Source organism: Muscardinus avellanarius, assembly GCF_963383645.1.
Source record: "Muscardinus avellanarius genome assembly, chromosome: 20".
Classification (NCBI taxonomy): Eukaryota; Metazoa; Chordata; class Mammalia; order Rodentia; family Gliridae; genus Muscardinus; species Muscardinus avellanarius.
This window is the reverse complement of record NC_137806.1, coordinates 8269043-8397678: the sequence shown is the minus strand read 5'-3', so window position 1 is coordinate 8397678 and position 128636 is coordinate 8269043. Positions and strand designations below refer to the sequence as shown.

General features: G+C 43.7%; 1 protein-coding gene across 1 annotated transcript; it reads right to left on the bottom strand.

Moving 5' to 3' along the window:
- Positions 1 to 49419: 49419 nt before the first annotated feature.
- GAD2 (glutamate decarboxylase 2) lies at positions 49420 to 128313 on the bottom strand (the record flags this gene model as incomplete). The annotated part of the gene is made up of 16 exons (XM_080717254.1): positions 49420 to 49593; positions 58625 to 58714; positions 59051 to 59158; positions 66091 to 66240; positions 69111 to 69189; positions 75332 to 75396; positions 77104 to 77220; positions 79640 to 79694; positions 106050 to 106129; positions 116047 to 116162; positions 120810 to 120922; positions 121472 to 121562; positions 126208 to 126441; positions 127328 to 127477; positions 127578 to 127637; positions 128238 to 128313. The coding sequence occupies 16 exons, from the start codon at positions 128311 to 128313 to the stop codon at positions 49420 to 49422; spliced, it is 1758 nt and encodes a 585-aa protein (XP_080573380.1).
- Positions 128314 to 128636: the final 323 nt, after the last annotated feature.

Here is a 128636-nt window from a genome sequence, read left to right as displayed (position 1 = left end):
TGCTGTATTAATAAGTAATTAAATCTATAACAATTTTTTTTGGTACTGGGGACTGAACTCAGAGGCATTCTACCTCTAAACTATACCCCAGCCTGTTTATATTTCTTATTTGGAAGCAGGGTATCACTAGGTTGCCGAGAGTCTCACTAAATGTCCAGGCTGGCTTTGAACCTGCGGTTGTCCTTAGACTCCAAAGTACTGGGATTACAAGTGCGTATCACCACGCCTGGCTGAAAATATTTTTGACAATAGGTTTTATATAACAGTATACTTAATCAATCAAGAAGTTTTAAAATTTAATGAAAATATAAGGCTGCTTTGGAGTTTTGCCATCTGAATTTATTTTTGATTGAGAGTTTGAAAAGGCAAAAAGCTCTCAGTTTTGGCAGAGGAGCGATAAGGAGGAGGAGCAGCCAGGCATGGTGTCTCATGCTTGTGATCCCAGGATATAGGAGGCTGAGACAGGAGGATTTCAGGTTCAAGGCCAGCCTCAGCAATTTATCAAGACCCCCTCAGCACCTTAGGGAGATTCTGCTCCCAAAACTAACTAGATAGATAAATGGATAAATAAATAAGAAAGAAAGGAAGGAAGAACCAGGGGTGTAGCACAGAGGTGGAATGCTCCTGGGTTCAATATCTAGTGCCAAATAAGTAAATAAAAAATAAAGAGAGGATGATAATAGTTTTCCTTAATATCCTTTGAGGCCCGCCCTGTGTCTCTTAACCAAGTTCCTGAATAGCAGGACTGGGTCAAATGCTTCAATTCTGGATGCAGTAATTTCTGAACTGAGTTGAATGACACAGCCCAATCGGTCAATGCTTCCAGAACTTTGGAGAATCTGGTAGAAAGTCTTATAGGTAGGCATTTAAAACTCAAACAGTCAGCGTATGAACAAAAATAAAAGATCTCACACAGCCTTAGTTGAAAGAGCATAAATGTAATACACTGTCCACGTTTCTCCCAAGTGGGAGATTTCAAGTTTCCATGTGACGTGCTTAGCCTTCACATTCTGTTAAGCGGTTTTTGCTGCTACAAAGATGACCTGAAAGGTGAAGTTCGCGAAGAGAAATGAAATTCAAGGATCCTCAATTGATGACTTGGTCTATCATTGACAGAAATATTGTTATACAATGCACAACTGTACTTTTATTTGTTATTGCTTTGATACAAAATGCTAGCATGCTGCGAATAATCTCTTGACACTTAGTTTTTTCCACTTGATATTATAGTTGTAAGATTTGTAGTACTTACTTAATGATGTTGTATAATATTCCGAAATGTGTACTATGGTGCATGGCTGTCATCCCAGTAGTTGAGAGGCAGAGACAGAAAAAAAGCATATTTAAGGCCAGCCTCAGCAACTTAGTGAGATCCTGTTTCAAAATAAATGCCCCTGGGTTCCATCCCCAGTAGTACAAAACAAAACAAAAAAAACAAACAACAACAACAAAATAAAAACAGAAACAAAACAAAACAAAAAACTAGAGGGGGCTGGGGGTGTGGCTAGGAGGTAGAATGTCCCTGAGTTCAATTTGTAATACCAAAACAAATAACAAACAAACAAAACCCACAAATGTTGTATAGTATCCCATAATCTATTTAGGAGGCTGAGACAGGAGGAGTTCAGGTTCGAGGCCAGCCTCAGCAGCACAGTGAGACTGCCTCTTTGTGTCCCTCCACTCCCATTCCTTTCCTCATGTCTCCCCCAATTCTCAGAGTTGGGGTAGAACAGAAGTCACATAGCCAGATGTTGGGCAGAACTTCCTTATCCTAAGGGATGGAGAGATGCTTCAGCACCAAGGACAGGGACCCTCAGGTCTGCCCAGGTTTACCTCGGGCTCTCCCCATTTGAGGCAGGCCATTCCTCCGTTCCTTGGTTAAAACGCTTTCTCCTTCCAAAACTAACCCTATTTAAGTTTTTACCTTACACCAACATTACTTGCTTCTGGTCCATATCCCTACCACACCTCAGCCACAAGTGAGCCTGCCATGGTGCAATTCCACACACATTATAAGGAATCTACGACTCAATAAATCAATGAATGAATTTCAGAAAAGCAGAGCAACCTAAGGAGACGTGTGTGTAAAACATGCGTGCAAGGAAGCAAAAATAATACATCTGTCACGACTCCTTCCGACATCGGTGCCCGGTCCTCCCAGCTGTGCACCAGAATGATGGACAGGGAGTGTTACAAACCCAAAGCCCAGGAATGTGGAGTGAGAGACCGAGGGCGGGACGCGGTAATGTGGGGAGCGAGGACAATTTGCACAGGTGGGTCCAAAAGGCACAGGATAATTCTTCCATAGACAGCATAGTTCTGCTGTTTCCCTGGCCGAGGTGCTGGGCATCTGGAGGAGAAAGAACCCAGCTGCTCGGGGTGAAATGTGAATCAACAAGAATCACGTCTGTTCTGATGTCATCGGCCTCCGCCCATGGTGCAGTAGTTGAGTAAATTCTTTGAGGCCCTCCCCTCCCCTCTGCAGCCTACACGCATCGAATCCTAAGAGACATTTCATTTCCCAAGTGCTGCCCGTAGCACAGGACAAGCAAAACATCGCCCCCAGCTGGGCGTGGCGTGATCCCAGAGCTGCGGAGGCTGAGGCAGGAGGATCGCAGGTTCAAGGCCAGCTTCAGCAACTTAGCGAAGCCCTCGGCTAAGGGGTGTAGCTCAGAGGTAGAATGTCCCTGGGTGCATGTGCATACACAAACACACACACACACGTAAACACACAGACACGCAAACTCACACAGTTGTAAATATGAGTGGAAATTATTTTTATACACTGCTATACAGTTATCATCAAACTATAATGTTAAGTAAGTAAGCAAGATGGGAGATTATATATGTGTGTATATATATACACATATATATATATATATATTCACCTAAAGGGATATAAAAATCAATGCATTTATCTTCACTCATGAATACATTATACTTGTAAAGAATAAACCACAAAATAAGTTCAAAGATTATCTATAGTGGAAGGGAAGGGCCAAAGATAGAAATTAAACCTTTATAAGTATTACAGGTATTGTAGATTTGACTTTGAAATATATAACAATTATACAAAACTTTAAAACAAATAGAAATTAAAATAAGTCAATCCCTAATTTAAAACAAATAGAAATTAAAATAAAGCAACCCTTAAATATCCAGAGAAAAATTGAATCATCTGTATATCAGATCGGTGGCTTAACCACACAGATGGAAATGATTTCAAATGATTTAAAAATACAATGGTTAGCCGGGCGTGGTGGGCAGGCTCGTCATCCCCGCGCTTGGGAGGCGGAGACAGGAGGATCGCGCAGGTGCGAAGCCAGCCGCGCTGGCGTAAGAGACCCTGTTTCAAAAATATAAAATAGGTCTGGGAGTGTAGCCAGAGGAAGAAGGGCTTCCAGGAACCCCAGTACCACCAATCAATCAATCAATCAATCAATCAATAAATAAATAATAAATAAATAAAAATAAAAAAAATAAAAAATAAAAACGCAATGGTTTAATTACACATGATAGACTCATTCGTGAGATAACTTGAAAGAGCTTCCACTGGCAAAGATGGATTAATTTGACCAACAAGAAAAATAACAACACTTAACCCATTAAAACTCCAATCATGCATTACATTCAAACAGGTTAACTCTTCCAAACTGTAACTTTAATAAACACAATTAAGAGACGATTAGGATGATTGGGAAAATCTCAGTGTCGACTCAGTAGTTGATATTAATAAGAAACTATGCAGCCAGGTGAGGCGGCACATGCCTGTCATATGTATCTTGCTCTATTTACATATCCAATTTGTGAATTTTTTTGGCAGTACCAGGGATTGAACCCAGGGCCTTGTGCAGAAGAGGCAAAGCTCCTACTGCTGATCTACTCCCCCATCCCATAATTTTTAATGGAATATGAAAGCCCAAAAATGAGCATCACTAAATTAAAAGCCTTCAATAATATGTAATTTATGTATATATGTAACTCGGTTAAAAGTGACATGTTATTGTTAGGTAGATCTTTTGAGTATTTCATATATATCTTGCAATATTTACATATCCAAGTTGTGGAAAATTTCCTCTGATGTAAGCATGACATGGGCTTGCAATGAAAAAGGGAATCCTCCCTTCTTTCTTTTCTTCTCCTTCTCCTATTCCCATAGGGCAAAAATTCTTTTTCTTGTGAAATTCAATAATTTCTCAGTGTCGGGTCTTCGCCGGGCGTGTTGGTCCATGTCTGAAATCCCAGTATTTGGGAAGCTGAGACAGGAGGATTACAAGTTTGAGGTCAGCCTCTTCAACTTAAGGCGACCCTCGGCAATTTAGTGATACCGTGTTTCAAAATAAACAATCAAATAGGGCTGGAGGTGTGCCTTGGAGGTAGAAAATTCCTGGGACCTACCTCCAGTACAAAAGAAAAAAAGTTGTTTCTGGCCACTTTATTGTTCATCTGGTGCTAGTGAAATCTGAGGGCTGGGGAGTGAGGGGAGGGGAAGGCGGGGCTTCAAAGTCCAAGGCCCCCAGAGGACCTGTGTGTGTGGCCTGTTTTATCCTGAACCTGAGAAGACACTGAAAAGTTTTCTGCCTGCGTTCAGCCCCGAAGTCTCTGTGGTTCTGAGCTCCATGTCCCCGGACCCTTGGCTACCTTCCTGTCCTGGGGCGAAGCGTTTTCACACGATGGATGTTTAGGCCACTTCCTTCTCTAAGCTCCTTTTTCTCTTCCTCTTCTGTTGCGACGTCCCATGTTTACTTCCTTTCCTTGGTCTCCGGTCCACGGGTATCTCCTACTTTATAGAATTATCATTTCCTCTTCTTTGTTATCCCTCATCTTCTGTAATTGTGCAAGTATTATTGTGAAGCTTCTGTGTTGGCGAGCTTTCAGTTAGTGTAATTGATTCACGAAACCATCAGCTTAAAAAGAGGAGAGGTTCATTCATTCATTCATTCATTCATTTTTTGGTACTGGGATTGATTTTTTTTTTTTTTTTTGGTGGTACTGGGGTTCCTGGAAACCCTTCTACCTCCGGGCTACACTCCCAGAACTATTTTTATACTTTTTTTTATTTGGAAACAGGGTCTCTTAAGCCAGCGCGGCTGGCTTCGAACCTGCGCGATCCTCCTGTCTCCGCCTCCCAAGCGCGGGGATTACAAGCGTGCGCCACCACGCCTGGCTTCGGTACTGGGGACTGAACCCAGAGTCAATCCATGTCTGAGCTCCACCCCAGCTCTATTTTATTTTTTATTTTGAAACAGGGCCTCACTAAATTGTGGAGCAACTCACTAAATTGCTGTAAACCTGCAATCCCTCTGTCTCAGACTTCCAAGTACTGGGATCACAGGCATGCGCCACCACGCCTGGCTGAGAAAGTGTTGATTTTGGCTCACAGTTTTGGAGGTTTCAGCCCATGGTCGGTTGACCCTGTTGCTTTGGGGCCTGTGGCAGTGCATCATGGGGAAAGTGCCCGGCAGAGGAAAATCGTACATCTGGGGCCAGAGGAAAGGGAGAAAGAAGAAGAGGCCAGGCAGCCCCAGCGCACAGAGCTTCCCACAGGCCCCTCTTCCAGTTTCCAAGACCTCCCAATTGAGCCATTCCTGCGATCAAGCCAGCCACGTGTGGGCCTTGGGGGACCCTCCAGACCCAAACTATCAGCCTGTAAGTTACCTGAGATCATTTCTCAGGGAGGGCATAGATTTTCAACATACATCATGTGTTGAGTAAAAATGAAAATTAGTTAGCTGACCCTGGTGGCACAAACCTGTAAACCCAGTACTTGGGAGGTTGAAACAGGAGAATCACAGGTTTGAGGCCAGCCTCTGCAATTTGGCAAGGTTCTCAGTGACTTAGCAAGGACCTGTTTCAAAATAAAAAATAAAATAGAGCTGGGTGTGTAGCTCGGAGGTAGAAATCCCCTGGGTTCAATCACCAGTAACACACACACACACACACACACACACACACGACAGAAAAGGAAGGTAGGGAGGGTCGGAGGGAGGGAATAGTTGCCTTTGGCCATGTAAGTATAGTAGTAGAGGTAAAATATTGTTAAAGAGGAAACTAAGCTGGGCGTGGTGGCGCACGCTTGTCATCCCAGCATTTGGGAGGCTGAGACCGGAGGATCGCGTTCGCGGACAGCCTCAGCTACATAGTGAGGCCCTCTGCAACTCAATGAGACCGTTTCAAAATAAAGAATAAAAATTAGGGCAGAGGGTGTAGTTCGGAGGTCAAATGCCTCTGGGTTCCATCCTCAGACCCGCAAAAAAAAAAAAAAAGTAAAATAATAGTGATTTAATAATATCATTTTAAAATGTATATTTTAGCCAGGCGTGGTGGCGCACGCTTGTAATCCCCGCGCTTGGGAGGCAGAGACAGGAGGATCGCACAGGTTCGCAGCCAGATGCGTGCGCTGGCTTAGGAGACCCTGTTTCCAAATATAAAATGTAAAAATGGGTCTGGGAGTGTAGCCCGGAGGTAGAAGGGCTCCCAGGAACCCCAGTACCACCAAAAAAATAAAAATGTATATTTTAAGCCAGGCATGGTGGTGCACGCTAGTAATCCCCGCGCTTGGGAGGCTGAGACAGGAGGATCGCACAGGTTCGAAGCCAGCCTCAGCTACTTAGTGATGTTCTCAGCAACTTAGTGAGACCCTGTTTCCAAAAAAAATAAAAAAATAAAAAAAAAATAAAAAAAATATATATAATAGGTCTGGGAGTATAGCCTGGAGGTAGAAAGCCCCTGGGGGGTTCCACTTCCAGTACTGCCAATTAAATAAATAAAATGTATATTTTAATAAATTTAGGACTATGGCAGTAAATTTGAGGTGAACATTTAAAATTGTGTTGAGTTCTGTTTAGAATTCACACCCCATTGGACTCATGTCTTAAAGAAAAATGGGTAATATTTAGAATCCCGGCTGGCATAAGCCCGGAATGCAAGTCTGAGTGAGCAGGTTTTAAATCAGACCTGCACCTGTGTGTCAGGAGAGGTTGTGCCGAGGTGACTGAGCAGAAACTGATGGCTGTCCTCCACGACCTTGGGCACAAATTGACCCTGGAGGTCAAGCCTTCTGAAAAGCACCTATAAATGTTTACAGGCGACTCAAGAGGCAAGAAAAAAAAGCTGTGCAGGACGTTTTATGACCTTGCATCTAATAAATTTTCTAAAAAATATTTCTCATGGACAGGTCTGTGTCACAGAAAGCTCATAAAAAATACACAGTGGTCGGAATGTTTATCATTTCTCCAGTTTTCAATATCGATTATGTCTAGAGCCAGTTTTTTGGGGGTCCACTTTTAGAGCATATCATGCTTCTTTATAAAACAGTTTTGTTTTATGTATATTAGAGACTTGTTTTAGCTAAGGTCCTTCAAAGAGAGAGATGCTGTTTATTGATTTTACGCGCATGCGCTTCCATCTACACAGGTGGTAAGTCTATGAGAGGTGTTCTGTGACTCAGAAAAGGGAAGCCCAGCTGGGCATGGTGGTGCACATCTGAGACCCCGAACTTGGGAGGCTGAGACAGGAGGATCGCAGGTTTGAGGGCAGCTTCAGCAATCTCAGCAGTGTAGTGAGGCCCTCAGCAACTTAGTAAGACCCTGCTTCAAAAAATAAAAAATAGCCGGTGTGGTGGCACGCACTTGTAATCTCAGCATTTGGGAGGCTGAGACAGGAGAATCGCTGTTCGCAGACAGCCTCAGCTACTTAGTGAGGCCCTTTGCAATGCTGTGAGACCCTGTTTTCAAATAAAAAATAAAAAATAGGGCCAGGGGTGGCGCTTGAAGGTAGAATGCCCCTAGGTTGTATCCCCAGTACCATAAAAGCAATCAATCAATCAATCAATCAATAAAATAAAATGAAAGGCTGGGGGTATAGCTCAGAGGTGGAACGTCTCTGGGTTTAATCCCCAGTGTCACCAAAATAAATAAAATCAGAATGAAAATATGAGACACAGACAGGAAATTTCCTCCTAACAGGACTCTTTCCCCAGAACGCCTTGCGGAAGGAACATAACTGCTCGAACATAACTCTGGGCTCAAACTTGCTCACCAATTACATGAACGTGTCTCGCATTTTCTCACTTTGCACCGTCCTAATCCTAGACGCTCTCCCAAGATGCCCTGTCGGCCATCCCCCACCCTTCTGAAGGACGCCCGCGCACACTAGGGGACTCCCGACTGGCACCTTCCGCTCCGCAGAAAGACCTAGCAAGGGCTTCCTGGGGTGGAGAGGCTTTCTCCACCAATTAGACACCTGCTCCACCTCTGGGCTTCTTAGACGTCTGTCGGATGCTAACACTCATTGTACCCCAAAATATATTCCCTTGGGGACACCCTCCTTCCTAAATATAAACTGTTAAAGCCCAGAGAAGTGAGAACGGTAGGATCAACATTGTGGCACATTGACTTTTCACAAGAGCATTAGGTCTAAGTCAACTAAACCTTTTTTCATCAATGAGAAGGACTCAAAGTGGCTATTCTCAAGCTAGATTGACATGTTCACCGAAATCTTCAATCTATTCTGACAATGTATGTATGCATGTGTCTATATAAATAAATAAATATTTATATATGATAATATATGATATGATATATGATATATGATAATATATGATATATGATAATATATTTATATATGACAATATATTATATTATCATATATAAATATTATATATATTTATATATTTATATACATATACATATATATGTTGGTTCTGGGGATTGAACCCAGAGGCCTTCTACCTCCAAATGACACCACAGCCCTTTTAATTTTTTTAATTTCAAAACAGGGTCTTGGTAAGTTGGGGAGGCTGGCCTGGAAGCTGCGATCCTCCTGTCTCAGCCTCATGTATTGGGGTCGCAGGGCTGCGCCATCGTGCCCGGCTTGACTTGTTTTGGTCGAGGTACACTTGGCTCGAGTATCCATCGGTTCCGCATCCAGGGATTCAGAAGATTGCAGCTGGACTGAGCACACTGGGGTTTTGTCATTATTCCCTAAACAGTGCAGTATAACAATGATTTACATTGCCCTTATATTTTATTGTGTCTTATAAGTAATCTAGAGATTATTTAAAATCTAGAGGAGATGTATGTAGAATATACGCAAATACTATGCTATTTTATATAAGAGACTCGAGCACCCAGATTTTAGTGCCAGCGGTGTCCAATACCCCAGGTCCTCCAGTCGAGTGTGATTGTCCCAGGTCAGCCTCATGCACGCTGGCAGGCATCACTGAGACAGCTAGCCCATTGACAGGATTGATTCAGCCTCAGCGCCTGAAATTTCTTATGAATCACAGGGTAACTCCTGGTCCTACAAAATGAGGAGCGGGTTGGCATCTTTAGAGGAAGGACAGAATATATTCTAGACCCTGTCATTAATGTCAGGTGTGTGTGTGTGTGTGTGTGTGTGTGTGTGTGTGTGTGTGTGTGTGTGTGTGAGGCATAATTTACATTTTTCTAAGTCCCCAGGTTTAATCAGTGCTCAATTCTGATGATTTCTTTAAGATGTTGATATCGTCAATACATTCAGTCATGTTATAATAAAATTTTGGCACAGAGATCATACTTATTTTTGTAAATGCTGTTTGGACATGTATCTGTTTTGTTCTGTTCTCTGTGTTAATTTTATGCTTTAGGTCGTAAGGGGGCAACCCCGTCCGCCTGGCTTCCACGCTCTTGGTTTGCTAATGACAGCTTTTAACCCTGAAAGGAGTGGCCAACTGCTCGGTCTCTGGTGGTGTGCATAGTAGTCTTCCAAAACAGACCCTGACAATTAAAATGACAGCCTCTGTCAGAAGCCTTATCTATCATTCTCCTCTCTGACCTGTTGTTTTACAGACCAGGGTGTATCTGAAGATTCATCCCAAGAACTGCACTTGTCTTAACTCTGTAGAGCAACAGGATTCGCTTCTGGATGACCGAAGGCAAGAATGAGAAGACAGCGGTGGGGAATGGCGTCGGCACACGGTGTCTCCTGGATCTCAGGGGCGGAATGTAGCCAACTCCATTTCTTTCTTGAGACCCCCCAAATCTTCTGGGACTCTACACTCCATGTGCCTGGAACTAGAAATATGAGGCTGCAAGGTCCTCTCTGCAGACCTACCGCACCCCACTTTCTCTTGCTTATCGGGTTCAAAGGGCAGAATAGGCCACCCCACACTCACCCACACTCACTCTCCAATTAAACGTCCCAATCCTAGTCAGTCACTTTCTAGTTTCCTTCCCTTCCCTTCCCTTCCCTTCCCTTCCCTTCCCTTCCCTTCCTCTCCCTCTCCCTCTCTCTCCCCCTCCCCCCCTCTCCCTCCCTCCCCTTCCCCCTCTCTCCCTCCCTCCTTCCCCCTCCCCCCTCTCTTTCCCTCCCTCCCTCCCTCCCCCCTCCCTCCCTCCCTCTCCCTCTCCCCCTCCTGCTCTCCCTCTCTTTCTCTCTCTCTCTCTCTCCCTCCCTCCCCCTCCCTCTCCCCCTTCCCTTTCCCCTTTTATAAATTCTTGGAAAAAATTTGATGGACCCAACTTCATTATCATGCCCAATTCTGGTAACCACACACACACACACACACACACACACACACACACACACACACAGCCAGGTACTTTGCTAAGCATTCATTTACGGGCACTTTTGAATCAGCTCTGTGTTCATTTGGAAAATGAAAACACACTACTTTGTTTTAAACTTTTAGCTGTGTGTACTGAGAATGGCCTAGCTAGCAAGGGTGGAAGTAGATGTTTTATCTTCCAGCTGTGATTAAAATCCATAGACACACCAAAGGAGCCCATGAAAAAGGGGTCAGTTCTGAGTCTTTTTTTAATTGTGAGAAATGTAGAGCCTAGAGCCTCTTCGTTAAAGAGACTTGCAATGAAAGTTTGATACTCAAGTCTCTAAATATTACTGGAAGCAGAATGCTGATTTTATCAAAATGAACAGAAATAGTATCTCATTCATATGCAAAGAAACAACTTAATTTCAAATGAGTTTTTCTAAGTTGTGGTATTTTTTTTTGATGCCTCCTAAAAATGTTTCTCTCTCAAAAAGGGTCATATCCTTTCAGAAAAAGAAGGTACATCTTTTCCTTATTTTAAAATTGTTTTAAAAGAATCACTTTTTTGCAGAGCTTATGTGGCAAGCATAGAAATAGATTATGAAAGCCGGGTGTGGTGGCGCACGCTTCTAATCCCAGTACTTGGGAGGCTGAGACAGGAAGATTGCAGGTTCTGGGCCAGCCTCTGCAACTTAGTGAGGTCTCTACAACTTAGTGAGACCCTGTTTTAAAATAAAGAATAAAAAATAGGGCTGGGGGTGTAGCTCGGAGGTAGAATGCCCCTGGGTTCCATCCTCAGTGCCACAAAAAAAGAGAAATAGATTATGAAAACTCTGTACATGTCTACTTTCATATTTTACCCTTGAGAAAATTAAAACAATATGCAACTCCTGAACAACAATTAGCATTACCATCTGCTACTACAGACAGATGTCATCTATAACCTTGGGCTTTGGGATTCCTGATGATTAAAAATGCTTTTCTTTTAAGCCCACAGTTCTTTTTTGAGAGCTCCAAGTCTTCTGTGACACTGCACTAGGAATCCAAATTTCTATATAAAATATTTCTAAGAATGATCTGAAGAAGGAAAAAGAAGATCATACCTATGAGACTCACATCTGGTATTGAGTTGGTTGAAATAGAAAGCCTACATAAGTCAACCGTACTGACGTGCGGCATTATTACAATAAAATGTAAATAGGTATTGAGAACTACCAAGTATAGTCACCCTCCAGAAGGGCAGAAATTGGGATAGACAATGAATCACTTCCATGATGTCTACACTTCCTTCCCTGAACATCTGACTGTCACCATATCCCTGAGGAGGCCGTCCTTTCTCCTGTTTGACAAGGCAGGTGGTAGAATGAAGGTGGTCGGTCCCCTGGCCCGCATAATGACTCACTCGGATTCTCTTGCGGGAGAACCTGCAGTTGCAACATAGAGGCCAAAGGAATTTTGCTTTATGTTGTTCAAAAATACTTCTGAGATGTGATATCCGGACTAAAAGTGAGTTTCATGTAAACCCTCCCACATGCAAGACAGTTAAAGAGAGGGGCCAGGGTTTGGATTCTCAGGAAATCGATCTGATGTGCAGGAAGTTGGATGAGGGATCACCTCTCCATCCACTTCGTCCTTCAAACACCAGTGTTTGTTAGTGGTGAGGAACAGGGTCCTGGACTCTGAGGGCTTGACTGCCAAGGCTTTACAGTCCATGACTGAAAAGCTGTTCAGAGGGCAAGGACTTTGAATTTTTCCTAGTGGTCATGGGAAAAATACTAAGCAGAAATAGCCTGAACAGATTACCTCCAAAATATGTTGAAGGAAGCGGAGGGTACATGCATGTGGCCCAGAATGACTGTCAGGGATGAGACGTAGGTGATGACTGAAAGTTCCTGTTGGCTTCTACTTCCTGTGTGTGCGCACCAACTTCCGGTGTCCTTTAAAAAGCCTCCCCAATTCCTTGAAAATCTTTGGTTCCTTTTTGTCCAGCCACTACACAATCCAAATTTCCCAAGCAGAACTCCTAGATAAAATTTTCTTATGAGTCAGCATGGTGACTGAGACAGGAGGATTGCAGGTTCACAGCCAGTGAGACCTCCGCAACTTAGTAAGATCTTGTTTCAAAATAAAGAATACAAAATAGGGCTGGGAGTGTAGCTCAGAGGTAGAATGCCCCTGGGCTTAATCCCCAGTACTGCAAAAAAAAATGTTTTTTCCTTATGGATGTTAAAAGGCCACCTCAAGGGTTAAGATAAATACAATGGCACCCCAAGCCAACTTTCCCCTTAACCTGTGCTCTTTAATTTAGTGAGTCTTGTAAAACAGGACTTGTTATTGCCTCCTTTGTCTTCTTTATCCCTCTAAGTATATCCACAACGTCCTACCAATTCTTCCTTACGTAAGTGTTTGGTGCCCTTCCCAAGTCCCTGGTGGTGTGGCTTCACCCCACCTCATCCCCAGCCTCCCTCGTCTTTCCAAAACTACTCTCTCTAGGCTCCCCACTCTTGTCTCTTCCATCCTAGCACATATGGATGCCAGAAGTTTTTCCAGGACGGGAATCTGTCCATGTCACTTTGTAATGAAAAGAAGGCAAGCAATAAAATCAGCCCCATTTACTGCTCTGCCCGACCTGGCCCTTATTTATGACCCAGCTCTCCTGTTAACCGTTCTCCAAAACAAGACTTGCAATCCCATTAACTTGCCATTAAACTTGCTGTTTACCTGCCTCCCTTCCTTATTCATGCTAGTCTGTGGTGAAGAAGTATATTTCCCACCACATCACAAGCTTGGTAACCAGCTTCTAGCCTTCTTTCAGGGTGAAGACAGCTTTACTATTATCAGAGCACAGAGCAGGGTTGGGCATGGGTGTTATCTAAAATATGCTTATTATGGCTAATGTCATCATTGTTGAAGATTTTATGTGAGGTTCAAAATGGCAGACAAAAGTCTAAATAAAATTTAGAAAATTATGTTTGGGGTATCAGGTATGCATAGAGCTTTCAGAAGCTGGAGCCTCGCTTCCAGAAGAGCGCTATCTGGTAAGTAGAGCGCTCTTCATATAGTGGACCTTTTGGGAAACTACTGCCTAGCTTTAAGAGATAGGTGGATCTACTTCCTAACACGTCTGGGCTGTCCACACACCTGGGTAGCTGGCAGGTGACTCAGAGGCTGGTAGAAAACAACATCATTCTGGTTCTCAGCACCAAGCTCAGAAAGGAGCTTGAACCAAGCTGTGAGAGGCTGGGTGGAGGAGAGGGTGTGCTCGTCCTGTGACTCTGTGACCACGAGGTGTCCCCAGCACAGGTGAGGTGAGCTCTGGCACCCTACAGATCAAGCCTGCCTGCAGAGGGGAAGGCAGCCCGCTAGTGCCCCCTGCAGGTGTGTGCCCTGTTCAGGGTGTTGGGAATCAAACAACTTCCAACTCTTGCTGTCCTGGCTATTGCTGCTGATTTCTGCTGCGTACCCTGTTTGTATCTGTCTCCTTTCTTTTTAATTTACAGTATGTTAGTGGTGAGGAACAGGGTCCTGGACTCTGAGGGCTTGACTGCCAAGGCTTTACAGTCCATGACTGAAAAGCTGTTCAGAGGGCAAGGACTTTGAATTTTTCCTAGTGGTCATGGGAAAAATACTAAGCAGAAATAGCCTGAACAGATTACCTCCAAAATATGTTGAAGGAAGCGGAGGGTACATGCATGTGGCCCAGAATGACTGTCAGGGATGAGACGTAGGTGATGACTGAAAGTTCAGTATGTTCAGTATGTTTCCAGACTATGGAAATCTGAGCCAACTATTGAGATTTATCAGAATGATATCAAATTAATTAATTAATTGGTTATTTTGTAGCACTGGGGATTGAACTTCAGGGCATTCTGCCTCTGAGCTACACTCTCAAACTTATTTTGTTTTTTATTTTGAAACAAAGTCTCACTAAGTTGCCAAGGCTAGCCTTGAACCTGCAGTCCTGTCTCCACCTCCGGAGGACTGGGATTATAGGCACATGCCGCCATATGCAGTTTATTTATTTATTTTGATGTGTTCAGGTTTTCTGAAAGCTATGCCTTTAAGAAGCACTTGGCTCCAATGTTTGCCTGAATGAATGCTTTCAAATATTCAACAAAGAGATAATTATGAAGCCTTTATAAGTGTGCCATAGCATAGATAAAGAAAGCCTTTGTACAAAAACACTATATAAATTCTGACAGTAATAGTACAAAAAAGAAAATTATAGGCTTGTTTTATATGTGAATGTCTATGCAAAAATCTCAAATGACAAGACAAATATGAATCCAGCGGTAAACTAAAAAGAGTATTCAAAACCAAATGGGGTTTATTCTAGGACCTTAATAATGGCTTAGTATTTATTAGCACAACTCTCGAAATTTATAGACCAAAAGTTAAAAAATTATGATCACACTAATAGGTGTGGAGGAGACATTTGACATAAGTCAGTGTGTGTTCTGACTTTAAAGAAATCAGAGTAAAATAGAAACAAATGAATACTCCCATAATATAGCAGTAGATCTCTCAACCCAAAATGTAGTGTTACACTTCTTTATGATTTTGATATGACTGCTTTCAATGTCTGGTCATAAGATTGAAATGGCCCTATTTATACTACCCTACTATTATAGTTAGATTTAAAGTGTCTCCTTAAAGAACTCATTTATTAATATTCAGGGCTGGTACAGTTTAGTCGTGAGGGTTATAATCCCAGCAGTGGATGAATCCATTGAAATGGATTCATCTGGGTGTAGCTGGAGAAGGTGGGTCCCTGGAGGGATCGCCCTTGGTTTATATCTGGCTCCCCTTCCCTGGCCTCCATGATGTGAGTAGCGCAGCCCATGCGCGCTCACTCTCTGCCTCCTGCCCCTGGATCCTGAGATCTACGGTTTCTGGCCTCACATGAACCCCAAACTGCAAGATAATAAATTCTTTCTTCTAAATTACCTGATCAATCTTTTAGATTATAGCTGTAAGAATGCTAATGGATACATCTACATTAATATACAAGCATGAATGGTTTCCTTATATCAGCATTAATTAGTTAGGAAATAGAATGGACAGACCAAGTCTTGACACCATAAATATATTTGTAAATATTCCTACAGAGAGATTTAAGAGAATACAGTCAGAGAGGTGTGCCTTACTAGGGAATAGAAGGGCTCTTTAGAGAGCTAGGTGTGGTTGTGCATGCTTGTAATCCTAGTTCTTGGGAGGCTGAGATAGGAGGATCACAGGTTCGTAGAGAGCTATTTAGTGATGCCCTTCACAACTTAGTGAGACCTTGTTTCAAAATAAAGAATAAAAAATAGGGCTGGAGGTAGAGCTCAGAGGTAGAATGCCCCTGGGTTCTATCCTCAGTACCAGGAAAAAAAATAAATAAAGAAGGGCTCTTTAGACATCAGTGAGAATCCTACGTAAAATTGCATTTGGAGGAAAATTCATAAAAATAATTCTAGAAACTAGTGTTGTGTATGCAGTTCATTGTTGGTCAGAATGTTGTGTAGGGCATGACCTATGTGTACGTGACATACACATTGATGGAAACGCAAATACACCTAGAGATACAGCCTCACAATTTGTGTGTTTCTCAGATTTTGCCCTGTATGTTTCTATGTTCAGTCATGCATATACATACAGAAAAACACACATACGCCTTCAAATATGTTTATGTACACAGCACAGATTTTTTTATATCAATATAAATTGTTCTACATTTGAAAAAATTTCAGTGTGATATGCCCAGAGGTTATCTCCAGGGAGTAGGGTGTCAGAGGACTTCCAGCTTAGTGTTTTTTTTTTAATCTTTCTGTATTGGTTGAATTCTCTATGTTTTATTGTTTCTGGAAAAAAATAGAAATAAATAGTGTTTTAAAGAACTATAAAAGTTAAAACAAACACTGAAAATATTCCCAAATCTCTGAGATATGTACTGGGGACTGAATCCAGGGGCATTTTATCTCCAAACTATACTTTCATTTCTTTTTTTTTTTTTTTGTAATGTTTTGAAACAGGATCTTGTTAAGTTGTTGAAGGTCTTGCTAAGTTGCAGAGGCTGGCCTTGAACCTAAATTTCAACTTCCTTCCAGGAAGGAATAAAAATGGCCAAAACACTCCCAGAATATTTGGCAAGCCTTTAGTAACATCTTTTCTCTTCTCCATTCTAGAAAGTTCCATGTAACTTATCAATATCATTCATTCTGATATCTGCCTTGTAGAGTCACGGTTCTTTTGTAATTCCTAAGAAATCGTTCACTTTGAAAATTTCCATAGAGAGACGGCTGATGTTTTTGGGTGGTGGTTTTGGAGCAGGGTCAAGGAGCAATGGTTGATGGCACTTTTCCAGTTATTGAATCACTGATTGGGAGGCCTTCCAGGGTCTGGTTTACCCAGAGCTATAAAGTTTTGCTATTATTGACTAACAGCATATTAATGGCTTGAACTTTTTTAACTTGTGGCAGAGACCTCTAAATAAGATTTACACAGGTTTTTCAGTGTAGCTGTGTATTTTTCAGAAAATTGTCAAAAGCCAAAACAAGACCTACATAGTCTCTGAAAAGAACTTTTGCTGCCAAAGTGAACCTGCCAACATATTATAGATCCCCATGGAGAGAAAGAAGGAAGGGAAAAGAGAGAACAAGAGAGATAGGTGTTATGGCAGGACAGAAAACAGGAATCCATGTTTTGAATATAGTATACAGCATTAATTAGTTAAGTAATTCACTCATTTATTTATTGGTACTGGGAATTGAACCTAGGGACATCCTATCTCCAAGCTACATCCCAGCTCTTAAAAAAATCTACATTTATACATTTTTGAAGCAGGGTCTCACTAAGTTGCCGAGGGTCTCACTCAAACCTATGATCCTGCCGTTTATGCCATTTTATATAAGGGATTTGAGCATCCTCCGGTTTTGGCATTCCATGAGTGTCCTGGGACCAATCCACATGGATGCCTAGGGAGGACTGGACTAGCCAGAAATGTAAATAAATATCATCTCACCTACAAAATACACTAGGCAGCCATTATTTCAGTTCATAAACAGCCATGATTTCAAAAAAATTGACAAGGATCTTATTCTGCCTTTCAGTAACTAGGTCATTTGCAAAAGTTAACTATAGATTAATTTGGGATTCAAACTTAAGCCTTAAAAAATGATACTATAATACAGCCCTTTTTCCTGAAGTGCCCATATCAAACATATTTCTTTTACTATTCAAAAGTGAAGTTCATTGTTACTTAGGTTCGGAAATAAAATATACATATGATTTTGGGAAATGAAAATGCATTTTCAAAGAGAATATAAATGCAAGGTAGACAGTAAGGAAGAATCAAGGATTATAGAAAAAGTGTGCTTAGCTAGTGCACAAACTTGCAGTGATTCCAGACAAGAGAGGACAGGTGGGCCTCTTAGTCTTTTAGTGGTTTTGACGGAACTTCAGGTACTTAAGCTGCTTCCATCTGGACCCTTCTAGTTGCCACGCTTTGATGCTGAGGGGAGAAGTGGCAGCTGGAAAGAAAGCAAGACTAAAAAGGAAGGAGGGCTGGGTAGACTGAGCTGGTATGTGTCTATAAAAGCCTAAGGGAGCTCTTACTGCAACATGTTCTATTTGATTGGAAATATTGATTGCTGGGGGGAGGGTATCTTTGGAGTCAATGGAAGAAAGTATTTCAACTTAGTTGAAAGTATGTTAGTCACTAGGATATTACTATATTAAAAATGAACAAGAGGTTTGCTGTCATATGGCTTACGTGGAGAGCTGGAAAAGTTATAAATGGCTGTTCACCCAGAATTCATATACCCCAAACCATTCTTCTCTGCGTACAGGATCTTATATGCTGATAATCTTTATTTTGAGAAGGAGAGAGAGAAAAAAGCATTTTCTAAGAGCTTTGAGTGACCAACCCAGAAAGAGAGTAAAAATAAGACCCAGAAATATAGTTAGGGAATATGCGAATCTGTCTGTTCAAACACAGCAATTTAGTGAGTGACCTTTGTTTCACTTCCTGTCTCAAAACGTGTCTTAATATTACCTCAAAGGTTATCCACTAGAGATAATGACATGATGGTCTATGTCAAGAATTCCTCCTGTTTTATTTTTTAGTTATAAATCTGTTGACTAGAGAGAGAAGATGGACACGGTCAAAGAAAATGCCACTTCCATGGCAACAAAGATTTGAAATCTGGGTGCACTGCACCCGGGCTGCTTTGAATGGAGCTCCAAAAAGCAAGCCCCACCCAAGCTCCGACACAGGGATTTCTGTAGCAGTTGTTTGGGGAGGCAGTTCACCGGGGAGCCGGAATTCTAAATTGCAAAGCCGTTCTGATTGGCTAGCTAGAGTGCTCCTAGCTGGGGATGTTGAGGACAGGCAGACACTGGCTTCAGCTGTTCACCCAAGTCTATTGGGACATTCTGTCACTGAGCCTGGGCAGGGGCCAGTGCGATCCTCTTGCAATTCCCCACCTCCACTCTAGAAAGTCTCAGCCTTAATTATTTCATTTTATTTCACCAGCTCCTTTGAGATACAGATCAGAGCTATGAGTCCCCCTGCCGGAGAGAATGCATGTAAGAAAAAGATTTTGCAAACAAAATATTTCAGTGTAGCCGATGATTAATTTTCTTCAAAACATCCGGAATGGAATGAAATGGATTTCGGTGCCCAGTTTGGAATCCCAGAGGTCGAGTCATGGACCCCAGAGAGGGTCTTGGACCACAGGTTTAGAACTTTGGATTGTGGAACAAATTTTGGTTTGTAACTCCATGGAAGCTCAAGTTCAGAGAGAAAGACCTCTTCCATCCCCAGAGCCAACATATGGCTTTTTAAAGTGCGGTGCAGATGGTGCGGAGGAAGCTCATTGGAGAGTCAATGAAGCTGAGTCCTCCAAGCCTTCTTGAATTCAGTCGAGCTGTCTTTCTCGATGGTAACCAACACAGCTACGAAAAGCCTTGCCTACACATGTTCACACTTGACTGTTTTCTTAATGTGGACTCTTGAAGCAGGTATTTTTAACCCAACAGTAGGCACATCTTTAAAGATTTTAGTACTTACGGCCAGATGTTCTCACAGAAAGTCTGTATCAATTTGCCTTCACAGGAGCAGAATTTGAAATTGCTCCCACCTCCCAAATTCTCACAAACACTTCTTTGTCCTTCTTCTCTTGCTTTTCTAGTTACTTAATATATTTCATTCATGAAAACACCCATTTATCACTTCATTTAATATCAAGGGGTCCAGCTGGGAAAGTCAAGGTCACAGTACACTAGACAAGGAAAGGTAGTCATAAATTCTTGGAAAAATGAGTGAAATATTTGGGGAGCATGGCCATTAGAAAAGAAAGACTTAGGGAAATCTATATTAGAAGGAGAATCGATATTCCAGACATAATAAGACTTGAAATTAAGCCTAAGAACTATTCTTGGAATAGAATAGTTCTTAAGAATAGTTCTTAAGTTCTAATAGTTCTTTTTAAAATATTTTTATTGGTGCATTGTAATCATACATGACATTGGAATACAAGACTTGTGAGGATATACAAGCACACATCATCCAGTTAGCCCTCATCCAATCCCCATCCCATTCCCCCCCCCCTCGATCTCATGCTTGATTGGTGATTATCTTTGATACATTTGTTTACATACCTCATGAGTTTTAAAGAGGTTCCATCCTCCCCCATCCCATCCCCTCTGATTGGTCACCTTAATTGCTTCTTTATAGGGCCCTTTCTACAACTTGACCTCCTCCTATTACCCCTTTCCTCCTACTTTTTGCTAATTAGGGGAAGCATCTGGTTTTTATTTTCTGTGATATTTCTCTGTGCATACCACATTGCAAGTTCTGATCCCACTCTTGATGGCCCCAGTAGTGGCCTGGCCACCCGGAGGACTCTGATCCTAACCTTGCTGGCTCCAGCACTGGCCTTGCCTCATGAGAGGCCCTGATCCTGGCCTTGCTGGCCCTCACCGGCCTAACCCCTTGACTGGCTCCGATCCTGGTCTTGGAGGCCCCAGCACCAGCCTTGCCTCACAGCTGGCTCCGATTCTGGCCTTGCTGACCCTGGCACCAGCCTAACCCCTTGGCGGGCTCTGATCCTGGCCTCGGAGGCCCCAGCACCAGCCTTGCCTCACAGCAGGCTCCGATCCCGGCCTCGCTGGCCCCTGCACCAGTTTAACCCCTCAGCAGGCTCCGATCCCAGCCTTAGAGGCCCCCCAATAGTTCTTAAGAATATCCTAATAGTCCTTAAGAACTATTTTTAAAGAAATAAGGAAGAATATTGAAAGTAAACTGAAGTAAAAAGACATAACCATAAATAAGAGGTCAGCCAGTAACATAGGGTATGGATATTAATAGTTGTAGGAAAGCCTTGGGTAGAATGAATTAAAGAATAAACTGAAAATAGATGAAGAACCAACCAGGAACCTCAAAGATTTGAACAAGGTGCTGTTCTAGAAAGTGCAAGGAAGAAATAAAAAGATGAAAATAGTCAAGGAAAAGTTAAGAGACATGGAAGGCAGACCGAGCTCAGGGGAAAGCACCCTGAGAGTGGACAGGAAAAGTTAAGAGACATGGAAGGCAGACCGAGCTCAGGGGAAAGCACCCTGAGAGTGGACACCAATGCACTCACGCATGATGATGTGCCACGTGCATAAGATAAACTTAGAAAGAATGTAATCCCAGGACTGAGTATAAATATGTTCATTTTTCTACTAAAAAAAACATGATTTTTTTATGGCTACTGAGGATTGAACCCAGGGACATTCTGCCAGGAGCTACTCCCCCAGATATATATATATATATATATATATATATATATATATATATATATGTCTCCGCCTCCCAAGCATGGGGATTACAAGCGTGCATCACCACACACCCAGCTTATTTTTGAAACAAGGTCTCACTAGGTTGATAAGAGTCTCACTACTTGCTGATGCTGTCCTGGAACCTATGATCCTCCTGTCTCAGCCTTCCAAGAACTGGGATGACAAGCATGCTCCACCATGCCCAGTTCAGAAAAAGACTCTTCAAACACAATTGTTTTTTTGTCTAAAGTATAATTGACTTCTGATTTATTTGATAGAAGGACTTAACAGTTTCGAAATGGCACAAAAATGTTTTATTTTCAGAATTCTTTTTTTTAAAGCCACAATAACCTGGGTATTTTACTTACTTTAAAATTTTTTCTTTCAAAACTTTTTTTTTCAAGCCAACTTTGTGATATTCTCCATTTATATACTTTGTCTTTCAAACTGGAGCCACAATTGGCAAAGACTAAGGAAAGTATCAAAATGAGCCACATTTGCTAAAAAGTTATGGCATCTCGATCACACTAACAACCAGGGTACTTTCTAATAAGCCATGAACTTCCAAGAGGTTTTCTCTAACTTATGGTGTAATATTGGGGATCTAAGCGATGGAGCTCGAGTTTGCCACCTCATTGGACTCTGTTAATGAGAAGAGGGGAAACGGAGACACGGGGAGACAGACAATCTCGTCAAGCTGGTGGGAGCAACATCTGAACTGGAATCCTATGCCTTGACCTCCCTGGCCATTTCTTGCACAATTATCAGTGAAGCTAAATTCTGAGGAATTAAATATTGACTATGTTATGCAGATCTGCAAAAAAAAAAAAACCACAAAAAACCAAAAAAACTATTTATATAGTCTGGGAAGTTGGGCCTGGAAGTACAGGGACCAATGTGAATAGTGGTGATAAATGTAGACCAAGGGCAGAGAAGCAGGTGAAGACAAGATGCCTTCAGCAAGACCTGGTCTAGAGGGCTCCTCGTCCAGAATCCCCCAGAGGAACCCACTCCCAGACCACCCCTGCTCGCCAGACTCTTTCCCCCATGAAAGGTTAGGCACATGCTAACCTTATCCTGTCTACTCACTAAGCCTTCTTGCTGTATGGCCATTACCTCAAGTCTCCAGATCTTCAATTTTCCCCAAAATGTACTTCTCATATTAACTGAAACCTGTCTTTACCCAGCACTCGGTGACCTCTGAAATCCACCCAGCAGCAGGTTGGCTGATAGTCCTCCCACACTCCTGGAATCAGTGGTCTGAAATAAAACACTTGCTCCTTTCCTCTTGCTGTTTCAGATTCCCCGTCTTCCTTCCTGAGTCTCCCAGGCCCTTGTCTGAACCTCACCCCATTGGCCATGAACCCTGGGGCTTCCTCTTTTCAGGGCACCCGTAGACACTTAGAGGCTTTTAGTTCTTTCTTCTCACTTTGGTGATTAGTTGGCCCGTTGTCACTCTTGCCAACGGGACTCCTGCTATTTCTGGTAATTGCAATAGCTGCATGATTGGTTCTTCAAAACCCCACGCTGAGGTTACAGCTCTTTGAGGTTCTGCTTTAGGGAGAGTGTGTTTTCTATTCCCAGACTCGTACTTGGGAAGTCACTGAGCTTGCTTCTTTCTCTCAGGAAGCCACGAAATCCAAAGTTAAAATTCAAGAAGTTTGACAAATAAATCGAAGGTAAAAATTGGTATAGGGTTAGGTTAGCTCCTTATATTTATTTATTTATTTTGGCAGTACTGGGGGTGGAACCCAAGGGCAACACCCTCAGCCCTACTTTTTAGTTCTTTTATTTATTTTTTATTTTTTGGTGGTACAGGGGTCCCTGGAAACCCTTCTACCTCTGGGCTACACTCCCAGACCTATTTTTTAAATATTTTTACTTGGAAACAGGTCTCCTAAGCCAGCGCGACTGGCTTCGAACCTGGTGATCCTCCTGTCTCTGCCTCCCAAGCTCGGGGATTACAAGCATGAGCCTCCACACCCGGCTAGTTTTTTATTTTTGAAACAGGGTCTCATTGAGTTGCAAAGGGCCTCGCCAAGTAGCTGAGGCTGTCTACAAACTGCAATCCTCTGGTCTCCGCCTCTCTAATGCTGGGATTTTAAGTGTGCACTACCACGCCCGGCTATCTCCTTAGATTTTGACCTTTGCTAAACAACTGGCCTGAGTATTTTTCATTGATTTTATTTTTTGTTTTGCTACAACAAAAGAAACTTTATTTAAAAATACAGACATGGATGCTTGATAAAGCTCTTTTTAGTTAACTGTGAATGGAGATGAAAAAGTTAATAAATAACAGTATACCAGACTTCCAAGCATTAATTCATTGGCAAAACAATGCATTTAAAAATGAAAATGAGCACTTCCGGGAAGATGGCGACGGAGAAAAGCGGGGCTTAAGAGCCCCGCTAACAACCAATTTCCATTACCACAAAACCAGCGCCTTTCATAGCCAGAAAACACCATCACCAGAAAAACAAAAAAAACCACCAGGCTCCAGAGAGAAAGCGGACTGAGAACAGAGCTCAGGGCCACAGAGGAGACACACGCGCCCGAGGACGCGGCAGCAGCGTCATACTGCCGGCGGCAGCGGCGAACTCAACAGACGGCTACAGCAAGCCGAGGTGAGCCACTGCGGAACAGCCAGGCGGGATTTCTCCACGCAGAGAGCATCTAAAGCTCCCAGTGGCTGAGCTCAGCACACGCTGCAGGGATTCAGAGTGGAAATCAAAACCAGAGAAGAAAAAATACGCCAGCCTCACGGCCGAGGGCGTGGCAGAGGCGCCATATTGCCACCGGCGGCGGCAGCAGCAGTGAATTCACCGAGTCCAGTACAGCTACATCTGCGTACTCAAGAACAGTGAGTCAAATTGCGGGCCACAGAGGAGAAATCCCAGTACTGTACCTCCTGGGACTTGACCCAGTGAGGGAGTGGTGGTGGCAGAGATATCACACCATAGGAGAACGTGCAACCTGGCACCCCCCATAGTTTAAAGCAGCCTCTATCGACTCCCTGGGTCGGAGACTCTGTGATACAACCCAGTAAAGGAGTAGTGGGGTCTGAGATAATACAGACTCGAGATCCAGAGCACCTTAAGTGAAGCCATAGTGACCCAAGGGAAGAACCCAGAGAAGGCACAAACCTCCGAAATCATGGGAAAGAGGAATAACACTGGAGCAATGAATGCCCACAACCCCACCACATCAGAACCCGATAAAACAGAAAATCAGAGATTTCTAGAAGATCAAATCAGGAAAATAACTGTAGAAATAATAGAGGTGTTTCGAAAAGAATTCAGAGAGAGCCAAAAAGAGATAAAGGATGCAATTAATGAAGTAAAGGCCTCAACTCAAAGTACAAATAAAAAATATTGCATATCCAAATACAATGCAAACAGAGTTAAAAGTTACTGATAGAATGGGATAAAATATTTTCAAATGCTATATCTGAAGGTATATTAATATTCCAACTAGAAATCCTAAAAATTAACAACAATAAAGGCAAACAATACAATTTAGAGATAGGTAAAAGACTAACATAAATAATGAATCTCCAAAGATAACCAATCTTAGTTGTCTGTTGAATGGAAAATCTTGTTTCTCTGGTTCTAGTGTGTGTTACCTATTTCTTCTTTGTAGTTAATCTCTTTGAGTATTTTCTCTAGTGCTGGTTTTGAAGACATAAATTCCTTCAGTTTCTGTTTGTCATGGAAGCTTCTTATTTCTCCATCTAATTTGATAGAAAGTTTTGCTGGGTAGGAAATTTTTGGCTGGAAGTTGTTTTCTTTCAGAGTTTGGAATATGTTACTCCAAGCCCTTCTGGCTCTCATGACTTGGTTTGGGAAGTCTGGAGTGATTCTAATTGGTTTGCCTCTGAATGTCAGTTGGCCCTTTGTTTTTGTTGCCTTTAAGATTCTCTGCTTGGCTTCCACATTGGTAATTTTTGACAATGATGTGGCATGGGGATCCTCTTCTCCGATCCTGTCTAAAGGGAGTTCTATAAGTTTCCTGGACCTGTGTATCAACCTCTTGCTCTATGTTTGGAAAATTTTCTGCTATTACTTCCTTGAAGAGATTGTTGATCCCTTTGGTTTCACTTTCTCTTCCCTCCTCTATTCCAATTATTCTTAGGTTAGCTCTCTTAAAATGGGCCCATATTTCTTCAATATCAGATTCCTGCTGTCGGATATTTTTTCCTAGATTAGAAACTATTCGTTCATTTTTGGACTGCTCATCTTCTAAGAGCGAGATTCTGTTCTCCATGTGTTCTAATCGGTTGTTTGTGCTTTGAATTGAGGCCTTTACTTCATTAATTGCATCCTTTATCTCCTTTTGGCTCTCTGAGTTCTTTTCGAAGCACCTCTATTATTTCTACAGTTATTTTCCTGATTTGATCTTCTAGAAATCTCTGATTTTCTGTTTTATCGGGTTCTGATGTGGTGGGGTTGTGGGCATTCATTGCTCCATTGTTATTCCTCTTTCCCATGATTTCGGAAGTTTGTGCCTTCTCTGGGTTCTTCCCTTGGGTCACTATGACTTCACCTAAGGTGGTCTGGATCTCGAGTCTGTATTATCTCAGACCCCACTACTCGTTTACTGGGTTGTATCACAGAGTCTCTGACCCAGAGAGTCGATAGAGGCTGCTTTAGACTGTGGGGGATTCCAGGTTGCACGTTCTCCTATGGTGTGATATCTCTGCCACCGCCCCTCCCCCACTGGGTCAAGTCCCAGGGAGTACAGTACTGGGATTTCTCCTCTGTGGCCCACAATTTGACTCACTGTTCTTGAGTACGCAGATGTAGCTGTACTGGATTCGGTGAATTCTCTGCTGCTGCCGCTGGTTGCAATATGGCGCCGCTGTTACGCCCTCGGCCGTGAGGCTGGCGTATTTCTTCTTGGTTTTGATTTCCACCCTGAATCCCTGCGGCATGTGCTGAGCTCAGCCACTGGGAGCTTTAGATTTTACCTGCGGTGAGAAATTTACCACCTGGTTGTTCCGCAGCGGCTCACCTCGGCTTGCTGTAGCCGTCTGGTGACTTTGCCGCTGCCGCCGGCAGTATGGCACTGCTGCCGCGTCCTCGGGCGTGAGGCCGGTGTATCTCTTCTGTGGCTCTGAGCTCTGTTCTCAGTCCGCTTTCTCTCTGGAGCCTGGTGAATTTTTTGTTTCTCTGGTGATGGTGTTTTCTGGCTATGAAAGGCGCTGATTTTGTGGTAATGAAGATTGGTTGTTAGTGGGGCTCTTAAGCCCCGCTTTTCTCGGTCGCCATCTTCCCGGAAGTCTCCACATTTATATTTATTATTATTATTTTACCTTCAGTTCTTTTTTTATTTCCTTGGCATAATTCCATAATTCCCTTAAAATTTCTCTTTGTGTTTTCCATCTTTTTGTCTGTTTCTTACTCTTAGAGATTTTCTCTATTTTATCATTATCTATTGACTTGTTTTTATTTTATTATTTTTTATTTTTTTTACCTTGGCTGTATTATTTAGTTTGAATGATTCATGAACACTAAAAGTTAGTAATAATGTTTGCTTGAAATTATAAAGACATTTTTTCTTTTTAATATTTTTTGGGTACTAGGGTAGGAACCCTTGTAACCCAGAGGCATTCACCCTTCAAACTACACTTTTAGCCTTATTTTTCTTAATAAATTTTTATTGGTGCATTGTAGTCATACATTTCAATGGGATAAAAAAAACTTGTTGAGATATACATGCACACATCACCCAATCAGCCCCTACCCAATCTCTAACCCCTTCCCTCCCCCTCCCTCCTACCCATGCTTGGCTTCCTGATTGACTTTGATGTGTTTAAGTACATCATGTGCTTTAAAGAGTTTCCCTTATCCTCCCTCTTATCCTCTCAGATATGTCACCTTCATTGCTCCTCTAGAGGGTCCCTTCTTCATCTAGAGTTCCTCCTGTTACCCATTTCTCATAATATATTGCACATTAAGAAAAGCATCTGATTTCTTATTCTTTTGTGACATTTCACTCTAAATGTCATAATTTTGTTCTGCCTTATGGCTGGGCAAAATTCCATTGTGTACATATCCCATAGTTTTGAAATCCATTCATCTGTTGAAGGACATCTTGGCTGGTTCCACAGTTTGGCAGTGGTGAACTGTGCAGCTATGAACATGGTTGTTCATGCATTAGTTTGATATTTTAGTTTTCATTCTTTTTGATAGATACCCAGAGGTGGTATTGCTGGATCATGTGGTAAGTTTGTTTTTCTTCTGAGGATTTTCTTCTTCTTCTTCTTCTTCTTCTTCTTTTTTTTTTTTTGTGGTACTGGGGTTCCTGAAAGCCCTTCTACCTCCGGGCTACACTCCCAGACATATTTTTACATTTTTATTTGGAAACAGGGTCTCCTAAGCCAGAGTGCACGGCTGGCTTCGAACCTGCGCGATCCTCCTATCTCTGCCTCCGAAGCACGGGGATTACAAGCGTGTGCCACCATGCCTGGCTTCTGAGGATCTTCTATACTGTTTTCCAAAGTGGTTGCACCAACTTGCAATCCCACCAACAATGTATTAGAGTTTCTGTTTCTCTACACTGCTGAGAGATTAGGTGAGGCAGCAGCAGCTTCTAGTGCTTCCTGGCCACACAGCTGTGGAGCAGGCTCCAGTTCCAGACCTGCTGTGCAACAGGCTCTGGGCCCGGCCTCACTGGCTCCAGACCTGGCCTCGCCTCAGGGCAGGCTCTGGGTCGGGCCTCACTGGCTCCAGACCTGACCTCACTCCTGGGCATGCTCCAGGCCTGGCCTTGCCGCATGGTGAGCTCCGGTCCCTGTCACTGTGGGCAGGACATTTACAGAGATTCCCATTTTTCTATATATATTTCTTTAAGTAGGAGAAAACAGCACATGTCATTTGCAGAAGCTAGAAGCCCAATTTACTAGCAGCAATGAATTTTATCTCCCCGCTGAAAGTGGAGGCTCGCAGCCTCACCATGGAGAGTGGGATCCGCTGCTCCAAGCACACCCTGGCCTCCAGTGCAGCACAGATGAACATGGCGGCCATGAGCTGCAGTCTCCCGGGACACCCGGTGCAGTGAGTAGGCCCAGGAATATGGGCGGGGCTCCCTCTGACTTGCCCCAGACATTTTTCTTACATAGTATGTTGTCCAGAATTCCTGCCCATATGTGGCAGGAGCAGTCTACTCTTGGGGAGATTTCTTCAAAAAATCAAGGTGGAATGGATTGGATCTTTTTGCCTCTCCCGAATACTGGCCACCGCGGCTGCTGCCATCTTAGTCCGTCTCTGGGAAACTTTTTCTTATATAGTATATTGTCCTGACTTCCTGAGCATGTGGGGCAGAAACTGTCTACTTTTGGGGAGATTTCTTCAAGAATTCAATGTGGATAGGGATGGATTTGTCTGCCTCTCCTGAACACTGGCCCTTGATGCCACCTTCTTGGTCTCTCCTAGAGTATGTTGTTGTTAAGTATTCCTGTGCATGTGTGGAAGGAGCAGTTTGCTTTCTGATCTCTTCTGAGATTTCCCTCCAATAATCACTTTTCTTGCAGTGGCGGGTGCTGCGCTGCTGTCTTGTCTCTAATTCCACCTTTTTCCACTCTCTCTCCTTTATTTCAGATAGGAAGTCATAACTGGAAATGTTTCTGTGTGTTGTCCCAATCAGCTATTAAATCAAAATCTGTTGTCCAGGGTTTCTCATAAGAATGCATGCCCTATTCAGCTGCTCCCAACCTACACCGCTCTGGCCCTGGTCGCTGCTGCAGCTGCCGCCGCCGCCATCTTCCTCCCTCTTCAATATTTTTTAATAAAAGAAAACAGTGCATGTCTTTTGTAGGGATTGGGGGCCCAAGTAGCAATGGGTTTTATCTCCCCAGCAAGAGCGGAGGACCACAGCTTCACCATGGAGAATGGGTTCTGCTGCTCCAAGCACACTGCACAGAGGCGTGAGGCAGCCAGGAGCACCCTTGGCTCCCAGAACATGCAGCGTTGGCCAACCCAACTATGCAGGGTTCCATCTGATGTGCCCCAAACATTTTTCTTACATAGTATGTTGTCCAGAGTTCCTGAGCATGTGGTGCAGGTGCAGTCTACTTTTGGGGAGATTTCCTCAAAAGTTCAGGGTAGAATGAATCTACCTGCCTTTCCCCGAGGCTGGCCGCCGCCACCACTGCCATCTTGGCCCTCCCTTGACTTGTTTTTAAATTTTGGTAATGATAACTATGTCTGTATTCATTAGTTTTTAATTTTTTTTTTTTGGTGGTACTGGGGTTCCTGGAAGCCCTTCTACCTCCGGGCTATACTCCCAGACCTATTTTTACATTTTTTAAAATTTGGAAACAGGGTCTCTTAAGCCAGCGCGACTGGCTTCGAACCTGCGCAATCCTCCTGTCTCTGCCTCCCAAGCGCGGGGATTACAAGCGTGTGCCACCACACCTGGCTAGTTTTTAATTTTATAAATGAAATATAATCCCATCTCCCTGGCACAGTGACTTCTTAAATAGCTCCGATGACACTAATCACACTTGCCTGTGTTCCTCCCTCATCCCTGGATCATCTGCTTCCTGTGAGGTTTTGGTCCATTTGCTTTTCTGTGCTTTTGATTTTTCCTGGTCATCTAGTGCTCCTTTTTTCTCTGTCTGTTTTGCTCATACATGCCTGTAAAAAGTACATTAAGTAGCCGGGCGTGGTGGCGCACGCTTGAATTCCCCGCCCTTGGGAGGCAGAGACAGGAGGATCGCGCAGGTTCGAAGCCAGCCGCGCGTGCTGGCTTAGGAGACTCTGTTTCCAAATTAAAAAAAAAAAAAAGTAAAAAAATAGGTCTGGGAATGTAGCTGGGAGATAGAAGGGCTTCCAGGAACCCCAGTACCACCAAAAAAAAAAAAAAAAAAAAAGTACATCAAGTAGCTAGTGTGGGTTTCCTTTAAGTGGAGTACAAATGTTGCTTCAAAGAGCCCTTCCTTAACTGGGAGACTGAGGAGCAGCGGGCTGCAGTTGGACCATTCAGTGGAATGGAATTATGCCAAGGGAATAGAAAAGAGAACTGAAGGTAAAATAATAATAATAAATATAATGAAACGTTTTCAGTAATATGGTAGATTCTTGTTCTTCTGCAGTTGGGCCATTCAGTGGTCCAGTAGAAGCTTCCGCCAAGGCAAAATGGTAGCAGGTCTGTCTGCTCAGCATGGGACTAGGTTGTTTAACCTCATTAAAGGCCACACTGTTAGTTTTTATTTTTTGCCTGGGCTCAAACTGTTCTAGCAAGTTCCTAGATGGGGCGGGGAGTGGTGAGGGGCACTTGCGTGCCGGTTTGGTGACTTGCGCTCAGCTAATCACCAAGTGCTACCCCCTTCTCCCTTCTGGAGTTTAGATCTTGCTGAGATTCTGCCGGGAAGATGGACTCTCCCTTCCCCCAGGCCTAGACTGCCGCTTTCCTACCTCATTCCTCTGCTTTTCTTCTTTCACAAACAAATTCTGATCCATTGGCAACACCCCCTTCTGTTCTTCAGACTGTTGTGACCTAATTCCTCATCTTTTCTCTATTTCAATAGAATTTGGCTCCAAGAGAATGCACATGTCTCATCTCCCATCTATTGCTAGAACTTGAATAAAATGTTCTTTTCCATTTTAGAAAAGGAACGATATTATTTTTCCCTTGGTCTTCTTCATACCCACCCCATATCTGGCCCAAGTGTATTTTGCGGGACTGTGTATCCATGGACCACAGAGTAGCAAGAGGGGAGAATAACAAAACGAAAGAGGACAAGATGGCTCTGGAGATCAGGCTCTGGGAACAGTGGACCCCAGCTTCCCTGCCTGGGGAAGACGTCTGCCATCACTGCCTGGGTAACGATGCTGTTACGCGCGTCTGGACCATTGCAATAGGCTCCTAGTGGGTATTGCCTCTGCCCTGCCCTTCTCGGTCACTACTCCACTTCACCCTGAAAACCCACCTCACCCCCACTCTGCTGTGTTTTATGACCGAGACAGAGCTTCTTCATATGCTCTCCGGGGCTGCACGGAGCCTGGTCCTCCTCTCTCCTGGCACCTGGGCGTGTTCTTCCAGCTTTCTGCTCCTCTGGTCTCCGTGGGACAGCAGGTGCCAGGCTCTGCTCGAGCTGCTGGGAAGACAGGACAGGCGAGGCTACTTCTCGGTTGTTCTCAAGTGTTTAGACGCCCCACAACACACAGGCTTCCCCCACCCCGGTCTACTTTTTCTCATCCTTCAGATACCAGCTCATAAGATAGTATCTTGGGGAGCACTGTCTTCATCCCAGGAGCTCATGCATTGTATACTATTCTCTCCTGAAGCTTGGTTTGCTTTATTGTCCTCTTTCCACTTAGAAATATCCCCATGACCACAGGAATTATACCCGTTTTTAATGACATGATATGTTCAGGGCCAGACATCATGAGCACTGAATAAATATTTGTCGGCTATTGGCTAGATGAATGATTGGACGAATGACATCACCTGTGGTTAGAGAGGTGTGTGTATGTGTGTGTGCATATTAATTAACCAATGCTACCTAGTGGGGTGCCTGCTAAGCTTATGAAGCCCACAAGCCATCCCTTTTTGCCTAACATTTGTCCATGATCAATATGCAGGGCTCGAGGGCCATCTTTTTACTGTATGATACCATCATCTTGGGCCTGGTCACCTCGACCAGGATGCAACTTGTCCCAAAGTGCACTTAAATTCTTCCTTAAGAAAAAGAAGATAGAGAGTGGGGACCAGAAGTTGGGTCGCTTGACTGATGGTGGCAGGACCTCGAAGAGACAAACATAAGCTCTTTTGGCTACGGTCACCGAAGCACCTCAAACATGGCCCTTTCCAAGCTCTGAGTTCCTATGTTTCCTTGGGACTCACAGATGGACTTTTCCAGTATCCCAGTGTCTTTACTTTTCCTAAGCTAGAACAAGTTGGCTTTTATTGCTTGTCACCAAAGAACCTTATCTTAGTATTGCTACTGACATGTCCCAAGTCAGAAACGTGGGTCACTACTTAAACATCTGAGTGGACCAGTGACAGAGAAGGGGGTGGGTTTGAAGAAATAAAACTGATATCAGCATGAGTTGGTGACGAATTGGGCAGGATTCAATGTAATTATTTCTGAAATGGAAACACATGGTTTTTAGTATGCTCTGTGGGAGAGGACCCCAGGATGTAGTCTGTGTGCTCAAACACTCAATACTTCCCACCAAATAGATATAAACACACACAAACGATTTCACTGGATTTTTAATTTCCTAGAGACAAGCCCATTGGGTAAGAGCTTTCTCCCTTTTTTATTAAACATGGAGGAACATTTCTCACAGCTTAGCACTGATGGGTTACTAAGCCTTGTGGCTACTTCTAAAACCATACTTGTTCTAATATCATTTTTCTGTGGAAAAATAGTCTCTACAGAAGCAAAATTGTCCCCTGCAAACTCCTCCTTTGGTTGGTACTCTTTGTTCAAACTTACTGTTCTAGCCTTCCAAGGTCAAGGGCCAGCCTTCCAAGGTCAGGTGGAGGTGCTGTGGAAGTGCTCTCTCAGGGATGGCCTGCGAGTTTTGCTCTGGGTGCAGGGTCCTCAGCTAGCTCTTCCAACCCCAAATAATTATGTGCTGGTCACCTGCTTTGGGACCACTCCCATTCCGCGTAGGTGCTTTCAGCACAAGAACTATTTAAGTCTGAGTATTTTTAGTGCCTATGAACAAGACTATGCATTCAGCCCTCCATAAGACCTGAACATTCCCCAGGCACAGTGGAGGCCTCCCACCCCGCTCTACCGGCCTGTGAGCTGCGCATTCTCCAGGAGCAGCGTGCCTTGGAGGGGAGCCCCGTGTCTCCTCGTGCTCCCCACGGGGGCCTGGGATGCTATCTTTGGTCCACCCGGCCTTCGTGGTGCTCTCGCCGAGGCATCCCCACAAAACTGGATGTCACTGCACTGTTCTGTCCTGATGTATGCCCTTCTCTCCTGCCAGAGGATCCTTGACCTGAGTCTGCAATATTTTTTTCTCCTTGCAACTAATACATGGCAAAATTTATACTTACTTGCTCTTGATTTACTGTTTCAGTCGCAAGGGCAGAGTAGCTGGAGAGGGAAAGTGGGCTGAAGACATAGAAAACACACACACACACACGTATACATACATACATACATATGTAGTATTCATTTGGTGCATGTGTAAGATTTCAACATAGAAATGTATATATGTATATACACACATAAGTGCATATATATGTACACACACTTACATTCTTAAGTACTCCTATGTTTTCCACTAGTCCTGAAGCAAGCAATGTGTTATTTAAATTTATAAAGCAATAATGACAAAGACCTTTTCCATTTTCTTCACTTCTTCCCATTTTTCCCTCAGTTGAGCAGGAGAGGATGAAATCATCATAATTACTGTGTCAGCCAGAAGCCGAAAGGACATGGCCCCTTTGGTTGTTCTGGGCTGGCAGGGACCTTGTGTGTCCCTGGTAGAGGCCCCGCAGGGAGAGAAGCTCCCCCCTAGGCTGCTAATGAAGGCACAGTGAGGTTCCTGCTGGGCAACAGCCTGTGAGGCAGACACAGCCTCCCATCCACTCCCCGCACCCCGCGGCCTTCCGTGGTCCACAAGTCACCTCTTTGCAGCAGCCGCAGCCGCAGTGGCCTCTGTCAGCCTGGGTCCTCTGTCTCAGGTGGTGGCTGCTCACCTGCTAATAGGTGATTATCTGGTCTGCCCCTTGTGGGGCTCTGTCTAAGTAGAATCCCATGATGTCCTTACAAATGAGTTAACTAGAATACAACCTGCTCCCAGTGTGCTCAAACCCATGACTCCTTTTGCAGAAGCACATAGCCCCAGTTGATGTTTAATTAAAGAGCAAAAACCCCTGGGTTTATTTGAGAAGCTACTCAGGGCAGTGAGCAATCACACTCATAGGGGACTGTTGGTCCAGTCGGCTCGGCAGCCGCAGCTCATTAGGCGGCAGTTAGGAGGAGAAATCCCAGGCCAGGCAAGGGAAGGGAGCTACACCCAACAGCTTCCTATTGCGAGCTTTCACTGACTCCTTACGAATTTCATAGGTGGAGAAAAGGCACTCTGAATTTCTATAAAGAAGGGACAATATATTATCAGGGAATAGAAAACGGTATCATTTATCTGGAAAGAACTGAAGGGGCTTTAGAATTTTAGAGGTAGTTGCCTTAGATTACGAGTGAGGGTAAGTCCAAAAAATTAGGCCATGACTTGCAGTTTATCCTTCAATGTCCTTATTAAACGTAGCCATAATTCCTAGATTAACTGTGGCAGTGGGCTGGGGTTCTTCATGCATTGAATTTACTCCCAGACTAAATCATTTCTACCAATAAATGGGCATTATAAAAAAAGTAGAGATAATCGCTCAATGTCAGAACTTAATTCCCACCCATGCCTAGCTAGAGAGGGCTCATTCTCAGTACTCATTTTCTAAAAAAAAAAAAAAAAAAAAAAAAAATGGTGTGAGAGTATGTCTTCACAACTTTAATAAGCAGATACATACAAAAAATAAAATAAATCTTTCTCTACATCACGGCTGCTAGGTAATAATTGGAACCATCTGCTCTCCCTGAACATAAATATGCCCTAACCCAGCCAGCTGTAAAGGTACGCAGTGAGGACTGTTTTCTTTTCTTTTCCCCATTAAAATATATCTCCATAGTACAGAGGGAGTATAAACTTTTTGCAACAGTTGAAAGGAAACAAATAATAGAAAAACTATTCTTTACTATCAATATCTTCTTAATCCTAAAAAAGACGTATACAGGAATAAAAAAGGTGAAAAATTTAGTGGCAAGATTTCCTGTTGAACTGGGTGTGGTGGCGCACGCTTGTACTCCCCGCGCTTGGGAGGCGGAGACAGGAGGATTGCGCTGGTTCGAAGTCAGCCGCGCTGGCTTAAGAGACCCTGTTTCCAAATAAAAAGTATAAAATAGGTATGGGAGTATAGCCCAGAGGTAGAAGGGCTTCCAGGAACCCCAGTACCACCACCAAAAAAAAAATTCCTGTTGAGTAACTAAAATCTGAATTGAGAAAAAGCCTTTGATTCTCCCCCTTTTTTTTTGAGCTTGTGTATATGCTGGTCAGCTTTCTGTCGGTGAGACAAATACCTCCGATAAGCAGCTTATAAGAAGGGAAGTTTATTTCGGTTGATGGTTTCAGTTCATGGCCCCTTGGCCCTGTTGCTCTGGAGGGAGGGGCCCCTGGTAAAACCTTGTTCATCTTATGCACTGGGAAATAAGAGGGAAAGAGCTGAGGTCCCCATATCCCCTTCAGGGCACACAGCCAATCATCTAACTTACTCTCAAGGGCACACAGCCAATCACCTAACTTACTCTTAAGGGCACACAGCCAGTCACCTAACTTACTTCCACTAGGATTCGCCTCTTTTAAGTTCTATCACCTTCCAATAGCATCACAGGCGGGTGACCAAGCCTTTAACACCTGGGCCCTTGGAGAAATTCAGGATGCATGTCTGCCTCTACCATCCTGTACCCCATTAAGATGTATGACTACAATGCACCAACAAAAAAGTTTTTTTTTAAAAAAGATCCAAGCTTATAGCAGTATAATTGCCTTCTCTTGGAATTTGCAAAGTTACCGTGTTTAAATAAATTGAAATTTCGCTTGAAAATCATTTTCTTGCCAACTCTAATAAGCTTTTAATTACTTTGCCATAGCCAGCAGCCTCAGTTCTGATTGTTTAATGTGGACAATAAGTACTTTTTCCCCAAGTAGAGATGTGGCTGTTCAGCCCACTTGAGTGTGTCATTGGTGTTTTTCTGTGCACCTGCTACAAAGTGCACAGAAAAGGCAAGGACTAACCGTGGGGCAGACTGATCTCTTATTCAGAATTCTTGATGTTTTTTTTTTTTTTTTTGCTCTTTTTCTAGGTTCTAGAAACTCTCCAACAGCTTGGGGGAGAACGAGTCACTCTTCCTCTATGGTGTGTCTCCGGCTATTATAGCTTGGGTTGCTTAAAAAATAATACCATAGACTGGGTGGCTTATACACAACAGAAATTCATTTCTCACTGTTCTGAGGGCTGAAGTTTGAGGTTCAGTTGCCATCATGTTTTGGTACTGACGAGTCATCTGGGTTGTAGGCTGCTGGTTTCTGCATTTGGCGGAAGGGCTGAGGGGTCTCTCTGGGGCCTATTTTATAAGAACGTTAATCCCTTTCATGGTGGCTTTGTCTTTATGACCTCCCAAAGGTCTTATCTTTAAATACTGTCACATTTGGGTATTCATAGGTTTCTAGTTTAATGCGATTTGGGGGAAGGGGATGCAAACAGTGACTAGTTTGGACCAATGATTAAGTCTCTTTATAGAAAGAAAAGCTAGAAACCACTAGGCAGGGGCCATATTAGCACTCTCAGCTGAGCCAAAGTCTACAGTTTTGTTGTTTTGCTCTGATCGGTGACTATCTAAACAAGTACTAGTGGATCATTCCAGTGAAACCAGCTCAGCTCCCGTTCTCTTCCTTTTCTGCTCAGCTGTCCTGCCGGTTCTCTGGGTCTCTTCTCCGTGGCTGTTAAAGTACAGCTCAGACTGGGAGCCAGGCTACTTCAGTCCCCCGCTTGCTGCTTTCAGGGATGACGAACGACAGGGCTTCCCCTTGGGAGAGGCTGCTGCTGGGGTCTTGACGTGTCAGGACACAGTCTTCTCTAGGAGCGTTCCCACTGGGGAAGGGTTTGTATCAAGCTCACAGGCACCAGCGCAGAGTAAAGATGAGATTAATGCGAGTGGCACAGTCTCCCCATTACAGACGTTAGGTTTTCTTCTCATCTGAATCTTCACCGTCACCCTGTACAGCAAGTGCTAATTTTGCCTTTGTTTTACAGATGAGGTTCAGAGGGGTTAAGTGATCTACTCAGGGCCATAAAGCTAATAAACGGCAGAGCCAGCATCTGGAGCCAGCCCATCTGACCCTAGCTGCTGCTCCAGCAGCTGATGAGAGAGAGGAAACGAAAACCGGGGCACACAGGTCTCCTGGCAGGACCCTGGATTTCCAAGCTGACACCAACACAGCCCTATAGACTGCCTCCTCCCAGGGAATCACAGCGCTTGGCATTGCTATTTCAGACTTGTCTTGGGAAGGAAGTTTACAAGGCTTGGTGCCTAAACAGGCATCAAGGATAAGAGGCAGAGCCCCCAGTTCTAGAATGAACCTCTGAGACGTATTGTTTCAATGCCAATAATGAATAGGTTACCCAAATGCTGGTTGGGTTAACATGGTAGATAGAATCCTTTTACTGTCAGCCGGGCATGGTGGTGCACGCTTGTAATCCCAGCATTTGGGAGGCTGAGACAGGAGGAACATGGTTCACAGACAGCCTCTGCTATGAGGCCCTTTGCAACTCAGTGAGACCCTGTTTCAAAATAAAGAATAAAAAATAGGGCTGGGGGTATAGCTCGGAGGTAAAATACCCCTGGGTTCCATCCATAATACTGCGAAAAAAAAAAAATCCTTTTACTGTCACACACGGGGGAAAAAATAAGGCGAGAAGCATCTTTTAAAAAACCACATGTACCGGGGCGGCACCTGGAGCTGGTCCTCACCTCGGGGATGAACCAGGGATGCAGGCCTGCCAGCCCTGTGGCTCCTCATGGCTGGGCACTGGGTGATGGGTTCACATGCACAGGTTCTTCTTGGTCTGCCTGTGCAGGAAGTCGTGAGTCGGCTGGAGAGAGGAAAGGGGCTGCTCCATGACGTGAGAGTGACTTCTGTCCTCCACAGTGTGAGGGCAGCTGCAGTCCTCCATCATGTGGGAACTGCTTCCCCACACACGTGAGAGTAGCTTCCGGTCTCCCTGACACAGAAATAGCATCTGTTCTACATGATGTGGGAGCAACTTCCGGCCACCATTTTGCAAGAGCAGCTTCTGTGCTTCTGGCCTCCTCGATATGAGAGTGACTTTCAGCCGCAATAATGGGAGAGTGGCTTCAGGCATCCATGGTATAACAGGGGCTTCTGGTCACCATGATGTGGGAGCAGCTTCCCGACTCTGTGATATAAGAGCACTGTCCCAATAAATCTTTCCTCCTCTAAAATAAAAATAAGGCATAATAATAACTGTATTACCATATTATCTGTCTATGGACAGGATTGTTAAGATTAAAAGAGAATGCAAGTAAAAGTGCTCAGCCTGGAATATAGTGTTTGATATTAATATAATCAGTGTTAACGTTAATGCAGGAAGCATGTTATCTAAGAGTTTGTGATCAGAATCAAACTATCAGAGTAAACATTTTCAGCTCTCTGATTTACCAGATGTGTGACCCTGGACATGGTACCAACTCTTCTAAGCCTTAGTTATTGTGACTATAAAATTGAGATAGTAATAGTGCTTACCTAGTAGGATTATTGCATATATATATATATTTTTTTTTGCAGTACTGGGGATGGAACCCAAAAGCATTCTACCTTTGAGCTATACTCCCAGTCCTAATTGTTTTTATTCTTTATTTTGAAACAGGGTCTCACTGAGTTGCAAAGGACCTCACTAAGTAGCTGAGGCTGTCTGCAAACCGTGATCCTCCTGTCTCAGCCTCCCAAATACTGGGATTACAAGTGTGTGCCACCACGCCCCACTATTGCATAAAATTTATGTGTAATAAATTTTCAATGAATATTAGTTAATATTTCTATCAGCAGCAGCATGGGACCAGAATCAGGCACAGAGTGGATGTTTTATAAATATTTGCTGAATGACATCAATGTGGATAGTAACATTAATCTCAACAAATTCATTTCCCTTTAAGATATCGCCATGTACTTGAAGAAGACCTTTCCTTAGAACTTTCACAAGGAGAAGGTCAAGGAGAGATGCCGGGTCGCCCGTCTTATCATATACTATAGAACAGCTTCATTTTCATTTATACTTTCACTAAATTTCCATGTAAGTTTCATTTTAAAAATTATTTTTGCCACTAAGGAATAAAGAATTGCATCATAAAACAAAACAAAACAAAATGAACTCCACCCACACTCCAGCCATTACTTGGCTTAGGAAAACTACCCAGATCTCGTCTAACTGCAATTCGAGTGGCCATCATCCAAAAGGGTGAGGACAATAGATACCGTGAGGTGGTGTGGAAAAGCAACACTTACAAACTGTTGGTGAGACTGAAAGTCAATACGACTGCAATCCCCAGTACTATAAAATAATAATAATAATAATAATAATAATAATAATAGTAATGATAATGATAGCAAATGCCTTCTTTCTTGCTTGGTTGCTTGCTTTTTGCTTTCTTCTTTCTTCTTTCTTCATACTGAAACGGGGTTTCTTGAGAAGAAACACGGCGTTTCCTTAAGATGAAACAGGGTTTCTTGAGAAGAAACATGGTGTTTTCTTACCGGATTCTTGTCTGCGGTGAGCAAAGAATGACACCCATAGATGGCAGGAAGGGGAGCAAGAAGTTTATTGGAAGCAGCAGGGAATAGGGAAAAGTGGCAGAATACCCCTAAGGGCGCTCAGGACTCTGGTGCCCAGCAGCTGCCTTCAGGACAGTACTTGAGGGTAGCCCAAGCCGAATGCCTTCAGTTGCAAGCTGCTTTCTCCCAAAGTCCACGCGATCTACCAAAAAAGAAGTGCAGGTCACCCCTCGGGGCCCTGGTCGGTCTTGATGTCCAGTGGAGGCCTTCAGGTCACTACCCGAGTGTATCCCGGGCCAAGTGCCTTCAATTGCACCCCACCTTCTCTCAAAGCCAACACCACCTGAGAGAAAGAAAGGCTCCCCAAATGGGAGGGGTTCCCAGAGTGGGTAACTGTCCTGGTGACTGGTCTAGGGGTTTATATATCTCTGTAAGTCCTCTGTTACTTGGAGTCTGGGAAGTAGTTCTTAAAATTTGCATAGGGTATTTGCATGTCCTTGAGGGGTCTCCTTCTTTCAGTAGAGGTGTCAGACTTGCTTCAGGGATGTCTCCTGGGTTTGTTGATTAGTAAACAGATGGTTTTGTGAAGCTTTGGTCCTTCTTATCTCTGAACCTTGGAAGAGCTGGTCTCTTTTTAGGAGCCTTGGAAGTTAATTAATATTCGTTGCCCCTCAGGAAATTATGTTTTTCTACCGAGGCCTCTTCCCTACCTGCCTACTTCTTTTCTACCTCCTCAATACTCTCCTCTCTCTACCCTACTTTAGCTTCCACTGGTAATTAACTGGGACATCAAGAATGAAGAAAAGCACTGAGTTTCTAGTCATTTCAAATCAGAGCTTCCCTCACATAATCAAAGACAGATGTTGAACCAGGTGCTTTTCCTAAGTGGATGGTTTTGAAATATGTTGCCGGGAAGCGCCAGTTTCCAAGCTGCAGCGTCTGTTGTCAAAGGTATGGATTTGTTTGAATCATGGGCAAATAAATTCTAGGCATGTGAAGGAGAAAGAGAATTACTGTTCTGCTTGCTGGAGTCTGGAAGCACCTGTGTGGCGAAACATTTCTGCAGGTCGCTCTCATCCACAGTAAACAGAGTGTAGTCAAGAGACGCTGTGGAATTTCATGGTCCTAGCTTCCATCTGTCAAAAACTAATCTTTAAAGTTTTTAATTTTTTGAAAAATCTTAGGTTCTGATATCATTAAATGACTACCTGGACAAAAAAATAAAATCTCATTATTTGGCATTGCCAAAGATGGGTAAAATGGAATAAAATGTGTGCAATTGGGTATGAGGCAGCCAATGCCAAGAGGTGTCTGGGATGTGTGTGAATTTGAAAATGAAAATATTATGGGCGGCTCATTAGTTTCTGGTAAAATGTAGATAACACTAGAGTCCAGGGTCATTCAAAGCTTTCAATTTGACTTTAAATACTGAAGTCAATTTGAGTAACATTTACTAAAAGCAAATTAAGTGGAGGTTGAGAGATAGGAAGAATCTGAAGGACATGATGAAATCAGTGTTTCTAAAGATTTACGGTCTAAAAGTTTAGTGTCACTTTTAAAATGCAGAGGTCTGCTGGGCATGGTGGTTCACACGTATAATCCCAGCATTTGGAAGGCTGAAACAGGAGGATCGTGGTTCAAGGCCAGCCTCAGCTACTTAGTGAGGTGCTTTGCAACTCGGTGAGACCCTGTTTCAAAATAAATAATAAAAAATAGAACTGGGGGTGCAGCTCGGAGGTAGAATGCTCCTGGGTTCCATGCTAAGTACTAATAAATAAATAAATAAATAATACAAAATAAAATAAAATAAAACTCAGGGGTCTAAGATAGAGTTGCCAACTCTTTCTTTGGTCAAGTGAAATATCACCACTACTATTTTTATAAATAGAAGTTAGTCCACTCTTATTTTTATAAATATTGTTATTGTCGGGTCAACAATAGCAACAACTTAAAAATATAACAAGTTGATAATCTGAGACTGGAACCTGATCTTCGGGTTGAGTAGGTTTAGATTTACAACTACCTTTCTTGGTTGTCCTGGGGTTCTCATTTTCCACATTGGAGATATCTTCATTCTGTCTGGGTCCAAGGACCAGCGTTTGGGAAACTCTGGCCTGGACCATCATTCGGGGTCTCTCGGGTCTCTAGGTCTCTGACTGGAATGACCCTGCCATCAAAGAAACAATGTAAAGATTAGCCTTATAGGCGACAAAGATGGAGATCCATCCAGGACCTGGCGGATGCTGGCAGTGGCACCGTTGCCCACAGTGAATGTGGGAAGCGCAGTGAATTTACTCAAGGTCAAGAGGAGAGATGCATGGGGAGGGGGAAGCAGCCTCACCCTTTAGTTAGCGGAACTTTCTTCAGTTAGTGGAACTGCCACTGGGAGCGGCTCCTTCAGTTCAGGCTGCCGGGAGGGGACTCAGGGACCCAGGGACTGCAGAGGACCGTCACCCAGGGACCCAGGGACTGCAGAGGACCGTCACCGCCTGTGGTGGTGGGGGCGTGGCAGGCCTGAGCAGACACTTCACTTACTCGGTCTTTGTCTATTTCCACTGACGCTTTCTCACCATCCTCATATCAAAAGCTTTATCTCATCTTTCACAATCTGCTGTCGCAAAAATAAGTACACAAAAATGTAAGATAAAATAACCTGTAGCCATTTGACCCTCTTACAGCTATTTTTATTCTGCGCATTCCTCACAGATCACTGGTCCAGCCACAGCCCAGGAGCCAAAAGAAAAAGGCAGGCCGACTGGCGGTGGCCAGGCACGGGGTCTGCCTGGAGCCGGCCATTTCCCTGGCTCCCCATAGGCACAGACAGTATGCCGTTTAACCTGCCAGCACTCTGTGTGTTTTGATAGTACTGCTATTAAATTGGGGGAAATTGATCTTTCTGGTTCTCTTTGAACTTGAGCTCTCGGCTACTGATCATTTGACGAGAGTTTGCTCCTGTTTTGTATCAAGAACTGAAATAAGGTGAAATTTTATTGTTGGATTGCTAAGTTGTAGGTGGGTCTGTGTGCGTATGTGTGTGTGCATGTCTCAAGAGTCAAATAAATTCAGAGTAGGACTTCTCTGACTGACTCTCTTCATGGAAAGTAGATAGAGATGTGTGTGTGTGTGTGTGTGTGTGTGTGTGTGTGTGTGTGTGTGTGTGCAAGGGATTGAACCCGGCTGTTCTACCTCTGAGCTATGCATACCTCCAGCCTTATTTTACTTTTATCTTGAAACAGAGTCTCACTAAGTTGCTGAGAGCCTTGCTAAGTTGCTGAGGCTGGCTGAGAACCTGTGATCTTCCTTCTTAGCTGCCCAAGTATTGGGATTACAGATGTGTGCCATCATGCCTGGCTTAAAATCTTAGAGTTGTCTGAGATGGTAAAAACTGAGTTGTCAGGCTGAACTTTGCCTTGGGTTTAAATAGAGGTAGGTATACTTACCTAATTGGAGTAAGCATTCAGCCATTCGGGAGGCTGAGACCGGAGGATCACAGTTTGTGGACAGCCTCAGCTACTTAGTGAGGCCTTTCACAACTCAGTGAGACCCGGTTTCAAAAAATAGACTAAAAAAAAAAAAATAGGGCTGGGGGTGTAGCTCAGAAGTACAATGCCCCTGGGTTCTATCCCCATCACCAAAGAAACAAAAACAAAAAACAAAACAAAAACAAAAAAAAGCCAACTCTTAGAGGCAGTGTGTAAGAAGTCCAAGTTAAAGTGTGAAGAACTATGTAACAGCAAATTTTAAGCTCTAATTAAAGTGGGTGAAATCAGAGAAAGTTAGTTTAGGGAAAGACACTAGTAAGAAAGTCTTGAGTAACTGCATGATATGAAAATGTCGGAATAATGGCACAGGGTTCTCTTCCTGTTTTCCTTGGTTAGGGCAGAAAAGATTTGCCACCCACTGCAAAATTTATGGTTGAGACATTACAATAAAAAACGGATTAACAGCTGGGCATGGTGGCACATGCCTGTAATCCTAGTACTTGGGACGCTGAGACAGGAGGATCACAGGTTTGAGGCCAGCCTTGGCAACTTAGTGAGATCCTTACCGACTTAGACTCTGTTTCAAAATTAAAAAAAAGAAAAAGGACTTGGGGTCTAGCTCAGAAGTAGAATGCCCCTGTGTTCAATTACCAGTACCAAACAAACAAAAATATTAACAAGAGAAAAACACACAAATTTACTTAATAAAAGTTGTACGTGACCGGGGGGACTTCAGAAACAAAGGCCCCTCCAAACCTGCTCAACTGTGTTTCTGTGGACTGTAAGACAGAGGTAAGACTGGAGACAGAAGAATATAATATCATGGTAATAAAGTGAAGGGACGCAGCCAGCCCTTCTGCCCAGACTCTTCTCTGTATCCCTGTGTCTTCCCATATAAGGATGATCCTTTCTTTTGGGTCCAGAGAGGATACCTCTGGAATGAGAGTCTTATGAGCTACTTCTGGGAAGGTCTACTGAGTCTTATGGCCTGATGCGGGAAAATGAGAGGGGAATTCTCTTCTAGTTTATCTGTGGCCTGCTTCAGGAGAGAGGCGGGCAGAAGGTCAGGGCCCATCCTTCTGCTGCGGCTTCCTCAAATACCACAGTGCGATATCTGAGTATCGTGTGCATGAATGAATGTTCTTATTTTGACAATTATAGAGTCTGAGGAAATTGACTGATTTTAATCACAGTCGCATGGATGGATGGATGGATGGATGGATGGATGGATGGATGGATGGATGGGCAATCCCCTGGATTGGCATCCCAGCTATTATGGCATCATGGAGTTTGTTAAAAATAAATTCTGAGCAAATGGTTATGGAAAAAACCCCAAATGGCATAGTAGACAATGGGGAAACTCAGACCTGGTGGTCTGAGTAGGTCCACCGAGGAGCTGGTGGTGCAGCTGAGGCCAGCTGAGAAGAAGCCGGCTGTGGAGAATTCTGGAGGCAGCAATGCGAAGGCCGGTGTGGCACAGAGCATGGAGAAGGGTTGCAGCAGAGGAGATGGAGAAGCTGGTAGGGAATATGGTGGGCTGGTGAGGCCAAGCGGTCCAGAATGGTTGGCAGCATGCCCAGGCTCCGTCCCGTGTATCAGCTCAGCCAAAGGGTGATTTATGTTCCTTCCTTCCTTCCTTCCTTCCTTCCTTCCTTCCTTCCTTCCTTCCTTCCTTCCTTCATTCCTTCCCTCCTTCCCTCCTTCCTTTCTCCCCTCCCTCCTTCTTTCCTTCTTCCTTTCCTTCTTTTTTGCAGTTCTAGGGTTTGAACCCAGATGTGTTCTGCTTCTGAGCCACACCCCAACCATATTTTAATTTTTAATTTTTTTTTATTTTGAAACAGGGTCTCACTAAGTTGCTGAGGGCTTTGCTAAGTTGCAGGGCCTGATCTTAAACCTGTGTCCTCCTCTCTCAGCCTCCTAAGTACTAGGATTACAGGCGTGCACCTTCACCCCCAGCTGAAGTCGCTGCTTGACTTTGAAAAGTAACTAAATGTATCAGAGTTTTGGCTTCCCATCTCTGAGATGAAGGTGTTGGGAGCACTGGGTGTGTGGCGTTTGGCGGCCCCTTTGTAAAGGCTAGTAAGCATTTCAGGGCCCTTCCAGTTTATAAGCCTGTCTCCTAAACCATCTTCCACCTACGTTCTTCCCTGGGAGTCAAGTGGTCCTGCCCTGTCCTTAAGGTCACAGCGAACATCAGGGCGGCTGAAAGCATGCGTGCAGTCCCACATAGAAGCGTTACTGCTTGGTGTGTGTTGTTGGAGAAAGTGGTAAAGATGAAAATGAATGAAACAAGATGCAGACTCCGATTAAGTACATGCTGAGGCTAGCTGAAGGCTACCTAAGAGTCTATGTTCCCTTCTCCTATGTATATGAAATGCTCCATAATAAAGTCGTTCTTAAAAAATTGGATCTAAGGCCGGGCGTGGTGGCGCACGCTTGTAATCCTCGCGCTTGGGAGGCAGAGACAGGAGGATTGTGCAGGTTTGAAGCCAGCCGTGAGCGCTGGCTTAGGAGACCCTGTTTCCAAGTAAAAATGTAAAAATAGGTCTGGGAGTGTAGCCCGGAGGTTCCAGGCTTCCAGGAACCCCAGCACCACCAAAAAAAAAAAAAAAAAAATGGATCTACTTGAAGGAGAACCCAGAGTGGGACAACAAGTTTCCCTAGAAGTTACAGGAGAGGATGACCGCAGAAGTATGACCCAAAGACACCCACAGCTCCGTGACTAGTGAAGGGCCTTCCATGCAGGCATTTCATTGACAATTATCACTGCCACTGGGCGGAATGTAAAATAACCATCCACAGCCCGAGATGTGTCCACATTTACACATTTATTTGGGTTCAGAGAGACAACACAGGTTAAATACTTTGATCATACACAAGTTTATATTTGGTAAGAAGAACAGGTTGCCACGTGTTTGTATTTTTATTTTCATTTTTTTCTGCCTTTAATCATGGAATGATGCTGGAGAAATGTCCATGTTATTCAGAAACACCAATTGGGAACAGTATTTTGGCACACGTCACTAAGAAGTACACAGTTTGCATTTAGCACTTGAAAACAGACAAGCGCGTGCAAGGTGATGCCCGTCTGAGGGTCCTCGATTCCTTTCCTGGTACCACATTTACACCTGTGCTGTCTTGGTCCACGTTGAGGAGTAGAACCTACCCTAGTGCCCAGCAGTCCACACCCGCCATGTTGGCTGTTTAAAACATGCCGTAATCGATTTCTTTTATTCTCAGAGACAAAGTAGTATTCACCTTGCATGTTGTGAAGTCACAGGGTTCTCAAGGGAGAGTTCTCAGGAGGGGGCTTAGCTGAGGGCATGTTTTCTATTAGAGCTTTAGAGCTGATGTGGAGGGCATACCGGTCTTTTTGGGGGGTGGGGAGGAAGAGGAGAGAGAAAGAATGAACACAAGAACGGATGCAAATATAGTTCTCATAGTATCAAAGTCCAGTACAGCTACCACACGAAAGACGACATACCAATAATATATTGTACAAGCTTTTACAGCGACACATGTTGATTTGCAGCACTGTACAGTTCAGATATAAAGTGCACAACCCCAATCTGAGGTGACAAGACAGTACTATCAATATAATAAAGGTAACACAGTCACACACACGATTGATTTCCTTTTCTTTCACACATCTCCTGATGGTACACGAAGTCCATACCATTTATAAATCTCAGATAAAGACATATCACACTTTTTTTTCAAGTATTTTAAATAATAAAACACAGTATTGCTGTGTAAATAAAAATGGCCATGTTGGTTCTGATTAAAGCTAAAATCAAACATTTCTAAAATGTGTAAGGGATGGTCCCATGTCCAGACTTTTGGCATTGAGAATTTGGGCTAGTGTTCAAAACAATCTCCTTCCTTTTCTTTCTTCCTTCTTCCCTTCCTCCCTCCCTCTTTTTTGATTGGACTACAGATCGACATTAAGGAGTATTTATTAAACTACTGGGACCTATTAGGCTTTTATTTGACTTTTTCCCTGGCCTGTGGATTTAGGAATTTCCCTGCATATGGTGGGAGGTTGGGAGAGAAATCCTGTTGGTAAAAGTGATTTTGGTGAAATTTCACAGCCAGGGCAAATTCTCCTTTTAAATTCCACCATGTCACTGGGCTCAAAGCAGCTTCGGCAGGCTCTGGCCTGCAAGCGCTGAGTATCCTGGAGTGTAGAGGGATTGGTCTGCCGGGGCACTGTCTTCTCCAAGGAGGACAGCAGGCTTGAGAAATTAGTGTCTCTGCTTCTGAAATGGGACCTTTGGGCCTGAGGCTCAAGCTGGATGGACAGCGGAGTGCTTATTCTCAGCAGCCAGCTTCTATAAAGGAAAGGGGTGCTTGCCCATTAAAGTCTAAAATGGAGGCTATTCCTCCATGATCTTGCAATGCAGGCAAAGAGTTTTCTTCTAATCGCCCAAGGGGATCCATTTGTTTTCTGGACAGAAAGGACCCAAAGCCATGTTCATATCAAGTATCAATATTTTTGTGTATAACCTGGGAGAAATAAAGTAAGGGCAAACACATGAAGATTTTAGTTGGCTGCAAGTGTGGTTATATTCTAGGGCATTCCCACCTGGTAAAAGACAGTGCCTTATTACTTTTGTCTTTGTATTTCTATTATTCCCCATCCATATAAAAAGGGAGAATTTTCTGGGTTTGTATCTGTAGCCTACAGATAAAAGGCCCCATTCACTTACTAGCCCTTGGGCTCTGAACCTCTCATCTGTAGTCTCATACATATCTATGGGTAGATACTTTGGTTAGCTCCTGTCTCTCCATCAGATTTGTAGGCAAGAAACAATATTATTTTGAATTTTTATGATCTGTGCATATTCTGGTGGCTTTGACTCTTTTTGGGAGACAGATAAAAGAAGGTCTTAGGCTATCTCACCACCTAGGGCAAGAGGCTATTTCATGAAAGGAAAGTAACTACCCATGGAATATTAGCTCATCATTGGACCCCAGTGAAGGGGAGTCTAGTGAGAGAAACTTCTGTGTCTAGGAATGGGGAGGAAATGGGAAAAAGCAATTATCCAGGAGGTAAATGACTCTTCCTGGATAGCAGCAATATGGCATCTGATGACATCACTGTTGTCACACAGCGGTCTCTTCTCCCAAGGCTGATTTTACTGTCCTGAGCTTACCACACTCAGGAAATGGGTTTCATTCTCCTTTGCTTGGGCTGATTAGGTTTTATTTTTATTTTTCTCTAATTAATCCAAATGACCTAATAAAAAAACAATGTTTGGGAAGATGTCTCAGGAACCAACATCTGCCTTCTGTTCAAAATGGGTCGCACTCAAAAACTGAAGAGAGATGCTTACCCTAATTTAATCTAAGACGGAGCTTGGCTTGCCTGCACAGTGAATCTGCTCAGGGAAAACTCGGTGGAAAACTGAAATAGGAATACAATCTTAATTGTTGGTCAGATCGGGTATTTTTTTTATGAACTTACAGCATTCTTTTGTGCTTGTTTTGAAATACTAACTTTAGAGCTGTTATAAGCCATAACGTGCTCTGAAAGAAGGACTCATACCTTTTAAGAATTTGGCGGGCCTATGTGTCAACATAACCTTGCTAAGTTCAAAGAAAGAGAGAAAAGAAAATCTGGCTTAGGTTTTATATCTGCCCCTGCAGTTTGTATAACCCATATAAAATAAAAATCTATATGTTACAAAATAGGATTTCTTTTTAATATATATATATTTTTCCTCTTGTAAAATTATATGTATTTAAATACATTTGAAATGTTGCTCTAGGTAAATTAGAAATTTTTTTCTAATACTATGAAAGGCAAGAGGTTTTTTTTAGTCAACATACATTTTAATATTTACTTTATCCTTTTCCTGCACCCCAAAGAACCTTTTATGATTCAGGGGCAATTTAACACTATTCAATCCTACTATTCGGAAGTGAAAATAAAGTTTGGTTTGCACACTATATTAGAAGTAAGGGAAGTATTTATAATTATTTGAAGCTTTTCCTTATTGACTAGAACGTAGCCTTTTGTGTCTATTTGAGAGGTATTCTAAACTTAAAAGATTTTTAAAAGGAGCAATGGTGGGTTTTTTTTCTTCTTATTTTGATTGTTAAACCATACTCTACTTTGACACCACAATATAGAAATAGATTTACTTTGGAACAAACTACAAAGACATTTACACAGGTGGTGACAACTTAATTGTCTACCTAGAGAGTTGGAACAGCTTGCTGGGCTGAGTTATTATAAATCCTGTCCGAGGCGTTCTATTTCTTCAATCAGGAAGTCAATGTCTTGGTGAGTTGCCGCAGGGTTGGAGATGACCATGCGGAAGAAGTTGACCTTGTCCCCCAGGGGCTGGTAGCTGACCATTGTTGTTCCCTGCTCCATCATCCTGGCTTTGATGACTGGGGCCACCTGTGGGAGGAATCACACGGGCGTAAGTGACTACTTCTCCCAGGGCCTCTCTCTTCCTCAAGGAACCCAATAGGCAAATAGCAGCTGTAGTTTTTAATTCAACAGGACCACAATTCTTTGCTTTTGAAGGAATTGCCTCCAAATTTTTATAGGCTCAGAACGCTGGTACCATTTCATACATTCAATATCCACTGTATTAGGCTATCAGGCAATTGCTACCTTAGCCTTCAGCTAGTGTTTTGGGAGAACAGGAAGACTCAGGTTTTGGTCTCAGGGCTAAATGGTTTAGTGATACAACATCTGGAGGTGGGCCTTCCCCTCAGTATAAAATCATTGGAAATAAGACTTGGTTCAAGGCCGGGCATGATGGCGCACGCTTGTAATCCCCGCGCTTGGGAGGCAGAGATAGGAGGATTGCACAGGTTTGAAGCCAGCCGCACTGGCTTAAGATACCCTGTTTCCAAATTTTAAAAAAAAGTATAAAATAGGTATGGGAGTGTAGCCCGGAGGTAGAAGGGTTTCCAGGATTCCCAGTACCACACACACACACACACACACACACACACACACACACACACACACACGGCATGGTTCAGAGAATTGTTACCAAGAGGTGAACCTCTGTGTCAAGCAATATATGAAGAGACTTCTTGCAACTTTCTTGGGATCCTAAACTTTCCTAGTTTCTCTCTCTTTGTCTGTGTGTGTGTGTGTGGGGGGGTACTGAGGCTCAAAACCAGAGGCAGTCTACTCGGAGGTAGAACACCTCAGCTTTCAGAATACCCCCAGTCCTATTTTATTTTTTATTTTTAAACAGGATCTCTCACTGGGTTGCCGAGAGTCTCACTAAATTGCAAGGTTGGACTCAGACCCGCTTCCTCTGGTCTCTAGCTTCTTTTCATTTTCTTTGTGCACTGCCCCCATGTATAAGACATTCTAAAAGATTATTCCTTGATAATAGGAAGAATCAGCTGGGGCGCAAAGCTGAATCCAAGAGGACTTCACATAGTGAAGCCTATCACAGGCAAGATTTTACAGTGGTTATGTCAGGCTGTTCATAACAGCCCCCATAGTTCTCGGTGGTTATGGAATCGAGTTCCAGCTCTTTGCTTGGCACGGAGGCCTTTGGTCATCCAGCTCTGAGGATCCATGCTCCTCTGCTCATCAACATGAGTCTTAACTCTGCCTAGTATATCAGATATCACTCGAATGTCCCATTCATATTTCCTATCTCACACCTGTCATTGAGCTAACCATGTTACACATGTTCTTTTGTGTTTAGATTTCCTTCCTCTCCCAGGTCACATCCTCCACCCAGTAAGAACTCCAACACAGTCCTCTAGCTGCCATCAGCCCTTTCCTACCTGCTCTAGCCCATTCATGTCTTTCTTCTTCCAACTACAGGATCCTTACCCAGAGGTTCTGACTACATGCTAATTTGCTATTGACCTTTTACAGATGAGCAAATACATTTTCTCTTTATACTTCAATGTAAACTCCTGGCACGTAGGTGCAGTGTTATTTACTTCTTTTATCTTTCAGCATGGTGGTAGGTACACACTGAAGGCTTTCTCAGTTCTAATTGACTAGAAAGAACAGCACAATAGCAAAAGTATGTGGGAAGAGACATATGCTTAAGTTGTGTCTAACTGGATGAATAACCTGCTCAGATGTAGTGTTTAGAAATAAAACATCTGGCCGGGCATGGTGGCGCACGCTTGTTATTCCAGCATTCGGGAGGCTGAGACCGGAGGATTGCAGTTCACAGACAGCCTCAGCTACTTAGTGAGGCCCTCTGTAACTTAGCGAGATTCTGTTTCAAAAATAAAAGAATAAAAAATAGGGCAGAGGGTGTAGCTTGGAGGTCGAATACTCCTGGGTTCCATCCCCAGACCCCCCCCCCCACACACACACAAAAAGGGAAATAAAACATCTGATTTTTTTTTCATTCATTGCTGCAGATATACAACCAGGAATGGTAGATGCCAGAGGAGTTTAGCCTATTTGAGATATACCTGGTCAGACACTGTTGAAAATAAGGACCGTGTCTTATCGATGCAGTGGGATTCATCTTAAATGAAGGAGGGTGGAATTCAAATGTTGTTAAGGACATGTAGCCGGGCATGGTGGCACACGCTTGTAATTCCTGTACTTGGGAGGCTGAGACGGGAGGATCGCAGGCTTGAAACCAGACTTGAGGACCTTCACAACTTAGTGAGACTCTGTTTCCAAATAAGAAATAAGATTGGGCTGGGGGTTTAGGTCAGAGGTAGAATGCCCCTGGGTTCAACAATCCCCACCAAAAAAAAAAAAAAAGAAGAAGAACATGAGACCTGTGGAGGTAACCACTGCTTTACCACGGGGGGTTTTCATCTACAAAGCTTTCAGTGCACAAAACCAACAAGATTCCCCTGAGGTCCAACTAGCAGTTGGGTACTAAAGACAAAGCCAACAGAGAGACTTCAGTCTTAACTTTCAGTTCACATTCTGAAAATAGTTTCTTCATCTGTAAACAAATGCAGATAATGATTGCAGCACAGGGATCTTCTGGTTCGGGTCTCGCTTAAAGAGTTTTTCCATTCCTTCCTGCCCTTTTCTTGTTCCATGAAAGGGAAAAAGAACTTTTTCTCGTCCCACCTTCCACCCTGGGAGGTGATATAAAGAGGGACATTTCTGTTGGATTATTTTTTTCTCTCACCTGAAGGATTAAGGATGTATACAGAGCTCTGGACCCATTTCAGGGAATAAATATAAATAAATTTCAAACATCTCGAGTCTGGGATTAAATTCTGAAAATAAATCTACTAGGGTATTTTAGCCTAAGGACATAGAATATATGGCTTTGTGCTGAGAGGCACAGCAAGTTAACACTTTCCTGGGAAGAAAAATCCCAAATTAGAAAAGGAATTCTAGGCCTATATGGCTGTAGAAATTTAAGGGAAAAAAATCACATTGCCATTCCTTAAATTTATTTGTACAAGACATGCTTGAGTTTTAGTATTGATAAGACAAGGATATTGCTTTTACTCAAGTGACCTGAAATCTGATTTCATCTTTATGGACAACTTAAGCCAAAACACCTAAGAATGACACAAGTTATTAAGGAAAATCAGCGCAGACTTTTCAGATGAATGCAAATCAAAGGTCAAAGATTAGTGTAAACAGCCACATCCCAGACAGACTTTGATATAAAGTGAAACTGAATCCTCCCAGCTCCTGCAGCAAGCTGAATTGGGAGCAATCGCAGCTGTCTAAATACGTAGACTTTTACATTCAGAAAATGCCAATGAACTAAAATCAACTGCAACATGGAACATTTACTTATAGCAATTCTTCTAATTACAAGTTCAAAATGAAGACAAGATTCTGAGTATTCTGATCAATATAGAGAGTTTTCTTATGTTTTTAAATTTTAAAATCAGATTCTTGACTTTCTAAGTAAGGAAAGTCAATTGGGAAAGAGAAGAACTTCATAGTAAAGAATTCACTAGAGGTCAGTAAGAGCTGCTTTTGGGGCTGCCTTAGGAGTTTTAGGGTCTTTTTTCCTCCCTTGTGATATGAGTTTTGTCAATCCTTTAAAAAACGGCAGCCAGGAGACTGCATAGTTTAAATCTCCATTTCTTTCCACCTAATAGGGCTTATTTTCATCATGAAGTAACCCCATCAGCTACTGCAGAAGTGTATTTTTCACCATATATTAAAAAGCCTTTTTGCTTTTAAGTCTTTGAAGCCTGAACTTTCTTTGGCAAACAGGAACGCAGAAGAAGAGTCATAAATACCTGTTAAAATATCACCAATTAGATTCCCCCATTACACTTAATAGCAGAGTCACCTCAACTATGAGGCCAAATTACTTCCTTCCTTATTTATTATTAAATCCACTGATTTTTTTGAAAATTGCCAATTAGTATAGGGCTATAAAAGCTAGTTGTCTGTCAACAGGTGAATGGATAAAGAAAATGTGGTATATACACACAATGAAATTTTACTCCGCTGTAAAGAAAAACAAAACTCTGTCATTCACAGGAAAATGACTGGAGCTAGAGAGTATTCTTCTAAGTGAGACCAGCCAGTTGCAGAAAGTCAAGGGTTGTGTGTTTTCTCTCATCGGTGGAAAAAGAGAGAGAAGATAGGAAGTAAAAATGAACTCAGATAAGAGAAAGACCAGGAGAATAGCGGAAGGGGTTTGGGGGAAGGAGGTTGGGAGGGAAAATAGGATTGAGGAAGGGAACCGTTTAAATAACATTATGTCCACATATGAGGGTCTCACTATCAATTTCACTAACATGTGCAGGGTAGGGCAGGAGAGCGGGTGGGATCCAGAGGAAAACACACCAAATCCTGTGTGTGTGTGTGTGTGTGTGTGTGTGTGTGTGTGTGTGTGTGTGTGTGATTATGTCACTTTGAAATTCACTATGATGTGTAATTATAATGCACCACTAAAAGTACATAGAAAGAGCTGACAGAAGAGGTCTACATCATGGCTAAAAGCAATTAAATTAGGAGGAGGTGCTGGGAGTGTAGCCCAGTGGAAAAGGACTTGCTTAGCATTCCAAAGTCCTGGGTTTGATTCCCTAACACAAGGGAAAACCAACCAACCAAACAAACAAACAAACAACCAAACAACAAATAATCAACCAATCAACTAACCAACCAACCAAACAATCACCTAACCAACCAACCAACCAACCAACCAACCAACCAACTGAACAAACGAACAACCAACCAACCAACCAACCAACCAACCAAACAAACAAATAATCAACCAACCAATCAACTAACCAACCAACCAACCAACCAACCAACCAACCAACCAACCAAATGAACAAACAACCAAATAACCAAACAAATAAATAATCAACCAAACAATCAACTAACCAACCAATAGGATAATGAAAAGAAGAACCCGCAATACAAGAGATGATCAATTGACCAGCCTTTTAGGGATGAGAATGTAGCTCAGTGGTTGAGTGTGTGCCTTGTATGCTTGAGGTCCTGGGTTCAATTCCCTAATGCCACAAAAGAAAAAGACCAGCCTTTTGGTTCTTGTTGGATAACATCCACCTAGAGTCTGCATGATGCCGCTTCCCTGTGTCTAAGGTGTTTGCGCGCGGCCCTGTCCTCATCAGGCCCTGAGCATCCTCCATCTCCTTTGGCTGACTGACCACATGCCATCTGCACATTTTAGTCCTGCTGGAGCAGCAAGAAATGTACCAGCAGTCTCAAGTTTACCTCATTTGAGGATGTGTGGCTTGTGTTAGCAATAACCACTTCTGTGATCTAGATATCTCTTCTGAACCCAGGGCACCCTGGGAAAATGCTTTGTTCCTGAAGGCTGGTCCCTTCCTTATTGTGGAATATGCAAACGAAACTTGTTGTCTCAAGTTCCAGAGTTGAAATCCTAACCCCCAATGCTATGATACCGGGAGGCAGGGTCTTTAGAAGGCTTTGTCACTATCGATGGTTTTAATGCCTTATAAACGAGACCCCTAGGAGCTCCTTCTGCCTCTTTCCCCCATGTGAAGACAGAGTAAGGAAAACACCATTAACCAGGCAGCAGGTCCTCAGCAAACAGAATTTGCCACACCTTGAGCCTGGACTTCCAGCCAGCAGACCTATGAGAAATAACATTCCTGAAGTTTACAAGCCCCCTCCCTACCCCGAGTCTATGGTCGTTTGATACTGAAGCCTGAAAAGACTAAGAAAGTATTTTAGCTCAACAAATGATCTTTGAGAGAGCTGGGTGTGGTAGTATACACTTGTAATCCCAGTACCTGAGAGGCTGAGACAGGAGGATTGCAGATTTGAGGACAGCCTCAGCAAGTAGTGAGGCTCTCATCAACCTGGCGAGATTCTATTTCCAAATAAAAACAAAATAGGGCTGAAGGTGTAGCTCGAAGGTTGAATGCCCTTGTGCTTAAAAAAAAAAGATTTTTGAGTGCCTGTTCTGTTGTATGCTAAAGCCCTACACCAGGCACAAGGGTACAATGAATAGTGTTGGGCTTTGTCTTGTCCAGAATTAGGCTGTGTTCACTTATTTCCTACACACTACACAGAAGGGCCCATGTTTTCCTCCATTTGGGATCTATGTTAGCATTGACTAGGAGAACTGCTCCAGCCAGTATGACAGTCACTAGTCATGAGTGACAGTTGGAATGTGTAGCTGGGCACAGTGGTGTATATTTGTAATCCCAGTACTTGGCAGGCTGAGATAGGAGGATTGGACGTTTAAGGCTAGCCTCAGCAATTTAGCAAGATCCTTAGCTACTTAGCAAGACCCCGTTTCAAAAATAAAAAACCTAAAGGGCGCGGGGGTGTAGCTTGGAGGAGGCAGGATGCCCCTGATTTCAATCTCTAGTGCAAAAAAAAAAAAAAAAAACCCAAAAAGAAAGAAAGAATAAAGAAATGTGGTGGCTAGTGCTAATGTGGCTGATAAATTTAACTTAAAATTTAATTTAATTTTTTTAATTTTTTGGTGGTACTGGGGTTCCTGGAAACCTTTCTACCACTGGGCTACACTCCCAGACCTATTTTTATACTTTTTTATTTGGAAACAGGGTCTCTTAAACCAGCAAGGCTGGCTTCGAACTTGCACGATCCTCCTGTCTCTGCCTCCCAAGCCTGGCTGAATTTAATTTTAATTGATTTAAATTTGACTGTAAGCCGGGCGTGGTGGCGCACGCTTGTAATTCCCGCGCTAGGGAGGCGGAGACAGGAGGATCGCACAGGTTCGAAGCCAGCCGCGCGTGCTGGCTTAGGAGACCCTGTTTCCAAATAAAAAATGTAAAAATAGGTCTGAGAGTGTAGCCTGGAGGTAGAAGGGCTTCCAGGAACCCCAGTACCACCAAAAAAATAAAAATAAATAAATAAAGAAAGAAAGAAATAAGCTAGGTATGGTGGCACATGCTTGTAATCCCAACATATGGGAGGCTGAGAAAGGAGGATCGTGGTTTGAGGACAACTTCAGCTACCCTGTTTCAAAATAAAAAATAAAAAATAGCGCTGGGGGTGTAGCTCGGAGGTCCAATGACCTGGGTTCCATCCCCAGTACCGCTAATAAGTAAGTAAGTAAGTAAATAAATAAATAAATAAATAAATAAATAAATTTGACTGTAAATAGTCTATTGCATTGGACAGTGCCGATTTCTTCTGAGCTCTTTCCTTTCTTCTCAGTGTGTGAGATTTTAATGGCTTCTGGGCATTGCATTTTAAGGGTCTTTGAGTTAATAAGGACCTTTTTTGAAATATTATTGACCTAGACAAACAAAAGCTAACTTCGGTATTTCACGGGATTCCATTTTTATTTCCAAATCTGAAGTGTTTAATTCTCTCTAATTAAAATGGAGTCACAGCAGAGAGAAAAATCAAAATTAACTTTGTAATCCCTGGAGACTTTCAAATTGGAATTACTAACAGTGTACAGATTCTAACTGCTGTCCTCAGGAAATAATTTCCACCCCCTTCCCAGGTGCAAGATGTGCTCCACTCTAAGGGGCGTTTGAAGAGCTGTGTTGAAATATGGGAAACTTGGAATTGGACTTGTTCTAAGAAAATGAAAAAGAAAACACCTTTGGGGCCTGTATTTCTCTGTTCATCTTCCCATCCTTCACCCAGCAACAATGAACTGATGTGAGAAATGAATTCAGCCAACTTACGTTGGGTTGTCCGTCTGATTAGCACATTTATCGAACAAGTAAAAAGCGATGAGAATGAGAAAAAGCTACGTTTCTAACTTGTTCAATAAAATCAGCTGATAAGATAATTTTCGGTATAAAGAAGCAACACCATAATATTTCAGGAAAAATATGAGTTCTTTCTCAAATGATCATAGGCTCATATATGCTGGGTTTTGAACCCAGGGGCATTCTACCTCTGAGCTACACGCCTAGCCTAATTTCTTATTCTTTATTTTGAAGCAGGGTCTCATTAAGTTGCCCAGGCCTCACTAAGTAGCCTGCGATCCTCCTGTCTCAGCCTTTCACGTACTAGGATTACAAGTGTGCACTACCACGCCCGGCCTACGAGACTTTAAATACCTGGCATGGGTCATGCCCGGGACACAAGATATACTCTAAATGGTGGCTGGTATAATTACTGTTCCTTGTCTTGTGATCTTTGGGGTCACATATCTCTAAAGACCCCACAGGACAACCTTGATCCTGGTATCTACAGAGGATGAGCAGAAACTTTGTTTTCTAATCATTTCTTTGATTTCTAATAATTTCTATCCATTTCTCCTTTGTGTTTACAGCAGAGCCCCAGTTTTGCTTGGGAAATCAACTGACTTCCACAAGGGTCCTTGCTGCTTTCTGAATGCAACTAAAGATGATCACTTAATATCTAATTTTAAGACATCATAAACTCTCAAAAAATAAAAATAAAGAATTATTTGAGTGATGTGTGCATATATGCCTCTACTATCTTGTACTCCATTAAGATGCATGTCTAAAGGCCGGGCGTGGTGGTGCACGCTTGTAATCCCAGCATTCGGGAGACCGAGACCAGAGCATCGCGGTTCGCGGACAGCCCCAGCTACTTAGAGGCCCTCCGCAACTCAGTGAGACCCTGTTTCAAAATAAAGAATAAGCCGGGCGTGGTGGCACAAGCTTGTAATACCCGCTCCTGGGAGGCGGAGACAGGAGGATTGTGCAGGTTTGAAGCCAGCCGCACTGGCTTAAGAGATCCTGTTTCCAAATAAAAATATAAAAATGGAGTGTAACCCGGAGGTAGAAGGATTTCCAGGAACCCCAGTACCACCAAAAAAAAAAAAAAAAAAGTAAAAATTTGGGCAGGGGGTGTAGCTCGGAAGTCAAATGCCTCTGGGTTCCATCCCCAGACCCACAAAGAAAAAAAGATGCATGACTAAAATACACCAATAAAAAGTAATTTTAAAAAGAGCTGTGAAACACCTAGATGCGGGGCAGACTCTGCACCGAGTCACATTTCTCAAAGATGCGTGTGTATGTCGTAAAGAAAACGGGCGGGCCTCAGAACCCCACACGCCCTGGATGGGAGAGCTCGCAGCACTTACCTTCGAGAGGCGACTCATTCGCTCTTCATTGTCTTCCAGAACACGCAAGCTGGGAGGTATGTACCAGAAGCAGACATTTGTGTGCTGAGGCTACAAAGAGGAAAGTCAGCTTCACACACGGACCAAAAGGGCAATTGGGAAAATTCCCAGGGCATTTCAACGTTACTTGTCCATCAGTATCAGGATACAATTCCTACTTTTAAAACAGTAGCTACCTTTGGAGAGCCTAATTTCACACTGCATAGAGTTATTTGTGAGTTTGATGTTCATTCCAGCTCAAAAGAGCTACCTGCCACCCCCTGCTTCCCCTTCTTGTCCCCCCACCCCTTAGCTGTATAGCACATTGCTTACACCAGAAAATATCAGTAATGAACGTTGGACTCCGCTATACTTTGGGGGATTGTGGGAATCTGAATTCATACATACCTTTCCATCAAACACCATCTCGTATCCTTCTCGGTTTTTGATGATATTGTATAAATACTCTGCTAGCTCCAAACACTTATCAATATGGGCTTCAAACCCAGTAGTCCCCTAAGGAGAAAAGAAGAAAGCCCGTTAAGCAGCTGAGGATGCGCGTGGCGTTTTGAAGCGGAGATGTGGGCGCCGCGAGCCCCTGCGATGGACGGTCATTCTGCGGCTTCCGTCTCTGTGCTCTCTGGCACTTTCCCTACACAAGACTATTTCTAGAGGCCTCTGGAAATCCTTCCCCTTTAATTCCCTCCTGTGCGGGCTTTAGTTCCTTTTCATTACTGTTCTCTGCAGCTGACTCCTCTTCCTCCTGAGCCTCCATTTCCCAGGTAATTATTTTGATTAATCAAGGGGAAAATTTGCCGCTGCAGTTCATGGACTCCATCATGGGCGCCCTTAACATCAGAGGGACGGGGCTGGTCTCTTCCTGCAGATAAGAAGCACCATCAGAGGGCCCTCCCGCAGGATGCCTGCTTAGCCCCACCCCCGGACCCCGACTTTGTTCACCGCTGCACCCCCTCCCTCCCCATCCCGTGGAGAACAATTAGGGTAGCTGCTGGCTGAATGGGAGCTGAGCAAATGAATGAATGCTTCTTGGGGCCGATGTGTCGTGAGCCCGCTGTCATTCTGCATACTCTTTAGTGCTCTCCTTTCAGGATGGATAAATGATGGGCACAGAGGTCTTTTACTTTCCAGCTCTGGAAGCACTGGGTCTGGGCATAGGAAGAGCAGCTCGGTAGCCTGAGACGAGAGCTGCTGAGCCGCCGTCAGACGCACTAGGAATTACTTTTCAAAATGGCTGTTGACTGCTCTCCTTCGGCATTTACTAAGTATTAGCAGGGCGCCCGGGGAAACAGCTAATGCTCTTCCCAGAAGTGCTCCGAGCTAGCCTGCCAGTAACTAATCCAACACAGAAGCGAGCAGGAGCAAGATGGATGAAGATTAGCTGGGCTCCCTTCCTGTTCCTGCAGAGCCTCGTCCCTCTTTAAAGGGGACCTGACCTAGCCCAGCAATGGCGACTTCTCAGACATTTAACAAGCTACACTTGGGCTCAGAAATTCATTTCTTTGGAGACTGCTGCCCCAGCTGATTGGCTCAAGGGGGCTGACAGCTGCTGACGATCCGAGGGTGGGCTCCGCAACATCTGTGCTACAAGCTCCAAGCACCATGGGAGCTAAGAAACTAGAATTGGTTTAGCCTGACCTGGCAGCTGGGCTTCGCTTGAAATGGACCCTGGCTCTGCAGAAGGCTTCAGAAAGGACTGGCTGGCCAGGAAGCAAATCGCTCCTAAGGACATGTGTGTGTGTCATAAGAGGATGCTTCTGAAATAAGAACAGAATCCCTTGCTGCCCTCTCCAGTTTGACTGCCACCCTCTCCAACTGGACAGTAGCTACCTAAGTGTCCTACAATCCATTTAATTAATTAGTTAATTAATTTAATGGTACTGGGGATGGGATCCAGGGGCATTCTATCTCCGAGCTACATCCCCAGCCCTATTTTTTATTCTTTTTATTTATTTTTATTTTTCGGTGGTATTGGGGGGGATGGAACCCTTCTGCCTCCGGGCTACACTCCCAGACCTATTTTATATTTTATTTGGAAACAGGGTCTCTTAAGTCAGCGCGGCTGGCTTCGAACCTGCGCGATCCTCCTGTCTCTGCCTCCCAAGTGCGGGGATTACAAGCGTGCGCCACCACGCCCGGCAGAACCTACTGATTTTATCTATCCTGTTCAAGTTCCAACTCAAAGGTCGTGTGTGTGTGTGTGTGTGTGTGTGTGTGTGTGTGTGTTGTACTGGGGATTAAACCCAAGGAAGTTCTATCTCTGAGTTACACCCCTAGCCCCCTTTTTAAATTTTTTGTTTTGAAACAGGATCTTGCTAGGTTACTTAGAGTCTCACTACATTGCTGAGGCTGTCCTCGAACCTGTGATCCTCCGGTCTTAGCCTCCCAAGTACTGGGTTACAGGTCATCTCTTGATAAAGCTTTCTTGATGATAAAACTAGAAATAGATTCCCCATTCTTTAAATCCTCAAGGTGTGTGTGTGTGTGTGTGTGTGTGTGTGTGTGTGTAGCAATTATATTTGGTTTTATATGACAAGCACCTCTGCATTTATCTTATCTTGCCTAGAAAATGGTAATGTCTTTATCTCATCCCATTCAATGCCAGGCACAATAACAAATACTCGATATCAATTTATTAAATTAATAATATTTTAGACAGAAAAGGAACATTCAGCCACTTGTTAAAGACTTCCAGACATCAATCTACCTTTAATAATTTTTATTGTTCTTTTTTCCTAACTTGGCATTCCCTTTGTTATCTATGTTTTCAATGAGACAAGAAACCTGCCAGTTTGCACAAACAAATACTAACATGGAGATTTACTTTAAAACCTCAGTAGGTACACAGTAAGCCATCTCTGATATGTAAAAAATTAGGAGTAATAACTAGTAATGGTGGTACATGTCTGTAATTCTAGTACTTGAGGGGCTGAGGAGGTTTGCAAGTTCAAGGTCGGCTCCCACAACTTATGAGACCCTTGTTTCAAAAAATAAAATATATCTTTTATATTTATATAAAATATTTATATATCTTTTATACTTATACCAGCCCATATCTATCTATCCATCCATCTATCTATCTACCTAAATATATACCTAGATAGATAGATAGATAGATAGATAGACAGACAGATAGATAGAAAGATAGGGCTGGGGGTGTAGCTTAGGGGTAGAATACCCCTGGGTTCAATGCCCAATGCCACCCACACATAAAAGGATTTATTTTTTATTTGCCACCGAGTTTTAATCACGGAGGAAATCAATTAACATGGAAAATGATCACCAAGTCGTAGCATCCTGTAATAAGGTATAGACAGACGAAAGACCAGCCCAGTAAGAATAGCTTTCATATCTCATTCCCATGCAGAACACCTCTGGGCAGTCCACATCGGGAGGCTCGTTTTGTGCATATATGTGCCCTACTCAAGTTGTCTTGGACTTGACGGGGTGGCCAGCCTCAGTGCATCTGGCTCCAGTGGTCAGTAACAGATGAGTGTGAAGAATGCTGGCTTACAGTGAGGCTACTATCTTACATGTGGCTTATCTCACTAAGGAGAAGACAGGATTAATGTTCTCTAGGCACATCCGATAAGACAGGGTTTACTGGACTAATGCTTTTCTCCCTCTCCTCCTTGTTACTCCTTTTCAGATCATTTTCTCATTTCTGTGGGGATGCAAAATAGACCATCATAACTAATTCCTCCGTGGTTCTTCTCACAGAGGAGAGGACTTCTCCCCTAGATAGCATGACCAGGAGGGAGCTGGTGGGGTGTGTGTGTGTGTGTGTGTGTGTGTGTGTGTGTGTAGTGCTAGTGACTGAACCCAGGAGCTACCTCTACCTCTGAGCTACACTCCCAGCTTTATCGTTTATTTATTTTTATTTTTTGAAACAAGGTCTCACTAAATTGCAGAGGGCCTCACTAAGTAGCCGAGGCTGGTCATGAATCTGCGATCCTCCTATCTCTGCCTCCCAAGTACTGGGATTACAAGTATGTGTCCACTACACTCGGCTCCAGAGAGCTTTTAATTGGTTAATTATCTCTACCTCTGATCCAGGTTGTAGGACTTGAGTTTATGATTTCAATAATTATTATCACTTCATCTTGCAAAATTTGCAACTTTAGGTTGAAAACCAAATGAAGTTCTTGTCATTTAGGTGTCTAGGTATTTGAAGCTCTGTGTAAGCAATTAAAAGAATGTGTGCTGCTAATCAGTGCACAGCTGTGACTTTTCTTTTTTACTTTCCCCCTTCCTTTCTGAACGCCTTTATTTTTTTTTTTAGCACTTTCAAAACTGGCTCCCTTGCCTTTATTTTGAGTATCACCTGGCTCTGCAGTTTGATTCATATCTGATGTCCTCTGAGTTATTCCTCTGAGAAACAATAGGCTGCCCTGTGCTGGAAAAGAGGCTTCAGATGGAAAAGGAACAGCAGGAACTGATGAACCAGGAGATAAACATTTTTGTGTAAATACAGCTAATGATCATCATCTTAATAAAAACACTGCAGGAAAAAAGCAGACAGAAAGAATGATACCTGCAGTGAGAGACCTTGTACACTAGTTAGAGATCAAGGTTTCCTGAGCTTACATACTAATATTTATGCCTTTCATTTTGTCATCCAATGAAATAAAACCTCATATGAAAGCAGATTGAAGCTGGGTGCAGGGGTGCATGCCTGTAATCCCAGTACTTGGGAGGCTGAGATAGGAAGATTGCAGATTCAAGTGAGCCTTGACAACTTAGTGAGACCTTCAACAATTTAACAAGACCTGATTCAAAACAAATAAAAATGATGATGATGATGAGGAGGATGATGATACTACTACTACTACTACTACTACTAATGATGATGATGATGATGATAAAGGTCTGGGCATAGAGCTTGGAGGTAGAATGCCTCTGGGTTCCATCACCAGTACCACAAAAGTAAATAAATGAAATTATATATATATATATATATATATATATATATATATATATATATATATATATATTAAAGCAGATTAGGAATATGCTGATGTCCTTAGTTTTTTTTTTTTCCTCCAAATGAGTGTCATGCTCAGCAGAGTGAGTCTCTTATTGGGTGGTGGGGATCCGTTACAGGTCGTATCAGGTGCTCAGCTTTCAAGATAATGAAGGGAGTCCCTGCCCCGTGCAAGAGACTCCAGCACGCTCCTCCACCCTTATCAGGTATCACAGAAGAGCCTCACTTCATGTCACTGCCAAATACTCAGGAACATGTAGAGAAAATTCATCTGGGGGACATACCATAAGGGATACAACCCTGAAGGGCATGTAGTCCAGCCATCTCTAGAAACTCTGTTGTTTCTCCATTAAGCAAGACCATCTTTCTATTTAAACTGCCTATTTTGTTCAGAGTGAACTTTACGAGCATTCCACAGATACTTGTGGATTGCGCTGTTTCTCTTCCAAGTCCCCTCTTTTTATTTTTCTTCTTTTCTTCTTAGCTACCCCACCCCCAGCAGAACTGCTCAGGGCAATTCCAGTCACTGGGAAAATATGCACAAACAACAGTGGATGGACTTTTGTCATACCAAACAGGGTTCCTATCTTTTTATACAGACCAGAGGAAGAAGCCATTCCCTGGTCTCCTCCTGCTGACCAAGCGGATTGCTAGCCCCCAAAGGGGCTACCTTTTCATGCTAGTTACTGACAAAGTTTGGGGCCAAATGTGTGTCCTCTCTACTAACTGAGCGGGAGCTCAGGGAATGCCAGTGTCTCCTTTTCCTTTTTTAGGTTTCCTTGGAATACTCCTTTTCAAACACTTTTATATATTTACTGTTGCCTTGAAATTATACATCCTAATGAGATTCAAAGTGATTCAAACATACACGCACACACCACTTGGTATACTGCCTTCTGTATCTCTCTTTGAAGCTGGGTTTCTATAGCATCTACAGGTGGCCGAGGCCCTTACCCAGGAATGAATGAAATCAGGTGGAAGTCGCTGATTTGTGATCTGTAAGTTGGCAATCTGGTCAAAATTAAAAATAAAATCTTTGATCCTTCCAGCCTTCTCACATGCAATGCAAAGGCATGCCTCTGGGAGGCCATGCTGAGCTCTGGCCAGTGCTGCACGCCACCGGCTAGAGTTTACCTTGCAAGGAGATGAGGAACCACCTACTGGTGAATTCTGAAATAAACAGAACCTGGACAGAAGGAGGTGGTATGGTACTTCTGGAATTTTGAAAAGAGCTCTAACATTGGAAGTTATCCTCTGAAATGTCAAAAATAAGCTATCATGGTGGAATGACCCTTTTTTGTTCTCGAAACATTTATTTAAGACTGTATTAACCTATCCAGGGGATCAATCACTAGGCAAAATCCAAGAGTAGAAGAACAAAATACCAACAGCAATAATGGTGACAACAATGAGAAGCATCCATCAAGGTAATTTAAATAAAATTATAAAAATCAAGGTCATTTCAATAGCTAAATTATAGAACCGACCTAGGTGTCCATCAACAGATGAGCAGATGATGAAAATGTGGTAAGACATACACACAACAGAACTCTACTCAGCCATAAAGAAGAACAAAATTATGTCATCTGCAGCAAAATGAATATAGGATATGTAATTTTATTGAGAATATTATGCTAAATGGTATCAGCCGGTTGCAGAAAGTCAACGGTTGTTTATGTTCTCTCCTATGTGGAAGCTAGAGAGAAAATAGGAAACCAAAGGAAATGTAGATAAATGGCGAGAGAGACAGGATAATAGTGACTGATGGATAAAACAGATTAATGTTGAGAGGTGAGGAGGAGAGAGTGGAGAGCTGAAGGACACAGTTCAAATAGTGCTATGTAGAGGCATCACTACCAACCCCACAGATATTGATGTGTGTGTGTGGGGTAGCAGGGTGGAATCCGGAGCAGGTAAGTCAGTATCACTTTTTTCTTTTTTGGTGGTACTGGGGTTCCTGGAAGCCCTTCTGCCTCCAGGCTACACTCCCAGACTTATTTTATATTTTTTTATTTGGAAACAGGGTCTCTTAAGCCAGCGAGGCTGGCTCTGAACCAGCGTGATCCTCCTGTCTCTGCCTCCCAAGCGCGGGGATTACAAGCGTGCGCCACCACGCCCGGCCTAAGTCAGTATCACTTCGAACCTCACTGTGATGCATAATTACAATAAAACAATAAAATACGCCAATAAAGGTGAAAAAATTAAGGTGCTCTGCTATGTACAGCAAAATAGATTTGTTTTCTAGATGAATAGGCATTAGAAGCAACTGGACTTAAAAGGAAACACATAATAGGTTTAAATTCTTGCCCATTTCAAATGCAGGGATGTATACAGGATTAAAGAAACTTAATCTTGAGTAATTTTCAGTTTGATAACTGATTTTTAACACGTCATCAGATATGGTCTCTTTTTCTCAGCTGACATTAACTGGACCGTATGTACTCACCTTTGCCCTCCACATTAGCCATAATTTAAACACATCGACATGGCGTCCACACTGTAAGGCCTTGTCTCCGGTGTCGTAGGACAGGTCGTACTGTTTATCTTGCTGAAAGAGGTAGGAGGCATGCATCTGGTTGCAACTCTGCATCAGTCCCTGATGAGAAAAGAGGAAATTTAGGAAACTCTACTGACTGTCCACTGGCTCTACCTTGTATGGGATTATTAGGAAATAATAAAAGAAAGGGACATTGTATATATCTTGTGAAAGAAAAAGAATAATAATAAGATTGGGCCAATTCTGTAATAAGTTACCTCTTGGAGATATATATATATATATATATATATGATTCTACCTCTGAGCTATACTTCTAGCTCTACTTTATCTCTTCATTTTTAAACAGGGTCTCACTAAGTTGCCAAGGGTGACCTTGAATCTGTAATCCTCCTGCCTCAGCCTCCGAAGCATGGGGATTATAGGCATGAGCCACCACACTTGGCTCTTACTCTTCCATTTAAGAGAAGACATTCACAATCAGAGTGTAATGTTCATCCTTCAAGCAGAATTTCCCGATGTTCTGGTTTTATTGTAATTAAGATGTTTTGGAAACCTCTTGGGTTCTATAAAATGCCATGAGTGTGGCTCTTCTAGCATTTCCACTCATATCTAGTTCCAGAACTTTGACATGGAGCTGTCAGAGTTTGAACTGTTTTTGAAAAACCATAGCTTTTCAGACAGTTCATTGCCATCAGTTTATATGCTGAGACCTAAAATAAAAAGCAGAGACACTGCTACTGGAGATTAATGTAAACAACCAGTCTTTTCTGTGCCCCGTCCCTCCTCTGTGGCGGGTTTCGGTACTGCGTCTGCACACTCGATTGCTTTTAGGAAGTTCCATTGTCGATGACCACGAATTTGCCTGACATTCATACGCCCACTATGGAAAGGGATGGAAAAGTGACGGGAGAATTCCAATGAGTGGAGAATGAATCATGCTTTCAGCCTCCCCACCAGGAACCCCACCAAGTTTCAATTTGTCACGAACCACCGGGAGCCTTTGACTCTTTTGTTCTCTATTGTGTAACTGTGATCTTATAAAAGCTTTGGCATTTGGATTTTGCTTCTCTTGTGACTCATGTCAAGAGAAGAAAAGACTAACATGTGATCACCGAGTTGAAGTTAGAAGTAAGAAACCCTTTGTAAAAATGATCCAAGCTAAAACACAGTGTAATGCAACTAAAATTTTAACCATGTTTTGAAAGAAAAAGTGCCCCAATGGTAGACAATAGAGCTGGAATCTACCTTACAGGTCAGGCTTCCTATTCATTGGAAATCATAAAGTTATTTATTTATTAAGTTATTTATTTACTTATTGGCACTAAAGATTGAACCTAAGGACATTGTACCTCTGGGCTGCACTTCCTGGCTCTTTTTATTTTTTATTTTGCAGCACTGACTTGCTACGTTACTGACGGTCTTGCTAAGTTGCTGAAGATGGTCTTGAACCTACGGTCCTCCTGTCTTAGCCTATCAAGTGCTAGAATTACAGGCATGTGTCACCATGCCTGGCAGTCAGATGATGATGATGATGATGATGATGATGATGATGATGGTGATGATGGTGATGATTATCATATTTGCGGTTCTGGGAGTTGAACCCAGGACCTCACAGATGATAAGAAAACACTATCACTGAGCTACAGCCTCAGCTCCATAAAGTTGTTTTGAGAATAAAAAAAATATTATGTATTTGCATTAGAGCAGTAGAAAGACACTGAATTTGAATAAAATAATTCACTTGATGACCAGTGAGATGTATCCATCTTATTTCACAGACACAGAAACTTTGTGCCATTCTTCCTCTGGCCACACAAGCTCACAAATGGATGCCATTAATACCAAAGAGATGACTTCGGAGTGTGGGATGGTGGATGGACCTGACCAGTTTCTCTGAGGATAAGCAAAGCAATTCAAAGTGCATGTCTCTTAAAAAGGTGGGCACCACCAGTCTCACTCTTGGGCAAAAGGATAAGTAAAACTAGTGCATTTTTTAGACATGATGTAACATTTAGTTCTGGGTCATGAGAAAGTTATAGACCATCATATTAGCAGTTGTTGTACCGAATAGAATTCTCATGCTCAAGTATATTTAGAAAACGGTGCCATAAATCCTTTATTTTTAGATATTGTAATACATATCAGCACATTAAAGCTCCAATAATCCCTGAAATACTGAAACTTGTTTGAGCTCTAATTTAAAAATATCTCAATCTTTTTTTTCTTTTTTTGCAGTACTGGGGATGGAATCCAGGGGCATCCTACCTCCGAGCTACACCTCAGCCCTATTTTTTATTCTTTATTTTGAAATAGGGTCTCACTGAGTTGCAAAGGGCCTCACTAAGTAGCTGAGGCTGTCCGAGAACTGTGATCCTTCTGTCTCAGCCTCCCAAATGCTGGGATTCCAAGCATCTGCCACCACACCTGGCTCAATCTTTTTTAAACTTAATGGAGCATATGTATTGCCATCTTATGGGATTCTTAGTCTGAAATCCAAGAAAAGAAATGCAGTTGGAGCATTTTAAACTCTTAGATTTTAGAGCTCAATCAATCTATTTCTACCCAAGAAAGCAATCCTTTTTATACCCTTACTCACCCATGGCTGTCCAATCTTTGAAAACCTCTCCTGGTAGTTAATGTATTCCCACTATTGGAAAGCTTTATTTTTAAAGTATTCCTTTTTACCAACTCCAAGCCAGACCTAAAACCCACTTTGGTATTCTGACCCTGGCCTGACATGAACTAAACCCTGAAATCTCCAAAAATTGTGAGCCAAGAAATCTTCCTTCCTAAATTGTGTGGTCAGTTGTTTGGGATTCCATCAGAGAGAATGTTGACAGGGACACCTATAGATAGAAACAGCAACTAGACAGGAAAGACCAAATGATCTCCACATTTCCAGAGCAAGTCAACTGTATGATGACAGTCAGACCTCACCCGTGGACTGAGACATGGGACTGGAGACTTACCTCTTCTCTAACCAGGAGAGCAGAGCACTGCAAGGGGACCCCCATCATCTTGTGTGGATTCCATGTCACAGAGTTGGCCCTAAAACAAACACATCATGTAAGAGGCTGACATCCATGTCAGGCTCAGACTCTAAGGTTCTACACACGAACCACAGAGCTTTGGATTGTTGGCACTGTTTCACACACTCCAGGATGTCAATATGTCAGTACATTAACAAAATGAAAGGTATACATGTGTGCGCATGTGTGCATGCGTGTGTGTGTGTGTGTGTGTGTCTGTGTGTGTGTGTGTTACCAGGGCTTGAATCCAGAGGCACTTAACCTCTGAGCAAAACCTCCGGCCCTTTTAATATTTTTTGCTTTTTGAAGCAGGGTCTCTCTAGGTTGATGAGAGTCTCGCTAAATGGCTGAGACTAGTCTTGAACCTGCAGTCCACCTGTCTCAGCCTCCCAAGTCATGGGATTACAGGTTTGCATCTCCGTGCCTAGTGGAAAGGTATACTCTAAGATGCTCAACTTTTCTGTGTCCAGAAATGGTAGGCGAGGACTGTGTCTCCAAGTGGCATCAGTTCTCCCAAGCTCTTGCAGGAGCGTGGTGGTCTCAGAGCCCCCGAGAGTGGCTGGGATCACTGAGTCCAGGGGCTTGCATTTGGCCACTGATGCTCAAAGTGCCTGGTGGGTGAGAGGAGGACCACGCGGGCCCCCATTGGCTCTGCTTCCGACGCGAGGGCAGGGGCCTGGAGCTCCGAGGGCACGCTTCTGCACTGTGGAATTTCCCAGTTTTCTCTTCCCAGTTCCTCCTCTCTATTCAGTTGATGTCCAGGCTTCTCAAATGTCCTTTCGTAGGAGCTTCTAACCCTCTGTGCCCACATCCAGAGCTATCCTCAGGCCTTGGGTGAGCTCTGTCGTGGTCACCACAGCAAAGGCTCCACCTTTCTGTCTTTTTGCCTGAGGAACAGAGAGCTCTCCCTTCAGGGACTGCAGCTCCTGAGCAGGGGCACGGCGCTCAGGGCTTCATGCTATTTGAGAAGTCTGAACCACAGTCCTGGTTCAGACTATGAACCTGGTTCATATTTCTTTAATATTTATTATTGTTGCCATTTATTGTTATTTTAATCAGGCGACTGTGTCTTGATGGCCTCTTTCCCCTACCTGTACCAGAAGTATCTTCTTGGTTGGTTTATGGTTCTCTTCCTAAATTGTGGATGGCTTCTTTGCCTTCAGCCCCGATTCCAAACAGTAGGGCGAGGCTCTCGAGACACCAGGGTGAGACCAGAGGTGTGTTCAGCCTTCTGCCCCTCCTTTCCCTTTATCCATTTCCATCATGCATGGCTATGCTTTGTTCTCAGAACACTCTACCCTCATGAGCCCAGGCCTGTGCTGCTTGCATGTCATTTTCCTTGGTTAAAGCTTACTTGTCAGTTAAAGTCCCAGATTCTTTTTCAGGGGCATTAAACTTCTGAGCTACATCCACAACACTTTTTATTTTGAAACAGGACCTCACTAAATTGATGAGCCTGTCCTCAAACCTGCGATCCTCCTGTCTCAGCCTCCCAAGCACCGCCACACATGGTTAAAGTCCCCGATTCTTTAAGTGTTCACTCTGCCGTTCTCATTCGGCTTCCTGCAACTTCTCTCCCTCGTTCTGACCATGTTGCTCCCGTGCCCTTCCCCTCTGGGTCCCAGGGAAGGCAACTGTTCCCACCAGGGTCCTAACAGTCATTAGTCAAGGTGAGTCTTGGCACCAATCCTTGGGGAGTCTGAGGGGTGTCTGAGGATAGGCATCAGGAAAGGGACCTTGGTATAAACAACCCCACAGGAGGAAGGAGAGTAGAACGATCCATGGCAGCTGCCCCTTCTCTTGCGGAGCCATGGGCTCGGCCTCAGCCTGCTCCCAGTGGTTGGAAGTAAGAACCGTGGGAGGAGATGCGAAGCTGCCCAGGAGAGCTCCGTCCATCCACTTGACGAAGGGCCGGTGCTGGCCAGCTGGCAGAGAGCACTTACTGGCCGGATCTTATCTGCGCTAGTGAATGGTCTGCTCATGTTCTGGTCTTTCTTTGCTTCGACACTGGCTGATGGATACCTTGAATGCTTGAATTGGGACCGTAGACGTTAAGGCAGTTCATTGCTAGATTGCTGCTCCTGGAGAGAGGACTAAGCGGCTTCGCGGATAATGACAGCACTGTAGTACTGAGAAGTTCCTTCCAAGAAAACATCTCTTACTCTGCAGAATCACCCTAGAGTCGGGAAACCTGGGCTCTACATCAGCAGGAGATGGAGCTAAGGGAAAAGGGCTCGGGAGTCAGATGCTTTGGGCTTGAACACATTACTTAACCTCTTTGTGCCTGGATGCCCTCATCTGTAAAAGGAGAGAAATAGTTTGGGTCAAGTGCTTACAGCTGTGAGCATTAAATGAGGTTGGCTCTTGCTATTAATTTCATCCTTGGCATTTATAAACTTTGTCAGTTTGGACACACACACACACCATCGTCCTACACATCCTGTAATAGTTTAAAGCTACAGGTCTAGTCCTGATGAATTCAGCTTTGTCAATAGATACCCACAGGAGACTAAAACAGCGGTCCCTTCCGGTGGTTGTGGGTGTTTATGTCCATGCGTGGCCTGTTTGTCTTTTTAGGACAGAAGCCTCCAAAGCCCATGACCACCTGCCACTTGAGTCTCTGTCGTGCTTTTCTTTTGGAGGCATAAACATGGCAAAGAGCTGTGCAGAGTGATTCAACAACACAGCCTAAGATTATTGGAGGAATGTTGGCTGTCTAGGTAGCACAGCCTCGGGTTCATTTCAAGACGTTTTGCTATGGGAATCAGGTATGTGGCTTCAGTCATTTTCCGTAAGTTGGAGAGAACTGAATCCTCCAGGGCTGTTGTGAGAAGTGTCCTTGAGCCTTTATTTACACCCCGAATGAATCAGCAGCCCCCAGATGAACCCATTGCCCCTCTGGACCGGCAGGTGTAATCTCAGGTCTCCTAGGCTCCCATCCCCTCTGTCTCTCCAAGCACAGGCCAGTCATCACCGTCTGCTCCAATCAGGTATGAATTTGACTTTGAACCCTTTTTTTTTTTTGTCATCTTTTGACCCCACCTGAGAAACACCAGGTTTCACTGTAATCATGGCTCCCGCAGCCCCGACTGTCAGCTCCTGGGTCTACGTAAGCAGACAGTCTGCTGTGCTGACCCTGCCCTGAACCCTCTCAGCTTTCTCCTAGGATCCCATTACTTCCCGAATTTGGTGTCTCTGCTCTTGAGCTCAAATACCCTTTGTTCTTCCCTCTTGTGATGATGCTAAACTCCAGCTCTCTCTCCCAGCCTGCTGTTGAGGAAGAACCGCTCGTCCCCTGTGTGTCCCAGTCAGCCTGTGGCTTTACTTTTACTCTCTTGAATTTGAATTCCTGGTTAATGGTCTGTCTTCCCCACCAGATTCTCAGCTCCTTCCTTGAAGATAGGCTTCTTGCCACATTTGCCTTGGTGCCTGCAAGGTGTCTGGTGCTGTGGCCTGCAGAGGACAGAGGGTCAGTAACAGAGGGTGGGTGCCTGGGCCTCTGCCTCCCAGCTGGGAGTGACAGTGGCTGGTAACAGCTTCTGCTGCTCTGAGGCCTGCAGCTGGGCCTCGAAGCCCCCGGTGTGGATAGTACAGGTCAGCAGCAGCCAGAGGAGGGCTGAAGACGGGTCCTTCATAGAGCGGAGACCTCTGGAGTCCCAGGCTTCTGGCATGGCCTCCCAGCCACACCGGCTCTGCCAATTCTGATCATGCTAGCAAGGATGAGAGTCACCTCCTGTGAATTTGGTTGGTTCTCAAAGAGGGTGCCTGGCAGGGTTCCGGGTCCTTTGCCATTTTGTTGGGAGGCTGGTATATGGGGATCCTCTGTGACCACTGAAGAATCTCTGGATTTGGGGGCAAGAATCAACTACGGATTTCTTCCACTTTTGGAGTGAGTTCTCTACATTGGTTTGTGATGCTTGGAAAAAGAGCCATTCCCCCAGGTGAGGGACAGTCCTTTCCTAAGCTTAAGCCCTGTGCATAATATTTCTGCAGTTTCCCTTGGCCCTACAGCCTATTTACCAAAGGAAACGTGCCTTGTAATAAAAAGTCAACGAGACAGCTACTCTCAGGTAGAAGGGAAGCTAAGAGGCTTCTGCTGAAAGCAGAACCCTGGCAGTCGCCTCATTTTTAGAGCTCCATGTCTGGCTATTCCATGGTGGATTTAGTTATAACGCAGTCGCAGGGATCGTGGCAATAAGATCATAGAGGACTCTGCGTTCCAAACAAATAATAGTCTTGAGCACAAAAGCGTGTGGGTGTTTATATCTCTGAGGCTCGGGGTAGGTGATTTAGTGAGTTGTCAAGTAGAGAACGCTCCGTAGCTCCCAGGTCTTGCAGTCACAGGTAGCATTAAAGGTAAAATAATAGGTGCTCACATTTTGCACCCGTCAGAAAAAAACCTCACAGGAGAGAAGGTACTGGGCACAGGCTACCTCTCTTAAAAGCACACGAATGTAGTGTGTGTGTGTGTGTGTGTGTGTGTGTGTGTGTGTGTGTTGCTGGAGGCTGAGCCCAGGAGCATGCTAGGCAAGTCCTCTAGCACTGAGCTGTGTGCCCTGTCCTGACTTTAACTCTCCTTCTCATCTTCTGAGCTGTCACCTTCCAAGTTGTTCTCTGGTCATCCTTTCTTTCTTAAATTTTTGATTTCAGAGGGATTTTTTTTTAGATTTTTTTTTTTTTTGGTGGTACTGGGGTTCCTGGAAGCCCTTCTACCTCCGGGCTACACTCCCAGACCTATTTTTACATTTTTATTTGGAAACAGGGTCTCCTAAGCCAGCGCGCGCGGCTGGCTTCGAACCTGCGTGATCCTCCTGTCTCTGCCTCCCAAGCGCGGGGATTACAAGCGTGCGCCACCACGCCCGGCTCAGAGGGATTTTCATGATGAAAAAGGCCTGGGAGAAGACCCAGGGCATCAGAAGCAGAGGCCTAGAATTCTGAAGGAAGACACACCTGCCAGCATCGGTGGCACAATCAGAGCATGGGCAGCCAGCTTGCCCAGGCTGAGCCTTTGCCAGCAGACAGAGGGACAGCGACCCTGTGACCCTATGGCCTCACTGGGGGAGTCTGTCCCTACTCTTCCCAGTCTTCTTTTCACTAATTCCCCCAGGAATCCTTGACTCCATCCCAGTACCCCCACCTTGCTGTCTACACTTGTGGGTTGTCTGTGTGTGATGGGGCTGGGAGCCACACCGCACACCCTGAACATTCCCGCTGGCCTGGATGCCCTGTATAACCCGTGCTGACAGATGCTCGAGCAAAAATCAGTCTCTTTCAATGTCCTAGAACCAAAATTGTGGCAAGATGTCTGGGGGCAGAGCCTGCGTGAAGCTCTTCCCAGCAGCATCTGTCTACGTGGCAGGGCCTGCTGGGCATGTGGCATCTCTGATGGATTTGGGCTTTCTCAGTGGCCTGCAGCCGACCTGGTTACCTCGCCACGTTGCGATGGGAAACTGGCCTCCCTTTACGTGTGGTCCAGAGCCAGGGCCCGCGCCTGTACTGCGCAGTCTGAGGCTCTCCTGTTGGATCTGAATATGCTCTGTGCAAATCAGAGATTCCTTTGTGGTTCACAGCTTCACGCTACAGTCTAACGGGTAGGCTCTAAATAAAAGCCATTTTCCAGCATCGACCAGGGCTATGTTGGAAGAAAGTCAGTATTGAAATGAAACCAGAAAATGATGCTATCAGAGGCATGTCTCACTTTAACTGTTAAACCCAAACCTGGACTTTCAATTCTTGGCAGGTTATAAGGTGCTTATTTGCTTTGAAAATTTACTGGTTTCGTTAAAGAAGGCTATATTATCCTTTTAAGGAACACGAAAGCTTTATAGGTCATCTCCCTAGAAAAATGTGGACTAGGTGAGGGTTCTAAATGATTTTGGTGGTTGGTTAAGAAAATGAGCTGGGTTCCCAGAAATGGAGCCCATACAGGAATCTATGTCTGGAAGACATTCTATTGGGGTCGTGGGGTGGGGGGTTTTATTTGGTCTTAGTTGTATAGTCTTATATAATATTCCTGAGTATAACATCAAGGTAACACACAACACCAGCACAAGGTAGAGTGGGCTTAACTACATCCCAAGACTTCTTAGAAATAGAACAGAATTTGTGCTTCACATTTAGCTTTCAACCTTTTATGTGGCTACCAAAATGAATGCACGCACCTCTCCACGCCGCTCAGCTTCCACTTGTGCTTCCGGGACATCAGCAATCCCCCGCCCCAAGCTGCCTGAAAAAGAAGATCAGACACGGAGGAGATCGCAGGCTCCCATGGTCTGGTGTCTTCCCCATGAATGAGAGTCTTACGGTGTCACAGAGATCTGCTTGAGCCCAGGAGACCAAATGGGGGTGGCTACCTTCCTCTGGCACTAGATGTTCAAAAGTCAAGTTGGGGGATCATGCTAAGGCCTCAGCCTCTACCCTACATTTATACGAGTGTAAAGAGTCAAATTGGGGATACAGTTCCTCAGTCTGCACGAGTTGAAGAAAGATCCTTCCCATAAGCCATCACCATCACGGTTAGTTCTAGTGAAAGCCAGGTTCTCAGAATCCTACGGTGGCCATAGATTAAGCAGCGCGGATGGGCTGGGACCACCGAATAGCTTTTAAGTTGCAAGCTAAAATGTTCCAAGCCAGTGCTACTCAACGTGCTGGCCCCACAACAACGAAGAATCTTGCACCAGGATATATATTAACTTACAGCTTCTTTTGTAAGGCAGTCTCGCATTAACAAAAAGACCTAAGCAAACATTGTGCATAGTTTGTGATGGTTTGTGATTAGTGATGGTCTGGCACAAACACATTATTACCTCGTCATGGGTCATTAGCAAACAATTTGCTGATAGCAGCTGATTTTCAAACCACACTCTGAGTAATACTGATCTGGCCTCCTTAATTCATCCTTCTAAAAATTCCCATTTTTTTTCATTTGGAAAAGGTGGCAGACCTCTATTATTTTGCAGCATGCCTAACTCTGGAGTCAAAGTACCTCAAATATAATTCAGCTTCTTTTTTGACCAAGCTGAGAAATGGGGAATTTAATGGTTCTTGTTGCTTAGTAAATTGTCAAAAGCGTGCTTTCCCCTCCAAAACTTTGAATATCTAATTTGAGCTTCAGTCATGTAGCATCTGAATTTTCTATAAAAATGCAAATACTTTTGACCTTTTTGATTATTATATTTTTTGTGGGATTAAACCCAGGGGCATTCCTCTGAACTACTCCCCCAGTCCGATTTTTTATTCTTTATTTTGAAACAGAGTCTCACTGAGTTGGAGAGGGTCTCACTAAGTAGCTGAGGCTGGCTGTGAACCTGCAATTTTCCTGTCTCAGCCTCCCAAGTACTGGGATGACAAATATGCGCAACCATGCCTGGCTTGATTATTCTTTTTTTTAATAAAGAATTTAATTGGTTAAATATAATTATATATCCTCCTGAGATTCACGGTTCAGAGTGACACCTGCATCCTTGTGCACGAGTCTCCAGGTGTGTTTTACCCTTTGACTATTTTGGCAAGGAAGGAAGATGTGTGTGTGTGCTGTGTGCTGTGTGCTTCCAAGGTCAACAAGGTCATCTGCTTCCAAGGGCAGCATGGCAAAATAAATTGAAAACCTCATGCCCATCTGCAGTACTGGTCATGGAAATAAGAGCATCTTCCTGTTGGGAAACTTGAAGCCGAATCAGCTTCAGGTCGTTCCCAGCAAATATTGTGTAATGTGAGTTATATGTTAATTTGTCTCTGAAATCTTTAAAAGCTTAAATATCCTTATTCTGATTTATTTAACAAGCTGCTTAAATAAAAATAAAAAAAGCAACAACCAGATTGCATGCTGGGAGTCCCAGGGGTCATGTATGCGAGGCCGGGTCCCAAGGGTCATGTATGCGAGGCCGGGTCCCAGGAGGTCAGGCGTGCGAGGCCAGGTCCCAAGGGTACTTACATCCACGTGCATCCAGATCTTATACTTCTTGCAAAGGTCAGCCACAGCCAGTAAGGGGTCAAACGCTCCATACACAGTGGTTCCGGCCGTGGCGCTCACAAGGAAAGGAACATATCCCTGGGCACAAGAGGAAGCGCCCGAATAGTGTAAGCAGGGCCTCCAGGCTTCTTTAAATGCCAGTGAAAAACAATGGAAACCCTCCCCCCACCCCGCCACGTTCATTGGCAATTTTATTATTATTATTATTATTATTATTATTATTATTATTATTATAGTGCCATTACGCCCGGCTCATTTGCAATTTTAGAACCATCAGAAGGATCGCCACGCTGGACCCTGGTACACATCCATGTTCACTCTCGAGAAGCCGAGTTCTGTAAGCACATTCCGGCAGCCCTGACAGTCCTCTTGTGGACAGCTATTTGGTCTTCGAAAGAGCTATATGAAACCAGAGGGTGTCAGTGATGTCCCAGGTCAACTTTCAGGCCTCCCTACTCTCCTCGCTCATTCATTTTCTCTACTAATTAATTCATCTCTTTCTCTCTCTCTCTCTCTCTCTCTCTCTCTCTCTCTCTCTCTCTCTCTCATTGCTTGTTGTACTGAGGATTGAACCCATGGGGCATTCTACCTCTGAGCTACACTCCAGCCCTATTTTATTTTTTTTAATCACTAAGTTTTTTTTTTTTTTTTTAAATCTCTAAGTTGCTGAGGGCCTCACTAAGTTGCTGAGGCTGGTTTCAAACCCGTGCTCCTCCTGTCTCTGCCTCCCCAGTACTGGGATCTCAGGTGGGCCCCGCCATGCCTGGCTTCTTTGCTCAGTTTTTCTTTCCTTCTTCCTCGCCAGCGGGTCTCTGAACTTAATAATTCCCTGGACGTGAGCAGGCAAGAGAAAGAGAAGGAACCCTGGCCAGCCCATTACTCCTTTTTGGAAAATGCTCAGATAATTATTTGGAGTCTTCAGAGGGGTGGTTCACACTGTGCCTCAGCAATAAGCAGCCTTTTAGCCATCCATCTTAGCAGTCCTGCTCTGTCTTGCAGTGGCCAAAGGAAAACTGAAACAATAGGCTAGGGCTGAAAGGCCGGGGTCTGAAAGCCGCAATTGGGCTCAGCCTACTTGCTCTTTCCCTTGGCTTGGAGAACACGAAGCTGCAGAACCGGTCTCTAGGTGGCAGCAAAGGTCTAATTTTGTGGTTTATGTTGCCAGCTACGTCAGGGGTGGGAGAGGCATAAAAAATCAACAATTTGTGAGTTTCTGATAATGAAATGCACGTGTACACCGCTACATCAAGAACTGTGGACCATATCTACTAAAAATTAAAAAGAGCATTCTAAAAACAAACTCTGCCTTGTAAGTCGAGGAATAGAAAGGACTTCCCAGAGCTCTGGTGACTCTTGGTGATTTGTCACATCTTGTTACTTCTAAAAAGAGTTCTAAATTACTGCCAGAAAAATCAGACGTATGGAGAGCTGATCGTATTGGCACGTGTTTAGGCCGGGAAAACTGTCCCAGTGTGAAAAAGACCCTCCAAATGTGCATTTGCTTTATGCCAACCCGTAGTAATTAGGGAGACAAGAGCTTTGGAAACCTTCACAACACCTCGGTATGAAATACTTATTCAGAATCAGGCATGGTGGTACACACTTTTAATCCCAGTAATTTGGGAGATGAGAGGATCGCGGATTCATAGCCAGCCTCAGCAACTTGGTGAGGCTCTGTTTAAAAAAAAGAATAATAGAAGCCGGGCATGGTGGCGCACGCTTGTAATCCCCACTCTTGGGAGGCGGAGACAGGAGGATCATGCAGGTTCGAAGCCAGCCGCCCTGCTAAAGAGACTGTTTCCAAAAAAAAAAAAAAAAAAAAAAATAGGTCTGGGAGTGTAGCCCGGATATAGAAGGGCTTCCAGGAACCCCAGTACCACCAAAAATAAATAAATAAATAAATAAATAAAATAAATAAATAAAAAATAAAAAATAAAATAAATAAAAATAAATAAATAAATAAATAAAAAATAAAAAAAGAATAATAGGACTGGGGTTGTAGCTCATGGAATGCCTCTGAATTCAATCCCTAATACCACCAAAAAAAAAAAAAAAAAAAAAAAAATTCAGGACTTTAAACTTTTCCAAAGCAGAGTCTATACAAAACTCAGTTAAATAGACTGGACACAGAATCCCATATTCTTATTAAAGCTGGGAGGCTGCGATTTCTATCCCTTTTTCAAAGTAGAAGCTAAGCAAAATTCTCCTCTGGTTACGAATAGGAATGGGAAGCCAGGCATGGTGGCGCACGCTTATAATCCTGGTACTTGGGAGGCTGAGACAGGAGGATCACAGGTTCTTGGCCAGCCTTAGCTACTTAGTGAAGCCCTTTGCAACTCAGTGAGACCTTGTTCCAAAATAAAGAATAAGAAATAGGGCAGGGGGTGTAGCTCAAAAGTAGAATCCCCCTGAGTCCAATCCCAGTACGGAAAAAAAGGAAATAGGAATGGGGGTCCTCAACCTGTTACAGGCTAGATGAGATCCTGCCAAAACTTACCTTCTGCTTAGCTTCAAGAATTCTTCTTTCAAGATCAGAAGCAATCATTTTCCCTCTGAAAGAAAAAAGTATATATATTATAAGTGTGTTTGGGATAACTTGCATTGTTGTGTTTACAATATTGGTGAACATATGAGGGTAAGATTCAACCTTATACTGTTGATAATAATAAATGTTTTCATGAAAGCATGCATTCGCCTCCCTGAGGATGCAGGAGGATGATGTCCTGGCCTGTCTGGGAGACTCGTGGCCACACTGTGTTTCCCTCATGTCTCTCTACTCTGCACAAGAATACTTTTTAAGCCTTCCTCTTAATTCAGTTAAAACTAGCCTGATTCTGAGTAAGACATTTGGCAAGGAAAGGAGGGTACAGAAAACACATTTCTATTCCAAATCTTCTAGTGAATGGATCTTCAAATTTACATCCAGAGGCAATGCCAAAAGAAAAGAATCCATTCTGAAACGTCTGAATGAAAATATTGTCCCAAAAGCTACTATTTTAATTACGGTGCATGTGCTAAAAGAATAAAGCAAGCCAAGAATGCAGGGGCTCAAATCTCAAATACTTAGATCCAAAGGCATCAGAGAGAGAAACATCATTTCATTCCCCAAATAAAGTAAAAACACGGGTAGGGCTTTGCTTTTTATTACCATACTATGAGGAGATGGTTTCCACAACAAGCCAGATGTGGCTGGCTGTGTGATCTTCCTAGAGTTATTTGTCCGTCCCAAATATCCCTGGAAAATAATAGTACTTACAGACTTATGAGGATTAAATAAGTTAAATGCAAAAATGATTTGCAAAGGCTTGGGCTATGGTAAACATATAATAGCTATTTGCTGTCATTGTTGAGAAGTCATATTTTCTACCATTTTCATTTCAGGCTAATAGAGGGGTTGTGACAAAATTATTGGGATATAAAGCAGATATGGAACCTTCAGAACCACTGAGGTAAGTGAAGCTTGTTTGCAATAAGCTCAGGGAATTGGGGGTAAACAGACTAGCTTAACTGTTGCTGTATGTGTTGGCTAAGCTGTTTTCCAAGCCAAGGCATTCACATAAGACCTGGGCGGCCCACCCCACCTTGGGGAGTTGAATCTCAGAACAAAGGTATTGCAGGTACATTTGGTGGAAGGGTGTGAGCTCAGATTGGGAGTTCCTGAGAGACAGAGGGGACTGAGGGAAGGGAGGCTGATGGGGTGGGTGGAGGAGCCTCAGAGAGCATCTCACTCCGGGCATCTTTCCTGCCCTCCCCAGCTTTGTCTGGGGACATCCTGTAAAACAGTGAGATTCAACTTTCCAAGATCAGATGGGACGCCAGCCCTGCCTTCGACAAAATGTCCTCAGACAAAGCTGAATCTCGGAGGAAATTAAAGTAAAATTCTTTCCTGCCCTTCCCAGGTTTGTATGGAGACATTGTGTAAAACGGTGAGATTCAACTCTCCATGATAGGGTGGGACGCCAGCCCTGCCTTCAACGAAATTCCCCAGACAAAGCAAATTTCAGAGGAAATTCAGGTATTTATTTTTTGCCTACAGTTTTGAGCACATTAATATTGCCATAGTATTTTTGTAGCTAAATGTAGAACTTAAGAGAATTAATCCTTCTCTTTCTCTCTCTCTCTCTCTCTCTCTCTCTCTCTCTCCCTCTCTTTCTTTTGTTCCCCTCTTTCTTTCTGCAGTACTGGGGATGGAACCCAGAGGTTCAAGCTACACACCCATCCCTACTTTTTGTTCTTTATTTTGAAACAGGGTCTCAGTGAGTTGCAGAGGGCCTCACTAAGTAGCTGAGGCTGAGAACTGCGATCCTCTGGTCTCAGCCTCCTGAATGCTGGGATTACAAATGTGCACCACCACGCCTGGCTTTCATTCTTTATTTTGAAGCAGGGTCTTACTGAGTTGCAGAGGGCCTCACTAAGTAGCTGAGGCTGGCCGCGAGCCTGTGATCCTCCTGTCTCAGCCTCCCAAGTACTGGGATAACAAGCGTGTGCCACCACTCCTGGCTCTATTTTTTTAATCTTGAATTTTACCAAGTTTGCAATGAACTCAAGGAATTTGGGGTAGACAAAGTAGCTTAACGACTACTATTTGCATACAACAAGTGACAGATAAACACTGGTGCCATCTTACGGATTACTCTATGTATCAAACACATCAGGACCTTTTGTTAACTATAAAGTGGTAAGGTATCACTGAGAAGTCAGGGATTAAGGTACATTTGAATTGATAAACTCAAGACTTGATTATAGTTGAATCTCATATTTCAAAACAGGCTTCAGGCTGAGAGGTGCAGTGACTGTCTGGGCCAAGTGACTTGCCCAAGACAATTTGCTGCTGCCTCTATGTGGGTTGTAACTAAAAAGAAAACGCCAAGCTTCCGTAACAAACTCAAAGGGGCCGAACATATGAGAAATCTCTTTGGAGACGTTATAGAGTCTTCTAGGATAAGATAACATCTGGCTTTCATGAATCAAGGTGTCACCCAAAACTTCCTGGAAAACAGGAAATATACTGTCCAAGCCGAGCATGGTGGCGCATGCTTATAATCCCAGAACTTGGGAGGCTGAGATAGGGGGATCACAGGTTTGTGGCCAACCTTAGCTACTTAGTGAGGCTCTCCACAACTTAGTGAGACCCTGTTTCAAAGTAAAGAATAAAAAAATAGGGCTGGGGGTGTAGCTCAGAGGTAGAATGACTCTGGGTTCAATCCCTAAGTAACACACACACACACACACACACACACACACACACACAATTACAGAATATATAATATTTACACATTTTATATATCTTTAAATTTATATTTTATATATTTTAATATATATATACTATATAATAAACTTCCCACTTCTTTTCCCTGCCTGTGAGTTGTGGGTAAGAGGAGGGAGCATGCCTGTCAGTAATCAACTTGGACTGTTCGCTGCTGGCCAAGGAGATGGTGTACCTCTGATTTTTGCTGAGAACTGCACCTGTGGAGCTACCCAGAGCCAGGCCTGGCATGAGGCAGCTGGTAGAAAAACACTGACCCCAGGCATGGGACTACAGGAGAAAGCTTAACCCAAGGACATTCACATGCTTACTCTACCTTAGTATCTGACCAGAGAGTGCGTATGGGACCTCTGGGGACAAGACCTTTCATCTTTTGATTTTTGAAGTAGCCGAATTATGTTGGAGCATCGGTTCTTAATTCAGTGTACACGAGAATCGTCTAAACCCTTGTCTCCATTCTTTTCATTTGGTATGTCAGTATGAGGCTGAGGACTTAATACCACTCCCTAAGCACTTTCTAGGAGCCAACAGTGTTTTAGATCTGGGGTGCCAGGGTACACAGAATAGTTTCTAGTCTCCGGGGCTTCTTCCATGCTAACACGGGAGCTCAGCTAATAAATAGAGGAGTCCATGTAGAAATCTGTGCTTCTAAAAAGCGCCCGAGTGATTCTGATTCTGGTAAGCTTGGGTCACTGAGAAGCGCTGCTTTAGAAATGAAAATGTTTGCCTGGGAGCTATTTAAATAATGGTGCCATATACTAACAAAGTGTGTTTCACGCAGGCCATGGTTTGAAGCCATCGCAGCTGCGGGGCAGGAAGCAGAAGGAGGTCCAGATGTGGAGCTGAGCATCCTCTGCTGCCCATATGTTGTGGGGTGGGAGAGCCTTGGGCGACAACCAACAGGCTTGTGGAGGATTAGAAGCTGTCTGGCCGGTTCTGGCTCTTCTGGGTCAACACCTTTTGGTTCACGGGTGGCTTTGGATGGCAGCTGTTGCATCCTCTGTCTGGCCCGAAGTGTCTCTATATCATGAATGTGTATGTTCAACATGTACAATTTAAGCTCTCAAGTAAGCATCCACGGGTGCTGGTTAGCACTGCGCGTGGCTGGTCGTCAGTGCTTAGGGAGGAGTGCCTCAGGGGAAGGGCTGAGGAAGCAGCTGCTGTTTTAGATGTGGCCACCGTGCATTGAGATCTTTGGTTCGCAGTAGCTTTTGGAAAGTCACATGATGCTATCAGGCCAGATGACTTTATAAAGTCGCCTGAACAAAATCCCAGGTAGCAACTTCTTTACACACCTCATTGCAGTTCTAGAACTTGATTTGAAAAGTTTGTTAAGTCAAGGTGGTCATCTAGGACTAGTAATCTGAGTTTGTTTGTTTTTATTGTTTTTTTGTTTGTTTGTTTGGGGTACTGGGGATGGAACCCAGGGGCATTCTACCCCCGAGCTCTACCCCCAGCCCTATTTTTATTCTTTATTTTGAAACAGGGTCTTACTAAGTTGTAGAGGCCCTCATTAAGTAGCTGAGGATGTCCTCAAACTGTGACCTTCCATCTCAGCCTCCCAAATACTGGCATTACAAGCGTGCACTACAACACTTGGCGAGATCTGAGTTTTGGTATTGAATAGCTCTAGATTTGAAATCTGCCCCTTACTAACTTTATGACATCTGCAAGCCATAGAATACTAGACCTATGGGAAGAAAAAGCCCAGACGACATCATGGACTGTAGGCTCACATTCATGTCTGTATTTCCATGGCTCCAAAGGAAAGAACTATCTTGCCACGTGGGGCACATCACTGGACTTCAAAAGGTCGGGCAGAAGGTGCTCTGTCATTGGTTGGCCTGCCCATTGGCTCTGCTGAAATGGTGGAGATTCAACCAGCCTTTCCTAGGTTAATAGAGCTCAGCTCCTCAGATGCATATGTGGGCAAAGTAGAAAGGGGGTGTAAGGCTTCCCTGTTAGAGGCTGACTAGGTGTTAGGATCACCGTTGATAGCAGCACCAGCAACTGCAAGGAGTCATAACCAGCTGTGGAAGCAGTCACCACTCGGCGGCCTTCTACACGATTCCTGCTCCTCCTGCCAACCCCGGAGAGAGTTACCGCTGCAGTTTCCTTATATATAAGGAAACAGAGGCTCAGAGAGGTGGGTGAACATGGCCCAAATCTTGGAATATGGTAATGGAATGAATAATTGGGCATCTGCCCCAGATTCAAGGCTGAGAGTACTACAAGAATTAAGTTCTTCCTTTCATTCATTTATAAAATCGGAACAGTACTTGCCCCAAGAGGTTTAAACGAGATAGCAGGTATACACACCATAAAGCACAAAGAATAGGACTCTGAGAGTCCTATAGTAACCACTCAATACATGTTAAATGTTCTCATTAGTAGTAGTAGTTAATAGAAGTACTAGCATTATGTGGCTTTCAGGATGTCAGAAAGCTAGAAGGGGCAGATTTTTAACCTAGAGCTCTTTGATATCAAAACTCAGATTCTTCGGTCCATTTAACTAACTCCCTTGACTTAACATGAAACTTGTCAAGCTGAGTTCTAGACCAGCACTGATGTGTGCACGTGGATTTCCATATTGTTTTCTGAAAGTCCCCGGGACTGTGTAGTTCTTTGACGCCAAGTCTCACTGCAGAAAGCACTAGCTGATAAAATAAGAGAAACGTGCAGCCTCATCCTAAAACATGTTACTTTATCATCTTGATAATGTTGTTCTTTCTGGTAGAGCACTTGAAAGCCACAGGAGTAAAACAAACCCAACCCGCTTGCTTTTTGTTTTCTTTGTTTTTGTTTTTAAACTAGTCAATTCTAAGCAAAACAGTGTTAAGAGAAATCTAACAAGATTGCATTACAGAGATACGGAGGCAAGTTCATAGACTCAGGTGAATTTTCAAACTGCGCAGGCTGCGTGAGGGCTAAAGAAATTTCACAAACTGATTGGGGAGAGGGGTCACTGATGGCGAATTACAGAGCAACAGTAAGAACAACCCGAGTGTTTCCTGGGGTAAAGAGGGCAAGCGTCTTCACGGGAGCTAAAGCGGGCAGCCTGTCTTAGAGATAAGTCAACAAACAGAAGTCAATACAGATCATGTAAGAAGTCCTTGCATTACAAAACCAACCTCTTTGCAAAGAATTTTACCAAATTTTTACAAATTTTTCTCCTTTTAAGATTTGTTTTCCAGTATGCACAACAGTAGTATGACTTAGCATTATGAAATCAGGTTGTGGAAGCAGAATACCTTTGGTAATTGTTGGGTATAATTCTAATAATATTAGTCCTTTTGATTAGTTATATTAGTCCTTCCCCAAAAGCATTTAGCCAACATACACTTTCACTTTATAACCATCCCAGTGATGTGTATCTAGGGACTCTGACCGCAATGCACTAAGGGCTGTCATCTTTTCTTTTTTTTTTTTAATGTGAAACTTCCTTATTGCTGCGCTTGAGGGCTGGTGCTAGAGCTAAGAATACAGTGAGGGAAAACGTCCATGTGGGCAAGTAGGTGTGCCAAAAACCCCACGTCACCCCTACTTCTGCTTCCCAAACTACTGTCCCCCTTCCCTGAAAGTATCTACAGAAAGAAGAAAAGACTTTTGTTAAGAGTTTTTTTTGTTTTTTCTGGGTCTGGGGATGGAACCCAGGGGCATTTAACGTCCAAGCGACACCCCCTGCCCTATTTTTTATTTATTTTGAAACAGGGTCTCACTGAGTTGCAGAGGGCCTCACTAAGTAGCTGAGGCTGTCTACAAACTGCGATCCTCCTGTCTCAGCCTCCCAAATGCTGGGATTACAAGCGTGCGCCACCACGCCTGGCTTTACGCTAAGAGTTTTTTTTTTTTTTTTTTTTTTTGGTGGTACTGGGGTTCCTGGAAGCCCTTCAACCTCCGGGATACACTCCCATGGGCTACACTCCCAGACCTATTTTTTTAACTTTCTTTTTATGTGGAAACAGGGTCTCTTAAGCCAGCGAGGCTGGTTCCGAACTAGCGTGATCCTCCTGTCTCCGCCTCCCAAGCGTGGGGATTACATGCATGTGCCACCACGCCCGGCTTTATGCTAAGAGTTTTAATTTACCATGTATGAAACCATGCTTGGCTATTCTAAATAACTTTTGAGGTCAGGAGAAAATAAAAATGGTGATTACAATACATTAAAAATTAATGGCATGAAAATGTTATACATAAAAACATGAGATGCATACTAAATCATCCTCAGGGGACAATGTATGTCTCTGAATGCCTTTTAAACTAAACAATAATAACAACGAAACATTTAATCCACTAATTTAGGGAAACAATTTCAAATAATGTAGGCAGAAAGAAGAAGTGAGTTTTTAGTAAATTTGGAAACTTAATAGACTTTAGTAAGTTCAAAAGCTGGGACACTGAAAAAAGAAATCAGTGGATACACAAATATCTGATCATCCTAATAAGAAAAAGAGAGAAGATTCAATACTTAGAATAAGAAAAAAGGTTACAGATAAAGATACTTTTTATATATTGGGGATTGAATCCAGACGATATTTGACTTCAGAGCTATGCCCCCAGCCCCTTTTATTTTTATTTTAAAACAGGGTCTTGCTAAGTTTCTGAAGGTCTCCCTACATTGCTGAGGCTGGCTTTGAACCTTATGATTTTCCTGTCTCAGCCTCCCAAGTACTGGTAATACAGGCATGTGACACCATGCCCAGCTAAGATATCTGAATCCTATACAAGAATTATGAGTCAAAATTTATGCTAATCTTAAAATTTGGGGGAAAATACATAATTTTTCCCAGGAAAATGCAAATGACAAGAATTGATTCAAGAATATAGAAGATTAAAAAATAATAATTACCAAGAAATAAGTAGAAAGAAAGACACCAAAAAATTGACCCCCCTCCAAAAAGAAATCCTGCACAGACATTTTAGTGGTAAGTTTTAACAAGTTGGCTATTGGCAGGATGCGTTTTAAACTCAGAGAAGCCAAATGCAAAGCTGCAGAGTTCATTTTCTCAAACTAGACAACCCTAAAGCAAAAATTTGTTAAATACATTCTGGAAAAACCATATACATGTTTTACATATGTAGCTACAAAAATCTTGTATTTAATATTAGAAAATACAACTCAGAATGCAATTAAATATTAACAGAGGACCAAGCAGAGTTTGTTGCAAGAATGTGAAGCTGTAAGCCGGTCAGCACGGTGGCACATGCCTCCCCGTCCTAGTACTGGGGAGGTTGAGACTGGGGGATCAAACACTGGAGGCCAGCCTCAGTAACTTGGCGAGGCCCTCAACAACTTGTTTCAAAATAAACTATAACATAGGGGTGAGGTTGTGGCTTGGATATAGAATGCCCCTGTTCAATCCCTCGTACAAAGGGAGGAAGGAAGGAAGGAAGGATGGGTGGATGATGGATGGATAAATAAAAGGATGAAAGGAAGGAAGGAAGAAACTGGGCAAAGGACCAGAATAAGCATTTTTCCAAAGAAGACGTAGAAATGGCCAATGGGGACATGAAAAGGTACGCAACATCATTTACTCTTCAGGGACATGTATTAAGACTTTAATAAATGAAGGCCTCACAACTGTTAGTATGGTTATTATCTGAATGTCCAAAGATAACAAATGTTAGTGAAGATTTATGAAAAAGGAAACTCGTGCACACTATGAGTGGGAATGCGGGCTGGTGCAGCCATTATGGAAAACAGCATGAGGTTCCTCAAAAAAATAAAATACGCCTACTATGTGATCTAGAAATCCCACTTTTGGGTAGACATCCAAGGAAATAAGATCCCTATCTTCAAAACAAAGAGGGTATTGTTTCCTCTGCCTTTTTGAATTATACGTAAGAGATAAGCGTCTGATGCTCAACTTTGCTAGGTATCAAAAGAAATGGAAACATGAGAAACAAAATGGTTTCATCTGTCAAAAATGACAGACTACCTGAGGTCTTAATTCCTAGGATTAGTGGAGGCATGGTGAGCGGGAACCCAGTCCCTGCTTGTGGGAAATGTAAATGGGCCAAGTCTTTTCTGAAGGAAACACAGCAGGTGTTACAACTGCTCACACAGGCAGAGCCCTCAGCTCAGAAATTCTACTGCAAGCAATTTAGTCTAAGAAAATAATACAGGACTTCCGGGAGGATGGCGACTGAGAAAGCAGCATTTATGAGTCCTGCTAAAACTCGATCTCTATTGCCACAAAATCAGCACTTTTCATAGCTATAAAACACTAGCAACAGAGAAATAAAAACTGTAAACACAAGGGACAGAGACAAAAAGACTAGAATAACAACCAGAGATCAGAAAAGAAATCAAGCCCGCAATGTGGCAGCGGAGCCGCACCGGCGCCATCTTCCCTCACAGCACCAGGCTCCAGAGAGGAAAGGTAAACAAGGAGCTGAAGTGAGCAGCTGCAAATCATTCGGGTGTAATTCAGCAGTTCTTTCAGCGCAAAGAATGTCTAAAACTCCCAGTGGCCAAGCTCATCATGTCTTCCAGGAACTCAGAACAGAGCTCAAAACCAGAAAATAAATATACCAGCCTCACGGCCAAGGGCATGGCAGCAGTGCCATATTGCCAGAAGCAACAGTGAGTTCACCGTGCCCTGTGACAGCTCCTGATCAGCACGAACAATACTGTGAGTAAAATTGCAGCCCCTAAAGGAGAAATCCCTGTATTGTACCCCCAGGGACTTGTGCAGCTTTGATAACCTCCTTGGGTCTGAGATTTTGCAGTCCAACCCAGTGAAGGAGTAGTGGTGGCAGAGATACCACACCCTAGTCGCAGCTCCCCGTGGGAAAAGGCCCAGCCCAACACCCCCCCACAGTCTCGCGCAGCCTCGATTAACTCCCTGGGTCTGAAACTTTGTGATATAACCCAGTAAAGGAGTAGTGGCAGTTGAGATTACCACAGACTCGAGATACAGAGCACCCTAAGTGAAGTCGTCGTGGCTCAGGGAAGGTACAAAATTCTGAAATCATGGGAAAGAGGAACAAAAATAGAGCAATGAATGCCCACAACCCCATATTATCAGAACCTAATAACACAGAAATTCAGAGATCTCCAGAAGATCAAATCAGGAATATAACTATAGAAATAATATAGGACCTTCAAAAAGAATTTATAGAGAGTCTAAAAGAAATAAAGGATGTGATCATTGAGGTAATGGCATCAATTCAAAGTATAAACGATCGATAAGAACACATGGAGAATAGAATCTCGCTCCTAGAAGATGATCACTCCAAAAATGAATGCATAATTTATAATTTAGGAAAAAAAATCAGACAGCAGAAATCTGACATTGAAGAAGTATGGGCCCATTTTAAGAGAGCTAACCTAAGAATAATTGGAATAGAGGAGGGAAAAGAAGGTGAAACCAAAGGGATCAATAATCTCTTCCAAGAAATAATAGCAGAAAATTTTCCAAACATAGAGCAAGAGGTCGATACACAGGTCCAGGAAACGTATAGAACTCCCTTTAGACAGGATCAGAGAAGAGGATCCCCACGCCACATAATTGTCAAAATGACCAATGTGGAAGCCAAGCAGAGAATCTTAAAGGCAACAAAAACAAAAGGCCAAGTGACATTCAGAGGCAAACCAATTAGAATCACTCCAGACTTCCCAAACCAAGTCATGAGAGCCAGAAGGGCTTGGAGTAACATATTCCAAACTCTGAAAGAAAACAAGTTCCAGCCAAAAATTTCCTACCCAGCAAAACTTTCTATCAAATTAGATGGAGAAATAAGAAGCTTCCATGACAAACAGAAACTGAAGGAATTTATGTCTTCAAAACCAGCACCAGAGAAAATACTTAAAGAGAGTAACTACAAAGAAGAAATAGGTAACACACATCAGAACTAGAGAAACAAGATTTTCCATCCAGCAGACAACTAAGATTGGTTATCTTTGGAGATTCATTATTTATTTTAGTCTTTTACCTATCTCTAAATTGAATTGTTTGCTTTTATTTTTGCTAATTTTAGGATTTCTATTTGGAATATTAATATACCTTCAGGTATAGCATTTAGAAATATTTTATCCCATTCTATCAGTAACTTTTAACTCTGTTTACATTGTCTTTGGATGTACAATTTTTTTTTTATTTTTTAGGAAGTTTCTTTGTTTATTCTTTTGTTGCCTGTGCCATTGAAATCATATCCAAGAAATCATTGCCAATTTCAATGTTGTGAAGTTTTATGACCCAGGTTTTCTTCTAAAAGTGTATAGTCTTAAGATTACATTTAGGTCTTTTATCTATTTTGAGTTAATATTTGTATATGGTGTTAAGTAAGGGTCCAATTTTATTCTTTTTCATATAATTATTATTTTTCAACAATATTTAGTGAAAAGATTATTATTTCCTTCGCCAAATGTTCTTGGAAACCTTGTCAAAAATAACTTGGCCATATATGGAAGAATTTATTTCTAGGATTTATTTGTTCTTTTGCAGTACTGGGGATAGAACCCAGGGACATTCTACCTCTGAGCTACACCCCCAGCCCTAGTTATTTTACTCCACTGGTTTATATATCTGCCTTTATAGCAGTACTACACTGTTTCAGTTATTGTAGCTTTATAAGGGTTGAAATCAGAAAATGTACATCTTCTAGCTTTGTTCTTTTTCGAGATTGTTTTGGGTATTTAGAGTTCATATCTCATGTTAGGATAGATTTTTTTCTGAAAAATTAATAAATGTATGATAGTTTCACCTTAAAAAGAAGAAAAAAATCCTCTGGTAAGAAAGAAAGCAAAAAGAAATATTGAAATGTTATCTCTAAGTGATCAAAAACTTGATATCAGACAAATGAATCTGTTATGTGAGATTATCATTGTTAATTTTGGAAAAATTGCTACAATATGAAAAAAGAAAGAAAATAATACAGGGACATATGCAATCATTTAGCCACAATGTTGTTTGTATTAGCATTTTTTTAATGGTACTGAGGATTGAACCCAGGGTATTTTATTTCAGAGCTATTTATTTTTTATTTTGAAATAGGGTCTAAGTTGTGGAGGGCCTCACTAAGTAGCTGAGGCTGGCTGTGAACCTGTGATCCTTCTGCCTAAGCCTCCCAAGTACTGGGATTACAAGCATGAGTCACCATGCCTGGTTTATATTAGCATTTTTAAATAGTAAAAATTTGCAGCTGGATAACAATAGATTTGCCAAGTAATATAAACCCAAACAATGGATTATAAAATAGTGATTGATAATTATTTTGGAAAATCTCTAGTGACATGAAAATTGTCCACAAAAATTTGTTATGGAAAAAACAACAACCGTCATCAATAAGTACTTAGAGTTGCTATCGTATCTTTTTGTAGTGCTGGTGAGACGAAGCCTAGGCGGAGTTACACTCCCAGTCCTATTTTATTTTTTATTTGGAAAGAGGTCTTGTAAAGTTGCTGATATTCTCGCTAAGTTGTCAAGGCTGCCTTTGGAACTACAATCCTCCTGTTTTAGCCTTCCAAGAACTGGGGTTACAGACATGTACCACCATGCCTGGCTGACTTGCTGTTATATAAAAATGTACTGGTAATTAGGTGCATCAAAGTATTATAAGACATTATATCCAGGTCCTTCTATTTTCTTTTTTTTAATTTTTTGCAGTACTGGGGATAGAACCCAGGGGCATTCTACCTCCGAGCTACACCCCCAGCCCTAGTTTTTATTCTTTACTTTGAAACAGGGTCTCACTGAGTTACAAAGGGCCTCACTAAGTGGCTGAGGCTGTCCCTGAACCGTGATCCTCCTGTCTCAGCCTTCTGAATGCTGGGATTATAAGTGTGTGCCACCACGCCTGGTTCTATTTTTTTATTTTTCTATGATGAATATGTGCTTCTTCTGGAATAAGAAAATGATGATGATGATGATGATGATGATGATGATGATGATGATGATGATTTTGGTGGTACTGGGGTTCCTGGAAACTCTTCTACTTCTGTGCTACACTCCCAGACCTATTTTATACCTTTTTTAAAATTTGGAAACAGGTTCTCTTATGCCAACGAGGCTGGCTTTGAACCTACACGATCCTCCTGTCTCTGCCTCCCAAGAGCAGGGATTATAAGTGTGCGCCACCACGCATGGCTAAAAACATTATTTTTTAAGGAAGGATAATTTCTTATAGAGTCCATATGAATGAACATAAAATAGATAAGAGACCAAAAAGTAAGCCCTAAAATTATAAAACTCCTGGAAGAAAACACAGGAGAAAACCTCCCCGACACTGGACATGGCAATGATTTCTTGACGATCACATCAAAACACTAGCAACAATAGGCAAAAATAGAGTGGACTTCAGAGAACTAAACACTTCTGTGCATACCAACAAAAGAAGAAGGCAACCCACAGACAGGGAGAAAGTACGAAGCAACTGTGTATCTGATGAGAGTTTCATACCCAGAATGTGCTGAGAACACAGACAACACAGCAACTGTAAACAACAACAACAACAACAACAACAACAACAACAGAACAGCCCAATCCAGACACGAGCAAAGAACTCCAGTACACACACACAACTCAAAGAAGATGTGCAAATGGCCAGCACTCAAATGACAAGATGCTCCGCATAGCCGGGCGTGGTGGCGCACCCCTGTAGTCCCTGTACTTAGAGGCTGAGCCAGGAGGATCGCAGGCTTGAGGACAGCTTCAACAAGTAGTGAAACTCCCATCAACCTAGCAAGACCGTGTTTCAAAAATAAAATTAAAATAGTGTTGGGGGTGTAGCTTGGAGGTAGAATGTCCCTGGGTTCAATCACCAGTACCACACGCACACACACAAAAGATGCTGAGGATCATTAATTATAGGGAAATGTAAGTCAAATTATAATGCCAGACTATATCACACCCACTAAGATGGCTACTTCCAAATAAACAAATAAAAACAAAGCATTGGTGGGGATGCAGAGAAACTAGAACCTCTGCATGCTGCTTGTGGGGATGTAAACGCTAAGGCAGTTACGGAAAGCAGTATGGTGATTCCTTAAACAATTAAAATGGAATTACCAGCTGGGCATGGGGTGCATGCTTGTAATCCCAGTACTTGGGAGGTTGAGATGGGAGGGTCATGGATTTAAGGCCAGCCTCACCTACTTAGTGCAGCCTTCTGCGACTTAGTGAGACCCTGTTTCAAAATAAAGAGTAAAAAATAGGGCTGGAGGTGTAGCTCAGAAGTAGAATGCTTCTAGGATTAATCCCCAGTACTGGAAAAAAAAAATGGAATCATCATATGACCTAACAACTCCACTTCTAGGGATCCACCCAAAACCAGTGCTAGCAGAGTCCTGAGAGGTCATGACACACCCATGTTCATAGCAGTGTTCTTCTCAACAGGCAAAATGTAGAAGCAATCCCAGCACTCTCAGATGCGTGAGGGTATGAACAAATGTGTATATACATATATGGTGGAATATTATTCAGCTTTGAAAAGGAAGAAATCTGACACAGACTGCAACAAGGATGAGCCCTGAGGACATGACATTAAGTGAAACACACCAGTCCCCAAAGGTCAAGCACTGTATGGTAAACTGAGGAAGGTGCCTAAGGTAGTCAAATTCAGAGACAGCATGTGTGATGGTGGTTAGCAGGGTTTGACAGGGAGTATGGGAAGTTATGATTTACTCAGCCCAGAGTTTCCCTTCAGCAACATGAAAAGAGTGATTAGCCCTTCATGGTTATGGTTGCCCAACAAAATAAGTCCTTAATACCACTGAACGCCGGGCGTGGTGGCACACGCTTGTAATCCCCACTCATTGGAGGCGGAGACAGGAGGGTCACGCAGGTTCGAAGCCAGCAGCGCTGGCTTAAGAGACCCTGTTTCCAAGGGTTTTCAGGAACCCCAGTACCACCAAAACAAAACAAAACAAAACAAAAAAACACTGAACACAGTTAAGATGGTAAATTTCCTGTTCTGTGTATTCTACCACAATTTTATTATTTATTTGTTTATTTGTTAATTTTTGGTCCTGGGGATTGAACCCACAGGCATTCTATCTCCAAGCTATACCAGTCCTTCTTATTTTTTTTTAATTTTTAAACAGGATCTCACTAAGTTGTTGAGGTGGCATTGAACTTGCAATTGAGGATACTAAATCAAGTGCTGGGATTATAGGTGTATGCTGTTAATCCCAGATTTTACCACAGTTTTATAAAGACTGAGAAAAAGAGAAGAAGAATAAGAAGAAGAAGAAGAAGAAGAAGAAGAAGAAGAAGAAGAAGAAGAAGGGAAGGAGGAGGAGGAGGAGGAGGAGGGGGAGGAGGAGGAGGAGGAGGAAGAAACCGCCATGTTTAAGTGGTGAACACTAGATGTTCTCTTCTGAGTCTAAGCCTTTCCTCTCTGTGTACCAGCCAGATGACCTTGGGCACGACACCCATGACGGGTTCTGAGTGAGATGGAGAGAGGAAAACTTGCCATATATTTAAAACTGTTGTGTCTAAAGCTGAGGGGCATTCACCCTTTGAGCTACACCCTCATTCCTATTTTTATTTTTAGCTGGAAACAGGGTCTCACTAGATTGATGAGAGTCTCACACTTGCTGAGGCTGTCCTTGAACCTGCGATCCTCCTGTCTCAGCCTCCCAAGCTCTGGGATTACAAGTGTGCACCACCACACCCGCCTAAATGAATTAATTAGATGAATTGTGTAAATAAATCTGACCAAGACAGCTGATAACCTGGTTGGCCCAAGACAAGAAGCCCTAGCTCCTGGTAGCAAAAATTCTGTTAGTTATTTCGATGAAAGCTTTCAACCACAAATGGATTACAAATGATGGTGAGTAAGTGTGTCATGCTTGGTGCTGATACTTGCACCAAGTTAGTATCAACTACTGTTATTTTATACCCTCCCTTATTTAGGACAGAATGAAGCACATACCACCAGCAGCCACTGGCTCTGCATCTAAGTTCCTAGGAAATCTGACTCTCAGATAGGATCCAGCAGCCCTGCTAGGAGACAGCAGATTGGTCGTCTCCGGCAGTCTCTTCTACCACACTCAAAACAGCTCCCTGAGGACCCTGAAGAGTTCATTAGCATCCCAGCCACCTTCAGAGGGACCGGGATTCAGGTAATTTAACAGAAGAGCATAATGACTCGGGATTATTTATCCTTCCAAATGTGTAGATCAACGGTATGATAAAGTGTGGTGCTTAAAAAGCACGAGGAAATGTAACTTAACTGTAATTCACAAAGCCAGAGTGATGTGCTTTCAAAAAGGCTCACCTATATACAAAAGCACTTGTAGGCCATTTGTGGTTGAAAGCTTTCATCGAAATAACTAGCAGGATTCTTGTCACCAGGAGCTAGGGCTTCTTGTCCTGGGCCAACCAGGTTATCAACTGTCTTGGCCAGATTTATTTCCTGTAAGGTTTGAGCAAATTACTAGCAATTTCGGTAATGTAAAGGGAACTCTAAGAAATGGAGAAATGGGAGAGGGCACTGGAGAGAATTAATTTCTAAAAGTACCCATGAGTCTACTCTGATAACGAGAGAGAGAGAGAGAGAGAGAGAGAGAGAGAGAGGGAGAGAATGAGAGAATGCTCTGTTCCACATTATAACAGGAATTAATAAATATAGAAAGAATGGTGGGGTTAGAAAAGCACTGTTTTGCAGCTATCATAACAGTAAATGAGGCAAGAATCACAAATGGGTGCTAAGCTGGTGGGGACCTCGCGGGAGGAGTAAGATATGTATATGGTCTCAAGGAGTCTCTTACAAGATGCTTATTAACAGCAAAGGAAAAAAAAGTCATTTTATAGTGAGGAAACCTGGCTGGCATCATTTTAATAAAATGATTATAGATAGTATCTTTGTTAATGGGACAAACTCCTGAGGGGATAGGGGAGAGGGAGAGGAAGAGAGGAGAGAGGAGAGAGAGAAAGAGAGAGAAAATTATCAGTCACCTTCCTTGGTCCTGCCCCAGATACACTGCTTAAATCTAACCACAAAAAAATATCCAACAATCCAAATTAACTGCAAAATCAATGGTCTACACTCTTCAGAAATATCAGCCACGAGAGACAATGGATGCTACACATCAAAGGAGACTAAAGAGACAGGATAATGAAGGCCAAGTAGGACTGTGATCCTGCACTAGGGAAAAATAGCTACCAAGGATGTTATTGGAACCACTGATAGGATCTGAGTAACGGATGTGAGTTGTGGTGATGACAGATCCCCTGAGTTTGATAAGGTCTGTGAATGTGTAAGTGTGTAAGTGAATATTTTTGTCTTAGGAAATGTGCTAAGGCATTAAGGGGCAGTGGGACGTGATATCTGCAGGAGACTCTAAAATTATTCCAAAAATAGATATGCACATAATTAATATATGCAGTATTTGTTATATTTGATATAGAATACACATACACATCTGGTGAGAAAGAGGAGGATAAAGCACATGTGTCTGTGAGCTCACAGTGGGTGGATCGGGGTATAGGTAGACAGGAGTTCTTGTTAGTATTCTCGTAATTTTTCATGTTGAAAATATTTTAAAAATTCAAAGTAAAAAAAAAAAACACAACTGGGTGAGTTAGTATGTAAGAGCCTTTCCAACTCTAAGAGTGTGGTTTGAAGCCAGTAGCAGCCATGGTGTAGGTGAGTGAGGTCTGCCACCCCAGGCCTCCCCGCCCCCGCCCCGTCCTCCCTCACACTCCCTTGGTTTCCTCCAACTCAACAATGTGAGATAATCTCTGAGTTCTTGTAAACTCCAGAAAAAGACCCTACACAATTCTAGGCAAAAGAAGTAACTCTACTGTGCTCTAGATAACTATCTTCCCATTCAATTATTACTTGTTTTCTGTAACCATGAGCAAACATTATGTGTCCATATTTTAAAAGAGAACAAGGTACTCAACAAGGCAGATCAAATCTGTGGTATCTATTTCACCTCCTCTTTTTCACATAATTCACATTTTCCATCTGGCATGTCCCTCACCTCCCAGTGAAATGGGCCTTAAAACAACAAAACTAGCTGAATGTGGTGGTGTACACCTGTAATCCCAGTACTTGGGAGGCTGAGACTGGAGGATCACAGGTTTGAGGCCAACTTAGTGAGTGCTTAGTTTCAAAGCACAAACTGGAAAAGGCTGGAGGTATAGCTCAGTGATAGAACAAGCCTGGGTTCACTTCCCAGTAGCCCCCCACACTAACACTGCGCACCATATACATGTATTGAATTCTAGCACCCTACTCCACGAAGCTGCACAATTAAAATATAAAAATTAAAAAAATAAATTATTCTTGATACTTTTGTGTACACTTGAGCTTGCCTATTTGACAATTCTCCAAGAGAGTCCTCTTTTCTTACTGTTACATCGTATTTCCAAATCAGATCACAACCTCTTTGAAAAACAGGACCGATTTCCACTGATGCACATTTCTCCCACGAAACTTATCACCACGCACACAGCAAGTGGTCAGTATATATTTACAACTTGGGAGGCTGAGATGGAAGGATCACAGGTTCGCAGTCAGCCTCAGCGACTTAGTGAGGCTCTCTGCAATTTAGTGACATCCTGGGTCAAAATAAAAGAATAAAATAGAGCTGGGGGTGACGCTCAGAGGTAGAATGCCCCTAAGTTCAATTGCCAATAAGACTAAATGAATGAATAAATGAATGAAAAATAAATAAATAAATAAATACACCGGGCATGGTGGTGCACACTTGCAATCCCAGCATTCAGGAGGCTGAAACAGGAAGATCATGATTTGCGGCCAGCCTCAGCTACTTAGTGAGGCCCTTTGCAACTCAGTGAGAACCTGTTTCAAAATAAAGAATAAAAAATAGAGCTGGGAGCCGGGCGTGGTGGCGCACGCTTGTAATCCCCGCGCTTGGGAGGCAGAGACAGGAGGATCGCGCAGGTTTGAAGCCAGCTGCGCACGCGCTGGCTTAGGAGACCCTGTTTCCAAATATAAAATGTAAAAATAGGTCTGGGAGTGTAGCCCGGAGGTAGAAGGGCTTCCAGGAACCCCAGTACCACCAAAAAAAAAAAAAAAAAAATAGAGCTGGGGGTTATAGCTCAGAGGTAGAATGCCCCTGGGTTCCATCTCCAGTAACACAAAATAAATAAATAAACAAAATAAATAAATCTTTACATATTTATTAAGTGAAAAGAGATTAAATAAGAAACAACCCAACTGACGGCCATTTTGGATTGCACACTTCCCTTTCACAACTCATCCTAACCTCGTCTGCCCCTCACCAGTCAGCCTAGGGCAGGAGCCTTTTCAGCCCTCACCCCTCCGCTGACGCTGCACTGCCAAGCTTGCCAGGCCCCTCCTGAGGAAGGCCAGCAAGCAGTGGTGCCTCTTATTTTCTCTGTGGGTAGCATGTGACAGTGATCACTGCTCCTTCCTCTAGAAACACTCGGGACCCTTGTGGCCCTGGCGTAGGACCAAAACACAAAAGAAATGGGTAGAGAGGAGACCTACAGAGAAAACAAGCAAAATGCAACTCTACCATGGAAGCCTGTGAGTCTCAGGTGTCTGGGGAATTTTCAAGACTCTCCTGGTTACTCTGAGCACTGCTGACTCTCCCCAAAGGAGTATGAATTGATCAGACAATGGAGGACACACCAAAGATCAAGAAAGGCAGCCTGGACACCATACTGAAAACCCACTTATAAAATACCTGAACTGCTAATCCCATAACCCAGAGATAGCTAAATGGGAGAGATATCATCTGGTCAGAGAACAGAGGTCATACAGAAGAGCAATTTCCTCGAGCACTATTCGCCATCTCTGAATAGTCCAAACAGGAGACACCTATTGAGAAGATAGTGAAGCCCATCAGGACCCAAAGATGACCCAAACACCCTAAATCATCTTGTCACTACCAGATGCCATCGTCACCTACCTCTTCCCGCTGCCCCCCACTAGCAGAAGAGCTGTGAACCCCAAAGGAGCCTCTCTCGCATCTGGGATGGCGGCATTCTTCCTTGAATGTCTACTTCTGACTTTCCGGAATAAGCTCTGTCTGGTCTCTGACTGGCGTGTGTTGAAATTCTTTTCTGCCATGTAGGCCAAAGAGCAGGCTGGTCCCGAATTAATCAAGCGTCCCCCAGGACAGCCCCAGTTCCAGAATCTCCTCCAACAGCTCCAGCTGCTGCTTCTCAGTCTCCTTTGAGGGTTGCTCTTACCTTGCCTGTCCCTGAAACATGGACGCTCCTGAGTTCTGGCCTAGGCCCACTTCTGCCTGGCCCCCATTTCTCTCAGGGAGCCAGGCTCATGTTTTCAACTGCCTTCTTGCCAGCCTTCAATGTTTCATAATCTCTTCACACTCAACATTTGCTTGTCTGAACGTTTCTCCTAGGCCAGGGTGACTTACCCCAGAGAACAGCACCACATCGACATAGCTGGCCATCCAGGTGCGCCATTCCTCCCTCCCCGACATCTCAGCCTGCACACACTCAATCACACTTCCTCTTGACTCCAGCTCCGTCTCCGCCACCCCACGTCCAGTCAGCCCACGGCTCCTTTCCCCTTCATACTCCCACAGTGGCCACCAACTTCCAGTCTCTAAACCACATGCCACTCTCAACATGTTATTTTTTAATCGACTAAGTAAGTAATTGGTACTGGGGATGGAGCCCAGAGTCATTCTACCTGTGAGCTACACCCCAGCCTTTTTTTTTTTTTTTTAATTCTTTGCTTTTGAAACATGGTCTTGCTAGTTTGCTGAGTCTCATTAAGTTTCTGAGGCTGGCCACAAACCTGCCATCCTCCTGTCCCAGCCTCCCGAGTACTGGGACTAAAAATGTATGCCCCAAAGTGGGTGCCACTTTGCATTTAAAAATATCTTTTAAATACAGCTGGGTGTGGTGGTGCACGCTTGTAATCCCAGCATTTGGGAGGCTGAGACTGGAGGATCGTGGTTTGCGGATAGCCTCAGCTACTTTGTGAGGCCCTTTGCAACTCAGTTAGACCGAGTTTCAAAATAAAAAAAATAGGGCAGGGGGTGTAGCTCTCGGAGGTCCAATGTCCCTGGGTTCCATCCCCTGACCTGAATATATATATATATATATATATATATATATATATATATATATATATATATGTGGTACTGGGGTTCCTGGAAGCCCTTCTACCTCTGGGCTACACTCCCAGACCTATTTTATATTTTTATTTGGAAACAGGGTCTCTTAAGCCAGCGCGGCTGGCTTCGAACCTGCGTGATCATCCTGTCCCTGCCTCCCAAGCACGGGGATTACAAGTGTGCACTACCACGCCTGGCTATATATATATATATATATATATATATATATAATTTTTTTAACACAAAATCTATGCAGCTGCTCTGTGGCTCGATATCCTTTAATGATATCCATGTCTTCAACCAAAGTCAATGTAAGATGGCTTTCAAGGCCTGTCATGATGACCTTCTGCAAACAGCCTCCCGACACTTCTTCCCATGCCTTGAACAAGCCAAGTTTTCCCTCACACGCCTGAGGGAACCTGCTGTGCCTTCTGTCTCGAACATTCTTTCCTTTCCTCTAACTCCCACTAACATCTTCCTAGACGTAGAGATAAGGAGCATCCATAGCAACCTCATAGTGCTATGAGGGGGGATGTTTGTTTCACACTGGACCAGGCTCAGCACTGTCCACAACTGTACATCTCATCTGCCACTAGCACCCAGCCAAGACCGTCCATAGCCAACATCTGTAGCTCAGAGTCCTGCCTCCATCTTTACAAAAACTTTGTATTCTTCCAAACTACCATCCATATGACAGCCATTTTCTTTCCTCTTGCTTTGGCTGAATCTTTGGAAAATATCTGTTTCTTAGTGGCCTAATCCAATTCTCGATGTACCACCTAGATTTCTTTCACAAATATTAATTTTCCTCTAAATGTTAATGAACTTTTCTTCTCTATCCTTAGACATACCAACTCGTCATCAATTTAGATTCTACCAATTCAAATTTTGCACATATTAAACTCAATGACACTTGAGTAAAAATTCATTCATCTCATCTATTCAGTTTTATTTTTTTGCTAACAAGGATAGAAAACTCTTAAACTAAGATTCATAAAATCCAGGGCGCACTTTACACATTTCCTATTTTGAATTTAACAGATAATTTTTACGAAATGGAATGCTCTTATAGATATGATACTTCTCATTAAAATACGAGCCATGGGGAACTGAATGATTATATTACCATATCTTAGTCTATGTATTAGGATCTATACAATAAAATTTAAATGCCTCTTGATTTTCAACTCAAACTAGTTCAAATAAATTAAGATTTACTCTATCAATTTCTTTTTTGTTTGAATCTTAACTGAGAAGTGTTTTACTCTGAACAGGTCCCCTAAGTAAACCACTGTGATTGGTAATAAAGGGAGGAGCCCTCATGGTATCGTCTACCTTTCATGAAAGTCCCCTCTAAGAGAGCACTGAGCTCCCTAGAATGCCTTTCTTATCTTGAGGTGGCCCACATTCGCTCTTGAATGTGTATTTTTCCCCCTTTCTCCCAAATAAACCTTTGCCATGTCTGACTGGCACCTGCTGAAAATTCTTTTCCATCTCTCTAGCCAAAGATCCTGTAGACCGTGAGCTGAGGACTCACCTGGCACAAAGAAAATAAGTTGCTAAAGAAATTTGAAAGGCAATTTGGTCTGATGTATCCCTTCCCTTAAAAAATATACATGTAATTTAAATTAATATTTATATAAAGAAGTAATGATAAATAGAGAAGCCGTAGATACATATAAGGATGTTCTGGGAAGGTTATTTGTACAGGCAATACCACAAATAGGGAAGTGTACAGTAGCTGACTAATATTTTGTGTTTGCTCCATTCTAGAAATCATTTTCAGTATTTTATATTTGTCATTATAATAATTCTATGAAACAGGCACCATTGAACTCTTTCTTTTTTTTTTTCAGATAAAGAAATTGAGGCACAGGGCTGAACCTGAGAGTTGAAATCAAACAATCCAAACTCCAGAGCCAGCTCTAAAAGCTGGCATTAAGGTTCGAAGCCAGCCTCGGCTACTTAGTGAGGCTCTCAGCAACTTAGTGAGACCCTGTTTCCAAATAAAATATAAAATAGGTCTGGGAGTATAGCCCGGAGGTAGAAAGCTTCTGGGTTCCACCCCCAGGACCACACACCAAAAAAAAAAAAAAAAAAAAAGTGTTCGTGATAATGTGGGGAAATGTGTTATTGTGTCTAGCTAGAAATACAAACATAATCATAACACCGGGAGTGGTGGCACACGCTTGTAATCCCCGTGCTCGGGAGGCGGAGACAGGAGGATCGCGCAGGTTCGAAGCCAGCCGTGCGCTGGCTTAGGAGACCCCATTTCCAAATAAAAAATGTAAAAATAGGTCTGGGAGTGTAGCCCGGAGATAGAAGGGCTTCCAGGAACCCCAGTACCACCAAAAAAATAAAATAAAATAAAATAAAATAAAGTAAGCAAGCGCTGCTTTTTGGATGGCTAAAAACTGTCCTCTCCGCCCCTCCCCCACCTAATTCCACCACAACTTTTTTTCTCTAGGTCTCATTTCTCCCACTTTTTACTTCTTATCCTTTTGTTCTCTTTCCATTTTCCTTTTTTCTTTCTCCTCTCCCATTTCCCTTTCCCCCCTAAGCCTGCTCCACAAATGAAAAGCTCATGAGCCGAAAGAGAAAACTGTCAGCCTTGGCTGCTGGTAGACCTTTCCCTCTGTTTTCTCCCCAAGGTGAGGACACATGAGTGTGTGTGTGTGTGTGTGTGTGTGTGTGTGTGTGTGTGTGTGTGTGTGTTAGCCCAACAGTGAGGCATTTTCTGAAAAATAATAATGTCTAGCATAGTGTTCCAGTCTTCCTAATGGCTTCTAAAATTGCTGAAATAAAATTCGTTGACTTTAACATTTGAGGCCACCCGGCTGGCTGCCCATTCTAGGCTGCGGGCTGCCCAGCAGCCCCTGTTCCCTGCGCTCACTCTGACTCCTGCAGGTGAAGGAGGCCCGTGCTGCCTCTGCTGTGCAGACAGCCCCGCCTGTGCTCCCTTTTCCTTCATCCAGGCCCGCGCTTCTCTTTCTAGCACAATGCTGCCTCCGGATCGTGGGTTGTCAAGGGGTCAGCTCTGTGCTCATGAATACATGGCTGCCTGGCTTGGGGGACTCATCTCAGGCCACCTCCATGGTCACTCCTGATGTCCACAGAGAAGTGGCAGTACCCCTCCTCTCAAGGGTGATGTGAAAAGTCCCCTCTGTTCCCAAGGTCACCCATCACCCCACTGGATTCAACTGAGGAAGGTCAAGGTGATTTTTTTCCCCCTAAATTCTAGGCTTCTAACTTAGATTGGTTACATAGTGAGAAAAAACGTTAAAGTCATCTAAATTCATTTTTTATGTTTTCTATTGTTTTCTCTTTACCAATAAATTTATCTTTAGCAATTTATTCTAGTAATAGAATAAAGACAATAGATATAAAGCTAGCAACGTTTTTTTGCCACTTTCTCCTCAAATCTTAGTTCTTAAGTATCTTGTAGTGAGGACCACTGGTAGTCTTAAATATATAAGGTACCTAATGACCTGGGAGGCTGAGGCAGGTGGGCTGCAAGCTCAAAGCCTGCCTTAGAAGCTTAGTGAGACTCTGTTTCAAAACTAAAAATGAAAAGGGCTGGGAATGTAGCTTAGTGGTAAAGTGACCCTGGGTTCAATTCCCGCCACAGCAGTCAAACAAAATAAAAACATAAGACAGCTAGCGCGGTGGCACATGCTTGTAATCGAAGTATTTAGAAGCTGAGACAGGAGGATTGAAGGCTCAAGGCCAGCCTAAGCTACTTAGTGAGGCCCTCTGCAACCTAGTGAGATCTTGTTTCAAAATAAAGAATGAAAGATAAGGGCTGGGGGTGTAGCTCAGAGGTAGAATGTCCCTGGATTCAATCCTCAGTACTAAAAAATAAAATAAAAAGTAAAGAGTAAAAAAATAGGGCAGGGGGTATGGCTCAAAGGTAGAATGCCCCTGGGTTCAATCTCCAGTACAGCAAAAAAAAAAAAAAAAAAAAAAAAGACAATTCCTGTTTCAAGATGTGCTTGCTTTTCTTGCACGCCTTTATCTCTTCAGACCTGTCCTATTGCTGGGGTTTCTTACCTGGTCTACTGACCAGAGAAAGCCTTCCCTTTCCTTCCTTACTTCCTGAAGGCAGGCTTCATAAACATGCCACTTTAGTTTCCCCTATTCCCACAGAAAAATAACACATTTTTTTTTCTGAATGTAAAAATAACCCGTGTACATTACCAACAAGCAAATATCAGGTAATCCCTAAAAGTGTGTGCAAGCAAGTGACAATCCTCTCACTCTCTCACCACCCAGAGCTCCTTGTGGTGACGAGTCCATTGGGTTGTGGGGCTGTTGGAGCTCCGGAGTCTCCCGTGACAAACTGACAAACCTTAACTGCGGTGACTGTGTCCTCCCCGCTGCTCCTGGTCAGGTTAGCGCTCCTGGAGCCCCACAGGTCCTCATCCTGGCCTCCCTTCGCGGCTCTGTCTACAGCACTGTCTCCTGTGACTGTTCTTACCTTCTTTCACCATCTAATTCGCCGTCAGGTCAGAAAGTCCAGGGAAGCTTTTCACGCCTTACTGATGAGCATCCCATGATCCCATGTTCTCTGTACTACGTAATTCAACTGTGAAATCATCTCCTTCTGACACTACTAACATCTTCCCACCTGGACCTCATGGTGTCAGGGGACAGGGGTGATGCCCTGGGCTTTTCTAGAGCCTACAGTCAAGGCAGGCCATCGGTACCCAGCTGTCGGATACAAGTAAATACGTGGTTACTTGAGTGGCTTCCTTTTTAGTAAAAGTTCTTACTCAAGCCAGGCGTGGTGACACACACTTGTAATCCCGGCATTTGGGAGGCTGAGACAGGAGGATGGTGGTTTGCGGACAGCCTTGGCTACTACTTAGTGAGACCCTTTGCAACTCAGTGAGACCCTGTTTTAAAATAAAAATAAAAAGGGCTGGGGGTGTAGCTCGGAGGTAGAATGCCCCTGGGTTCCATCCCCAGTACTGAAAAATAAAAAAAAGTTCTTACTCCATCCTTTAAAGACTGAGTCTAATATTTTGTAGTTTCCAGGTCTAGAGATTTCAGATCTATGGACCAGTGATAATTTACATGGATATCCTCAAAAGACTCCCCTAGAAAGCATTACACCTCATCCCTGTGTACTTAGGAAGTTCAGGTGCCAATCGAGATGAAGATTTTCCCCAAGAGAGCTCTTTGGTTCCAGCACAAAATTGTTGAATCAGCAACAATGAACATTATTTACTTTTGCGCACAAAACGATCTCCCCTTTTCTGTAATCACTCCAACAGGCCCACCCAGTTGCTGGCCCCTGAAATGATAATGCCTCCTCAATCACTCCTCCAACAGCCAGCTGTCACTGAAGTACCAGGTGATAAATATCTGTTTGCACCGTGGGTGCAGAATATTTTAAAGGACTTAACAACAGTTCCGTTCCAGTCCTCTAGAGCTCCATGGTACCATGGGACCGTATCTGTGGACTCCAAGCCAGAGCCCACGTGGAAGAGACCTGGCTGAGGGAGCTTTACTTACTGCCTGTAAGTCACTGCCCGTTTGCAGACCAGGAGCTATTGGTGTGGATGTGAAAAGTGCTAACCCACCGGGGCTGCGGTCTCTGCTCACCTCTCGTCACATTTGATCAGAATCACGCTGTCTGTTCCGATCCCTAAGGCCGCAGCTCCCTTCTTGAGAGAAAAGTGACTCTGGAAAATAAAGCATATTTGTAATTAGTCCCACACAAGGACAAGATCTGTTCTTTCTTCTGTGTGTGTGTGTGTGTGTGTGCGCGCGCGCGCCACTGGGGATTGAACCCAAGGACATACTACCCCTAAGTTACACCCCCAGGTCAACTTTATTTTCTATTTTGAAACAGGCTCTCTCTACAGGCTCTCGCTAAGTTGCTGAGGTTGGCCTCGAATCTGAGATTCTCCTATGTAAGCCTTCTAAGTACTGGAATTATAGGCATGCACCACCACGCCCAACACATTGCCACGATTCTCAAAACAGAAGCATTTCAGGGTCCTTAAATAGTTCCCCAATGTCCTACATTTATTACCACCAACTACCCCCCCAGAACTATTAATTTTGCAGAACTAAAATTTTGTACCCACCAAACACCGGGTGTGGCGGCGCACACTTGTAATCCTAGCATTTGGGAGGCTGAGACAGGAAGATCGCGGGTCGCAGACAGCCTCAGCTACTACTATGCTTCCCAGGCTGTCCTACAGCTCTGTGCTCCAGTGATTCTCCTGGCTCAGTCTCCTGAGTAGCTGGGACTACAGGCGTGTGCCTCCGTATCTGCTCGTAAGTTTCTAGGTTTTGCTAACAGTCAACCTAAGGGGTGTGAGAAGCTAACTCGTTGAACATCCCCTGATGATTAGTGGTGATTTTTCATGGGCCTATTGCTTGTTTGAAAGGTCCATTCAAGTCCTTTGCCCATTTTTGAAGGGTTTTGTTTGTTGTTAATGTTGGGAATTCACTTGAGAATATCGAGGAGAGATTAAAAAAAATGGCAGAATTTCTAAGATCTGATACTTCAGCACCCAGAAACTCCAAGCCAAGTTTACATAAAAGACACAAACACACCAACAGCTATGGGTCGGAAGCTCTCAGATTACGCTCCCAAATTCAGAGAAACCGTGTACACTCAAGCCAGAGAAGAAGTCAGCCTTAAACCGAGCACTCTTCATCCTGACATTGTTGGAAGGGCTATCTGTTGTTCAGGAGACGAGACCTAGTCTGGGGCTGGCTCAGATACGAGATTATCAGTTACTGGCTAGGGCAGAACAACTTGTCTTCATGGAGGACTGGTCAGGATGACAACCCCTGCCCCGTCTTTACACTTTCAGTGATTGACTCTGGGGAGGATTCTGTCTCAATGACTGTAATCACGGTGCCATTTGGAGAGCTGAAAACGGCTAACCTAAGCCCAGCTGTATCGCATCTGCCGATCAGCCTCTTATTATTAACTACAGATCATTAAACCGTCCAAAAGGAGATCAGCTTCCTGAATTTACATCTCCAAAGAACTGCTGACTGGAATTTTAAGTTCTCCGTCTGAAGAGTACACCGCTCTTCTCTTTGAATGCCCACTTTTGACTCATCTGAATCCTTAAATATGCAGTGCAGTATCCCTTAAGCACAATTATTTTTAGGATGTTATGTCTAATGAATGAGAAAAAAATCACATTTATAACAACGGCAAACAATGTCAACCAATAAAGGAGAGACGCTGAAGGGAGGAGTTTCAAAGCCTAGTGTAGCCAGAAGTAACCAGGAAAGGGCCATTAAGCTCATTTTACAACCTCAGAAAGACAAAGTGGATAATTGTTAGCAAGATCCTTGGAAAAAAAGCTTAATCGGGGGCAGGGTTTGTAAAGATGCATGACTCCCCGACCAAAAATCAGTGTTTTCTCCGTGGTATTTAGCAGAGGTTGCATCTCCAAAATGCTGAGTGCAGAGGAAAACAGTGTTACCCTCTCTGTCACCAGCCGGGCACAGAACAGAGGCCCCAGCTGCCCCGCGGAGCAGCATCAGCGCCTCAAATTATGCCCCACAGTGAATAAGCCCTTGAGTACTCAACTGCGAAATGGCAAATTGGAGCTAAGTAAGAGATCTGTGCACCTGGTCAATGGGAGGATGTATTCTTGTCTGGTCTTTAATGAGAAAGAATAGGGATTCTTAAATGAGGAGCAATTACCCAGCATAATTGATGGCGAAAAACCCAGGCCCAAATAGAAATCTTAAGGACAAGGGACAAAGGTGATATGAAGCATGAAAAAGGAAATTAGGGACCAAACAGTGAGCGTGTGTGTGTGTGTGTGTGTGTGTGTGTGTGTGTGTGTGTGTTTATTTCTTTTGCGGTCCTGGGAATGGAACCCAGGGGCATTCTACCTCCGAGCTATACCTCCAGCCCTATTTTTTATTCTTTATTTGGAAACAGGGTCTCACTAAGTTGCAAAGGGCCTCACTGAGTAGCTGAGGCTGTCTGCAAACTGCGATCCTCCAGTCTCAGCCTCTGGGATGCTGGGAGTACAAGCGTGTGCCACCACGCCCGGCTGAGCCTGTTTATGTTTTCAGGAAAGGAAACAGAGAAATAGCTAAGTCCTATCCCCAAATATCAAGGGACCCATGGAAGCCAGCCACAGTGGCGCTCACCTATAATGCTAGCCCTTGGAAGCTACTAGGACGCTGATTTATCCCTAACTAACCTATATTCAAGACTATTGTAAAAGGAAGGGATGTCGTGTACCATTTGCACAGGTTTGGAGACTTCTTTAAGATGAAAAGAGAACCCAGGATGACACTTAGTGGAAACTCAGAACCTCAGGACTGAGGAGGCCATCAATCATTGGCCACTCAATGGACAACTATTTATTTTCATGGTTTGGGGATTCTGAGAAGAGCCATCTATGCATTGGGAAGAGGTGATCCGGGGCAAAATGACCTGGGCTTGTCGCCTGGTTCTATGCAGGCAAATCATCTCCTCATCTGAGTTATTATTTGCTGAATCTCAGCAATGAAGTCCTCTTAGGGCTGAACCGCTGCGAGAGGTGTAGAAGTGTGTGTGGACTGGTCAGTGCTGGACAGGGGCTCCCAAAGGTGCCACCCTTTGTAACCTCCCCTCCTCCCACCCAGCGAGGAACATCCTCGGGTCTCCCTGGTGGAATTTCAAAATCTTCAAATACACAATTAGTGTCAGTTCACTTTGTTTCTTAAGGTAAATACATGCCGTATGAAGTATAAAGGGGAATCTCACAATTCTACAAGTAACAACAGAAGATCAAAACTCTCCATCTCTGAGTATTGCTCTGGTATGGGGGGAGAAAAACTAAGGAAATAATTTGCCCCGACACATCTCTGACTTCCTGCTGTCCCCAGGCTCCATCTTGCCTCCTGGATGGACTCAGCTCCATTCCCCGTGAAACACCAATGGGCGGCTGGTTAGAATGACCATGGCGGTGGCTGCCACCTCTGGGTACTGGTGAGGGCAGCGCTGTGCTGTTTTTCAGATGCACCTGTTCTCCTCATCCTCCCAGTGTCCGTGCAGCTGGGTGTCATCACTGATCTGTCGCGATTTCTAGCTGATTCCCAAGCTCATGAGCGTTCTCTACCAACCTGAAGAATATTAAGTCTATCCAGTCACTTCTGGGCTGGCCTGAGAGCAAGGGAGAGCCAGTCCCCGGTGGAATGCGATCTCAGGGTGCTAGGAAGGGGACGGCTCCCTCCAGACTCCTTCTCCTTCCCTTCTGTTCCAGGAGGACACATGCTCCCCGAGGGCCAACACTGGACCTAGAGGGTTCACTGCTCTCTCCTCAGGGCCTGGCTTAGAGCAGCACTGAGTGTATAAAGATGGAGAGAGCATGCCATACTGGGGACCCAACTCAGGAGTATTCTACCTCTGAGCTACATCCCAGCCCTATTTTAATTTTTATTTTGAAACAGACCCTCCTTACTCCCTCACGGAGGGCCTAGCTAAGTTACTGAGGCTGGCATTGAACCTGAGATCCTTCTGTCTCAGTCTCCCCAAAACTGGGATGACTGACCTTAATAATTGGGTCTTAATTGCTTACATCCGAGCATGGTTCCCAGGTTCTTTCCTGCAGTGGCAACACAGGTGTGTTGCGGGAAACTGAACTTAACGCGCATTTTTGCTGCCAGCGTTGCCAGCCTACGTTTCTGCCTAGCGGGGAGCATTAATTTTGTGGGGGAGCACTGCATTTCGTGGGCGTTGTCTTTTTCCAAGCTGCCTGGCTCACAGATTTTACTTTTTTTTGTATCGTGCCATCCTTGCTGAGATTTCCTTTTGGAATCAAAACCCTCCCGGTCATATGTGGCAGCCATCTCTCTAAAGCAACGCTCAGAATTCTCCGCAGAAGTTGGCGGGTAGTGATGACGTCTAGGAGACGTCGACATGAGCTGGGCTTAGCAGGTGAAGAGTGGTGTGAGTTAGGGTGATTTGTCTAAAATATCCCACTGTCTGCTGCGATTATAAAGAGCATTTTCCCCCTTGATGAGGATATGCTGCTTCATGGAAACTATTTCTGGAAGAGCTTGTGTCACATGAGGAAATAAAAGGGATGTGGAATCAACCTCAAGGTTTAGACTTTCAAAGACTCAGACCTACAGGAGTGAATTATGAGCCGGGGAATTACTTACCTTCCCTCTAAACCTACTTTCAAGAAAGGCTTCGGAATTCTTCAGGTTCATTTTTTTTTTTTTACCAAGCCTTTCTATCATGGAGGATCTGGGAAGTAGGAATGGGATTCTAGCCAAGGTAGAATCAAATGGCCTCTAAGATCCCTTCTAATTCTGAGATTTTGTGAGCCGATATTTTGGAGGAAAGTAGTCTTGGGACTTTTTAATTCATGGCCTGAATACCATCATCTCATATTTCAACTCCATGATTTATTTACTCTTGTAGCTATACTATTTAAGTTGGTCCCATGCAAGATTAACAAGAAAACAGTGGCTGTGAATGAACAGAAAAATGTATTCACTTATACCCTTCTCCTCAGCGAGTTGAAGCTCTTGTCTGTGTTGGTGGCTAAAATGGATATAGGTATCTCTGGTTTTGTGAAAGTGGAAGAGAGTGAAGGGTCACTTAGAAGACAGAAGGTAAATTTGGCTCAGCCATGAAGAAGAGCAAAATTACTCATCTGCAGGAAAATGGATGGAACTACAAGATCATCTGCTAAGTGATATTAAACGGTCTCAGAAAGTGAAGGGTTGTGAATTTTCTCTCATATGTGAAAGTGAGAGCGGAACTGGGTAACAAGAGAGACTTCAGATAAATGAGGAGAGATTCCAGGAAAATGATGGAAGGGGAATAGGAGAAGGAGATGGTGGGGGAGCAGGGCTGATGAAGGAAACAGTTCAAGTAATGCTATGTCCATACATAAAAGTATCAACACCAACTTCAATAACATTATGAGGAAGAGGAGGGAATGTGCTGGGGTCCAGAGAGAAACATGCCAGGTGCATGTACATGTATGTTTCTCACTTAGAACCTCATTATGATGCATAATTACACGGCACCAATAAAAGTATATTAAATATAAATAGAAAGGGCTCAGTGATAGAACTCCCCTAAGTTCCCAGTATCCCACCGACACACATGGAAGAAAGAAAAGATGACTCTTTCTCAAGTTCCTGATTAGACAGAGTAGACAGCGGTCTCTCAACACCATGCCAAGCTATAAACTCAGTGCTCAGAAGAGAAGAAAGAACCGTAACTCGACCTGGTTCAAGAGATCAGGAAGTTCTACCAGCTCTAGAATAACCAACATGGGGGAAACGGGAGCCCGGACAAGGGGCTGCAGGTGGGTTTAGAGCAGCCGGCCTTGGAGGGGCTCGCAGCCACCTATCCGAGGAGTTGTGCTGGAGGGCTGGAAAGCTAAGATTCTCCGTCTGGCACTGGCTGGTTATGAAACCTGGAGAAGCATTCTTAATTTCTTAAATCCTTAAGACAAGGTTTTTTTTTTTTTAAGGTGCAGAATATTTAGGTACTGCTTCCTATGTCTCTGGTACCGAGGCAAGTGTTTTCTAAGGCTCTCACTTGATTCCAAAACTCTTGTGTTTTGGAACCTGTCAAAGGGCAGGAAGAGAGACACCTACAGCACCTGTGCCTCAGCCATTGGCATCCCCTCTCCCTCCCTCTCTCCTCACTGGATGAGCACAGCCTCCCCAGTACCCTCCCTACAAGAAAGAAGCCCCCCTGTAAGGAGGATTCCTGGCATCTTTTAAGCTGGAGAAAAGGATTCGAGCAAGGACTCGGTAATATTCATTCTTCAGCCTGTTTCTGGAGCAGGTGAAGAGGAAGTGATTGTAAAATGCAAAATGACCAAAGGGATATGTGCCACTGGAGGCCAAGAGGGACTTCACTGAAGGCTAAGTTGTACAGAACAGTCTGGAGTCTGGAGCCCAAAGGACTAGAGATAAGGGCATGTGACCCCTAACCCAGCCTTCAAGGGCAGGACTCACGTGGTGGGGAGGGGAGAGCCCATCTGTCGAGATGGATTGAGTCAAGTGTTCAAGAACACAGAGGGGTGCTTCACATGAATTCTGAAATTCTCCCAGGCCAGTTCTATGAGAAAATGTGTAGGGTTTCCTTGGGGTAGTGAAAGGAAAGAATAATTTAAAATCACCTCCACATTAATAAAAAGCTCATGGTGAAAAAATTTTTTTTTTTTTTTTGGTGGTACTGGGGTTCCTGGAAGCCCTTCTACCTCCGGGCTACACTCCCAGACCTATTTTTACATTTTTATTTGGAAACAGGGTCTCCTAAGCCAGCGCGCGGCTGGCTTCGAACCTGCGCGATTCTCCTGTCTCTGCCTCCCAAGCGCGGGGATTACAAGCGTGCGCCACCACGCCCGGCATCATGGTGAAAATTTGATGATTAAGCCAATCAGTGAGGTGTTGTGTATGAACCTTTGATGTGGCATTTTTAAATACGGTTTCTGTAGCGGTAGTTGGTGCAGGAAGCTCACTGTTTTGGGTGTCAAGAAATCCTGGTTAAATGGAGTTCTACCTACCTGGCTAATTTCAGCCTCTTCAGTTTTAAAATACTGATAGCAATATTTATCCCATAAGGGTGTAAGAATCATATGAGTTTTTAATATATTGGAAATATCTTGTAAAATCAAATAGTAATCAGATCCAGGTATTATACATTAAAAATGAATTGGCTGGGCGTGGTGGCGCACGCTTGTAATCCCCGCGCTTGGGAGGCGGAGACAGGAGGATCGCGCTGGTTCGGAGCCAGCTACACTGGCTTAAGAGACCCTGTTTCCAAATAAAAAAAAGTTAAAAAAATAGGTCTGGGAGTGTAGCCCGTGGGAGTGTATCCCGGGGGTAGAAGGGCTTCCAGGAACCCCAGTACCACCCCCCAAAAAAAGGATAAAAAATGATAAGCTTAGGGGACTAGGGGTGTAGCTCAGTGATACAGCATTGCATAGCTTGCAGAAGGACCTGAGACTGAACTCCAGCATCACACATGCAAAAAGATAAGACTATAGTTGGAACGAATTGGTATTTCAAATTATCACGCATACTTATGTGCTTGGACAGATTCAGGAAGGCGGATAAAGAATCAAATAGTGTTTGTATAACCAAGCTGCCTTTCTTTCCCTTAGATATGAACAGATTTCAAGTTTACAATAGAAAGCATAGAAAGTATAGCAAAATTATTTCTCTGACCACAGGATCTGGACTTTCTAGAACATGTTATGTCAATTTATGGCAAGCGTGAGGCTGAGAAGCTCATGCCGAGACCAGAGGCACCTGGCAGAGCGTAGGGAGGCTTGCTGCCAGACAAACCTCATGTTGGCTTGGAATAGCTAAGACACCAAAAGGAAAAGATGCCCCCCTCCCCCAGGATCCTCCAGGCTTCCTGAGGCTGAGGATATAAAGACATTTGGCCATCTAGGGGTCCACATCCACGTCAGGGAACTAGTAACTATGAAGAAAATTAATACCATGATTTTTTTTTACCCTGGAAGTGCTGAGAAATGAAAGGATGAAAGAAAAAAATGGACTGTCCTTTATCTTCAAAGATGTCCACGTCCTCATCCCTGAAGACTGTGACTATATTACCTTATGTGGCAAAAAGAATTTAGCAGATGTGATTAAGGATATTGGGATGGAGGTAATCCTGGATTATTCAAGTAGGTCAAATGTAATCATAAGTGCCTTCTTTTGAGAAAGGAGAGAGGCAGAGCCAGAGAGATGTGGCCATGAAGGTGGGAGAAGGTGGAAGAAGAGAAAGAGAGAGAGAGAGAGAGGAGAGATGAGAGAGAGATGAAAGAGAGAGAGAGAGAGAGAGAGAGAGAGAGATGAAAGAGAGAGAGAGAGAGAGAGAGAGAGAGATGAAAGAGAGAGAGATGAAAGAGAGAGAGAGAGAGAGAGAGAGAGAGAGAGAGAGAGAGAGAGAGAGAGAGAGAGAGAGAGATATTTTGGAGATGCTATGCTGCTAGATTGGGAGATGGAGGCCGGGGCCATAGATCATAAATCACAGACAGCCTCTAGGACAAGGAAAGAGAATCTTCCAGAGCCTCCAGGAGGAACATGGCTTTGCTTTGCCCACGTTAGGTTCCTGACCACAACTCTAAGATGAGACACTCAGGTTGTTTTAAGCTGCTAAGTTTGTGATGAGTCCTTTCAGCAGCAATAGAAAGGAAAAACACTAGGAAACTTCAGGTTATGGTTTTCTCTGCTAAATCTGATCCCTGTATCGAGAAAAGGGCATTTAATATATATAAAATATATGTATAATATACATATACATATATATTCTTGTATATATTTAAAATATATTTATACTTACATGTATTTATATACCTATTCTTATATATCTCTACTTATATATTTATATATATATATATATATCTTTATTTATAGGGAAAAATTTAGTTTTATGTCTATATAAAACTAAAAAGTATATATAACTGAAAATAAGATACTCAAGAAAATTTGTTAGTTAACAACCATCGGTTTCCTTCATCCCATGGCTACTGAGGGAGCTGAGCCTTTTCACTGGCTTCCCAGCTGTGCCCGCCCCCACATATATACACACTTAAAATCAGGAAAAGAAAAAGTCCACAGCAGATCTGAGCCCATTAGAGCTCCAGGCTTCTCCAAACTGAGGTCTCCTTGCAGAGCCCTGATCTTTCTTCAGACACTTGAGACCCCTCTCCTTTTTCTCTCTGTCTCCTACCTTCCCCACCATCAGAAGGCTCTGGTGTCTCCTCAGGAGTGGTTGTTTTCCAGGCCCTGGGCAATTCTGCGGTCATGAAGGACCCGTTTTATGAACTATCTGGCACCTAGTGCCTGTCTGATACCTGGTAAGGAGCACGGCTCTAGTCAATAGCGGGGCGGCGTGTCGAGAGAGCTGGGAGGGAAAGCTGACCCACTGGCAGGCTATTATAGCTGGTTAGTGATGTGAACGGGTGGGGCCACTGTTTTTCAGTGCCCAGGGATTAGTAGGAGGAATGTCATGAACTCTTTGAAGGCCATGGAAGGACCATGCAGTTCAACGCCATTGCATTCAGTGGGGAGAACAGAACTCTCGCCTGGAGGTAGGCAGGAGGAGCCTGTGCTTGGCCAAGATGGACCTGGATCAACGATCAGATGTAACAGACCTCTAAACTCTTTCTCATAGTAATATAACCTCTGATCAAGTCAGCCAAGGACTATCATTAAATGGCTCAGGGCCCCATGATGGTAGAGCATCTACCTGAGCAGGTGACTGAATTTCCAATCAGAAAGATGGTGTCCACAGGACACTGGAGCTCGGATCACAAAGGCACAGCACAGGCGTCCAACCGAGCACCTAGCCACTCTCCTTCTTCCCTCCTCCTCCTCAACACCCACATCATTACTGAGAAGTGAGGGCGGGAACTGGAGGCCAAGCCACTGCTGTGTCTTCTGAGCGGTCCCTGGGGTTCAGGGACAAGGAGTGTCCTGGGTGCCACTCCGCTGTCCTCACCCCTCACTCTCTCCCAAGCAGTGTCTTCCAGAAAGAGAAGCTCTGGGGATAAAGCATGCCCAGCTGCCACTCCTGCAAACCAACCGGGGCTTTACACAATGTGACATTCAACTTGGAAAGAACAGAGACACGTACATGCTCCGACGTGAAGGCCACGAGCCTGGGGATGGCAGCCATTCCTTTCTCCTTGACTTCTGGGAACATCTTGTAGCGCGCAATCAGCATGGCGTACATGTTGGATATGGCGCCACCTAGAGGGCACAGAGAGGCACAGTGACCTTTCCTAATCACTCTCAGCACGTATCACAGGCAAGCAAATTCCTTATTTCCCCATCTAGGGTCCTCCTCAGACACAGAAGGAAGCCTTGTTGGCCATCCTATGAGCTTAATCCCCAGTCTAAATGCTCTACCTAAGAACACAGAAGGCACACGGGGCTCAACCACAGGATGGAACCACCTCCACACCTGTCTCAGCCGCTCAGTGGAACTGAATTAATTCTGATCTTGCTGGGCCTGTTAAAGCAACTTTGTTTTGGTGCTGAGGATTGAACACAGGGCGTTCTACTTCAAGCTACACCCTCACACATTTTATTTTTTGTTTTGAAACAAGGTCTCACTAGGTTGCCAAAGCTGGCCTTGAACTTGTGATCCTCCTGTCTTAGCCCCCTCCCAAGTACCCGGATTACAGGTGTGTGCCACCGTGTCGGACTTGAAGCAGCTTTTATAATTTATTTGTAAGAGAAAAAATGCCTTTCCTAGTCTGTGAGTGTGGTAATTTTCTTTAGGCCCATAACATCTTAGATATATGCTGGTGCAGAAAAAATATATTAATATATATATATATATATGAAATAATATAATATAATATAATAATAGAATACATTATATATGTAATATCACATATATATTTTTGTTTGTTTGTTTCAATTCATACTGAGTCAGATATACCCCAAAGACATGCTATTTCTTTATAGTACTAAAATCTCTGGGTCAGCCAAATGGTTCAAGGAAGCTGGGTGCAGGCCTATAATCCCAGTACTTTGGAGGTTGAGACGGGAGGATCACAAGTTTGAGGCCAATCTCAGCAACTTGGGAGACCTTCAGCAACTTAGCAAGATTCTGTGTCAAAATAAAAATATCAAAAGTGCTCGGGGTATAGCTCAGAGGTAAAGCACCCCGGGTTCAAGCCCCAGTACTTAAAACAACAACAACAACAACTGTCTCAAGGCCCCTCATGACTGTCCTCAAACCACAATCCTTCCTGTCTCAGCCTCCAGAATGCTGGAATTACAAGTGTGCGCCACCGTGCCTGGCTAGCTGCTTGAATTTTTAATCAGAAAGATTGTTTAAAAAGAGCACTGTGGGGTGTTGGTTACACAGAGCACTGCATGGATAGCCCAGATCAACCCATACCCTCTTGTTCTCGGATTGAGACTCATAAGCTCCTCTTAGTGGCATAGGCGGTTAGCCAGCGAGCCTTAGAGAATGCAGGTAAATACCCAAGGGCATCGCATCATGCCTGTCTGCTCAAGACATTTCTTTCCTCTTCAGAGTATCATTGCAATATATTTGTATTTGTTACAACATTTGAAAATTACAGGAAAATGCACAACTAAGAAATGTTAAGTTCCAAATGGAATTAGATTTTCCGAGGGTAAGAGCTGTGTCTTGTAAGTAGGATCTCACTTGACAAGCAAAGAAAAGTGAGTTATTTTTTCCCCAGGGTTGCCGAGAAGCTTAGGGGTTTTGCATTCAGGAAAAAGACAAATTGTTAGGAAAGCACGTTGAGTGTGCTGGTGTGGAAGATGGAATACCAGGAAACAGAGTGAAAGTGCTACCTTCCCTTCCCTCCCAAAGGCCCAGCCATGATGCAGGTGCTTTGCGTAGCTTCTTCCCCCAGTGGCTGGGGCCCAGGAAGGCTCTGTGCCAAGTTCAATGGCCCAGGAAAAAGTTTGACTTTTGCCTCACCAGCCCTGGGCTCCAGCCCAGACAGGCCACCCACCCTGATGACAGAGCGGTCATCACCCAGGTCCTGGCTTCTCACCAGCCAGAATGAGGGCAGCTTCGAGCCTTTCAGACCCCGGAGATGCAAGATGAGCAGATCCAGGTCAGGCCAGCACTAAGCAGATGCTCTGTCTTACAGGCTGACTGTAGGATGCTGGACCAGGGAAGCGGGCAGCTTTTAAGGAAACTTTCACATGATTTCTCAGTCCGGGTACTTACTGACACTTTGTGCTACCTAATTCTTTGTGGCGAGTGTTGTCCTGGGCAACAGAGAATACCCAGCATCATCCCTGGCCTCTGCCCACCAGTTTGCTGCTGCAGCAGCAGCAGCATCTCCCTGGCTGTTACGAGCCCAAATGCCTACAGACAATGGCAAGCATTCCCTGAGGGGGACACAACAGCCCCCCAGTTGGAAACTGCAGCTCTAGGCATTCTTCTCAGAGCCTGGGGAGGAGCAGGCTGAAAATTGAACTCATTTAGAGGACAGGTGCACGAGCCCTACACACCCTTATTTCCTATAGAGGAAAAGATCTGTGACTAAGCCAGGTTTTTCATTCCCCCCTTAGTCTTGGTGCTTCGCAACCTGTTGAGCACAGGGGGCACACAGTTCTCTCTAGTTCTCGGGGGCAGGTGGGGGACACAGAGGGCACATTTCTTCCAGGAGTCCGGAAGGACTCTCCATGAGGCACGAAGCCTCTAGAGATGGGAGTATAAGATAAACTTAGCTGGGCTCTGTATTCACGTCACAGACCCAACTCTATGTATTTCATCCCAGGGAATGGGACTTTTAGATACCAGGCACATAAGATGGGTGATGTTCCCTGTCTTTATCCCTTAAATTGTTAAGACTCTTTCTTTATTTACCCTAGAAGCAAGGCTTGATGGTAAAGAATCCAGTAGCAAATAAAATGCCATGAGCCATCTATCTGTCTTCAGTGATGTCTGGTAGCAGGTACAACAAAATCAGATTGCCCGTCAGCTTCTCTGCCGCCCTTCCTGACTTTGGACTACGGCATTATGCTGTAGCATGACCTATGGTTTCTAACTTGGGTTGAGTACATATGGGTCTTTAGGCTCCAGGGAAGAACCTTCAAGATCCAGTTTTGTTTTTCTCTGTCTGATAAGTCCCCATTGCCCCTGAGGATGGAGGGAAAGCTCCGATTCCATACTTAGCCTAGTGGAACTGCCAAAGAGGAATCTTTCTTGGGCTGTATATTTTCTGGAACATTCAGGTTCCGAGACCAACCAAGTCAGTTAGGCCTGGACCTCATTAAATGAGTTCAATTTTCAGAGTCAACAGGTATAGCTATTCTTACCCTACTCCTGGGAACCATTAAAAGAGACGAGGATGCTCTCAGTACATCTCAGGGATAGATGAATCTTACAGCCTAACATATAAGGAAAGGAGGAATTAAGGTAGAAATGATGTTGCTCTCCCAACCCTACCTAGCTCCTGATTAAAAAAAAATACCTTCAGCATCCATTTCTGACAAGGATGACAAAGCTAAAAACTTAGTACCAAAGGGAAACTAAGCTCCAAGCTCCTTAGAAAAGAAAAGCTGGCTTAAAATTCTTCACAGCTGCTGTTCGATGACTTTTTTTAAAAAGGCCAATTTTCCTTTCCATTTAACTAACTTTTTCCCCCTCATTGGCACCTGAAAAATGTCTTATATACTTAAAAACATAAAATAAAATAGCAGAGCTGAACATGTAGGGGAAACATCCTTAATTTAAGTTTTGGCCTCAAGGCTACAGTTCTTTGTACATTCTTTCTCCTCTCTGGTTTTTCTTTTTCTTTTTCCTTTACTCTCCTCTCTTCTCTATCATTATCCACTTGTCTTTGTAGTTTTTTTTTTTTTTGGTACTGGGAATTGAACCTAGGGGCATGCTACTTTTGAGGTACATGCTCAACCCTTTTTTAAATTTTGAAACAGGGTCTTATTAAATTGCCGAGGCTGGCCTCAAACCTCGATCGATCCTCCTGTCTCAGCCTCCCAATTACTGGGACTACAGGCACGTGCCACCACTCCCAGCTTATCTTTGTAGATTTGCTGAAGAGAGGTCAGGAATAGAGCTTTGCCGTGCCTGACCATGGCAGGGGATGCTGCCCTGACTTCTCTTCCAAGGGTCCCTGCCTCTCTCTTCCGAAGGCCTTCCTAACTTCTCCTTCTTCTGTGCCTCAAACCAAGGTCACACACCTGAACCAAGGGCACAGCTTTTCCTTTCCGGTGGATGCTCTGGGCTGGCAGAGGTGTGAACAAAGAAGTTTAAAACGCACTGGCTGGCATTAGAACGCAAGATGAAAAAGGCCAAATGGCATGAATGTAAAGGGTGAGGAATCTCCCGAGGAAATCATCTCCCTCTTTTTTGGCTTTAAGAAATTATTTCCCTAGATACTCTCAGCGCTCCTGGAAATCAGTGTAAACCAGCTTCTCCTGCTTATGATTTCAAAGACTAGCGCAGTACATACACTCTTTTGACTGGCTATGCCTTGTTACGCACCCTTGAACTGCAAATGTTGTATTGGATAAGACTTCTCTTTCCTTTTCACTAATCCCAGGAGCACCAGAGTGAATTCCCTTATTAGAATCTTTATTCCTTTGCTCCACATTATCCATGCATACTACATGTAGGATCACAGGAAAAGTACCGGGAAAATGCCACCCTTTTGAATACAACTAACTAATATTCAAGCATGCAGTGTAGTTGGCTTGGGGGTATGCTCCAAGGTCATGTGCACTTAGCCACATTTGTTCTCCAGATCAACAAACAACCTATGTCACCTATTAAGAAATAGGGACTACATATTCCTTTTTCTTAGGTTTGTAACAAGGCATACCAGAAGAAAAAACCACACACACACACACCCAAAGAATAGTTGGAATATCATATACCAGGAGAAAATATCCCATCGCCAGAGCCTCCTGGCCAGCCGATGATCTCTCTCATTTTCTTTAGTGTGACATATTCCAAGAGCACAAACACTGGAGCAATCTCATAGGTGAACCTGAAACATGGAAATGGCCATATTTTATGTACGTAATTCAAAGAAAGAATTCACCATTATAATGTATACAGAAAAATTTTGCTCTTCAAACCTTACATTCACAGATGCTATGATTATAACATTAAGCAGAGGGAAAATTATTTCTAAAAGGTCTTTCAAAAGGTTTGCACATTTTTTATAGCCCTACAGTCAAGAGCTTTAATTACTGGCATAATGTGCAAGGATGGCTTATCATATTGAATAAAGAACATTGCAGAGTAATATTATGTAAAAGACAACATCTGGTCTTGTTTCCCTTTCACATTATACATAAGCATAAATCCTAAATGCCAAAAAGTCCCTTTTGTATTTAAAAAATGTTGTGTAGTTTGACTGCATCAAAAATATATCAGGACCATTTCCTATTAAATAAGAGTGAAAACACTCCTCTGAATTTGGTATTGCTATTTTAGGGGCAAGCTAATAAAGAGATTTTTACATTATAGGTAAAGACTATGGAATTCCATTAATGATTACCCTGGATTACGCAAAACATATTTAGCTACTTACATGTTAGTGTTTGCTGTTGACGTCAGCCAGTCTGCTGCTAATCCAACCATATCCAACCCGGTGGAAAGTTGATTAAAATATCTGGGATGCCCTGAATAAAATGGAATACCAGAATCAGGGTTATGTCCAATGAAAATAAATACCTCTTGAACATACGAGTTTTCTAGCTAAAGAAAATTGAAAGGTTTTTCTGTAATGAGAAATACATATTCAGAAACTTAACGTGCATATACATGTGTGTGTTCATGGTTGCACACACATGAACATATGCATGGCTACACACATGTATGTGTGCCTGGTTACACACAAACAACATTACTTTTCATCACAGAGATTGCTCTGGGTTTTAATATTTCTTAAAATGCACCCTAAAATCTTCCTTTAAACATTTCCTATAAAAATAACAAATGCAATCTGGACACTAGATAACCTCCTACTATTCTTCCTTCATATATGTAAACTAAAACACGGTTGCAACCCAAATCCATTCAAAAACAGGTTATTCCTTATTTGCATTCATCCTGCTGAAAGCCCCCCCCCCTTTTTTAGTTGTTCTGAGAATCTGTCATACCCTGGCATCCGCCAGGCATGCCAACATTCATAATAATATCAGTGACAAATGGCTGATGATTACAAAAGACAGGGGGAAAATGAGAAAACAGAATTCTCTGCTGAGTGATTCACCCTGGATTCAAAAGGTGGTGGGTGTCGAAAGATGGCCTGAACAAAGCTAATTCTTGTTAATTATTCTCTGTCTCAATGTTCGATTATAAACAACAAGGCTCCCTCATAGTGGTGGTTTAAAATAAAACTGAAGAGTCACATCACTATCTTGCCAGCAAGATACAGGAAGATGTATTCAATGGAGTGATCAGTCCATTAGTAAGGTTTATCTAATTAACTTCTGGAATTCTCTAAAATGCTGTAAATGGGTTGACATCCACATATTCCTGAGGCTATTATTTAAAATGTGATTATGAACATCTCATTAGAATTCTGTTTCCTCATCTTGTCCCATAAAGCCTATCAATAAGTCTGTGCTTTGCTTAAGCAACAAAAATTTTGGAAGCGGAGCAATTATGGAAATAGCATCTGATCAAAAGGTATCGGCCACTTACTGGACACCTGTCTGTCTGTCGCCTGGGGCTCTTCTTTAGCCCACAAAACAAGATAAAGAAAGGCAATAGGGAAATCCGGACAAAAGTCAACACATCGCTTATCTTCTAGACCCAAGTGCTTTCTTATCAGCCCCAGGCATATGGCAGGAGAGTCTGACACTGGGAAAAGATAGGAGCTGGGAAAGAGTGCATCCTAGAGGGACTGGGATTTGCACATCTCTTGTTTATCTACAGTTCCGTTTTGAACCTCCTTTCTGGCCTTGCATGGTGCCCTTCTATCTTTTCTACCCTGTGCCAGACCTTTTGATGTTGATCCCATCAGTTTACCCAAGGAAAGGCTTAAAGCCCTTCTTTGCTGCTGCTGCTGCTGCTGCTGCTGCTGCTGCTGCTGCTGCTGCTGCTGCTGACATCTGGAGCAATCCCCCAGCCCTCTCTGCCTCATTGACTCCCCAGTTCATCACACCTCACAGCAGAAACCACAGACTCTTTCTCCTCCCAATGCCCCTCCTTCCTTTGTCCCTAAGCCATTATATTTTTAATAAGAATTAGCAAATCTATGCATTAATCTACCCTCCCAACTCAGGCATTTTTCTGCATAAACCCGGTAACTATTACAACACAGTATTTAACACTATGAAATATTGGTATGAAAACCCTTGCATAAACCGCGTGGGATTCCAAGGTGTGGGCTGCGTCCCTGGACACCAGGAGACCACTTGGGTACGTGGTAGAGACAACTTTGATACTTTGGTTGTTTGGCTTCTCTCCCTCTCTACGATTTTTTGACCTTGCTTTGCTATTTCACCTGGATTTCCCCTGCCCAGATATTTCCATTGACTGATAATGATGTGGAAATATGGAGGGAAATAGTTTGACAGGTCAGAACAGCATGCCCTTTTGATTTCTGGCAGAAATATTCTTCTAATTATATTTGCTCTTTACCTGCAGCCCCTGCCTGCTGCCCCTTGGGCTGACGTCAACAGCCCTTGGGCTGCCCACACTTTCCAGCAGGGGGCTTGGATAGTGTGAGAGATCTGTACCCTGAGTGCCAACTATCCCAGAAGCCCTGGGCATCCCGTCGTCCCAAGGGGCTGGGCAGTGCGATGTGAGCTGGGGCACACTGCTCTAGGGAGAATTGCCAGGGAGAATCTGTTGCCTGCACAGCTCAGAGACAGCAATTGGAGACTGGAGATTAGGTTTGCTCCCAGGCACCACTGCTTGGCTCCCTACAGATGAGCAAATGAACCCTAAAGGCTATGCAGGCTGAGAACAACAAGCCTCGGGCAACTCTGACTTGGGGCTCAGAATGGGTTGGGAAGGGGCCAGAGTCACCTGCTCTTTAGTCCTGGGAACGTCCCATTTGTTGATGGTTCAATTCTCTTTGGTCATTTGATTAAAGATTCAAGACCGCCTTAACCCCCCTCCCATCACCACCACTGTCAAAGCTAGTAATCCTTGTCAATGCTAATGATATCAATTCCTTGAAGTTCCCTGATTCCAACATTTCTTTACCAATGCGTGAGTCATTTTCAAGGACCCCCCCACTGCCCCTCCCTCCTCTCTAAGCTTGGAGACCAAGTGGAAATCAGTTTAGAGCGAACACTTTATGAAAGGATAGCTTAAGTATCATGAAAATGCTGGATAAGCGCAGACACCGTAACTGCCTTGACTGATCCTATGTAGTACTACTTGAAAACTATGACGAAGCTTAAAAACCTATAAACCTGTCAGCGGAAGAGAGAAGGGGTCTGCTGCTAATTTTTTGAAATATCATTTGGAAACAGAGGCCAGAAGACTAAATGAGATCTGAATAATGTTGCAATATTGAACAAATATTGATACTCTTTGCTCAGAAATCCAACTTAATCCATCAGATTTCTTATTTGAACCTTAAATAAAATGCATTAGGGCAACACTTGGCTAACAGCTTCACATGCATTGTGGCAAAATCTAAGTATTGAATTGGCTCATCTTTTTCTGCAGCTAAATGGAACACTGGTAGACAGAACTATTACTTTCATTGACTTGTAATTCCCATCGTCTTAACTCTTGTAATTGCATTTTAAACACTGCCAGCTTTCAAGGATGAAGATATAAAATGTGTAGAGATTCCTTTTGGTTTGGTGGAGATGTAAATAATAGACAGCAATTTACTATTAACATAATTAAATATTAGGTATGGGAAATAGGTACAATAAAAGTGAAATAAAAGCATTGCTGGGGTTTGCTCCGACAGATACATGAAAAGCTGAAGGCAGAAGGAATATCTTTTAATGACGCATATGCAGCCTGTGGGTTCTTTAGGAACTAAGAAGATGATATTAAACAAACCTTTGAAAATCGTACTCCATAGTCTGAGTTTGATAGAAATCAACAAGTTAAATTCCTTTCCCTATGTAGCTCATTTTAAGTCTAGTCTTAGAGTAAATCAGTTTCTTAAGGCTTCTCCTATGCATACCTTTCTTCTCTCTCAGTATTAAGGAACGTGCAAAAAAAAAAAAAGCTAAAAAACCTATAGCAAACATTCTTAAAATGTTTGTTGTTGATCAGAATAATACTAACAATTCACCAGAGAAAACTGCAACATAAAATAGGATGCTTCTCCGATAATTAATATTTGTGCAATATTTCACAGTTTTGTTTGTTAGTGAGTCTTTTTAAGGCTTCAGATCAATTGAGATCCACAAAATCTTCCCACTTAATTCGTTTATTTCTTAACATTTTATTGCTTTAAATGAAGTCTATGCCACCATGTATCAGGCTGAGTGGAGACAAGGTAGAAAGAAAGAAGTGTAACCAGGACCTGGGTCAATGAATGGTTGACTTTGAGTGGACAGAAAGAATGCTTGGAATGTGCTCAGGGAATGCTACACCCGGATAAAATGGACAGAACACAAAGATACTATGAACAATACATGTTTAGAAATGTTCCGGTAAGGAAAGGATGTCATGGCTGCCCCTCCCCTTTCTCTTTACCTTGTGTACACAACAGACATGGAAGGACCCACATCCTCACAGAACATGGCTGAACATGGCTGAACTGTCAAGCTAGCCTGTATGATGTGGTCTCTGTGTGTTTGCCTCCTCATTGGAGAAAGCCTGGAATTCAAATCTAAAGTCTCGGCTATCTGAGGTGCCACATTAGAAGTCCTGGGTAGTGGCTGCTTGGGATGGTTTCGTTCCTTTCTGGTCCAGCTCTATGCCAAGGAAATCACCAGTACTACCCTGGAATTCAGGCTTTTGTTTGGATAATGTCTTTGGAGCTCTTATTTCCACAGTCCCTCTCTTTCTTCATTTCGGGTTGCCTCTACTGTCCTCTGCCGACAAAGGGTTGCTTCTACACCCAGCGGGTCATCTCTATGGCCAAATCCATGAATGCAAAGTCTAACGCTTTATGTTAAGACGATACCTCCGATATTACCAACTCCAGATGCATTCGTAACAATAGGAGGCGCCTCTGATTCCAATCATTCTAATAACTATCGTTTTTAAATGACGGAAATGACTTTACGGTTTTGAAAATACCAGTAACATCATAAACCAGAAAACATTTTTTTGTAGAAAAAGTAAAAATCATAAAAGAAAAAAGAAGCTTTATTATTTCCGATGGGACGATACCTGTTTTAATAGCATATTTTAGAGTCGTTTGGCAGTGCGTCAAGATTTCCTCCAGGTTCTGTGGCTGGTCCGCCAATTCCCAATTATACTCTTGAAGAAGCTCGTTCGGATAATGGAAATCAATCACTTTGGTTGATCTATCAAAGCTTTTTACCACGTACTGCAGCAAAATGTCCATAACATCTTGTAGAAACGCCAGCGTGGGTCCTTCCCCTTCACAGGCCGGCAGCAGGTCTAAAGGATGGAGAAGCGACATTTTAATTTTACTACAGAAATATTCAGGTGAGGGATCTTACAGTCAGGCAATTTTTGTTGGAACCAAGATATTTCACATTTTTTTCCTCACAAAAGAAAACTTTCAAAAACGAAGACTTTTTTTTTTTTTAAAGAGAAGCCACTTTTTAAAGACGGAGGGAAAACGCGAAAGAAATTATGACTCCTCCCAGAATTGACTTTTGCATTTAAACCTGTAACATCTTGTTTGCTCACTTCTCCCTTTTCAGAGAGGGCACCTCTAAATATTTCCCCCACGGGAGTTTGTCCTAAGTGTCATTTCTCAGTAAATCATCTTAAATGTTGATGGGGAGAGTTCACTTCCAAAATGGCTGAGAAATATCTTCTGGCAAATCACGTAAAGCGGGGCCTGCAAAGTTACGATTTCTGGTCTAACTAGAAGGCTGGCTGTTTCGTGTGTGTGTGTGTGTGTGTGTGTGTGTGTGTGTGTGTGTGTGTGTGTGTGTTCGCGCCGACATTTGGGCGATGGGGTGTGTAAACACCCAGGGGCTAAAAAATTAGCGCGCAAGTCTCAGGCGAATAGAATCGTTCCTCCGTGAAATCGCAGCTACAAATGATGCCGGCGCTCTATTCGAAAGGCCAAAAATATCCCGGCCATCAGAGTTCCGGGGCAGGACTTCTGGAGACACCTCGCCGCTCGCAGCTGGGGGCGGCCGGGCCAAGGGCGCCGGAGCCCTCCGAGCCCTCGAGGAGCCCCCGGGCCGCGTCCGCGGGGATGGAGCCGGGGCCCAGCGGTCCTGGCCTCCTGGGGAAGCTGGGGAGGCCCCTCCGCCGGCCTCGGACACCAGGGGGGTGGGCGGGCAGGGCGCGGCCGGGGCGCCCTTACCTGTTGCGTGCAGGAACGCGTAGGTGGCCTCCGCCTTGGGGCAGCTGCAGGGCTTCTGGTCGCAGGTGCAGGCGGCCTTGCGCGCCGCGGCCCTCGGCGGCAGGTGCCCGCCGCTCTCCGACGGCTTCTCGGCGTCTCCGTAGAGCAGAGCTGGAGCGGGGCGAGAGCGGGGGAGGGGGAGGTCAGCCCCCCGCCCCAGCCCCTCGGCCGCCCGGAGGCCCCCGGCCCGCGCCCTCCCGGCCCCACTCACCGCACAGCTTGTTCCCGATGCCGCCGGTGAACTTCTGCGCCGCCTGGCACCAGGCTCTGGCTGCGGGGAGACGGGCAGGCGGTCAGCGAGGGGACGGCGAGGCCCGGGCTCCGCGCGCCTGCAGGTGGGGCGCGGCGTCCGGACAGCCCGGCCCGGCTCAGGGATGCTTCCCCAGGAGAAGCCCCAGCGCGGTCCTCGGCTCCCGCTCTCCCGGAGCCGATCGGCTCGGAGAAACTCCCCTCCCCGCCTCGCTAAGCTAGCTCCCCGGCCCCGGGGCCTGCGCCCACGTCCTCCCAGCTCCGTGTCCAGATGCAATTTCTCTCCCTTTTTCCCATTCTTCCTTTCTCCGCCGTCATTCGGTCCCTGCCCGGGGCAGATAGCAGGATGCCGCGCTCGGGTCCACGGCTCGTGGTCCTGGAGAGGCCGCGGTCTTCGGGGAGCCCCCCCCCCGGGGGGGGCGTAGGAGGAAGGGTCCGGAGACTCTTTGAGGGTCTTCCCAGGGGACAAGGGTGGTGGGGATCTGGGGCTTTGGGGACTTTACCCGAAGCGCCCGAGGAAGTGTCCTGCTGCAGGTGGTAAAACCTTCGCCCTCCCCGGAGCCCCGCAAACCCTGGTCCGCGCGTAAAACTCGCCTGCTGCAGAGCTCCTACCGTCCCCTACCTGTGCCGGGGTTCTCCGGATCCCCGGAGCCGTCCTCAGACCCGAAGGACCAAAAGCTGGAGCCGGAGGATGCCATCGGCGCGGCAGACCCGACTCCGAGTGCCGGCTGCGGGCTGGCCCTGCGCGGCGAGGGTGGGTGTCGCCCGGGGACGGGGGCCGCGTGTCTGCGAGTGCGCGCCCGGGCGTTGGAGGGGGGGCTCGGGGCGAGGCAGCGCCTGAAAAGACGCCCAGGCCAGGCAGGGAAGGGCCCCTTCCAGCCGGGCGATGGGGGAGCGCCGAGCGCCGCGGAGAATTTGAGGGCGAGGATGCCTGGTGGTGATGGAGGAGGAGGCGGCGGGCGCAGACGGAGGAGGAGGGAGGCGAGGAGCCGAGTGCTGCTGGCGGGAGGCGGTGCGCGCT